The 144,179-nt window shown below is 39.5% G+C and overlaps 2 protein-coding genes across 5 annotated transcripts; one reads left to right on the top strand and one right to left on the bottom strand.

The window, feature by feature from the left end:
• Positions 1-4,808: 4,808 nt before the first annotated feature.
• ATP6V1G3 (ATPase H+ transporting V1 subunit G3) lies at positions 4,809-15,969 on the bottom strand. Its single transcript, XM_059478475.1, has 3 exons — positions 15,819-15,969; positions 8,454-8,554; positions 4,809-5,241 (listed from the first exon to the last, which is right to left on the bottom strand). The coding sequence occupies exons 1-3, from the start codon at positions 15,898-15,900 to the stop codon at positions 5,068-5,070; spliced, it is 357 nt and encodes a 118-aa protein (XP_059334458.1). The 5' UTR covers positions 15,901-15,969; the 3' UTR covers positions 4,809-5,067.
• Positions 15,970-38,862: 22,893 nt separating this feature from the next.
• PTPRC (protein tyrosine phosphatase receptor type C) lies at positions 38,863-96,071 on the top strand. 4 transcript variants are annotated; one of them, XM_059478517.1, is made up of 31 exons: positions 38,863-38,928; positions 39,014-39,129; positions 71,569-71,601; positions 72,047-72,172; positions 72,948-73,046; positions 74,388-74,420; positions 74,656-74,883; positions 75,418-75,546; positions 76,367-76,510; positions 77,145-77,279; positions 77,817-77,975; positions 80,012-80,208; positions 81,898-81,958; positions 82,622-82,730; positions 83,547-83,578; positions 84,735-84,850; positions 85,385-85,475; positions 85,573-85,649; positions 85,879-85,915; positions 86,314-86,411; positions 87,348-87,473; positions 88,905-89,062; positions 89,443-89,578; positions 90,124-90,273; positions 90,715-90,805; positions 91,150-91,283; positions 92,123-92,257; positions 92,571-92,693; positions 93,115-93,293; positions 93,955-94,090; positions 94,847-96,071. In XM_059478517.1, exons 2-31 carry the CDS (start codon positions 39,063-39,065, stop codon positions 95,117-95,119), a joined length of 3,612 nt encoding a protein of 1,203 aa, XP_059334500.1. In that variant the 5' UTR covers positions 38,863-38,928; positions 39,014-39,062; the 3' UTR covers positions 95,120-96,071. The 4 variants fall into 4 exon arrangements, with proteins under 4 accessions (XP_059334500.1, XP_059334501.1, XP_059334502.1 ...); XM_059478518.1 differs by lacking the exon at positions 72,948-73,046; XM_059478519.1 differs by lacking the exon at positions 72,047-72,172.
• Positions 96,072-144,179: the final 48,108 nt, after the last annotated feature.

Below are 144,179 nucleotides of genomic sequence, written 5' to 3' on the forward strand. Positions count from 1 at the left end.
GATGATCTGTTTTATATTAATATTTATGCTCTTTGGTTTGTTACAGGTGAATTATAAATACTGTGTTTCTTAAAGCAAGGTTTATTTAATAGCAAGTTTTGAGGTAATTTTCCTGGCATATTTTGTGGAAAGCTTGTTTTTGGAGCACAACTCTACTCAAAAATCCTGTATTTCCAAAAGTGATAGGGAAATTTGGTAGCATATTGGAGTCTGATGTCCCTGGAAATCAATCAGATCTGGGGCCAGAGGAACTTCCAGGAATCACCCAGGGTCAGGTAGTTCAGTTGTAGCATATCTTTCATAAAAGTAATGAGAAATCTCAGTAAGTTAATAAGCTTGCAAGTCATCAGATTTTCCACATGCAGTCATGTAGTGCAAATGCAATAGAGTGTATTAATAGTACTCCAATGTAACATTTTCCAAGCGTTTTGTAGTAATACTGGTTGGGTCATGTACTTCTAACAAGCATGAATGTTCCTTGGGGAAGACTCAGAGTATAAGTGCCTTATAGTACCATAAAATGTGGAATAATCAAATCTGTGAAGGACAGGCCACAGTGAAGCTGACAGGAATACACGATGCTTGTGTATTGTGGAACAGACATCCCCTCTATTTCAGTGAGGATCTGGAGGAAATTATTTTGAAGAATATGCATTGTATACATTAAGCAGAATGTAATTTCACATAATGCTCAAATTTCCTACTTAATCAACATGTGGCCGTGGAGGCCTTCCAGAATAGAAAAGACCTGGAATTGCTGCTGTTACCCCAAAATCTTTGCCCGGTGTCCTTTGCTCCCCTTGTGTTTATTTTCAATAGCACCAGGCTCTGCACTGAGTTGTTGGACAGTCAGGGCCAGAGTTTGGAGAAGGTGATGCTGAGGTGCCACATGGGTACCATTCCCATGAGTTAGTCTTTTGGTGAGGACATGCTAGAGTGCGAGCCTGACTTGTGGCTGAGGCTGAACAAGAATTGTGTCTCGACAACATTTGGTTAGTCTGCATGCTGTTATTTTGAGAAAAAAACAAACCTATAGTTGAAAGATGCACCCAGTTAAGAGAAGTTCCAGGTGAACATAATGTATTTGCATTGATGGACCACTGGGGTAAGGTTGATTCTTCCTTTTGTAAGAACTGTTCAACTGTTCCTGTTCACATGTCTTTAATTGATGGCAGAATTACCTAATAGCCAGTGCTGCTGCAAATGACTTTATAGCCTAACAATGTCTTTAAATTTCAGCCCCAGACTCAGTCTGATGTCTGACCAAATTTGTGCCCAAAGTTTGACCCTGTCCCCTGCTGCAGGGATGCCCAATATATCCTTACACATAGACATCTTCCCTGTTTTGTCTGCACTTAAGGATGCTTCTGGGCAAGGCTGTGTGTGAAAGTATGGATCTGCAGGTTCACATCTCCTGTGATTGTATGTCATGGCAGTCAGTTGTCACCTGCCCTGTGGTGGTTCCTGAGCTCTGCAACAGCAGAGCATCCTGTCCCAACTTAAAGGGAAACATTCCTCACAGCCCTGGAGCTACAAAATCTTTTAAGTCAGGGACTGAAATATTTTGTTCTGTTAAAACTTCATACACACACACTTATACCCTACATATGATGATTTACAAGAGCAACTTATGTTTTACAGATTGCATGAACTTCCAAGTATATTTTAATATGGAAACATTTCAGTTAATATCATAATCCATGTAATGGATTAACATCTGTTTCTGATTTCCCAAACCTCGGCTTCCAAACTCTTCAGAAATTAATGGGAAAGTCAGTAGACAACTTCAGCACAGAGTGTAGTATTAATTCTTCATGTCTGTTTCATTTTACTTTATTTAGACTTGAAAGATATTCTGTCTTACTGGCATGAGTTCAGAGATCTGCCCTCATCACCCATGAATGGGAACCACATCACTACATCCTCATATATTATAACTCAAAGGAGAATTTTGAGGGAGAATAGCCAGAGAAATTCAGCCCAATCCATGTCATGAGCTGTATGAAACAGTTCTTGTACTTTCCACTGGTATGAGCCTTTGTTGTTATTTATGACCTAGTTGTTAATTGAGATACTTGAATCAGCAGATTTAGAATTTATTTATTAATGAAGTCTTCATTTCCCAACAGAAAGAGCCTTATTAACCCCTGTCCTGTAAGCCAGTGAAGAACTGGGCCAATCTAGGAAACTCAGGTTTGTTGTTTCAGTCCTAATATGTCACACTATGGAAGATTTGAAGTTGATTTCAATGGTAATTATGAAACAAAAGAGGAAGGTTTATATAAGTGCTATCTGTGTGTGGCTTTCTGTGTCTTAAAATCTGTTTGTGTTGTGACATGTGAGATATTGCCATTTTATTTGGCAACTGCATTGGTGCATACTAGGTAATACAGTGTCAGGACACTGTGAGTACTGGGGGCTCCCATGGGTCTGGGAATATCCCCAGGAGATGAAAGGGCATTTGTAACCATCCCTGGTAGGTGACTGCTAATTCAGAGTAACCATTTTAACCTTTCTTTTATGCATTAAAAAAAATTTGAAATTAACCATCCTTGTTTTCTTTTGCATGGAACAATTTTTTTGCCATTAGCATGAGTATGTAACTGTCACATACAAGGTATTTTGTGCCCTTATAAACTCAGCATGTGCTTTTTTGGCACTCCAATATTCCCTTGCTGCAGCTGGTAATTTACGCTCTTCATTCAATATAATCTTGCCAAATTATATGAAGTCTAGTTTGACCCTTACCTCTGTACATCTAAAAGTGATGGTATGAGCAATTTTTTTATGTCCAGAAGTAGGACTGAATGTAGAGGAGAGTAAATGCTCAGAGTGCTAAGTGCTCTCAGATTTGTATCTTGAGATCAAAGACCTAATCTTATCAAATTAATTCCTTTTTCATGAGTGGTAGCCACGGAGTAGCCAGAGTTCAAGAACATAATCATGTTCAAAAAAGTTTCATAACCTAAGACTTGGTGAGTACCTCAGTTATACAGGTGATAACAAGGATACAGGCAGGTCATGGCTGTGACTGCAGGGCAGAGGATATTTAAATAAGAGACGTGTCCCTGGCCATTAGGACCAGAAGGGTAGACAGACTTGAAGGCTTTGCAAGAGAAGCAGTTGGTGAGAGAAGAGAGATTTTGGCAAGAATGAGGGAGAGAGGGATTGTAATAAAAAGAAGCAGGGTAACAAGGAAGACAAACCTTTATTTCATGTAACTTGGGTTGCTGCCCACCAGGCTGTGGCAATTTTGCTCTCACCATAGGGAGGTGGGGGTGTTTTATCCCATGCAGTTGCCAATGGGAGCTCCATTGCTTCAGTTCTGCAGCTGAACCTGCAACATTTCTGTATGTTTAGAAGTGAGAGCTGGAGGCAAGGGTGCTGAGGTAGCCCAGAGGGAACAGAGCAGTCTGAGCACTGCAGTGAGACCCTGTGAGGTGTTAGTGTTCACCTGGGTGACTCTTTAGGCTCACAGATCTGTGTTTCATAGCTGAGCATTGCACTGGGGCTGCAGCCATGACCCAAGCTGGAGGCATGTGCCCCTGGGCTGTGAGACAGTCCTGACTGTCCCCAGCTGTGCAGGAAGGTGCCTGCTTTGGGTCCTGCACATGGGCTGGCACTGGAGTGCCTTCATCCTCTCAGTAAATCAAAGCCTATCACACATTGATTCAAAGCCCTCCTAAATAAATGAGCCTTTCAGCTGATGTCAATAGGATTTCTAGTTTCTTTCCCATTCCTCAGCATCCTTGGGTCCCCAGGGAATATAATCAAGCACAGGAGACTGTAACAATCAGGGCTTGGAGATTATGTGGTATCCAGGCACAGCCTTGAGGAGTTGTGTTTGCTGACATTAGGTTGACTACAGCTTTACGGTCATTTTACACATGACAGCACATCAACTCTGTAAACCTTGCTGGAACAGGAGATTGCCTATGACTAGCTGCTGTGAAATGGAAATGATTTCTCTGTCTCTACATGGACTGAAAATCATGGCTGCTGTTTGCTAGTCATTGCCATTTCTCAAGCTTCTAATTTAGTGTAATTTTGTAGTGGAGACAAGGCATTAAAGGAGCTCACAGTGCAGGTGTGTATCAGATCCCCACTTGATCAGTGCCTCCCATCAGACTGAATGGGCTTCACCTTGAGAGCACAGATCATATTGTATTTTCACAACTTCAGTAGAATTTATTCCAAGGGAAATCTGTGCTCCTGCACAGAGAAGTATTACCCAAGGTCGCTTAGGGTAACAGAAATGAGCTGTAGCTGATGTGATTTCTGGTGGACAACCTGTGGATTCAGGATTTAGCATAACTGGTGTAGAGTTTGAGCCCTTGGGTTCCTGTGCTTTCAGGGAAACTGTATGGAAATAATACATGTGCTAGCCTGCCCTTTGCACCATAACAATTTTGTAAATAATGATTATGCCTGTTCTCATTTTTCAGATTTAACAAAGCTATATAAAGTTTGTGGTGCAGTTAAATTTTAGTATAATAATTAAAGTATGGATTTAAGCATAGTTTTGTACAAGTTAACTACATTTTGCTTTAAGCTAGCATAGAAAAATTGAAAATGCTTTGACCTATTGTTTTTGACCAAAATCAAATGTTCCTGTATGGTCCATAACCTGACCACTCCATATGTCACAAGAAAAACAGAAATGTTCCATTTTTGTTTTTTGTGATATTTTACTTCACATGACTTGAAGCGCAGAAAAGATTAGGATAAACAGACTTTATGCAACATAATATCCAAGTACAGAACATTTTATAAGACAAAAGGAACAAAGACTCACACTGAAAACCTGCTGGTGCCAAATAATCATTTATTTTGCTGTTGTAGACTTGTCCCTGCCTAAATGACAGGGGCTTAGCCACAGGAAACAATATTCCAACAAATGCTTGTGAAACCCTGTATAATTCCTGTCACATCAAAAGCCTGTGTGAAATTGTGTGCTTTTGGCTTCAGTGCTCTTTTTTTCTCACACATACAGAAACAATAGATGAGAAAGTATTTATGCTTATCAAGAAAGAAGGCTACTTTGCTTTCCAAACACATCAATGAATCTTAAACTGCAGGTCTGAAGTTTGGGTGAATTTCAGGGCTGATGTCAAATATTGTGCTCAAGAGCTTTTTCATCATGCTCTCCATGTTCTTGTGGTAGCTGCTTGTGAGGTTTCGGATGGCTTCTGTTGTTTGCTCTTCTATTTTGGCAGAGAGGTTACCTTGGGAGCCCATTACCTGAAAAGCAGAAGACCTCTGAGCAAAATGAGAGGTTACATATAACCATGTTTATTGTACTTTTCTTCATCATGTAGCACAAGCATAACACAAACACATCATAGTGCTTCTGAACCGTGAGGGTTTGATCTGGGTTCAACTGGAGGCATAAAAACAGGATTAAAGGCAATTCTCATATGCTCATTAGCAATGGGAATCTGGGAATCTCCCTATGTAATGAAAGTTTCCCAGCTCACTGTGGAAAAAACATTGTATATGTTTTGTCTTTTATATGGCTCATTTTAATTTGGTTTCTATTTTAATGACTAGGCAGCTAAGTTCTATCACTGTGTGCCTTCGTTTGGCCTCACTGAGAGTGCCTGTGAGTGCAGCTAAGGACCAAACATGGAAAAGCCTTCCTGAAAATGCATAATTACAGTTTCAGAGTACTTGAAATGTCTTCAGCAGTTAGTGATGTATAACCCTCAACAGGCCTCAGACAAGGTCTTTTAATGTTACATTTTCTTATCTGGCGAAATACCAGACAGCTTCTGGCACAGTTAATATCAGGACATTCGCTTAGAATTTAATTGACTCTGGACTCACTGAACATTTTAGCAAGGTTATGTTATAAACAGATGCACACGTTCCAAATCTGTGACTTTGCTCCCTCCTCCCCTACTGCCCCAACATCCCTTGAATTCTTCCCTTATGGAAAAGTCCTTCAGATACCAGCAGAGAAACTGATTTCCAGCTAAAGAATTCCATGTGGAGAGAAGAAGACATTTCTGCATGCTGGCAGAGTAAGAAAGGAATAACTAACACATTGTTCTTGTTTCTGCCACGGTTCTCTGGGGTGGACTAGCAGGTGGAGCTAACCTGTGGTATATTAGTGGGGTACCTAGAGCATGACCAGAAAAAAAGGAGGGGTCATTGACTCTATTTCCCATGTGGTTTCAGCCCAACTTAGCCCTTAAAAGAAAGAAAAGCATCTTTTGCATAGGCCACCTTCCCTTTTCCATTTATCAGTACCTGGCAACATAGTAAGACATTTGTCCATAATCCACACGTAAACCATTTTTCAGTTTGGAAGAAATGTAGGCTGTAGACATAATAATAAGTATTGGGAAAGGATTATAGTTTTCTATAATATCTATTTTTAGCTGAAATTTTATTATATCTTTTAGACAAATTGCAAGGGTTGCATGCGGGAAAGGTTGTACAGCTTAGACCAGATTTATGGAACTGAATTTTTCCACTGGGGAAAGTAACTTTCTAGAGATCCCAGATGTTTGCATGTTATCCAGCGACTAAATACTTTTGAAAAGTCTCAAGAAAAGTATTATAATTTTAAGAGGAGCCTCTGCAGACCCGCTTTCTTGGCTCATGCTAATGTTGTCATTTGAGATAGTAAACTCTTACACTTCCATGTGTTTTCCCTCTCTTCTTCAGCTTCTGAGTTTGAGGACATTTTTCTTGCAGAATGCAGGCAATGCTCTGCTTGGTTTATGATTTTTGCTGACCTTGAAGGTTTTTCCCTTATTTTTCCCATACATGCTTTATGCTAGTGTAATTTCAAAGCTGCTAAAATATTACATTGGCTCTGAAGCCACAAGAAAATTCAGAACTAGGCTGCACATCTCTAGAGTTAGGTGACCTCAATGAGTGAAAAAACAAAACTGGTTTGAGATTCAGGCAAAAAATTTTGCATGTTTTGAAAAGAGATTTTGCGTATTGTCATTCTAACCTCAATATTTATTTTTCTGTTGTTGTTCTTAATTATGGATGGATATGAAGCCTCTCATAGTATAAGAAAATTTCCTCCTCTTTGGATGCAAGTGACGCAAAGTATGAGGAAGGATGGCATTAGAGGAGACTGTGACAGAGAATTAAAAATCCTTGTGTCCAAATACCCAAGAAAGTAAACTGAACCAGGCATCAGAGCTCCCCCTACACTGCCTTGCTGGAGCTCCTGGCTGCCTCCAGACACAGGTTAATAATGATGGCATTTGTCTGGGAAGGTAAATGTTCGACATAATGGGGTCAGGGAACGTGGAGGAGGACTGCAAGTATCTTGTACAACATGCTGTCATTTGAGGAGCAATATGTGCTCTGTCCTGCTCATGTGAAACCTTCCGTCGACAAATAGTGGCCTTTCCCTGCAGCTTTAATTTGGTTGTGGTGAAAAAAATGGAGTTCACAAAAAAGCAGCATCTTTACTCTTCTGCTATCAGGACCTAGAACAAGAACTCTGGCTTGACTGAAAAGGTGAACAAATGTTAGAGGTATTTATACTTTATTTTGGTGTCAGTAAACAACAGAAACTGTACCCTTAAGACATTTTTATCTGGCCTGCCTGTGTGACAGTGTGTCTGGGGGTTGGCAGGTTATGATACCAATACTTTGTGTGTATAGATGTTCCTAAGGGTTGTGATCCCTGCCAGAAAATGTTTTATGTAAAGTGTGACTGAAATGACAGGTTGGTAAAACAGATTTTGTTTGACCTCTTTGGCTTTTTTTTTGCTTTTTTTGCCTGCTTTTGCACAAAACTTTCCTTGTCATTGCATGATACAACCTGGGAAGAAAAAAAAAAGACCAAGAATGTAGGAGGAAGGTCACCTGGTGAAAAGAGAATGGTTTGTGAATTTCATGGAAATACTAGAGAAAAATTCAAGATGCCATAAAAGTATAAAATGGGTTTATTCAGATAGGAAAATATTGAGTCAGACCACTTTGACTATAGAAACAGTGAAAACCTCTGAAGTTTTGGTGACTTCAGTTGACAAGGGATGTAGTCTTATATGTAATGAAAAGAGACAGCTGAAGTGGAACAGAAATGGAAAGAAACATTTTAAACTTTTGTTTTTACTGACACATCCATGTTACCGAATCCTCCAGTTTCAGAACAGGAACTACGTCTGTCTGTGGTTATAGAAAAAGGACCCAAAAGTATTTTTCCTTAAGGGACATACATCTTCAAAGCATAAACATGAACCAAATATGCAATCTGGACCATTTTAGTGGTGAATGTCCACAATTTCTTCTACAAATGCATTCAAAGCCTGTGAAAAAGTCCAAATGAAGCATACAGACACTGCAGATGACGCATCTGCGTTTAATCAGTATGACCACACTGGTTTGCATGAGTCTCCAGGTAATACTCTTGGAAGAAATTTGGTTTACCATTGAGAAGTTTGGTAAGACAAAAGAACACACACAGGTTTCTTACTTACATTTGTTTCCTTGTTTCTAAATTCCTTCTCCCTCTGTAGTCTGTAGTGGTCTATCTCAGCTGTGGCTTCTTCCTTGGCCTGCTTCAGCCTTTTACCCTTTCCTAGAGGGGCAAGAAAGAGGCCTTTATTTCATACCTTCCCTGTATCCCCAAAGATGAATCTCTCTAAATCAGAGATACTTTAGCTGCCATAGTAGAACACTGACTTTGCTGAAAGTCTTGTCCATTGGATTTATTTGCACAAGAATGGTCAAAAGAGACAAAGTGATTTATTCAGAATATCTTTTGACTGCAAGCAAGGGGTCATGCAAGTACCCCTCTTCTGAAACTAACTTCCTGTGCAGAAGCACACCTCAAGTGAAGAGCTTCTTGATTTAGTGACAACAGAAGTCTTTCTGCGAGTAGACATCTTCCTGCAACACAAATGCTTTTTTTCTAATCACAGCTTGGTGTTTAAATAAATATCTATCTTTTCTTCATCAGCAATAGTAGCAGCCAGATAACAGATTTTAGTTGTCACGGATGGGAAAAGACGTTATTCTGTAAGATTTCCTGTATTGATTGGTTGCCAGAATCCCTTCATCCCACACCAACTGGATTCTGCTTAGAGCTGGCAGATATCCAAAACAATGCAAGATGTCTTAACCACTACCAAACTGAGTTGCAACTTTCAAGCTTTGTCCTTTCTTCCCCCACTCTTTTCTACTAACCTTTGTTAAAAGCAGAGGTGGATGACTAAGAGAAGGAGGTCAATTCTTTGCCAATGCACAGAAACCATGAAAGGGATTCAACGTTTTTTTGCTTTTCATTTTAAACAAGAAGGAGATCTGTAAAGTGACATTTCAGGGTGTGGTGGAAACTAGAGCCTTCCTCCTCTCCAGGCTTGCTTGCATACCTAATTCTGTTTGCTGTGAATAGTTTGTTTTAGGTAAAACACTATGGGCTTGTCAAATCAAGAGCGTGTAAGTCACTGCAGGACTGGACATAAGATCCTTCCTGGATCTAGCAGGGTTGTCATGTAAAGAACAAGAGTAAATGGTTTGATGGAAATGTGATGTTTAAGGTTCTACATTGAGGAGCTGGCAAGCTTGTCATAAAACCCCTGTGGGCTTCTCTGTCATTTATCAAGTCAGTAAAGTTGCATGGAACTCCTCAGGTCCTCAGGATTCTGCTGCACTACCTTGTGAGGAAACAGTAATTTTCTAAGTGTACACCTCTTGCATGGAATGTTGGTATGCTATACTTGATTCCTGGGCTGGTGCTGATTTTTGGGGTCTCTTTCTGCTGTACAGCTAGAATTTTAGGAGTGGGAGGAATATGGTTGGTCCCTTTTCTTAACAAGAGAAATATCTTCAGTGGCTGAAAAATTGCTTAGTTGCTTAAATTAGGATATCACAAGAATGTGAGAGTGGCAGCCTAGGCAGCTGTAAGAGCCATCTTGATCTCTTGTGGCACACTGATTTATTTACTTAAGATAACAACCTATTTAACACCACTGAGCAATACAAACTTTTTTTTTAGGCTCTTAATTCAAGCACACAAGACAGAAGATACCTTTTCTCCTTTCCTGAAATCCTACAAAACATTCTCTGTCTAGACTAGGAAGACGAACATAAATATTTCTCATTTTCTTTCTGCAAGCTGTTACACTGGTTTGGTTACATCTGAGCTGGGCTTCTCAAGCCTTATCAGGAGTGTCATATAGCAACTTGCTCCCACTGAGCATGGCATAATGAGGAAGCTGAAGCTTGGGAGGAAGACTGTTTTAATACATCTGACAATCAGCAAAAGCCTGGGTAAAATACCTGATTCAGCAGGAAATTACTTCTCCAGCTGAGTGCTCCTTCCAAAATAATTATCTGCAGATGGGTGAGTAGAAGCAGAGAGATGCACAACATGGGAATTACTTTTTAAATCTTGATTCCTGGACTGTTGGCTTACTGTGGAACCTTGGGGGTGGCATGTACACAGGCTTTCTACAGGAAGGAGCAGCCTACTGAGGAACCACATAGCTTTATTGACTCCCAGTCCATCAGTGCAGGGCTCTCACGTGAGGGACATTATATTTCTCAGAGTCCTTCTCCCTTGAGCCACTGTGCTTATGTATGAAGGGGAGACAGGCTGTTTTAAACCTAGTGGGTACTTTTCCAGAGTTTGTATTTGTTTGAAAAAGGCTGATTTCCCCCAGCTTCTGCCACTCACTGTATGAAGTGTTGGGACCAGGATGAGCAAACTGACAGATCTGTGTAAGAGCCTGACATAAGTCTGGACAACAAAATTTGGAACCAGGTTCAAGTCTGTATTTTGAAATTTCCCTTATTCTCCTCTCCAAATCTGGAGCTGATCAGCCTTTTGTAGAGTTTCCACTTTGTAGGAGTGGAGCTGAGGGGTGATTCTCTGGAGCTGGCAGTCAGGGGGAGTGACTACGATGAAGCTTTGCCAATTTCACCAGCTGAGGAACTGGATCTCTATAACAAATTAAATTATTTCAAAATCAGTGGGATTTTAATTTCAAATTCCATCTGGGGGGCCATCTGTAGTAAATATGTTGCATATTTGGCCACCAGATAGATAAATATATCCATTTAAAATGCAGAAAATGGAAAGAGATTAACTATAAAACAACAGTTCAGTTGCCTCTGACAATGTAGACAGTGAACCAAAGAGTGTATATATACACACATACGTGTCAGCTCTTGACAGTGCTCTGGTGTAAGCACAATACATAGGGTGTCACTGGAGGGTGGCAGCCATTTCATTTTTCCATGATGCCTTTAGGATTGGCACAGCAGGAACCTGCTGCTTCCTATTTAATTAAGTGGAAAAGCTGTGAGTAAATTACTGCTAGTCCAACAACGTTGTGGACAGAATCGGCAACTGCCAACATATGTGATGGTGCATATGCTGCACCTGATTAAGTTAAGCAGAAACTAGAGCTTAACCTGCTGTTCCACTAGGGACAAACCAAAATTAATTAATCAGTCTGTTGTTAACCACTTGTCTGCTACCGTAGCTGTGCAATACAGGACCGCCTTTTCAAAGCCTTACTGATCTGCTGGGCTGGTTCTCTGCAGAGCACAGCCGAGCTGAAATCAACCCTTACACACTGAAGGGGATGGTGGAGCACTGAAATTTGGCCAAAATCATGCAAAAAGAGGGAAAGAAGTGCTGGAGGATGGGCAAACTAGCCTGGCCCTATGACATTTCCTCAGGATCACAGAGGTGAGGTACAGAAAACCCCAAATTTGAAGAGATTTTTTGCCACAAAGGTCATGCTGTGGGAGCCAGGATTGCTGGCCCTCTGTCCCTCCTTCCATCCTTGAAGATGGGGAGCAGCAAAGCAGCTGTGCTATGCCTGGTTTCCTTGTCCACAGCCTATAAATTTTTAGGCATTGTGTTAAATTGGCCAAATTTAAAAAAACTTACTGTGACCAGTCAGCACTGTACAGGATTTTCTTGCCTAACATGGCAAGGTGTTATTAGCATAGAGAAAGGCTGTATTCTTCTTTCTAGGTATTTCTATGATGTTCCTTAAACACTTTGCTCTGGTTAGATCCACAAGAACTGGTGTCTTTTAGGTTGCTGGAGTTTTTTAGATCTTGTAAGAAAGACAGTAGGAGGCAAAAATGTTGCATTCTAATTTGTTCAAACACTAAGTTATCTTACTTTCCAAAAACTGCAATGCTAAAATTGGAGTTTTGTTTTCAAACATACCATCTAGGCTCCTAGCTGAATTTCTGCATAGAAATCAAGTCGTTTGAAGAAGCTGCCAAAAATTACTCATATTTTCTTAAAATAGAACCATTTCAGTTGTCTTTGGTAAATTGTCTGGAAAATGGGATTTGGGGATGTGCATTGTGACAAAACGGTTTTGTACTTTTAATAAAATAGAGGCAGCTGAACATTATGTATAGCTTTCTCAGTAGATAAAATATGTCTTGGATATTGTCCAAGAGAGCGCCATGGATATAATTCTGTTTACAATATCTTATTTTGATTAACATTTGGTTTTAATCTGTTTTTTTATAATCTTTCATCTGAGTTTTCTTTTTATTAGGCATGAGAAATTCAAGGGAATATATAAAAATCTATAGGAGAACAAGTTTTGCTAAGCCCAGTGTTCATGACACATTGTTTCCCTTGTTTTACCCAAAAGGATTTTCAGGAATTGATGTCTTGGCGCTGACAATGCTCAGTTATTTCTGGGATCTAAATTGTGCTTAAAGTAAAAATTATAGATAAAGCAGCACCATGTTCAAATTGTCAAAGGATTGCAGACTGGTTTGGCTTGTGTTTAATCAATCTAATAATTTCAGCCTTGCACATGTTCATTTAATTGATTATTTAAATATTAACAATTTTTCAGGTATAAATGACATCAGCTAATGATATCATGCCAGAAAAAGGGTATTGAGCAAGAAGTAAGAAAAAGCATGTACAGAGGATCTTTAACATAATATTTTTGTTTTGTTTTGTGTGTATCAATATAATTTTATTCACTGATTTTTTTCAGTTACTTCAAGTGGCTTTTACATTACTAACAACTGCACATATGTCAGCAAAAGCTAGGCCCATTAACTGTTTATATACAATATTATGTGTGTTCACACTACATTTTGATTGGTTATGTGAGTATCAACTGTAAACATCAGGGTAGTTTTGCCAGTCCCATTTCCTTGCAAATGCCTTTTCCTGGTGTGTCCCAGGAAGAAGCTGCCAGCTGCTGTCCCAGTGCCAGCACAGCAGCCAGACCCATGGTGCAGTGGTGTTGTGCAATGCCTGCTTGGGGTGACAGACGAGGTCACAGGGCTGGGAGGGCTCAGTGCTTTCCCTGGCAGCCCAGAGCTGCAGAGCAGGCCCTGAGCAGCAGCTGCTGATCCCAGCTGGAGCCAGGTGGATCTGAGCTGCCCATGCTGGGGTGAAGCAGCACCTCCCTCCTTGCTCCACCCAGCTGAGTGTGCACAGGTCAGCCAACTGCACTGCACAGATCTGTTGCATTTCATGTATTGCTTTTCAGCTTCGCTTTTATGCTCAGAGACAAACTCTGCAATCCTTTGTTTTGATCTAACTGCAGAATCAATGTGGGGAAGACACTGCTGAAGTAACTCCAACTTAGAATAGCCAGACTTATCTCTAAAATAATCCCTTTTGCCCTTGTCCCACAGTATTTAACTTATGCTGGCTTAGTTATCTAAGGTGGTGTAGTGACAGTGGTATGAAAATAGTTTAATCAGGGACAACACGGGCAGTTTGTTTTGTAGCTTCACTGCAAGCTTCTTTCAATGTTGAATATAATGGTTGTCCAGGTATATTTATGCTGATTACCTACAGATTACCTTTAACGCTTGGTTTAGAACAAAATCCAGGGTGGATTTATTTAAACTGTTTGCCCTTGATCAACAAATTTTGTAAATTCTTGAGGTTTTTCATGGAATCACACTGAAGTGCTGAGGCTGGAAGGAGTCCATAGGACACACTTCCTGATGGAAGCAAGGGCAGCTTGATTGGGGCCATATCCAGTGGGTTTTGAATGTCTCTGAGATTGGAGATTCCCCAGCCTCTGGGCAGTCTGTTGCTCCTTCACAGTCACTGGGTTGTTTTGTTATGTTTAAATTTGTGTATTGAAACTTTAATTTTCCTTAATAATTTTTATAAATGCAAAAAATTATGATCTTAAAAGTAATAGAAAAGAAAGCCATAGTGATGATATATTTTACTCTGAATAATTTTACTGATAGCAAAATTCTTAATAGCTGTTTTTCTGTAGCTGGTTAATAACTCCTACTGGTGTGTTAGTGTTGAGGTAAACACTGGTAGTGGTTTAATTCAAGTTTCTGACTCAGAAGGGTGTGAAGATATTTTATCTGTAAGAAATCCTGTTTTTATCACAAGCACTCCAAGTGAGGCTGAGGTGGTGACAAGGGAATGTGTCTTTTGCAGAGTAGAGTAAATGCATCCATAACTGTGTCTGGATTCTGCAAGACATTCATCTTTGGTCATCAATTTTATGTTATAATTTCTCTTTTCATTTTTGGAGTTTCTTAATTTATGGATTTGCTTTTTAAATGACTGTTGTAGAAAAAGCTAAAGTGACTCTTCTGGTTTAAAAACAAACACAAATCAAATTAAAGCCACAAAAAACCCCCTCCAAACCCAAAAGTAATCCACTTCAAGCTAAGACCTGATTCTGTAGTCTGTGTTCAGGCCAAACTCCTTCCACTGAGGCTGTGGCTTTCCAGGTAGTGTTCCCTCTTGATTTGAGGGGCAGTGTTTCCTTTGCCCTACATGAGAAGGGAAAAACCATCCCTCCCAGAGCTCCTAGTTTGGCTGTGGAAGAGGTCAAAACACTACTTAACTATCCCTTGCCTTCAGGTTTCTGCCTGAGAGTTCTGTTTTATGAAGGTGGGAGGATTTGCTTTAATCTCTACTGTCTGCAAGGCACAGGCAGTGCCTGGGTGCTTAGTGAGGGGACTTGCCTTTCTATTTATTTTTGTGTGCTGCTGTTCAAATTGATACATCACACTAAAGATTAATGAGCATACAACAATGCTGATTCACATGCAGAAGGGATAGGGAAACTACACAAATTATTCTGTTTAGCTTCCATTTCTCCACGGAAAACAATATTCCTTTAATTGTGCTCTTGCTCCACATGACATCAGTGACATCCATTTTCTTTGTATTCTGCTGCTGGTTTCTGAAGCAAGATCACTCCAGAAAACAGCATTAATATTCCAGTGCTAGTGCAGGTCAATGACTCATGTGGTTGTACCTGCACTCAGGAGAATAATTGCTTGTACCATGTAATAAAACTTCTGTGAATGATCTATTACAGTACTGAGAGTGCTCACGGTTTTACTGTGACTTTGATTACTATCAGGGTGTTGAAGTCTCCCCTTAGTTTTCATATAATTTTTTGAAGCCCAGCTTCAATTAGGAGACAAGTTACTGGATTTTGCAAGTAAGGAGGAAGACGAAAAACTCCTAGCAAAACCTATTAAGAAAAGTAAAGAGTTTGGAGTCTAGTCCTCCAGAGCTGGCAGCCAAAGGCATGTAAGATTTTAATTTAAATAGCAAGGCAGTAATGGCATTAACAACACTGAGATAAAGGAAAAACAAATGCAGCTGACAGGATGAATATAACAAAGAAAACATTTTTTAATGTTTTAAGGCACATGTACACGTAGACACAAGCACAGGGGATTTTAAGCAAACTCTGAATATTCAGGCTTGAGTAAGTGCCTGGCTGTAGTCAAGGCACAGCACTAGTGCATGTATACAGATGAAATAATCTTTTTCTGTGAGCTACTGTTATTCTGAAGGGCTTGCACTTGAGAAGTACAGTAAAACCAGGCCAACTACTTACTTTTTTTGGCTTCCTCCAGTTTGTCCTTGGCACGTTTTTCTGCCTGCAAAAGCTGCTGGATTCCCTGAGACTGGCTGGTCATGCTGCTTGCTGGGGCTGGTGAACTTCCGTGGAGACTGGAGCTCAGAGGGAGTTTTATACAGCTGCCAGGCTCTTCCTTGTGTTTTTTGTTCTGTGTGTTATTGCAACAAGCTTCCAGATTGTACCAACCCAGCTGGCTGTGCCTGGATTGCTGCTGGGCACACAGGCCTGGGAGTGCAGTCAGAAAAACACAGCAGTGAGGCTGAAGGGAATGTCCTCCTCTCCTCAGGGTCACAGAGAACTTGAAGTCTCTGATTAACACATTGGGGCAAAAAAGAGCATTTCAGATGGCTTGTATTTTAACGGGGATTTTTTTTTTTTTAGGCTCTTATTTCTGAAGCAGAATACAGTTAATCTTGTCTAGGAACTGAGGGGAAAAATATTTTCTTGGCATTTCCTTTAAATAAAACTTCCCCTCAAAGTGAAAAATCAAGTTCAGTTAACAATTAATTTTGGTTGAACACCAATAACTGCTTGCAGGCTTCTGTTTAATGTTACTTCTCAACAGTACTTATTGGGCTTTTCACTCTAAAAAAATATACAATAGGAATGAATTCATTGGGGACTAAAGTTTAAAAAAGCATTTAGTGATTGAGGTATGCTCTGCCTTGTAATCTGCCACGATGGAGGTGAGTGGAGATGAGATGGACTGAGAAACTCTGGGATTAGCTCTAAGACCCAGACTTTTGCAAGGTATGAATGGTGGGCTAGGTTTTACTTTCAAGTCATAATGCACACAACAGTCAAATGAATGCCTGTGCATGACTGTAAATGCACATCCCATTCCCTACAGAAGGGAAGAGTGGTTTGTGAGCTACTGCATGAGGAAGCAGCATGTTCATCTTCTGAATCCTCATTAAAAAAACCAAAAAATCTCAGCTGTTACAGGTACTTCAGCCATTGCATAGGAGAGGGACATGTCATGTTGCATAATTAAGATAGATTTATTTTTTGTAAAAAAATACCTCACAGCATGAGTAAAGTTTATTTATTTCAGGTTCTTGATAAAGCTCTGCCAGGACTGGAGATGACCTCCTGATATAAAAGTTTTTTTCATGCTGCAATTCTATACATATAGTTATATATTTATACATGTGATACAATTTCTGCATATATTATAAAATACATTTATATAAAAATTATTTGGGGCTCTCTGTTAATGGCTCTTATTCTAGGGCCCTTTGTTTTCTGGGGCTTCCCAGGGCAGCTGTGTCATGCTGCTACTTTGCTGTGCTAGGCTGTTACCTCTTCCTGATGAGGAAATATGTACTACACGAAGTAGACTATTAAGCTGTTTTTATCCCCTGCCAAATAGCTGTAGGTTTGAGAGAAAATGGAAGGAGAACCCTCTGGCCCTATTATTGTCTTTGGCAGTGCTCTGAATGACAGCAGCACTGAGACCTGGAAAAGGAATTTGTTTTGGTTTTTGTTCTATTGTTTCTGTGCTATTGCAAAGTCAAATTTCACTCAAGCTCCGCCTTTCTTACAGTGTACCAAACACTGCGTTTATTTCTCAAACACTGAGTTTATTTCTTCATCCAGGAGCTGTGTGACATGTTTGCTTATCTCCAGCACTGAAACCAGAGGTTCACTCTAACTGCAGGACAGCAGACATGGCACTGTTTTTAGAAGATTTTAATGCGTAGCCTTGAAGTTTATTTTATTCAGACACAGAAGAAATGATGATCAATTCTACAGAAAATGTAGAAACTGTAGGGTTAGGAAGCCATTTGCCACTGTGATTCAGCTACCAGTGATATTACTGTCAGAGAAAAGCAGAAGTGGAAAATGAAAATAAAAAATGACGAGATCTGGTTTACTTGGGGCAGGAAACTTGAGCTTCGAACTTTAAAGCAGAAGTTACTTAAAAATTAAATAGGAAGTGGAAATGTCAGGCTTGTCTCAGACATCAAAAGTAAATCCCTTTCCAGGCAAAGGGTCTCGTCAAGCAAATCCCATTGCTGGGAGAAATGTTACAGAACTACTGGCAAATTAAACTGCTTCAGTTTCTGGACTTGGCTGAAAGCATTATGGGTGAGACCCTTTGAATCTTCAGAGCACTTCTCAATAATTATAGTATTTGGGCATCACTAATGATCTGAATTTTGACATTTACAATCTATTAATTAATTTTTCATAGAAAATTATTCTATATGATGAATTTTTAAGGAAAAAAGATACAATCTTCAAGAGACTATAAAGTTCTTCCATTGTGAAAAAATTAATATATTCCTTAGGCAGATCATTTGAGCTGCATATGTCACAGTTCACACTTTTAATATTTTTCTGAATTTAAAAAAAGTCTCAGTTTATAATTTTCCTTGTGGCTGGTTTCCATACAATGGGGTGGCATGCCATGCTGGCCCTCATGGCATCAGGCAGGTAGTGGCACACATCTGCCGGGGAGAAGATGATAATTTATTTTGGCTGGTGCTCATACACATTTTGTTAGACTCCACATGAAGTACTGCCACTCAGAGCTAATTTCAAAGCTTGTCTGATGATGCTGGCGATGACCTCAGACAAGCTGACATGGCACCTCTATGTATCCCACCTCATGGATAATTCATTAAAATAAAGTAGGTTAAGCCATGGACTGGCCAAACAGGCTCCTACTTCATCACACAAACCAGTAAGAAACTTCTCTGTGTTGTAGTTGCTGGCTTTCTTTCCAAGTCAGCTCCAGACTCATTTAATTAGAAAAAAGAAGCTGATGTGGTGACTGGCGATGGGGCAGGAGAGGTGTTACCAAAGTGAAAGAGGACAGAAAAGGAGTTTTTTTTTTAAAGTCTCTTTTTTCTTCTCAGCATTTTGTCTATCTATCTTGGCCTCCAGAATTTCCTGAGCCTTTTCTGGTTATCCCAACGGACAGAAAGGGAAAAATGGGCTCAGTTCTGGCATTCTTACTCCTTCAAAGCAAAGCTGTAGAACAAGAGCTCTTGAAGACTGTTACAAGGGAAAAGAGACCCTGCTGAGCTCTCCCTGCTGACCCACAGCTTGAACAGCAGAAACACTCTAAATCAGGCATTTAGAGTTTAGATGCAGGCTGTGCAGCTGCTATTTTATCTCTGCAGTGGGAAGGCCAGGGCCAGTGGCTGAATTCACCCCAGGTAATTCAGATTATTTGGAAAAAATCTGTTTGCTGTAACTCAGATTGAGCCTTATCTAGCATGAGTTTACCACCTTCTCAATCCACTTACTACTGAGCAGCCAAGGTAATGCTGTGGCATCCTTTTATTGTGGTTTAAGTGTGCACAGACTCTCCTGTATGTAGGAGGGCAGCAGGCAGAGTTTCCACTGAAATGTGTTGAACTTGAAGGTCTCCCATGCACTGTCTCTGTGGCTGTACTGCCCAAGGCAAACACTTCAAATCTCTTTTTTTATAATTAGGAACCAAATTCTTTCCAAGTGAGCTGCTATGACTGCTAAGTAGCACACTGCTCAGGATGCAGATGTTGATTCACTGATAAAGCCTAAAGATCAGCAGTGTGTCAGGCAGGGCAGCTGCCTCGGGTGCTTTTTTGGGTTTGTGTGCCTTTTGTTTCGTTTCTCTAGAAAGGCCTAAGTGAGGAAAAGCAGGGTGCACACCTGCATGGCTTCTGCAGCATGGTGGGGGCTGTTCCTCCTGAAAATGGAGCACCTTCTGATGCAGTAGGATCTGTCAGGCTGAGAAAGAGAGATGGGCTCCTGTTAGCATCAATAGCAAAAGCTCTTTGTACACAAGCATGGTAAGTATGCAGTGAAAACCATCACACATATCTGAAAATTCTGGCCTTTTCTCTCTGAATTCAAGACCCCTGCTTGCTTACATTAGAAGAAAAAGTTATGAAGTTTGTACTGAAGTTGTAATCATGTGTGCAAGCTAAGATTCTTGCTGCAGCCGTTTTCTGACACTGAGAGTTTCACTCTGATGACCTCACCACAGCTGACTTCAGCAGCCTGAATTTCACGCATCAGCCTGAAAAATATGGGAACAAAAAGGTTTGCAAAGATGAATAAATATTAAAATATTGCTAGAGGCAGCTTGCTGCCATACTGTCTGGGTGAGCTTATTGACTGCTGGCCAAGTCTGCAACACAGCTTCAGCTCTGATGACACGATACTGAACACATACTTTAAACCAGCTCATATTTTTTCCTAAATTTGGCCTGTGTCTTAATGGAAATAATTTTTTTTTTTGCAACTATAGGAGGTTTCACATTCAGAGACAGCCAGTGTGAGCTGTATATTTAATGAATTTTCCTAAAAATGTCTTCAACATCCAGGAGAAAAGAATAAAGAAAGTGTCCTTTTAATAACTCTCACTACCCACGTGAAAATTTAGGTAGAGCAAATATTAATTTTAAAAAAGTGCAAAAGAAACTGCAGCAGAAAAAAGGCCATAGTTTCTGTGTCTGTAACTTCCAGGTTAATTTATAATTTCACTGTCATTATGGTTGTGGTTATTTCCTATTCTCAGTTTATGGTGTGATCACCTCAGCCAGCAGATCACATACTCCCCCACAGTGGCATGGAGGAGAGAATCACAAGTGCAACAGTGTGAAAATGTGTGCGTCACGGTATAAAAGCAGTTTTAAAATGAGGGGAAAGGGTAGGAGGACACAAACTGACCAACAAGAAGTCGTTTCTGACCTCCCACAAGCACAGCAGTGCCTAGTCAGCCTCCAAAGAGGGAATTCTGAGGAAGGGCCAAACCCCAGCTCTGTGGCTGAGCTGGCACTACGTGACACCCCTTTGGTCAGCCCGTGCTGCTGTCCTGGCTGTGCCCACTCCCAGTTTCCTGCCAGCCCCATGGGGCACAGAGCTGAGGAGCAGAGAAAGCCTTGCTTGACACACTGCAAGCCCTGTTCAGCAACACCTCCAACACTGGTGTGCTATCAGCGCAATTTGAGTTGCAGGCTGGCAAGGTGCAGGTTGCAATGAAGCAATTAACTCCATTGCAGCCAGCCCCAGCACACAGCTTCATTGCAAGTTTTCTTTTTTTTTTTTTTTTCTTTCCTTAGTGCAGCTATTTGCTGTCTTCTTTCCCATTCTTCTGCATCATGACAGTGCCTCTTCCCTTATTACATCCTCTCTATGATTCTTCACATTGCTGCCTTTCCCAAAAGAAGTTTGTAACGTCATCAGTGTATTTGTGCACCCAGGCAGGCAGGGAGGGGAAGTGGGGAGCCGTGTAAGTATATTTTAAACTGTGTAGGCTAACCAACAACTCATAACCGTGTCACAGCTCAACATTCACTTGAAGAAAACTGAGTGTACCATATCAGAAAAGTTTAGCTCTGTCTCAATTTAGACTTGACAAGATCAACAAAGATACCACAAAGAAAATAGTTCAACTTTGCAGCGTAGAGGAGCTGAACCTATGATCTGCTGCATTGTACTTAAGTGCTGTTGCTTTGTGTATAGCTTAAGATTGTTTAATCAATTTTCTAACTTGTAACACTACTTTAATTTTCTACTCAGTCTTTTCATTGTATTTCATTCCAGCTCTGAGCAACACCAGCTTAAACTAAAAGTGAGAAAAAGGAGTAAGAATTTCCTTTCTTGTAGTGAAAGTATTAATACCTCAATAGGAAGAAGGAAAGCTTTATTTGGAAAGGTAAGAGAAAAAAGATGGGATGGAAAAAATGAGAAATACTGGCAACCTTTCCCTTAAGACTTAGAGTGGAAGTTGCTTTAGCTAAGGTAGTCTGTAAATTTTCCTGATGTTATTCTGATACAATTCTGAAGGTGAATGGGGTGTTTTTCTCCATACTTTGTAAAATCAATTTTTAATTAGTGCTCCCAAACACTAACATGTACATGTATTTGTGTTAGTACATGTGAGTACTGAGATTTAAAAATCTCTACTCCACCACTTTCCAGTGACCTCTAGGATTTTTGGTGCAATTAAAAAAATAAAAATAGAACTTATCCTCCCTTTTTAAAAGAAATCAGAACATTAACTAATTTTAGCCTATCCACCACTTTACATCACGTCTCTGGTATTTCTGTTCTTGTTTCTCTTGCTTGTCATGTGGCTGTGAGAGTAGTGAGTCTTGTCTCAGGCAGTTCCTCATTTTAGAGGGGGAAGGATTTGTGTAGTGCACTGCAAACACTTTTTTTTTCCTTTTTTTGTCATTCTCTTGGTAGCTCGTAGGGACTTGGGTTTTCCTCTGCAGAAGGTAATTCTGCCGGTGAGGATCTCTGTATGATTTGACGTAGAGTCTCTCACAGGCTTGAAAAAAGGTCAGAATTCACGATCAGTTCTGCTTTTCTTTCAAACACTTCACTTGCCAGTACCGTCAGAGTTTATGAAGCACCACTATAGCGTGTTAAACATGTCCGAAACCTGGCTGCGCACACGGCTGCGTGCGGGCTATGGCTGCGCCTCACGCCTGGCCTTCCCCGGCCCCGGGCGCCCTTCCCGCTCGGCCCCCGCCTGGGGCCGGCCCGCTGGGGCGGGAAGGCAGGGAAGGCAGCCTGGGGCCGGCCTGCTGGGGACGGAACGCAGCCTGGGGCGGGCCTGCTGGGGAGGAGCGGGCAGGGAGGGCAGCAGCCTGGGGAAGAGCGGGCAGAGCCGCGGCCGGGCCGGGCTGCCGGCGCTGGGACCGGGGTGGCGCCGGAGCCGCCGGGGAAGCGGGGCTCTCACAGCACCTCCCTGCAGGAAGGGCCCGCCTCGGCTCCGGACTGTGCTTCAGCCCGGGCTTGTTTGAAATTGTCCTTAGCTGGGATGGGAAGTAACAGGAGTGGTGATCCAAAGATAGGTCAGAGGTGGTTGGTGTCATTGTCGTGGAATAGACTGAAAAGGTGCATTTCTGACAATAATTATGCTTACAACGGTGAACCGTGGAGCCTGGGCCACCATGGAAGAGCTCCCTGTGGGCCTCCCTCAGCTCCTGTGCGGGGAGTTTGGCTCTGTATTTCTGTGGCTATGGCACGAAAGTTCTAGGGGTCAAACTTTGTCTGGGAGAACAAAGAGGAACAAAAGATTTTATAGAAGAACATTATGGAAGATCCCAGGGAATATTTTCTGGCTCTGCAGAGAGCCACAGGATTTTTGCTATCACACAGCATTTAAAGGGGAGCCTCACTGCTGTCTGTGCTATTTTGAAGTCATAACAACAACAAGCTGAATGACTTAAAAAATATTTTTAATATGAAAGGGAACTTCATTTACATACAGTTAATGTTACTATGAAAAGTTTGCTCTAGTAAATATGGGGTCTGGTAGGAGCTGCTGGAATCAAAAATAAAGGCAAACTATTATCAATTTGGCAATTCTGAGCAGCTGCCTATTTTATCTTTTAAATAAATGCCTGGATTTTGTTTTTGTTTGAGAAAAAATTTGAATTAGGCTACTATGAAAGCACGAAAGTATTCTCCCTATTTCTGTCTGAGGATATTGTGAATATTTGCACTGCTTTTTTTTGACGCTATGGGTAATGGCAGAAGCAGCATGGATTAACCCTTTCTCACAGAGCATGGCATAGACTGTAACAGAAGTCTCTCAAAAAAAATCATTGCTTTGAAAAACCTCAAAAGATACATTAAAAAAGAGGCTTCATGCTTATGGTTATGGTAACCCTTGATAAAAGCTACACAGTGTTGGCTCTCAAAACACTCTTGAAATTAAATTAAATCCATTGAAATTCTTTAGTAAAGGCCTAAGAAGTGATAGCTTTTATTCTGTCAGTGTGCCCTACTGGATCTTTCCCTTCCAAGCCACCTGAGATCCTCCTCTTAATAGCAGAGATGATTGTAGATATGTGTCCCAGAATCCACAGCATTACAGCAGTTCATCTGTCCATTTCACTTCTCCCCCTTTTCGAGGTAGGGGTGAGCACTGTATGCAAAGTACTGAGAGTCTTAGAAATTACTCTTTTTCTGTCTCTTTCTGGCCACTTGACTACTCTTCGCCTTCAGAACAAAACCAGCTCTGCTTTCATGAAATAAGCCGTGACAGTACACATCCATTCCTGCATTTTGCCCATGCCAGCAGCTCCCTCTCCGTGCTGCTGCCCAGGGCCTCATGCTGAGTCTGTCCCCAGCTGCAGGTGTAGCACTGCAGCCTTTTTGCTGGCTCCTACAGCCATGTTTTTAATGAATCCCACATGGGAAGAGGAGGGACAGACATGGTGATGAAAAGACAAGGCTTTCATCTTGTGAGCTTCAGTGAGGTGCAGGGGCTCACCTGCATATGTCAAATAAATTTTGTGCTACAGTGTCAAGTGGGGATGTTGTGCAAACTGACTGTAATAGCAACAGGTTGATATATTTTTCATAATGTGCATATTATGTCCCATATACTCCAGGAAAAGACCCCAACAGGAATGTGTGCTGTTACCCTGGGGACTGCTCTGGAGCGTTTCTGGTAAAGCACTATCATTTCCTTGAAATTTCCAAGCATAAATTACCCCCTCTTATTGTAATATCTTTGATATCAGTGTTTGCTTCTGAGTCTCTCACATTTCTGTTTTTGCAGCTCTGCAGTATGTGAAACACCTGTTGTTAGAAGTATTGATGATACTGAAGAAATAACAAGGCTCTGCAGCATAGAATCCTGTGTCAATAGGTATGTGAATTAAAGGGTAGGAGGGGAGCTGACGGTAAGAAGTTCAGAAACCTGACTCTTTACTGTAACCTTGACTTCCTCTATATAAAATATTGCTGTTTTGAAGTTTTCAGGTTAAATATATAAAGGGATGACTTGGCTGTGGGAACTTTCCCCTTCCTCAGACAGTATCTGATAAGGTTGCTACTGACAAATCAAAGGTTTGTATGAAAATATGCTTATGCCTGTGGTTAGGTGTGTGTTATCCTGTTATTTGGCTTACAAATCTTCATAGCAGCTTTGCAGCCTACCTTGTCAAAGAACATGTTTGTTTTAGAAAACTGACCTAAATAATAATTTTGCAAGGAAAACCCCTAGAGTTCTCTGCAGGAGCATGTTTTGAACACATTGACTCCTACTTGAGAATGAAATTGGTTTAGTTCCACACCTACCAGCAGTTTGCTTGACCCCTGAGGCAGCAGCACAGAGGCATCCTCAGCCCCCAGGGTCCAGAGCAGTGAGTGCCATGGTGTGACAGGGCCTTTACTGCAGTCTGTGCACAGCCTTGTCTGTTCCCCTGCCTAGAGAGGATACAAAGTTGACCCAGTCCTTTCCTGCACCCCATGATGTCTCTCAGGTTGTGTAACAGCTGCAGGTAGCAGTGGGGAAAAAGTGGTGAAGTTTAATTTCTAAGGTTTGTTCAAGGAATATAAAGAGGAAAACTCCTGCATACATCTAGGCTGTAACTGCTAGAGTTAGTGTACTCTAACTTGCATTAATATCCATGTTGGGAAATGGAGAGGCCTTAGAGGCTCTATTTCTTCCTCTGTAATCACCCAGAGCTCAGTTAAATGTTTTCAGGCTCGTGGTTTTCAGTCATGTTACTGAATCACAGGGTCTGCACAGCAACCATACAGCAGCAGGCTTTAAAAGTCCAGCAGAGGAAAGTCCAAGTACTGGGGAATGGCTTGAAGATTTCATTGCATTTACTGCAGTGATTACACAGACTCTCAAAGTTCAGTTTTAGTAGTAGGTGAGGTGGCAGTAGGCTCTGTGTTCGGAGGAAACCCTCATATTAAAGAGAATGTTTCACAGCAGAAGTGTTTCAGACTCCCATATAAATAGGAAATAGGATCCAGAGTGGCATAAATGAAAATAGATTCCCTGTTACTAAAGGAGGTGAATGGAAATGAATTTAGATATTGTGTAGTCTTATCTAACGTCTTGGGTGTTCTTACCCAGGATGTTAGATAAGACTAAACAATATCTAAAATGTTCTTACATGGGCAAGCATTGCCAGATTAAAATATATTATTGTGTGTAGGTTGAATGATACTGCAGTGTTTAGTGGGAAGAGATTTCTTTGATGAAGTCTAGAGAGCTCCCATACAAAAACATGGGACCCTCATTCTGCCATGTTTTGCAGTGTGGAATCTTTTTTCAGTGTGTACTGGGCAGTTATGGATCAGGGAATAATCCTCATTGGATGTGTGGTGGTGGGGTGTGCATGTGCTCATGCATCATGTCCACAGCAATGTTGATGAAAAGCTACCAGTGCTACTCTGTTGCAAAAATAATTTTCAATCTCTAGCCCTCTCTCTGAAACATCTTCAGGATGATTCCACAGATAAGGAGAAACACAAAGGTAGGATTCAGAAGGCAAAAGTTGTTCATAAACTAGAAGGGGAAAAATCTTTTTAAAATAAATAAAAATCCCCCAACAAAATAAATGCATTGATCACTTTGAACTACCCAGCTAGACCTGCTGCTTCTGTCTTCTGGCTGTTCTACTCCTCTCTTCCTGAAATATCATTTTAGTAAGTTCACAAACTGATTTAAAACATAAGACACCACGGAGTCCTATCACAGGGAAGCATTAGCTGATGATAGCAAAGAGTGTGTTTGTTTCAAATGTATTCTAACTAAAACTAAGAAGGATGGGACAGGCTTTTCATCTGGATAGCTCTGTGTGGAATGGTGCATGAATATACAAGCATATATATGTGTCTAAATAGACATAGGAATAGTCATATAAATGTCAGAAAAAGCTGCTCAAATACATGGCAATTGGTCTTTAGTGTTTATTTGGTGCATTATAAATACAATTTTTCTTTCATATAGACTGTATTTTCAAGTTCCTTTTCTTTCTGTCCTTCACCTCACTGGAGTATTTCCACCTAAGACCAGCAGGAAGTCTGTAAAATTGCTTTTTTTTTAGTAAGAACTATAGGATTTGTTCTATAGTTTTGGTGTAGATGAAAGAAATAATGGATTTCTTTGAAAAAAAACCAAGGAAAATCATTTTGTTCAATACTACACCACTGTTTTCAGTAATTGCCTTGTACAGTTTGCAAGTCTTTCCACTTTATGTAAATACATTTACTTCTGAAAATCCCTTCTAGCTGTGAGGTGGGGCCTTTTGAAGGAGGTGTTCTTTTGAAGGTTTGAGGGTCTCTTAAACACACATTTTCTTTCTTCAAAGGAAATCTTGTAGACTCCCTGTCACAAATCCTTCTTGTTAGGAATTCTGCTTGAAGAACTGTTTGAATTTCAATATCAAGTATTTCAAACAAATACATCTAATGCCTCAATACATTTTTCTTAGGGTCAGTAAGTGGCCCTAAATAAGAAAGGGAACCTCTGATAATTTGAATTCTATTCCCAGAAACTCTTTGAAGAAAAGAATAAAATAAAATCTGAGCTTTTTTTTATAGTTAATCCTGGAAACCAGGAAAGGGGAAGTGACTGTAAACTTCCAATTTTTGAAGCTGCTTTCTCTGCTTCTTTATTTTGTGCTCCCATTCCCTTTATTTTTGTAAGATGAGTGAGTGGTGAAAAACTGTAACAGAAAAGAATGCAATAACTTAAAGGTAGGTTTTGGTCTTGACTCCTAAACAGAAGGAATAATTAAGTATAAGATTAAGTGTTATTATCCGTGTAAGCTGTCAAGTGAATAACAGTTATATTTGAGTTTTCTGTAGTGAAATCCTGTTCTAGAAAATTTTAATGATAGCAGGACAAATAGTTTGTTTACACATCATGGAAAAAGTGAGTCCATAACACTGTAAGCATTTACCTCTGAATTTTTATTGAAACTAAGAATGGATATTTTTCTTGATATAAATTTGAAAATTTACAAATGTTATGATGCAAAGATTGTGTAGGCTACAAATCAAGAAAGAGAAAAGGTACTTTTAAAATTTGGATATGGAGAAAAAGAATATAATACTCTCAAGAAATGTGCTTAATAAAAGCTAGAATTGTGCTCAGTGTCCCTGCATCTGTGGATGTGAGGAACTACATAGCTCATCTTGGTTTTAAAGCCTTTAGCTATGAGACAATTAAGGAAGAACATAGATTTCTTAAAAGATTGTCTGGTTTTTGTTACAAGATATACAGCTCAAGGACACCTTGTTAAGAAAACCAGAAGCATACTTTCTTCTTTAAGTCCAGCCTCATTTTTATAGTCAGGGTCTCCAGGAAATAAAATCATAAATCTGGAATGTTATAAAACGCTTTCCCATAATTCAAGGTCAGGTTATAAATCTAAGTTGCCATGTCTCCTGCTAGATATGTATTTGCTCTGGTTCTTAGAGCTAAAAGGTTGCAAGAAGAGACCCTTTAAATGCTATTGACATTAATTTTAGCAGCAAATTTGAACATGACCCTTGCTGAGCTGGGCAGTATGAGCTGCTTAAAACAAGTATATGCTCAGAGGTTCTTGTGCAGCATGGAACACAAAACATTTAAAGGATCATCTTTACCTGATAACGCTTCCATTGAGAAATGGCAACTAGTCTGCAACTTCATGCATCTTTACATAGTCATATACATGTTCCTGTATGTACCTACAGATACACTGAGAATCCTGTGGATCATTGCTCTTTTGAACACTTCTTGGGACTTCACAAATGCCTGTAGAGCTGAGGGTAGGGCCCAGCAGCGTGACGTCTGGGTGGAGCTGGGTGTAGTAAAAGCACATTGCATTGTACTGGTGCCCTGTGCTTTCTCTGCTGAGATTTTTACAGCATCCTGCCTGCATATGTACAGCTCTCAGTGACCACTACTTCTTGGTCCATGATCTGCTTTTCTCCTCTGCTCTCCTCTTCCCTCTCCTCTCCTTCCCTCCCACTCACAATTGCATTGCTTGACCAGAACACGAGTGTGCTGCACAGAGCTGGCGGCCGAAGGGTGCCTTTCCCTGAGCACTGCTCTGTCCAGGCACAGCTGGGGAGAAAAGAAAGCCTCTGTCAGTGCTTGTCCCCAGCTTAGGAGAGGGACAGCACAAATCTCTGCACTAGCAGTGTATGTCATCCAATGATGAAAGCGTTCAAATTATTCCACATAATCCTGCAGAAACAGCCATAAAGTGACAGCGATATCTTTTTAAACATAGAAAACTTGACCTCACACTTCAGCAGGAAAGGGGAGGAAGAGATACTGGTAACTGTGTATACCACAGGTAGATTAAAATATGTGATTGAAGTACAAGCCAAGACACGCTGAGAGATAAAATGCACCCCCATCAAAGGTGCTGCCCCAAAGTGGTTTTGGGAGAGCTGTGTAATGGATCATTTTGCTCCATACAAAAGTCCTGTCCTGTCAAAAGGGAGGTATTGACAAGCTGAAAGAGCAGCCAGGGGCCAGGAAGAGCGAGAGATGTGCTCTCAGCACTTGGACTGGACAGAACTTCAAATGTCTGCACACTTCTGTAGGTCCTGCAGCACCTGGGATTCAGTGTCAGGTGTGCTTTAGTTCAGTGCAAGCTTCAAATCACCCAATGTATTGTGGCAAGGGCTAAGAAAGCAGCTTATCATTTGAGGAAAACCTGAGGCATCTGTCTTTAAAAGTTTTGCCAAATCTGTAATATAGTCTTTAGATGAGAATATGCATGGTATTTATCTGTCTCTGTACTTTTCTGCTTTCAGTAAGAAAGTGCTGGCACCTGTGGCAGGGAGATTGGTGAAAAGGAACTTGGTACCTCTGATGTACAGAATGAAAGCTGAGATATCAGATAGGTTGTTCCCAAAGGATCAATCTTTAAATCCAAACAATCCAAAGGTAAGAAGGCATGGACTCACCTCAAGTGTTTCAGTGTGTTAAATTGAGGTTGGGGATTGAGGGCCAGGATATCAACACTGCTGTTTTCAGCTCCCAGAGTATTCCTTACTTCAGGGACCCACAGAGGGCTGCATCAAAATGCCTTAGCTGATCTCCAGAAAGTCCATCTGCAAAGAGAGCTACCAGAGACAACATAAATGAAATTGTGGCTTCACTGATGTAGCTGGAATTTCACTTAGCTGGAAAAGAAGGTTATATTCAGTTCCTCAGTTATGACTTTTGCAGCTCCGCACCATTTCTGGGCCTTGGTAATTATCATACAGGAACCACAGAGTGAAACCAGCTTGGAAAGCTGAGAGCAGCAGCGATTTATGGGCCAAGCTGAGGCAAGAGCAAGAAGCAGCAGTCAGAAATTTTTATTGTTTTTCAGTTATAGCTTTATTTGGTCTAATAATCTTAATCTGGCAATCTTGAAAAACGCTGCTGGTGACCTTTCACAACAGTAAAGGTATTAAATATATCTGATGTTGCAGTTAAACAAAACTTGCTTCAGCTACATACATTTTTTACAAGTACAGCATAAGAAGTACTGTCAGTAGTTTAAGTGCGTATCTGCTGGGATTCAAGATAAATCATCTATTTGACAGGATTTTGGGGTTTTGTTTTTCCTTTTGAGCCCTTACTTGTTCAATAAATGGTTGTAGGTGGTTTGGATTATTGGTAGATAATTTATAAAACTGGTTTCACATAATTTAACTATTGTAGATCATGAAAACCAAACTATTTTGCTCCTTAATTAGTCTGAATGTTAATGAAAGGATAGAACTATTTAAAATAGGTAAATAAGAATAGATGCATGATCTTCAGAGAGATCCCGTGGTTGTATGGTTATACAAAGAATATGTACATTTTCAGCTGCTCAACTTTCTGACATGAGCTAGGCCATGTATACAACCCAGGCTTTCTCAAAACTACTTTTTCTACTTCCTGTTACCTCTTGGAGTAGAGCAGAGGCCATTGTGGAAGCAGCAGAGAAAAGCTCTTCCCACCTTGTTTTTGAACTTCTCTTTTCTCACCCTGCTTGTGTTCCTCATGCAGAAATATGCACGGAGCTTATTTTCCTCAGGACTGGTGTTTTGGTGCCCAAAAATTGTAGCAGTATGTGAAAGGTATTTCCAGCTACAATACAGTGTCTGTAAGTCTGACCTTACAGATTCATGATTCAAGAAGGTGAACTGTCCGTGAAGAGTAGTGAGATAGTTTAGGATTTTTTTCAGACTGATGTGGGAAGTTTGGAAAAGGGAAGGTTCTGAGAGCAAGGAGTAGCACCAAGGATTCTTTGATCAGGGGCAGTGGGTGGCAGGCAGGTCATGTTTTGTTTGCTATCATCTGTCTTTAATTTGTTCCTGTTTACAGTAGAAGAAGGAAAGGAAAATGAACAGGTTATTTGCTTTTCCTAGACAAATTTATTTGTGAATCTGTATTTTTCCATGGTCTCCTCCACCTAAAATGACAATGTGCTGATGGAGTGGGTAAAGTCTCTCAGAAAATTCACCCCTCCAGAAAGTGTCTCTATTGATCAGTGTGGAGCAACTTTCTGAGCCTCAGCAAACTGAAAATTAGGCTGGGCTATGAAACTAAAATGAGGTTCACATTGCTCAGCATAGCTTTGTCTGAAGGAGAAGCCTTACATTTTGTTTACCAGGTTGTAGGTTTGACAGACTGACTTTGTTCTAGGAACTGGCTCTTTATTTTTGGTTTGCATCAAAATAATTTTTAAATAATGCCTCTGTATTTTTAACAGAGAATCTCATAAACTCTAAAGAGGATCTTCTTATGAGAAGAAGACAAAAACAGACAGAGACTCTTGCTAAATAATTGTTGCATGAAGTTTCATCTTCTGTGATATTTCCTAACCTACTAAGTGTAGGAAGTAACACTTGCTGTAAGGCAGAAAGAGGATGTGCAAATATTTTATGCTGATCTGGGGAGTGAAGCACATTACCAAATTAGTATATCAGCCTGAGCTTGGTATGGGAAAAATGAGCTATTCTTGATAATAATTTATATTGCCAGCATTTTATCACTTTTTAGAATAAAACTTAAGAAACAATAGTGATACTATGTTTTTTGCCTTTTTTTTTTGATAGAGACTAGAATTTTGGCAGTGTACACATGAGCACATGTTATAAAACAGTTGTGAAATTGTGGTGTTTCTTAGGGTCCTGTTTTATGAGAAACTTGGAAAGGGTTTTTTTTCTTAAAACAAATGACTCTGATACTGTTTTGCTTCTCTTGTGATTCAGTGGTTTACACTGAGAATTCCAGGTGTTTGGGGAATATCACAGCATGGGATTACCAACCTCCCCTCCTCCCCTTCCACCATCCTTTTCTGGTTATTTTTGGCTCTTCCATTGCACTGTATGCACAGATTGCATGTATTTATAAGGCCTCAGGAATATGTTTCTTGAGCTTTGTGACCCAGTTAAAATAGCCAATTTGTGCAAAATGTCTTTGAGTGCTTATTTCACAATAATTAGCGAAATTAGTGAAATTAGCTATAAAATCCAAATATCAAAAAAAATCTATTTATTTCAGTGCTTGTCTTCCCAATGCACTCTTTTCTCTTACCTGTTGTAAGTCACTCAAATATTTGCTTGACTCTGCCAAAATTTGTCGTGCACATGTCTACTGTTTACATGATTGTTATTTTAAAAGTAAATATCCAATATTTTTGCACCTCTGCTGGCTGACTCTAATTATGCCTATTAACAGGAAGTGATTAAGAAATATTTTCAATTACATGAATGACTTTTGCATTACTCTTTTACTTTAAAGTTTAGAATTTATCGTCTTTGCTAAATATTCTGGGGTTTTTTTAGTGTGAGAATAAACCAAGACATCCAGTGCATCTTTAGACAGACTTTTGTTTTTTCCAGAGTATCAGCACTATGAAGTTGTGACATTTTAAGGTGGCTTGTAGTGTGTGTGAAACAAATAAACTGAATTGCTTGAAGGCATGGAAACTGAGGGAGGGAGACACCGACCCTGATGTACCCTGATGCAGGTAAATAAATCAGTGGGATCATTTTGGGTTCCTAACTGTTTCAAATTCAAAGATGACTATTGTGAGTTTAGATTATAGAAATCTCCCAGACTCGTGTAGATTTATAGCAGTAGTTCCTTGACAAGCCACTGAGGGAGAAGTAATGCCTGCCACACGCTTGTTCTTGGAGACATCTCTCTAACCCTTTTGGACAGCCCCAGAGAGAAAATCATGTCCCAATGTGAAGAAGGGCAGGAGATGGGCTATCAGAAGATGACCGACAGCATCACTGTGAGCAGACCAGCCTGCTAGGTAAAGATTTGTGGTTTATGCTTATAAATACCTTGCTCAAAGGCATTTTGTGCTTCTATACAGTAATGACTACAATCAGCTGAGGGACTGCATGTCCATCCAAAACATAATCATAGCTGGGATGTTAGAAAAACATTTGCTATAGGGTAATCCTGTGTTTTATTGGAAAAATGCACACAAATACTCTTGGCTATAAGCACTGTCATCTGACAGATAGTGAAACACCAGGACAGCTTGTAGAGCGCAGCTAATAGGGTGTGACAATCAATCTGGCACCCCAGGTGAGGAGCAGTCTGGGTGGAAGCAGGACACAGTGGTAGAAGCAAAGAAAACAGAAGTTAAAATCACAGAAGATTCCTGCTTGGGAAAAACAGAAAAGGGGGCTGAGAACTCATAGAAAGCAAGGTGGTCTGCTCATTTACAACAAAGACTAGAGAGCAGTTAGCTCAGAAGTAGCATATTGTAGGAAGATAGTCTGAAACATGGGTTCAGTAGCCTACCCTGACCTTGGTCCTGGCTTGCTTCAGCTAAAGTTGTGCATTAAAAAAAGATGAAAAAAAAAGAGCCCACCCTGTGTATTACCTTCAGAATAAACAGACTGGTCATTGTATTTGGTGCAGAGCACACAGGAAGCAATATTCAAGAGATAAGGGAATACCCAATGATCTGCAATGAAACCAGAATGTAAAGACTTTGGAAAAGACTAAGCATTTTCTTCTTTTTCTGTGTGGGTTCTTTTGTGTTGTCAGGTGCTACTATTGCTTTACTCATGTTCTGTCAGGCCTTCTGCAAACATGGCCCAACTGTGACTTTATGGTGCAGGTAAGATAGCATTTACTGCAGAGTGTTATGTAATTAAGTATACTTCTGCATATAGTTTGGGAAAATGAACCAGCAGGTATAGATTAGCTAGTACCAAGCCATCAGCTGAAGGCAGGGTGGGTTTTGTGCACGTGACAGGGGAGACCCTGCACAGAGGGAGCTTGTTTAGTACCTCCAGCTAGGGGTTGGTATTCCTGAATTTCAGCCTGATTGTTCAGAGGACAATGCTCTGCCTAGATTTCAGCTCACTGCCCTTTAAAATTGTGGTTCTTCATTTGTTGAGACAGTCATATGAGTGCCTATAGAACCCAGAAGTTGGTACTAGGAAATGAAACTGGGGGGGGAAAAGCAGAATCGGACTAAGAGGAGGAAAAAATCTGCCACTGTTGAAGAGCTCTTCAGAATGAGAGTTCAAGAAGTGGTCCAGGGGAAGCAAATATTCAATTAATTGTCATCCCTTCTTTTCATTTTCCCTTTCAAAGTGAATCATGGAAGGATACAAAGAAAAGATGCTACAGATAAAAATGTTTATTTGATGTTTTATAATATAAAACTATCTCATTCACTGGGCAATAGTTGAACATATTATACAAAGCTAAATCCTGAGCTGTTCTCAGCATCCAGCACCCATTCATAACCAGGAGGCAGAGCAGATGGTCAACACAAATCTAACAAATCCCAGGATTTATGGATATGCTGACACTGTTTAAGGGTAGCAATTCTAAGTGAGCATGTTAAAAGAAGCTATTCAAGAACGTTCATTTCACAATAACTGAGCCCACTGTTATCTTGCATTGATTTTATGTGTAAGCAAGAAGTAGGTGCCTGGCACTTGCAAGAGCTTCTTGTAGGCTTATTGCTCATTTTGGGCCAGATTGTGCAGAGTGCCTCAGGGATACCAGAATACATTCTCTGTCCTGAGCAGGTACAGCACAGATCATGCAGGCAACATATGAAGTGAAGATGTCAAATCATCCTTGCCTGAGGGTTGATAGCAGCAGAGCAGTATGCTTGCTCAAAGAGCTCTATTGTTTACTCTTGACCTTAAAATAATTTGATCCAATATGACACATTAAGTAGAAATGTTTTCTTTCTTCAGGAAATAGTTCTTGGCAATTGAAAACAAGCCTGGAAAAGTATGTAAAAAATAGATTTCTTAGCAAATGTTCAGTGAAACATTAAGACTGTTATAAGATATGTTCTCTAGCATGAACAATGTTTTCACAGTAAGACTGTCAAATTAATTTTACTGGATAAAATGCGTAAGGCAGGTAGCCCCCTTGATTTAAACAGAGTTGCCCTTGGGGTAAATTTATCCTCTTTCCCTTAGTGTTTGCAAAAGCATGTGACTTCAGTTTCTGTGAACTGCTAAATTCTGATATGCAGTGTGCTGAACATCACTGTAAGTGAGCTGAGTCATATGAGATAACTTCAGTGCAAGGGAAATTATGCAAAAAGAAATCTGCATTACTTTAAATGCAAATGATGTATGGAGTATGTAGAGAATTTACTTTTTATTTAGTTACATGCTTTGTAATTTATTCTTTCAAGGCCTCTGAACAAAAGGAAAACACGAAAACTAATTCATATTACATTTTGTAAACACATTAACAGAAAACAGCATTAGGTTTAGGTACCAGTGAAGAACACCATTGCCTGAATTAATCTTCCCCCTCCATGCCATTATACCCTCCAAAAACCAAATAAATCCCAGTTAAAATTCTTGGTGATGGATGCCAAAGTGAAACCATAATGACTTCAATAATCTGGACTCAGAAGCTGTGTTGTGTGAGGAATGTGAATGCTGCAGTGTTATCTGGCTAAACTCTTAGGGAAATGAACACAGGGTGAAATTGAGCAGCATGAAACATATGAAGAGAGAACAAAAAGAGTGAGGTTTCACTGGCATCTTTCAGTCCTGCTTCCTGTGTTTATTGTGTGGCATTAAACACACTGAGCACTAATGGTCATTTGTGGGTGGCAGAGGCCCCGTAGGTGTCAGAGTGCAGGGGAAGTGTGGCTGTTGGTATCTGGTGGCAGATGCAGGGTGGGCCAATCTTTGGGGGCAACCTGTGACACAGATTTATTTGACTTGTGGCTGTATTAAGATGCTGTTTATACCCTGGTTACTGCTACTGTTGCCTTGCTTTAATATTTCCAGTCTATTTCCTCCTGGCTCAGTAGTACCAGGCAGAGATAGGGAATGGTTTGGAGAACACTCTTGGAGTAGAAAAAGGGACTCTCTGAATAATATCTCATGGTTGAAGAGTTCATGCTTTTCCTTCTTTTAGGGTAAATAGTGGTGAGCTTTATGGATGTTCTCTACTTTGCTCTACCATTCACTGGAATAGGAGGCAGCTCCTTGGCTTCTCCCCAAAGAATAATAAAGTATGTTTTAGCTGCATTAGCATATGGTGGAGTTGTTCTGGGGCAGAAGTGTCACGCATTCGTGCTTGTCCCCTTTCTCTCTGTCACACCCTGCAGTCTGATGCCTCTGGGCCACACCACTTACAAAACAGAGCTACAGAAACACTTCCTGGTAGAAGGCAAGTTAGCAGGGACTGTGGAGGCTATGAGAGACTTTAGTGTCTCTCAGCTAGCTCAAGACTGTTTGGAATCTGGGCAGAGCTTTTGCACAGTCTAGCATCAGTCACTGAGCACCTACAGCAGTTTTGTCTGCTGTCTGATGAGAGGCTGTGCACGTAGATGGGTGTGTGGAGTGTTTTGAGGATCACAGCTCCTGGCTCCAGTGCTGTGGTCTTATTAGCAGTGAGAGAACCAGACCCTCCCTCCCAGGTTACCCAGGGGGATGAGTACAAAAGAGAAAGACTTCCAAAGAAGTGGGTAACTTTAGCAGCTGCACATTTTTAATGTCATTTTAGAAATCCTTATTAATACAAGTGGGTGGTTCTGGCTTTGATTCTTTCCAGGACAGGGGAAGTATACTGCTGTAGTTACATACTGACATAATCATGTTGGCCAATTAAAAATTCAGGCTCTGTCCTGATAAAGGATTTATTTTAACAGTCCATTGTTTAATGTGCAAGTGGAGTAAATTAATTCTCTCCTTCCCTCAAAAGGAAAGTTCTGGATTTAACCTTGGGAAAGGAGACTGCAGTTTGTGTCTGGAAAAAGACTTCACGAGTTCTAACAGAATCATAGAATGTTAAAATTGGAAGGGCCCTTGAAGATCATCCAGTTTCAACCCTCCTTTAGTGGGCAGAGAGATCTCCACTAGACCAGGCTGCCCAAGGCCTTAGCCAACCTGGCCTTGAACACTACCAGTGTTTGGACATCCACAGCCTCCCTGGACAAACTGCTCCAGTAACGATCCTCACACTAAAGATTTTCTTCCTAATATCTAACCTAAATTTCCCTTCTTTCAACTTGTACCTGTTATTCCTTGTCCTGTCACTACACTTCTTGGTGAAGTGTCCTTTGGCTTCCCTCTAGGCCCCTTCAGACAAGGTCTTCACATGACTTTCTTCAGGCTAACAGCCACAACCTTCCCAGTCTGTTTTCATAGGGAAGGTGCTCCAATCCTCTTATCAGCTTTGTGACCCTCCTCTGGACTTGCTCCAACAGTTCTGTATCCTCCTTTTGTAAATTTGTAACTTTGGTCATTAATTTTAACAGCTGATAGTTTATGGTTAGCAGTATACCTAGAACAGTGGGATCACTGGAGAGTGTGATGTTTTCACTAAATAATATATAGGGCATAGTGCAATATTTCAGTGCTGTGGAAGCTCTGTAAATATCTCACAGCCAGAAAAGATCCATTCTGCAGGAATTTGTCTTGGGGTTGCAACTAGAGTTGAGTGGAGATTGTATAAAACTACTGGGGAAGGTCAGGTGGGAACAGAGCCTGGTTCTCTTTGAGAACCTTTATGAGAGATTCTTCACAGGCTGGCATGCACTCTGCCCATCAGATGGCACATGTCAGCTGTGCTGGTGTCCTGCTTTTGTCTAGGATAAAAGGGACTGAGATGTCAGGGCTGCAGGCAGTGTATGGCTGTAGTCCAAATTTAATTTGTGACAACTCCAGAATGATGAGGTTATTTTATATCAAAATTAGAGTATTTGGAGTGTCAATATCATTGGATCAGTTTTGTTCTGAACACATTTAAAATATAATTATTATTACAGCCACTTTGTATGAAGACATACTGCTTAATGAAAGCTAAGATTTTGGTCTGTGTTGTAAGACTTGACTCAAAATTGTAGAAGATGTATTTAATCTTCTGAGGAGTTTGATTCAGTCATGTCATTTGTGAATTAAGTGAATTTTTGCAACCTTTTCCTGTGTGTTGTTAGGAAGTCTCTGAAGGACTTAGGAATAGGCAGCACAAAGGTATTCTCTTCTTTATCTGTCTTATGACAGAGTTCTGCTGGTTCTTTTAGAACCTTGGAGATCTTCAATAAGAGAAGCAATCAAACATTTCTTCCCTTTGTAATCTACCAGGGACATTTGTTACCAAAAGGGACATTTCTTACCAATTTGTTGAGAACTGCCTCAGTGCATGCAGTGAGGGAAAATGCCTGTGCTGTACCTTGTATTAAGTCCATGAAAGCAACAACAATTCTCCTGCACTACCATGGTAAAGAATTGTATTGAGTTCTCCAATTCTAAACATTGCAGAAAACAGAACTGGACTGCCTCTATCCATTTGTTGTGTATGACTGTTATACCCAGAAGAACATCCTTGTAGAAAGATTCAGAAATACATCCCACCAAATCACAAAATAGTTAGGGGTTGGACTGGGCCTCTAGAGATCATCTAGTTCAACCCCATGTTTCAATGGTTTTCATTTAATCATCATTACTTCACCTGAGGATGCATTTTTATGAAGGCCTTGTTGTCAGAATAAGTGTTTTGGTGACTCATAGTTAGGGTTTCTCTTTCTCTCAAGAAACATACATAACATATATGGGAATCCGTGAATGTGAGAAGGAAAGTGCACATGATGGGAAAAAAGTGACTTTGCTAAATCCAGTCCTATGAAAAGTGAAGTCTTGTGTAGCTCCTAAGTACAAGGGGAGAAATAGCTGAAAATAATCTACTTTAGTTGAATTAAGGAAGCTAAGTATTACTGCAGGAACCTAAGAAAAACCCCTTTGACTTCCTGGAAACTGAAAGAAGTTTTTTTGAAGAAGTAATTTTCTCTGACATCACTACAGTGCATTGCGAGTTTGCGAGTGGTTAGTTAGGGTAACAGAGGAAGCAGCTCCTTCACAGATAAGCAGGCAGTGCAATGTATGTGCCTAGTTAGTCTCCTTCTGGGTTCAAGTTTTGTGAAGAAATTCTTTTGCAGACAGATAACATTTATTTTGCTTTCCAGAGAGACACATGCTGTTTCATAAGGATACGCCTGATTTCCAGAAATAACCATGTTTTTGTGGCTTAAACTCTTAGCATTTGGTGTTGCATTCCTGGGACAGGATGCTTTTCTCAAAGGTAGGTCGCAATCTGATCTTTCTTTCTCTCATTTTGATCCCTCAGTATCCTCTGTAGATGTAAAACCAGTGAAAAGCTTTGCAAAGTGCAGAAATACCATCTTGGTTCAGAAATTAGAATGCAATTGTATGCAGTGGTGTAAGAACCTAGGTCAGGAGGACTGGTGCATCATGTATGAGGCTAAAATGTCTCCCGCGTGGTCCCATGTGAGAGTTAGACAGACCATTTAAAACAACAACCACATTTGTAGCTGAATTTGAAAAAGAATACCTTTAGGTCTCTTCTATAAACCTGTTCCGTGTAGTTTTCATGTTCAGCTTCATCTCATGATGTAGTACTGGTTTTCTGTGTTTAAATCCTTCAAGAAAAAAGTCTTCCCATCAATGTTAGCTACTCCCTGATCACAGAATCTGCTTACAGTTCCTCAAGTTTTGATTCTTTTTACTGCAGGAGGGTTAGTAACATGTTCTAAAAGTTGTAAATTAATCTCTACTATTGGTAAATTACTTATTTTTTAAAACATTATTTATTTTCTTTGTAAAAACTGCTCCTTAAATAGTCTTTGGAATATTTAATTACCTTAGTGCTGGTGAATTTGTTGCTTGACTTTTTAAGAGAAAGATCGAGCTCAAGAGGATGATCTTGCAAAACATGTTCGATGTTACAGATAAAGAGTAGCAAGAAAAGCAATTAGTCTTGAGGTAATACTTAATGTAAAGAAAATAATTTTTTTTCCTGTTCAAGAAAATATTTTCTTCAGAAGAAAATGCAACATTTTATGTATATGTATCTTCCATCAGTTTAGCTAGTAATGTAATTTGAGATAGTTGATGGCAGACACAAAGTGGCTTGAAATATTTTTTCTGAAATGGCAGCCAGTTATATGTAGGGCTGAAATATCTTTTTGTTTACATTGAATTTATTCATGCTTCTACCCTCATGTTCACTATAGTAACTCCAGGTTTATACTGATGTAAGCAACAAAATGATCTGCCTTTAGTTGATAACCAGCTAAGAAGAGCATTTGAAGCCTGAGCATTAGCTCTCTTGTCCCTCAAAGTCTCTGAACAGACAGCACTGCATAAATCTGGTTGATAGCTGCTGGAGATTATAAGAAAACAAGTGAATGCTGCACTGTAGAGGAAGAGAACAAAAGCTCTTGCTTTTCCTATAGTTTTTTTTTTTTTTTATCTGCTGTCCTACTTTCCATTTTATAAGTCCTTCTGAGACTTCCCACTGCTACCTTTTCTCCAGAAAAGGCAGGTTACTGTCTGCTCTCAGCCACCTCCACAGTCAGTCAACATGTTAGCTGACAGAGAGGGCTGGAAGACAGATAAATGGGTAGTAACTTTTTATTTCTAGTAATATTTATTTTTCTCTGTTCACAACAGTAGTCTGATGTGAGCCAGTTCATCCCTACATTTTCTAAACTGAAGAGCCTCAAGGAAATATTTTAACTCCTCTTTACTACACTTAATTAAATCTCATGCTGTAGTATCAAGTACAGGGTGACAGAGCCATTATACTTCATATTTGCTGTGCAGATTGCTGTGCCTTGTGGCCAAGGGACACTGGGCAGTCTCTTAGGGAGGGGTTTGTTAATGGAGGAGCTGCAATTAGAAAGGATGGCGTAGGCTTTGGTTTTATGGCAATCACTTATCAGGCACTTGACTATAAGTGTTTGATGGGCATTTGGACTTTTGTTATTGCTAAAATTATTTTCCAGCAACCTATTGTACCTAGTGATTTTGAAAACTTAGCAGGAGAAATTTCAATGTTGTCTTACTTCCTCCACAAGCTCAGACATCCTATAGAATATCACTTAATTTCTGTAATCACCAATCCACATTTTAGAGCATCAAACTACATTAAACCAAACAAAATAGAAGTTAGAGCCTGCACAAAGGCCTTTTCATGGTGTAAATCCCTCAAATAAAGAGCATGTGTCCAATTAATTTTTCTGATAAGAAAGAGACATATAGTAGTAATCAAAAACCCTAAAAAAACGACTAATACCCCAAAGCCCTCCCCCAAAAACCCCTAACCCAAGCCAGAAAAATCAGAAAAACACTTTTGCTTCCCTTTAGAAAAAAAGAAATACTAGCAGAACAAGCACTGTTTCCATTAAATCATTATTTTAAATTTCCCCCCTTCTCCACAAATGTTTTAGCAATTTGACAGCTTTCAAAAGCTTTCGCCCAGTTTTGAGCCACTTCCTTTATTTCAGGAAACTAAATAATTGCTTGATAGTTTTGGGTGTGACTTTTTTTTCCCCCCAAGTTAAAAGTATCAAACTTCCGCAGGCACTCTGTGCTGGTTTTGTCTGGGAAAGTGTACTGGACACAGTAGCTAGTATGGGTTTGTGCTGAAAACCATGTTGATAATAGAGGTAGATAACCATCACCTGCCTTCCCATCCTTTGGTGTAATACACAGACACCACTGCCAAGTGTTCATGAGATGTCCACCACACCTCCATTGAGTCCCTTTGGTCCATGACTTGGGCTCTGTGTTGTGGTGATACTCAGGACAGGAGAGGTGATTTGTTTTGTGGTTATTGGGCATCAAAGCCAGCTCAATTTGGGTTCCTGGTGCACTTGCTCTGTTCCTTGTAAGGTTTTTCCTCCATAGGTTTGGGTGGTTCTTGTTACAATAATTCCTATAACATGCAATTCAAATTACAACAATTTAAAGGTATTTCTACTACAATCTCTTACCCACTCCCTATTGGGTTTAACAATGCAATGAACTCTTCCCCTTGCCCTTATTCCAGCTTGGGTTTACCCACAGACTGCAGTCCCTTAGGGTTGTACGTACTCCAGGTGGAGCCTTGTCTATGAGGCAGTCTCTTCAGACACACGTGCTGGTGTATGGGGTTATCCACAGCCAAGGAGCTCTGAGGGGCAGCTGTTCCAGCACAGTCCTGTCCACAGCCCTGACCTTTGGAGATAGACCTCCCCCAGCACGGCCTCACCCACAGCCACTGTCCTCTCAGAAAGCAAACCTGTCCAGCCTGGCCTTGCTCCTGGCTGCAGTCCCTGCAGGCTGCTCCTGCCCTGCTGTGGGTTTGTCCATGGCCCCACCCTTCAAGGTGCTCCAGCAGGGCCCCATGAACAGCCGCTGGTGCTTCAAGGTGTCCCTGCTGCAGCACAGAGCTGGCCTTGGCCCCTGAGGCCTTCAGAGGTGCCCCTGCTGTCCATTGACACAGCCATGGCCCCAGCCACAGGCACTTCCAGAGGTACCTGCTCTGCTGTGGACTTATTAATGGCCAGAGAAGCTTCAGGACATCCTGCTCCCGCTTGGGCTCACCCACAGGTCACAGTCCCTTTGACTCAAGCTCACACTGGAGTTCCAGTATATCCAGCACTGCAGCACAGAAACAGCAGCGATGCCCTGGCCATGTGCCAGTCCCTGTGCAGCACCATGGCTGTCCTCAAAATGTCCTCAAGCACAGCAGAGTGAGGGGATCAGCAACACCACAGAGGGAAAGCAAAAAGCAGCCACAGATGAGCACTGCACTGATGTACTGTAAGGCATCAAGCCCAGGGCAAGCACAGGCGCAGCCAAAGAGCAACAACAGCTATAAATTCCATCTAACACATTCCAATCAAAGCTCTTATCTTGAACCTTCTGAGCTCTTTTGGGCATCAAAAGGAGCTGTTGTGGTTTAACCTGAGGTGGTAACTCAGCCCTACACAGCTGCAGGCTCACTGCCTCCCAGTGGGATTGGATGAAAAGGTGAGAAAAATCGTGGGTTGAGATAAAGACAGTTTAATAGGTAAAGAAGAACAAAAAGTAAGGAATCAATTCACTGTTTCTTCTGGGCAGGCAGGTGTTCAGCCATCCTCAGGAAAGCAGGGCACCATTGCATGTTACTTGGGAACAAAAATGCTATCACTCTGAATGTCCCCACTTCCTCCTTCCTTCAGCTCCCAGTACTGAGCATGATGCCATATGTAATATCTCTTTGGGCAGTTGGGTCACTTGTCCCAGCTGTGTCCTCTCCCAGCTTGTTGTGCACCCACAATCTCCTTCCGTAGTGGGGTGGTAAGAGAAGCAGGAAAAGCATTGACTGTGTAAGCGCTGCTCAGCAGTAATGAAAACATCTCTGGATTATTAACCCCATTTCTCACCATAAATCCAAACATTGCCCCAAGATAGATAATGTGAAGAAAATTAACTCTACCCCAGTCAAAACCTGAAATTCTGGTCATGTTGTCTCCATGCTCGAGCTGTGCAAGTTTCCAGCTGGAAGTGTTACATTTTCTTTTCAGATAGCTTATCCTATGGCTCTGGTTTTCCATTAAAATCTTTTTCACAGGCAAGTCTATACCCTTGGCAAGAGTCTGGCCAACTGAATTTTTTAAGCAGTGGGACTTGGTAATATTGGTTCATTTTATGTGTGGGATAAAATATAAGGGGAATTGCTCTGGCAGGAGAATGTATATTAAGGTAGGAGAAAGTGAAGAGCATCACCACTGATGCTGTCCTCTTACAGATGCCCCACTGCAGGTTCTGTTTGGGACTGTTCTTTTTTGTTGTACTGGTACACTCGAGGGTTTCAGAAATGCATACCCCAGAGTCCTGTGCTTAGGGACCTCTTAACCCTTTACAACAAACTGCTTTACACACTGTGCACCACCCCAGTGCTTTATTCCCAGTGAATGGAGGCAGGGAGAGGTGTGCACACAGGTGCCTGGCAGCTCTGCTCGCTCCCTGGGCTGGCCAGACACAACTGCTGAGCTGGAAGGAGTTCAGTTTCCTCCTGGTGTCATACCTAAGCTACAGGCAGGACACAGGTTGGTTGGAGCTCAGCAGAACTCTGGCTGAACAACGTACTTTCTGGAATTAGATACAGATTTTGACTAAATATTTGATTTATTTTTACTCATTAACCTAGACCTGTTCAAACATAACAAGCAGATGGCTGGGTTGTGGATGTGCTATAGGTTTATCTGTTGATGCAGACAGCACAAGGGACATTGGTTTTGGACTAGCGAGTCTTTCTTACATAGTAGGGAAAAGACATATTTGGTTCATTTTTGTTCACTCACATCAGTATATTGATATACTAAGAATATTTTACCAGTGTATTCCTAAAGCCAAAAGAACTGTCATGCAGAGACCAGTTCTAAAGAGGGTCCAGCTCTTGGTGGTTTGGTATTTGGAACCATTTCCTTTAGTGTTAATTTGGTGAACTTTTATTTATATGTTAAGGTTCTGAAAAACAAATCAACAGCAAGCATGTTAGAAATACTGCATGTATAATGAAATAAGGCAGAAGAAATGGGTGGAGGAAACAGGATGAAGTGATTTTCCAAATGTGCTGAGTGTCAGGAATCAAGCTCTGTTTTTCTGACTCCCATGACCTCTCTTCAGAACTGCCTGCTAGTCCAGTAGCATGTGTATGCATTAAAGCAGCGGCAGTCTCCACGCTGAAGATAGGAATACATTGTATATATGTTGTTTTCCTTTGCTGTGCAGCTGCATTGTGGTATTTATTGAATCCTGCTGGGAGCTAGGAGAGAACAGCAAACCATGGAAATGTTTCTTCTCTGTTTACATTCTCTATCTACTTTAGGAGTTAATATTCAGAAGCATAAATCTGGTCTGCCAGGAAGGCAGAAGAAATTCACCCACGTTGAAGTCTGCTGACATGGCTTGACTCTCTGTACTCAGTCAACTACCTGGTGTAGTTAGCTCATGTATCTCTGAAGTGTCGGCATGTTAGAGAAGGGCAGACTTAGTCATTCTGCCTTCTTTGGGAGGCTGTTCCTCCTCTGCTGCCAGTCCTAGGGTGAGAACCAAAGTGGGGAGAGCACAGCACGGGGGTGGCTGCAGAGATGGAACCCAAAACAGCAGAGGAGTGAGAAGTGCTGCAGGAAGGTGTGAAGTGCTGGACAAGGCTTGCTAGCATTTCAGCTCAGTGGCTGTGAGCTCCTCTGAGCCCCAGCAGAGGCCGTGTGTTACAGGAGTGCATGGCTTAGGCAGGGCTGGGCGGGTGTTCGTGCCTGCTCAGAGCAGATGGGCTCCCCGAGCTGGCTGCTGGCGCTGTGACTGCCACTCTGCCCGTGAGACAGCGATTGTCCCCGAGCTCTGCTGCTTCCTGCATCCTCCTGAGACACCCATCGCTCACACTGATTTATCTTAAGTCCTATACAACAGAAATCAAGCAGGCTTTTTCTTTCAGACAAACTTATTAAGTGCATCCAGTATATTTTGGAGGAAGTAATTGCCTCACAAAGCTCAGTTTAGGCCCTGAAACACTTCTGTGCAAAAAAAAAAAAAAAAAGATGAGAAGTTTTAAGGAGTGGCAAAACTCTGACTTCCTCCTGTAAATATCAAGATTAAAATAACAGATACAGTTACAAAAGTTGTTTATTTCCCTGCAACTTGACTGTTCTTTTAGCCTGCATGTCCTGATGTATTTCCAGGCTATCCATGCACTTGCAAACAGGTCTTTTTCACTGGTGTTTCAGTAACTGTTACAGCATTTTATCTATTTCTAGGCTTTTTTCCCTTTCAAGTAAAGCAGTTTGGGGCCTTCAATGCCAGGATTTTAGAAACTAGCTGTGAGCACTTCAGTGCTAGCTTATATTATCCATAGTGTTGTATAGCTAACAGGATCCACTTCTTTTCTTTTATACCACTACTTTGCAGTACTGTTCTTGCAGTTATTCCCTCTGTGTCAGTGCCTTCTCGGCTGGCCTGCCTGCTTAGGTTTCTATTCTTTAGTTTCAAAGACTTCTCTCACAATCTGTCTGTTCTTCATTCATAATCCCACTGCCTTGCAAAGAGCTCTAGAGGTACCTTTTTTAGGGCATGAATGACTTTTTTGTTGTTTCAAAAATGTGGACTCCATGGAGGAATATTTTTAATTGCCTTTTGAAATAGAATCTTTTCCTGACAGTAAGAGAAATAATCAAAATAGCTGTCTAATAGAAAAATGAAGCCATACAATGAAGCTCTTTGTAAAATATATAAGGAAATAGTAGTTAGTTAACTGGAGCATATGTCCTGTATGAGTTCAAAGATTTTTACACTCAGAGAAGTATATAATACAGAACCTCAGCTGAGATGTAACAAAAATATCGGGCTAGCATTGCCTTTCCAGGTAATCATGCACACTGCAAAACTGAATTGAATATTTAAGATAGTATTAAACTCTGAACTGTATCTGGAGGCTTGTAAGTTAAGATTTATGTAGAGAAAAATAGTGTAAGATAAACAAAAAAGCAGAGTCAGGCTTCTAGAATAAGATCTAAGAGACAGAAGTAAATTAGGTGTTTTAGGAGTCTCAGTGGTAGCAGTTATAACCCTGAACAACTGTTCTAGAGAAGTGCAGGCCAAGTTGACTTTGTCAGCATATAATGTAAAATCGTACACTCACGTGACCAAAGGAAAGATGACCAGTGCTGCTACTGCAGCAGTTTGACTAACCTTTTAAGATAGACCTTTGATGTCTAAAATGAATGCAAAACCACATGTGTATGCATCTTAGAGAAATCTTCTGGTTTTAATGAGTTTTGGATAGAGTATCTGGAGCATTTCTTTATTCATATCATACTTTCTTGGAAGACTTTAAATGATGAAACGTGTATTTTTTAAATTACGTGGATTTTTTTTTATTCGATCCCTGATGGCAGTAAGAGATGATTGCCCTAGATCTCTTGTATGCAGTACACAAGGTCCCTCCTCCCAAAATGCAGTGTGTGAATATGCATGCCTATGCAATGTGTGTGAGTGAAAGAGTGATATTTGGGATATCTCAGACTGCTTAACAAGTACAGAAAACAGCTTGACTTGGTTTGCAGCTTCATTAATGCTGCTGTGCTCAACTGTGCTGCCTCAACAGAAGTGAAAGATCTTTCTACATCCTGTACACACCTGCAGTCTGGTGTCTTAGTCTGAGGTAAGAAATGTGGTTAAAGTTTGAGGGAAAGATGTGAAAGAGTAGAAAGAATATGCTTTAGTAGACATTAGTAGCATTTTTGATTTTGCTGTTTGTCTGCTAATGAAATGACAGAAAGAAATGTTTCTGAGAGATATCCAGTATTCCTGCTCTTAGAAAAAAAAATATGAATAATAACAGTTTAACCCAGTGTCAGCTTCCTCTCTACAGTTTAGAAGGTTTACAGTGGAATGGTGCTGAATACAAGGGAGGTGGCTCAAGGAAGTGAATGTGTATTTTGTAAAGAGTTATATAACCTTGACAGTAACGGATCAAGGCTTTGTAATACTCAGACATGAAACTTTCATAAAACCCTGTGTTGTTTGGATGCCAAATTTAGCATTTTTTACTTTTCTGCAGACTGGTTGGTTCGGCCATGAGGATTTTGAAGTGATAAAATATTTAAGTTCTTTTCTATGTAGTAAGATATTATTTATGGAAGCATACAGTTCTGGAAGTCATCTACAGATGCCTTTTGAATCAACACATGATGCATTAAATTAATTAGAAATCATAGAACAGTTCAGGAGAAAAATGCCAAGATATGTGCATCAATTATTGCAAAAGATAATAAAAAAGAAACAGCTGCATTTGTCTTCCTCCTGTAATTAATGCTCAGTTCAGTGGCCTGCTAAGATGCAGTTTTGCACTGCCCTAAATAAATAGGCAAGTGTTTGGTGCAGTAGCTGGTCGAAGTTTTTGTGTTAATATTGGAAAGAAAACCATTTACAATGTGGATGTCATCAAGTGTGTTGTCATTGTGGGAGGGTGCCTTAAATGGCGAGGGAAGGACTGCTTGCAAACCATGGCTTCTAAAAACCACACTTTTCACCAAGTAAGGGAGACATTTTCATAACAAAATGCATGTCAGTAATGCCATTTTCAGTTGCTCTCACTGCAGGTGATGCTCTCTGTTTCTCTTCACAATTGAATTGCTGCTCACCTGAGTCTCACCTCAGTGGTGACGTCAGTGGAAACTCTGAAAAGGCTTTTCAGTGTCCTACAGAATTTATTTTAACTTTCTGGTTTTGCTGGTTTGGGTTTTGGGTTTTTTTTTGTTTGCCTTTTTTTTTTTTTCCCCTTTAAACCTACTGGGGGTCTTTGAACTTCAAGTGCCTGAGAAAGTTGTTTGGAAAAGATACCCCTGGCTTTGACTGTAAGCTCCAAAACACTTGGGAGCTGTTTTTATATAGAATAAAATGATCAGATTTTCAGAGGACCTCCATGTGTTGGTCACTGACACAATATGAAAAATTGTGGTGTTCAGCTGCAAGTTAATGTTTTCTGAGAGTTTTTCTGAATACTTGGAAAGGAAAGAAAGAGCTACTTGGGAAGTCAGGAAGGAGCTGCTCCTCTGTGTGGTTGTGACTGTCTCACTTCTGTGTTTCTAGGAGGGCTCTTTTCCATAGCTGTGGTCTTGCTGGGCCAGGTGCTGGACAAATGTAGGATGAAGTCTGGCCTTGTCCTCGAAGAATTTCTGATCTGATTCTGGATAGCATGGATATTTCTTAAAAGGGAATGCTATAGAGGTGAAAGGAAAGACTGAGAATGGAAAAAGTGATAGCAGCATATGTGGCCAGCCAGAGAACTTGCACAATCCCCTGTGCTGTTTATTTCCTTTTCTGAGAAAGGGACATACAGCACCTCATTCAAAGCAGCATGCAATCAATTATTCCCAGAATTCAAGATAAACTGTCTTATACAGGCCCATGTATTGCACATATCATCACATTGTGCTCTTAAAACCTTTATACATGGCAATAACTGGTGTAAGTATTCCTGGGATAAAACTTAATGATGAAACTACTGTGGGTAAAAAGGTAGCTTTTCTCTTGCTGTGTGGAAACAATAAAAAATCAGGTCACATACAAAAGCACTATATTTATTTGCAATGATTATTTTCTCCAGCTGTTGAATCCTTTCATTAACATATTGCATTCCCCCACCAGTGAGTGAAATACAGTAAACAAACAACAGAGTGTGTGGATGATGTGTTACAAACACACACACACATTCACTGTCTGGTATGGGAGAGCATGTAATCCCACCCTCCTGATTCTCAGTTCTTGTAGCTGTTGCTCTGCCTGCAGGAGATGGGCTAACATGAATAGCATCTGGATGGGCAAGAGAGGTTCCACATTCCACATTCAGTTCAAAAAAATTTCAGGTTGCATTCAGCACTTTCATATCTAAGTGCTCATAAATAGTAATAGCAATAATAAATTATTTTGACTTGTAATTGATCTAACTGATTTATTTAGACTGTAAAGAAAAAAAAATAAAAAAAATCATACTGCCTCATTATCACAGGGTGTATTCTGTAGATGCAAGATCTGTTGATGCAAGATCTGCAATTAATTCAAGTGTGACCTGGATCTGTAATACAGTACAGAATATCTTTTTACAGATATCTACTGGACACTACAGAGAGTTGGGGGGTTTTGGTTTGGTTTTTGTTTGTTTGGTTTTTGTGGAATTGGTTGTTTCTAATTGCAGTGTAAGATTTCAGGGTCATAAGGACTTTTGGGTCCTGGATGGCTGCAAGTTTGAGTGAAAAGGTTTTGTATAAAATGTTAAGCATTTGGAATGGCTCTGTTTGCAAATGCAGTAGCTGATGATAAGATACAGCTGTAAGCAGAGCCTTGAATGGAGTTGTGTTGTGTAAGATGTGTGTAATAACTGTTTATTAATATAATCTTTCTGTAAAATCTGATCTCTTCTGTTATGACAGCCTTTCCTCGAGATAATGAGTAACCATAAGGGGAAGGAAACAGGTACAGTAACCCTACACACTTTTTAAAAATTGCTTTAGATCTCTAAGGTAGTGTTTGAAGAGCACTGCAGTGACAGAGTGATAAAGCTGACATATGGCTGATACCAGATCTTTGCAGTGGTGGTGGATGCAATCAGTATTTTCACTGAAGGAAGTTCTTCAGTACTTCAGAAAGAAGTTTTTCCTTTACTGGATTCTCTTTTCTGTGAAGAGAATGAAAACCTGTTCAGTGTTTTATATCTCTGTTGCTCAATGTACAGTTCAGGCCATATTTACAGAATTGCTACTGAAAACTTTCTACAACTAGAAATACTTGTTTCTTTTTATGTTTTTTGAAGCTGCTGCTGCTGATCTTCTCTAGCTAAGTGCAACACACATACAGATTTTGATACCTGTGATGATAAAATGGCCCAAAGAGAAGATCAGTCTAATAATCAGAAAAATTAACTGAAGTTAGGGGTGCTTTAAGGAGAGGGGTGCTTGTCTCAGATTGATTTTCAGTTTTGAAAGGTCACCACTTCTGTCAGTCAGACTGGTATAATTAGGAACCTGTGAAATACAGACCAATTATTAATGTTTGCTGCATGTGAAATTTAGTCTGAGTACATTATGTAACATCATGCAAGAATTCTTTGATGAGAGCTGGAATATTCATCCTGTTAGCTAAGCCACCATTTCCCTACTTAGCTGTGAGATCTCTGTGTTCTCAGGGCTCTTTGCCTCCCTCACTCCATGGCTCAAGCACAGGATCAGCTCTGCAGGTGAAAGGTATCTTCACCACCTGCTCTGGAGCTGTGTTCTAAGCTGGACAAAAGAGCAGTCTGTGATCATGGAATGAAACCTTTCTGTGAATGTTCAGCAGTGTTAGGAAAGGAAAAGGACTGGCAATACAAATGGATATTTGCCAGCTCTTGAGTATTCATCTTTGCTCCCTGGACAATGACTTTGGAACAGCTTATGTGTGTGTGATTTTGTTATAAAAAACAGCCCTGATGCTGGTAAACATTATTTGTTAAAGGAAACGCAAAAGAAAAGAGCCTTGGGACACCTGTTCATCATAGCAAATTTTCACCTCATAGAGCTGATATAAAATATTTCTACTTCATAAATGGACTTCAGTGCACCTTTCTAAATATCTTACTGTTCCACAGAGCTCAGAACACTTTATCAAGTAAAGGTTATTTTACTTTATAAAAAGACATTTTTTTTCTTTCCCAGGAAAGAAAAAAATCAGTAAATCAGGAAGTTTCTCATGAAAGACTAAATTAGTACTGCAGGCACAATCATCTTTTGGCATTAGTCTAAAGAGGATGAAACCCTACTGGCTTGTCTCCAGCATTTCTTCAGTGATAGCATTTTTTTCGCCCTTTTCTCTTTTTTGGCTTTTTTCTTTTTTAAAACTAGTGCTCGGCCCATAGTCATAGCTGTCAGAAGTAGTGCAGAAGTCTAGTTAGCCCTCTAGTTAGCCCAGGAATCCTGACTGATTCCTGCTCAGCCCTTTGTCCCCTGCCCCCAGCTCCAAAGCCAGGGAAGAGCTGATTGGAGGGCCACAGTGACAGAAGCTGTGGAATCTGCTACCATTGTAATTCTGAGCATGCTTGGAAACAGTCGTGGAAATAGTGCACTTCATTTTCTTAGTGATTATATCTGATCTGTTTTTGAGGGAAAAATCACTAACACTCTCTGATTCATTAGGATAGGTAGCATCTTTGTCTCCAGATGAGTATGAAAGTTACCTGACCTTTGATGGATATTTTGATAAAAGTAGACACGCAGGCCTAGGCACAGTTTCCAGGAAGTGTAGGCAGAACATTCTCATTCTTCCAGTCTAAGAAAGAGTATAGGCAATTCTTATAGGTGTCGGGGGAGGAATTCTGCTTAGAGAAAGGATTATAGTGCTCATGGAGCTGATATAAAATATTTCTACTTCATAAACAGACTTCAGTGCACCTTTCTAAATGTCTTACTGTTCCACAGAGCTCAGAACAATTTAGTAAGTAATAGTGATTATTTCTGTGTTAAATGGAGACATTCAGATAGCTGACTTCCAAAATGTCACTTGAAAAGCTGCTGAAAAAAAAAGAAAAGCTCTTACTTTTGCTGAGTAAGGAGCCAAAAAAAAAAAAAAGAGGGTCCAAAATGAAGAAAAAAGGAGTATTTTTAAATCCAAACATTGAAGTTGATTGTTTGTGACTGTAATTTCGTAAAGGAAGTCACATAGTTTGCAGAAAACTGAAGCAAAAAGCCATATTGAACAGCCCAAATTGAGAGTATAACACTGATTAATGCATGAAATGAACCATTAATTTAATGAACCCTCTTGGTCAATCAGCAGCATGGTAGGAGGCCTGTTCCTGGGTCAACCTTCTGCATAAAGTACTTGTCATCCAAGTAAGGGTGGACACAAGAACTTAATGTGAAATTCAGCAAAGACTACTGCAGGAGGACTTGAGGGCATTAATCCTTTTTCCTGGGAGAGAATTTCTTCATCTTCAGAAGAAAATTTCTGCCTAATTCCACTCAGAGTTATTAAATTGAGCACAAATAAAAGGGTGTTGTTTGGACAGTTGGGTCACATCAGAGGGTGGCATTTTTTAATGAACATGAGCAAGAGTAAATCAAGACCAGAGTGATGTCAGTGATGTCTCAGTAATTTTATAGCAGGGCTCACTATGTTTAGCAGCTCCATTTATTTTCTGATCTGGAATTATTGTGGCATTGCAGGAGGCAAATGCAAATGAGAATTAACATGACAAGGATGATGGTAGGTCTTAGTGAGACAGTTTGTTATAGATGTTACCATCTACCTTTCTTGTGAAATAAGTCCAACCCCCAAATCAAACAGCTGTGCTGGTGATGCAGGGTCTGATCCAGGGCTTAAGTCAGAGTGACACATTTCTTTGAGTCCTCTTTCAATCTAAGGGACTGTAAGAGCCTTTTCACTGGAGGTGGAAGGTGTTGCAGAGTGTGTGTTGTTGCAGTGTTGGTGCAGTCATAGAGGAAGATGAAAAGCCTCACTACAGGAAATGTGATCATTAGGGAAATGATCTGTCACAAAATTCATTGTGATGCCATGTTTCAGAACAAAAAGTGCTTCAAAGCTTTTGGCTCAAAAACAAGCTCAAATCCAAATCCCTATGACTTCTTGTCATATAGAGACAGGAGATTTCACTCATAATAATCCTGGGAATGGCTGACAGTGTGTGATGCTGAGTTTTTGAAATGTTAGATGTTTCTTGACCACAGATTCCGTCTAGATGCTTCACAATGCAGTTGCTGGAGGAGAAACCAGTTTGATTGCAAATACATCCTAGCTTGGTCTCTCTACTCATTATCTTTATAATTCCTGCTGTTGTTTTAATATTGAAAATTCTTTCTGAATTTCAGCTCTTTGATGATTCTTTATTAAAAAGAAGTAGATTTAATATTGTTTTATTGTCCAGTGCTTGCAGTCTTACTGGGAGTCTTTCTAATGTTGTTTTGATGGATTTATTAATATAATGATCAAGTTGGCAAGCATCAGCCCAGTTTGTGCCTTCTTCACAGGTGAAGCCTTGTTATGGGGAAAACAGAGGAAATAAAAGAGATTGCTTAGTTTCTCAATTTGGATAGGAATTGTCTGCATGCTACAGAAACAAAAAAGAAATTTAAACACCACAGTGGGCAGATTTTCCACATCTGGGAGGTTCAAAGGGTTTTGTGGAGATGCAGGGGTTGTTCATCTTCTGCAAAACAAATTCTGACCACTTTCCTGCTTACAATTTCAAGGACGCACCCAGGTCCATTGCATTACCTTTGTGCTGTCAGCAGATTAATAATTAAACAGAATGAATTTTCTGTATTTCTTTCCACTGGCATTTATGATCTGTTTGTCAGGGCAACTTTATTGAAATAACTGGTTTTTGCTGTTTTCTAATATTTGTAATTTTGTTATGCAGATATTTTTTTTCTTTAATAATAAGGGGTTTTAAAGTGTAAATTAGAGAAACTGATTAATAGGGATCTTTTCAAAAAGCTTAATTATGCAAACTATGAAATAAAAAGAAATCTATAAAAATGATAAGGTAGGAGAGGAGTATGGTGTGACATCCTTGCCTGGCTGTCAGCCCTCTGGCTGTCCAGGAAGTCACCCTGACACACGTGGCTGCTTCCATCTCTTCTGCAGGTTTAGGCTTCCTTCATGTAGTGGGGCAGATGGAGGTGCTTCCCCTTTGGTGTCAGGTGCTTGATCTGGACCTGCAATCTTGGAAGCATTGTCAGGATTGTTGGTATAGTGATATTCATCCATTTCTACTGCTGCATGAAGGATGGAACTTGCGGCCATTTGGATGCCTTTCATCATACTCTTGGGCAGTGTGCAATTTTTCCAGTGACTGATTTGCTCTTGCTGTAGTAAGTCACCACTTTTTACCTAAAAAAACCTCATGGCTTGGTTTAATGTCGTGTTTTAACTGATACCTTTTCACAGAGGATATATTCTACTTTAAAAAAGCACAGGTAACAATGTGCAGATGCAGTGATTTGTCTTAATGGTCTGAATAATCCTCCATTCCCAGTGCTTGGGAGTGCACACTAATTGAGTTTGCATACTTCTTTATGAGGACAAGGCACACATTTGTAGAATCTCACTGCAAACACCATGAAGTTAGACTGGAAATTTGGCATACAAAGAAGAGTTAATTCACTGAGTTGTATCAAGCTCCCAGCATACCTAACCAAAGGACTGCTTGCACAGTTTAAGGCAGTGGCAGAGATACACCATGAAGAGCTTCTGTATTATGAGTAGTATTTGGAGTTAGTATTGTAAAAATATATGCACACTTAGAAAGTGAGAGATTTGAGCATGTTACATAAATGCAATGTATTGAAAGTATATATGCTATCTTCTGGGTGTAATTTAAACAGTAAAAGTTACATCTCCTTTGAAATCCCCAGTGCTATTTGTGCAGAACATGAGCTCTGGTCTTCTCTAGGACAAGAGTTTAAAAGTTAGCTCTAGGAGAAAGCATTTCAGAATGTATGGAAAGAAAGTATACAATTATAAACTGAAATCCTAGAACCTTTCAGGAAATTATGACAACACACTGTGCAAGTGTGTGCCTCAGGCTAAATGGAGAGGGAGCAGTAAAGCCAGAGAAAAAAATAAAGGCTGGGTTATGAGTGTTTGTGTAGGTAGTAGTGGTTTTCTGAAGATCAAAATCCATCTAAAGAGATACTAAATAAAGATATCTACTACTGTGGATAAAATTCAAAGTAATTATTACCAAAATGAAGAAATTAATTCAGGAAATCATATAAACCATAATTAATTAACATATTATTCCAATGTATGAGAAAAGCTGTGAATAGCTCAATGGATCTGCAAAAAGTACTAGGAGCAATAAAACTGAAGACTAAAGTGCCTTTTTACCAAGTTTTCATGCAGTCAACTCCAGAGAGATTCCTGTTCAGTGCTGGAAAGTCTAAGGCAACAGTAGAAGGCAGGGTTGGCTACAATCTGTTAGTGGTGTGAGGAGGGGGCCCAGCAGTTTAACAGCACAAGGTGTTTGCTTCTGGGAGCACTGGGGAAGAGCAGAAATGGGACCTATTGCCTTCTTTTTTAAATTTGTTTTTTAAACTAATGCTAGATTTTCTTTTAGGAAAGAAAAGCTTATGAATAAGCTTAAAAAAACCCAACTTGTGGGTGCTGTCTTTAGGAAGAGTTTCAGAGCTGAATGTTGTGGAATTCACCCAGCATTTCTTGCAGGACTTATGAATATGAAATTCCAATTAAAAAAAAAACATACAGGTGCCTGAGCATCAGCTGCTGTGGTAGAGGTAGCCAGGCAATCATCATTTTAATAATGGTGGCTCTTTGGACTTTAGATAGATCAATGAAGTTTCAGTAGTTAAAAAATACTTGAAATAGTAATAGCTGAAGGATAAAAGAAAAAAGTACTTAGGATGTTTGTACTGGGCAGCTCTGCTCATCCTGGCCCAAGATAGTCTCTGGATATTCTGTGCAGTGCACACAGAAGGGAAATGACAGTCTGTTCTTAGATATTTGCCATCCCATAGTGTACCACAAAGTTTGTGTCATTGTGATGGTTGTCTGTGTCGTTGTAGCTAAAAAACACTCTAAAAATGAAGAAAAAATGAATCATTAGGGCAACTACACTTTCTGGTTCTTTTGTTTTGCAAAATTCTGTGTCTTCAAACAATGTAGGCTGAAGTGTTCATGCTTCTGTCCATTGCCACCATTCCCCTTAGCTTAGTGAGGAAGTTTACTCATTTGTGGGTTGACAGGCAGCCTTGCCTGGGAATAGGAAGGTGCTTGCTGGCAATGCAAGCTGAGAGCTGCTTTGCTAAGTGCAGACCAGTGCTTTGCTAAATGGAGATAAAATTCAGGCACCCACATCCTGTCACACCATTTAGTTCTTGCTGACTGCCATATACCAGGAAATTGAAATTGAAATAAGTCCATTAGTTCCAAACGCTGTTAAAAAAACAGCAAAGACTAAAAAGTTATACTTGATATGCCTTATACTGTGCACGGTTGAAAGTGTGCCTTGGTAGCTTAACCCTCTGCTCATGCAACTCTTCCTGGTGACGGCAGAGGAAGAGCAAAACCAGCTCTGGCTGCTTCTCTGCCATATTAGGTTTGCAGGTGAACAGGAATAAATTCACAAAACTGACAGCTAATGCAACTCTTCTTGTACATCTGTAATCATTATTTGCTGCCAGTTCCTGTATCTGTTACCCTTGTACCAAAGATGTTGAATATGCAGCTTAAAATTATTGAAAAATTCAACTGTGTTTGATTTTTTAAATACATATATGTTTCAGATTAAGTTATTAACCAGGGAAGTAGGTATTCTCCTTTTATTACTCTATAATGTTAGCAACTTTAATTGAACTTTAGCAATAAGTTATTAAATAGGGCTGAGTGGTCTATTTTGGAAATTCTTCTGAAATCAGTAGGTCATTTGAAAAGAAGTACAAATTTTAATTGAGCTTCTTAGTTTACTGAAGTCAAACCTTATTATCCCCGTGAAAACTGGTCAAGACCAGGAAGATAAACATAGTAATATGGTTATGCATCACAGGCTTGCTGGGCAAGCAAATCTGAACTACTGTCTCTGTATGAGATTGAATTAATCCTTGTGATCTTATCACCTCTGAATTTCAGAATTTCTGATCCAGTTGGAAGAGAGATAGCAAACTCTCAAGGTTCCTAAATGGCAGTTTAGGTGGCAGGTCTGAAGCAGCTGTAAGTTCCTAGTGAAACTGGTGCAAGAGCATGTCAGTTTTTGACTAGTGTTAGACTGAACACATCTTTCAGATTGTGCTGTGGAGGCATCATCAGAGTTGTGTTTCCTGAGTGTGTTGTAATCAGATGCACAAAGATAAGATAATGAGGAGCCAGGCAGGTAGGGACCAGCCCCCTGAACGTGGGGCCATTGCAGTTTAGAGGTCACCTGCTGAAGGAGCATCGAGTCAGGAGCTCCTACATTGGCTGGCAGGGGGGGCAGGAGGCAAAAAAGAGGGCAAAAAGCAGCCAATCCCATACGGCTTTTGCAATTTTAAGCTGCACAATGGAGAGTAGCATTGTTGGGTGGCTGTGCAGAAGGCACTGGCGCCCTGCAGCTCCTGCCCAAGCCCCCTCTCTGAGCCCATTCACATGTTAGCTGTGCTCCATAAGCTGTTGTCAGTGTCAGCATTAACACAGAGCCTGGGAAGGAACAGAACCAGACATTTTGTCAAACTTATGCTACAGACCAAACACATGTAGCAAGAGTTTTATCTGCTTTTAAGTGTTAAAATAGTTCCCCTGCCCCTTCCTGCTGATGTGGTGGATTGCAGTGGGTTTTATCTGCTTTATGTGGTGTCTCTATATCTCTGCCAAAGCAAAACTTGGAACTGACTAATGGATAAATACCAGCATTGACTCTCAGCTTTGTCCCCTAAGGTCTGAAGGCAGAAACAAGACAATGGGAGCCCTCCCATAGTTAAGCCACTCAAATCTAACCTGAAGCTGATTAAAACTGAAAAGGGAGTTAGATTGTGTGGCTGACTGACTGTGATGAGTCATAGCCAAAAAGGACAGGATTCCACAGTACAGCAATGCCAGGAGAGAGGCCCCTGAACAAGCAGTAACAGCTCCTGGCGGAAGCAGGACTTTTACAGCCGCATTCAGGAGTGCAGTGCCAAAGCTCATTAACTTTGATGAGGTAAAAGATGACTTTCATTAGCAGCTGCCAGTAACTTAAAACCGAAAGACAAAACAAGCTTGGCAGTTAAGCTATTTTAGCACTGTGCACCTTTGCACAAGTAAAAGCACTTGCACTCCTGGCTGGAGGGCCGATGCTCTGGCAAGAGGCTGCTATTCCTCATGTAATGTAGACCAAAGCCATGGTCAAGTAGATTGCAGTGGTTCTAATGTGAGAAGTTCCTCATGATACCAAGTGCTGTGGCATCCCACTGAGCCATCAGCCACTCATCTCTGCAGAGCCAGCTCCTCTATCTGCCAGTTTCCAGTCACTCATGATGTGGGATTGAGCAAGGGGATCTCAGCTCAGCGTAGGAGATGTTGGGGACCATTAGTGGCACTTCTTGCATTCATTGGACAATTCTGTTAATAAGTTCCATTTCCATTCATCAGAGAATCCTGTTCCTTTGGGGTGGCTGTTGGCCTCATACATGTGCCAAAAATGAATTAATAGCCTTTAATTCAATTTTCTGTTACACCATCTGCTGTGGCCCTGGAGGGTTGGCTATTTGTACCCTAACAAAAACACATTATATCCTTGGTACAGGGTTCCATTCCCTGATCATTGTGTTCCTTATTTTCTTCAAAGTTCAAAAGTCTTTGTAAAGCTTTCTTTTGACCCTGTCAACCTTAAAAACAGTTGGACATATCTTTCATTGCATTATTTCAGACTGCTTTGTGCTCTTGTCACTGCAGATAAGGTTCATTTGTCCTTAATTTCTTTGGGTCTTGCTTATGTAAATGTATATAAAGAACATATTTTATATCCAAAAGGAAAGAAGGATTACATTGTGTTAACAAGGCAGAATTTATTATTTGTCAGCAGATGAGCAGAGCATCTTGACCATGGAATTTCTTGACCATCATCCTTCACCATGGAATATCCTACAGAAGGATCTTATGTGGTAAAATGGAAATCCAGAAGCTAGAGTTTTACTTTTTTGTAGATTTTTCAAAGCTTATGCTCATTAGGGTATTCTTGATAATCCTGACTAAAATGCTACAATCTCCTTTTTTTCTTGGTTGCCTTGCTAATGTTGGGCACCATTAAAAATGGTCTTTCATATTTTTAATATTAATTAAACTACCTTGAAAGTTTCTGTTTCAGCATCAAGTATAATGAAAACTGAAAAATTTGATAAAGAATTTGAGTGAGGGTGCTGTAGGTTGTGCAGGGCTTTGCTCATAGTTGTTTATCCAAGTACTCCTAACAGTTTACACGCTGGTGCAGAGCAGCCCATGGAATTCCAGGTGAGACCACACTTGAGTTGGTCTCTGTGCACCAAATGGAGGTACAGAGAAGGCTCATGTGCTTTCCTGAGCCAACAGAGCTGAGTGCTGAATTAAGCACTGCCAGTGCCTACTTCCTGCTTCTGTGTGCTGCTGGGGGGTTATGAAGAGATCTGTTACATGCCAGACTCTATAGAAGTCTTGATTCACATTATCTTTCTTCAGACTATGATCTTTTTTCAAGTTGTACTTAATTCCTACTGAAGTAAATGACAAGTAACAAATTTCTGTGCTTCCTTGAACACCTACCAGAAGGTTTTGTCTTTTTTAGTTTGTATTATCAGTTTGTGGGGCATACATATGAAATGTAAAATAATAGGTGCTGAATAATATCTTCAAGTGCCTTAGTCTACACAACTGAAAAAAACTTATATATTTCCATATTAAAAATTAAAGAGCAGTAAATGTTACCAGTTCATGTGGCCATACATTCACCACTATTTCAACCAAATACGGTAAAAGTATAGACTTAGAAAAGCCTTACCCACATTTGCACATACTTGTGTCTTTCTGCTTCAGCTTTTTCATCTGTCATCACAGCAGACTGTACACACACTAATTCCAAATTGCTCCATCTGGGGATGTGTGTGTACAAACTGATGCTTGTGTCACAAATCCAATTGGGTTTCTGACCTCCCACCTCCAAGTGGGATTTGTTATTGTCAGATATGTAATGCTGCCATATACACATTTCTTATTATTAGACATAAGAAATGTTTACAGGTCTGTGGTATTTCCCAGCTTGTGAATAGCTGTGCCTGTATAAAGAGTGTAAAATTATTTGGAGCATGAAATTGGACATTCTCTTAACTTTGGCCTGAGGGCTTTCTGTGGGCCCCTATACATTGAAAGGTCCATACAATTCTTTTCCTAAATAAATTCCTGTCTAGCATCCTTATTCTTTGATTTTTCTTTTATTTCCCAGACCATTCATTTAAGACTTTTAAAATAAAAAATTATAATAAAAAAGGAAACTTGAAATCCTAATGAAAATTGCCTTCCACAGGCAAAAGATGGAAGCATAGACTATTTTTGTTCTTTTTGCCTTGAATTATTTAAAGAGATACTGAAATCAGTCTTGTTCAAATCTTGAGGAACACGAGCTTTAGATTTTTGCTGGAATATGGGACGCCACAATCCCTGTGAGCAGAGTGGAGTCCTTCCGTTCTGTGCCTTTATTTCTATTTCCTGAAACACTCAGCATACAGTCTTTTAGAAAAGGATGATCAGCACAGGATTTAAAGAAAAATTAGATGAACTGTTTTCACCTCTCTTTGCTTGTGATTATCAGGTGGTTTGTTAAACTTGGATCTCACGTCTCCTGTTTGTTACAATGAAAATAGCAAATGGAGAAAGAGGAAAAAAAAAGACACATTTAAAATGGAGTGAAACGCCCAGTGCTGGGTACCAAAATTACTTATCTGGTTCCAAAAGAAAAATAAAGAAGGAGAGGAGACCAAGAAATCACTTTCACTTAACGTTTTTATTGAATTCCAGAGGAGTTGTGTGGACTGTGCTCTCTTCTGAAATCTGTTCATCATTGCTTTTGATGTGACATGAAGTAAGGGCCCCTTCTTGACCTGCTCAGCTGCTCAGCTTCCCTGAAGGGACAGAGCCCAGGTTTTGCAATCCAGATTTTGAGATAGTGAGAAGCTTTTGTAAGTGTGTGCAGGGCATTCTGGGGAGGTCAAGTTCAAGGAGTTTCTCTCTTTGCAGCCTGTTCCTGTTTATGCAATCAGACGGATGTGGGCATATTTTTTTTGTCACTTTCAGATCCCTTGTCTGCAAACTTCATAATTTTAAATTATTTTCTAATTGCAATATGCCATTATCTCCACTTTGCATGAGATGTTAGAGAGACATAGACATGGAGGGTACATAGAGCCACTCATTCAGTTAAGTGAGTAGAAAGTGGAATTCCTGGGTAGGACTTGGTCACAGTTCCAATTTGTTTCACCAGCTGAAGACAAGATGGATTTCAGGCCACACATCAAATATAGGACATTTTGATTAATTTAAATAGTGTAATTTCTGCTTTTCACAGAATCCCAGAATTAACTAGGTTGGATAAGATTTTGAGATCATTGAGTCTAACCTATGACATAACACCATCTTGTCAGCTGGACCATGGAATTAAGTACCATATCCAGCCTTTTCTTAAACACTTCCAGGGAAATAATAAAAAAATGAATGATAAATTTTAACAGGTAGTGTTCTGGAAGATAATGATATGCATCACTGAATGTATTACTTTTAAAATGATTTTTGCATGAATAATGCTGGTAGAATCTGACCCTTACATGATGATTCCTATCAACATTTTCTGTGTATAGATTACTGTGTTTTAAATTGCACCCTAACAAAAATGCAGTTGATTTAGCTGTTGGTCAGTGAATCCTGGCTGTCAGAGTATTTTATGAGAAATAAAAATGTTTTTCAGTAGCATATTTGATGAAGGATATTCAATTCTGATAAATTTTGGCCTGAATGTCTGGAGGAAAAAGAAAAAGTGAAGATAGTAGCCAAGTAAAATCAGTGTCCCTTGAAACAAAGAGAGTTTGCTGGCTGCAGCTGGCAGCCCCGGGAGGGCGAGGAAGCTGCCCAGCAGGCAGAGTTGGTATGGGAACGGTTCTCCACTGAGCTGCATGATTTTTTTCCCTCTGTACTCTCTATCCTTTCAAGAAACAGAAGCTAGTTGTCTATCAGCCAGTGCTGGTTAGGATCTTCTCTTCATGCTGGAAGAAATCTGGGTCATAGGCGATGACTGAGACTAGCAGGATAGTTTAGAGCATTGCTGCTTGGAGATGTGAGGCTGGGACTTCACCTCATGGGGCACAGGGACTGCTGAGGGTCCTGTTAAGCTTGGAGCAAGAAGTCACAGAAATACAAATGACAGATCATTGGAAAAGGAAATTTTTGTGCCACGTCTTTATTCTGATTTGTGAATCTTTCAAAGGCTGAGGCTTTGCAGGCAGAGTAACTAAGCACAATAAAACCCTCCAGTGACTGGAGGTACTGAGCAATGGCTCATGCATTCTCTACTGTGGAATGCAGCAACTAGTTTTCTTTAGGCCTGAACTGTACAATCATCAGATAATTCAATTAAAATGTAGTGTTTAATTCTGTGAGTAGATAAAGGCAGATTCTCACTCAGATCTTCACTCTGACTCCAATGTGCCTATTTGAACCACGAGACCTGTTCTCATCCAAGACAACAGCTGAATCCCCCAGCCCCAGCATTTGACTCTGTGATAGGGTTGTTTCAGAAGCACCAAACATCACTGTATCACTCAGAGCAGCACTCCTTTGAGCCAGTTGCCATCTCCTAGAAGTATCAGAAATGTTTTCACAGGACTGTCTGAAAAGTGTGATTTTTGCAGCAGTACTGAATTACCTTGGTGAAGGGAAAAGCTCTGGGAACGGTGTAACTGCAGCTGTACATTCACCTGTGTCACTAGGCCAGAGGAGCTCTGTGACTGCAGCCTTGGGAGCTCTGGATTCTTTCTGTCCCCAGCTGCCTCTGCTGAGGGGCATGACACTGTGCTGTCAGTGCTGCTACACCTTTGCAGCAGTTATTCAGTGTTGCTCTCTGGTGAGCTGTTGCTCTGTCATTTGTCACACTCTGGTCCTGCTGGCTTGAGTCTGTGTGCCACCACTGCTTACCTTGCCCTCAGCCCTTGGCCAAGGTGAAACCATGGAGCTCCTGTGGTACATTTATATATCTTTTATCAGTAAAAAATCTGCAGTGCAACAAAGATTTTTTGCAAAGGTTTGGTAGGGTGTTTAACATAGCAGTGGATCAGAGACAAATATTATTATGAAAGGGAATAACTCACAGGCAGATGTCAGTTCTTGAAAAAAATGTTCTTTTTAAAAAGCTGAATCTTTTTGAAAATCACTGATTAGAGTCCTCACTGGCATAATGCTCCCAGTAAGTACAGAGCTGTTGATCCAAGGATTTCATGCTAATAGAACTCTGAGAAACAGAAGGTATTTCTGATTTCAACAGGCTTTATGTTATCAGTGGCTAAAATGCTGATTTTAGAATCCCAGACTCACAGAAAGACTTAGGTAAAACTAGACCTTCAACATCATTTACTTGCATCCTCCCCTACTCTACAAATGGTACTAAACTGTTTATGGTTTGAATTTGAGCTAATGAAAGACAGTTCAGAGAAGTATTTCCAAGTTGATTTTGTTTTTTAGAGCAAAAGACCCATTTTCTATTGCTGGCAAAATTACATAAAAGTTATAATCAATCAGGAAGATGTACAAAACCAGATAATGCTTTAATCTTGAAGAAACTCGAAGATATCTGTCTCTGAGAAGCAGAGAAGTGAGTCAGATATTCAAATAAGCCATGGTCCAATGAAGGGATTGAAATTAAGTTTGCCCCTGCCTCACACTCTTCACCAAGTCAGTCAGTCAGGCTGCTCAGCTGTAGCCTTTTTTTTCTGATCAAAACTCTTGAGAACTGAGCTGTCTTCTGCTGTTCTCCACAGCTTCCTGTGACCAATAGAGTCAGCAATTGCAAAAATCGTGGGACTACAACTTGAGAGGATGATAAAATAGGTGTAAGTTCTTTCCTCCTCCTGCTTGCCATAAACAATATACATCCAGCAAATCCAGAACCATTCTGTCAGTGCCATTAAGCAGAGCAATATGGAGCAAGTGTTTAAGTTCAAGGTAGATGGGGGAAAGGAAGATCAAGGAAGGATCCAGCAGGGCTGGAAAAGTCATGACTGAAGTTAGAGGCACTGGCCCTGGGGAGCAGAGAAGTTTAGCATGAGAACAACATGAATCTGGCTCAAGACTTTCTGTGCACAAATACTGAAAATATATAAAGGGTAAAGTAATATGAACACAGATTTTTTTGCATGTTGCACAAAATTGACAAACAAATATCACAGCCAGTCTTTCATTCCTCATGCAAAGGTGTTTCTTAATGACTGTGGAGAGTACCCAGCATTTCACAGCTGAAGGAACTGTTACATCAGGGTTTGATATTCTCCTTTCTTGCAGACAATTCACATGGTGACAAGGACTCCCTGCAAAGCAGTTTGGACTTCATCCCAAAGATTGCCACCCCTCACTGTATCATATTAATGAACCTGTGCAACTGAAAGTAATTACAAATGCAAATGTGATGAAAAGGAGTTTAATAGGGACGTTTCATGACTGCACTAGAGAAGTGGTTTAGCACTAAGATAAGTCTGATTGCTTGGGCATGTGGGTGCTATGGTAACTCCGTTTGCATTTGGAAGCACTTAAGCTCAAAACCACAGTATGCTGCACCCTCTTCCTTTTGAGCAGGGTTCTGTGGAAGAAAGGCAGAAGTAAACAGCATGAGAGAAACCACAGGGCAGCAAAGGCATCGTTAGCTGTAGCTGTGTGAGTGGGTTACTGCAAAGCCGTCCTGTGAAGGCTGAAAATGTCATTTAAAGTCTGGTGCAAGTGATAGAAAACCCCTCCTTCTGACTGCTAAACACACAATAGTCCTGGGTATTTATTTTAGGTTTGCAGGAACTGTGTTGGCAAAAAGAATTTGATTTGCTGCTTTTGGTTTTTGATCTACTTCAGGTTTATGGTTTTGAGAAATTCTACATATCACTGGTAACAAGTATTACTTCCATTAAATTAATGTTTCTTCCGGGAAATTTCTCTTTTGCTCTGTGTTTTTATTTTCCTTTGGAAAAAATATACTTCTGTGTTTCTTTTGCATAATCAGAACCAGAAAAATACTTTTTTTTTTAAATGGTCAGAAATATTCAACATGTATTGTAACATTGTGTTCCTCCTTGTATCAGTCAGTTGTGAATTTTTAATTCCCTCCCTTTCTTCTGGTTGTTCCCTTTGTAATTGATTGTTGGCTAATTTGAATTTTTCGCCTTCTCCATAGCTGTAAATGCTGATTAATGCTCACAGTTGACTCTGAACTTGAGAAGGATAGGGGTAACTACAGTCCTGGAAGGTGGACAGCAAGGAGAGGGATCTAGAACAAGCATTAATTTCAGAGGTCAATTTTCACAGATTGCCTAACACCACATCCTATCACTGGCTGTAGTCAGAGCAGCTCTCACTCCTGAGCTGGGCTCTGCAGGCAGACCACGCCTTCCCACTGCAAGTCAGCCCTCAGCACTGGCAGGTGCTTGGGAACAAAAAGGCCTTTGACTCTCAGATAATGCCTTAACCAAAGGTTACAGGGGCAGGAAAGAGTGCCAGGATCAGGCTCTTGGGAGTGATGCACTGTGTGAAGGAGTTGCTCTGGGAGGCAATTAGTAATGAACTTGTGCAAAAAGAAATATTTTGAGAAATCAGATGGAAACTATTTTAATTTTCATTTTGACAAGTCAGAATGGACATTAAACCCAGATATCAAAAGCAAAAAATTGGCATTTCTTAATTAGAACACTTTATAATTTCTGTTAAATGAAAATTTACAGTTTCAACATTTTATCCCTAATTTCTGGTGAAAATAAATGTTGTCAATATTGCCTGTGGAAAAGAAATTGTAATGTTTATTTAGTTCTAACTTCTATGATTGCTATAGGGCTATGAAGACTTTTACCAATTAGACAATGAATAAGTTAGAAGTGAAGTGATCACTTCATCTTCAATTTACCACAAGAATATATTTTTATTTTGCGACCCTCAGAAATGTCTCTGTCACCTGAGAAAATTCTATACTGTAAATCAAATGATTAGTTATTTTTTGACTCAGAGCATGAAAAATTTCACATATTTTTAATATGAAGTCTATATGGCATTCTTTTACTCGATTTTCAAAAAGCAGCAGTTCATCCAGAAACTGGGAATATTATCAGTTTTTTCTTCCCCAGAATTAGAGATAAAGAATAAAGTGTAATTCTGTAGTCTCTGGTTATGAAAGCATTTCAGCACATGTGATCCCACCTATAAAATTTGAGGGCTCCTCTGTGGTCTAGAATTACTCAGATGTTTAAGTGTTTGTTAGTTTATTCTTAGGTCTGCCCAGATTTGGTTATAAAGTAGCAATGGATCCCAGTTTTGTGTTTTCAGCAAAAATAACAGTAGCATCTCTGGCCTGATGCTCACTTACTTTAAGGTCTCGTTAGCTGGTTCTGGCAGCACAAGGGAGCTTTAAAGCAGGTGTGAATTACATCCTATCCCACTTGAAGTTTAAAAATAAATCAAAGGGCGGCTGGCAGCATTTTGTAAGGCTCCTTGCCTTACTCACCCTTCACCTCCCACCAGGAACTGTTCTTTTTTTTGCAATTTAGAGTTGGCTGGCAGGGGAGCTGCAATGTCTGTGCTGTTTGCTAGGAGACCCCCTCAAAGAGCTTTACTCCATCTGAACAAGTAGACCACATCCTGTTGCTTTCTGTGCAGATGTGAAGAGCCCTGACCCTGCTGAAGCAGTGCCGTTCAGCTGTGAAAAGAGGGAAGGCAGAATCTGGACTTACATTGGTTGCTTGGTGTAAAATGCTGCCTGCTGGGGGTTGCTGGGGTCTGTCCAATGTACTAAAGGCTGGAGAGATCCTGGGAAAAGGGCAGCAGCTCTGCAGAATCAGTAAGCATTTTTCCTGGCTGCAAAACGCGGCTGCCAACTGTTTTACAGACACGAGGCTGAGAGGAAGGATTACTTCCTCTGCCCCCTCCCAGCTCTGGCAAAGACATGAGGAGTGCAGCTGGATGTGAAGAGCCAGCTGGTGTGGCACCAGGCTAGATAAAACACCAAACGCACTATTAGCAGAAGAGCATCCTCCTTCCCACATTGCTCTGTGCTGTGTGTGTGGAGGAATGCAGTCCTGCAGCAATCCTGTGCTCAGAGCAGACAGCCTGAGCTGCTGCCATGCAGGTGTAGCCTCCTGGCCAGTCCAGCAGGAAATACAAAGCCAGGTCCATTTTACTCACTGTGCAAATTAAGCAGCGGAATAGAATTAAAAGACGTGTTCCATGTCATCGGCTAATGGATTTCTGCCCCTATAAACATAATAGCATTTTTAGGCTCTTACTGCTGATTCAACAGGATCTCCATCTTATCAGCTGGAGTTTGTGTTATTAATAGCACATACACACTGGAAATGTGTGCTGGTTCTTCCTACTGCTCAAGAAGATCACACCCTGGACTTCCTTGAAACATATTTTTATTTTTTAGCATATTGTAGGTCCTAGTTGTCTTCTGTTGAGTTGCTTGGTCCTGCCAAGTGAAAACATTTTTTTAAGACAGCAAAAAGCTGTCTCCTAATACAAGTGGACTTCTTATACAGGTGCAACCACAGCACTGCAGTGAGTGCAGTCAGTACTGCAGAGGTGATGCAGCAGCTCCTGTACCTCCACATGTAACCCAGAGAGCCTCCTGTCCTAGGGGTTTGAGAGATTGGCTTTTTTTTTTTTTGGTGGCCTGGATTCTTTCATGATTTTTCCATTTGCTCTTCTTTTTGAACATCAAAAGTACTTAATAACACAGTATTCCCATGTTTCACTCACAGGGCCAGTACCTGTTTGGGCTTTCAGGAGAAAGGGTGATGAACTCATTTGTTATAGGTGTATTTTGTTGTCATCTCAAGCCTTTCTTTGAAGCAGCAGCTGCATTCTGTCCATTGACTGGTAGGAAGGAGAATGAAAGTGATTAGCCAGGCTCCCAGCTGCCCGAGGGATGAGCTGCTGGTTATACCTTTTTCCAGGGCATGTGATTAAGGCCAGATCTGCTCAAACATTACTGATGAATCATTTGAAATCTTTTAGGTATGTCTGCAGGAACCAACTGGTGGCCAAATCAAGAGAAGGGAGAGGGAAGCTTAAAAACTTACTACAGTAGTAGGAACTTTTTCTATGCTCTAATTCTTCCATATGGGTTATCTGATATTATCCTTGTTATCCTACACATATCATCTTAAGAATGTCTTATGGTTGGATGCAGTTTAAGCTCAAGCTCTGAGAAAAGTTTTGGGGTAGTTCCCATTTAAACTCAGACCAACTTGCTTAGTTTGGCAATCATCAAGCTTTTGTACTGCACAGCATGTGTTTGGGGGATTGGACATCCTCATTACACTTTAAAGATATTTTTGGATTTCAGCTTTCAAGTTTCTAGAGTTATGTTTTAGAATATAAACATGAGCAGACAGTTTTGTCTTGGTTACTCTGAGGTTAGCTCAGACATTGTTAGTGCTGGGACATGTTTTTGAAAATTAAGAGTAGCAATATACCTATTAATCTCAGAGTAACAGTCTGGAGTGTTGAGATTCTGTTGTTGTTATCTTATTGTATTTCATATTTCTGGAGTCCCATCTTAAAGTCCATACCTTCTTGATGGTCCTATTATGCAGCTCCTCTCTGCAGCACAGTTCCTCATGGCTTCCATAGGGGCTCCTCCTGGGCTCTCGACCCAACCCCCTTTTCTTTTAACAATTTCTCAATTACACAGTTACAATATCCATATCTGTCCCAGCTCTCAGGCTGCCACAGCTCTCAGCTGTCCTATCTTCCACTGTCCCAGCTCTCCGGCTGCCACAGCTCTCGGCTGTCCGGGGGATTCCATACCTTCTCCTTGGCTGCATGTTCTTTATCACGTCGCGGTCACCAATTGTTGTTGTTATCTTATTGTATTTCATATTTCTGGAGTCCCATCTTAAAGTCCATACCTTCTTGCTGGTCCTATTATGCAGCTCCTCTCTGCAGCACAGTTCCTCATGGCTTCCATAGGGGCTCCTCCTGGGCTCTCGACCCAACCCCCTTTTATCCCAGAGGCCTTCATGAGCTACAGCTGCTACCCAACCAAGGATCCCACAGCTGTAGCTCATCCAGAGCAACAGGACCCACCTATCTAATACATAGGACTCTCACTACATATATATATTCACAAGGACTCCTTTATAACAATACATATATTCAGGCCCCTACAAGATTCTTCTTGATTTTCCTGCATTTTACCCAGTACCTCTCAAAAAGGTTTCATGGGGAAATGCATTTGCTTTTCTTTCTGAGAGGATTTTTTAGTGTTCTGGTGCCACCTATTGAATTCTTTTCAACTGCATCTTCTTCCATTGCTATAATAAAGCATATCAGGGAAGGGAATCACAGGAGAGCAGGAGACCCTTGAAATGCTTACAAGGGCATAAAACTGCCATGAAGTTCTGTTAAAGTGATAGTTCTTAGTTATAGGCAGGATAAAAGGGCAATCTCAGACTATTATTTCCCATGTTGTTTTAAGCCACTGCTCTGAGCAAGGCAGTGGGACCAGGTGATCTTGTGATGTCTCTCATAACCTGGAGTTCTATGACTATGTGTAATGTTTAGCTTCTCTCAATGGAAGTGAGCAATAAACCTGACACTCCATTTAAGCTGTTAGCATTATTCTAACTTTACAAGGGGAAGGATGGGGAAAATGATTTTCACAGGAATCTTGAGGAAGTGAATGAGGCAACACAACACTGACAAGCTTATGATCCCTCTTATATTATCTCACTTTACTTGGAAGAGGCAATCTTGCTGTGTATCATTTTGTTTCTATTATGTTTGCATCAGAGATCAGTAAATAGCTTGAAAAGTATTTCTGAATGTTTCACTAATCTGGGCAGAGTTTAATTTAGAGTTTAATTTTTCTGCAGCTTCTTTTATTCTGTTCAAGGAAAAGTTTTTAAGTGAAAGTTAATCTGTGACAATGCTCATGGAAAGTTAATATTTGGCTTTAGGTATATTTGATGTGCTAAACCAAAGTAAGATCTGGAAAAGGAGGGGGAATAATTGATGATTAACTGCCAGCTTTCAAACACAGAATTGAAAACCGTGAAAATACATTGAAAATTTATTGTTTGTGGAAAATACAGATGGATATGAATGTTAGCTTTTACAGGGTTCCTTGGCATTTTAATGCATATAGTTAGAGATCATGCAGTTGTTGTAAAGAAATGTTGCAGGCAGGAGGTTTCAGATGCTGAAGGTACATTGAAAGTTCAAAAGATCACTTTTCAGTCTGCTATATTTTAGAGCTTACATTCTTACAATTAAGACCAATGTTATTTTAAAAGTTTCATAAATGTTATTTTAAAAGTTTCATAGGATTTTATGCAAACCTCGTAGACCCATATCCTCATCTCATGGACCAGATTTTAGGCAACACTCTTCCCTACTTCTGTAAAGACATAAATGCTGCATTACTGTTTTTAGCCAAATTTCATTTGACTTCTATTGATGCTTTTTCTGTAAGGTATCAGGCTACTGGCTTTTTCCAAATTGTCAGCTGTAGTAAAAGATCTTGCACAACAACAAATTCAGTTGCTGACTAAAAAAGCATTTGCAAGACTAGCTTTTGTGTACATTCATATTCATATCATGGCTTAGACACACTTCATGACAGTTCTGAGCACCAAGAAATTCTCACTCCCTGCAGGTGACATTGCCATCACTGGTTGAGTGTTTTTAATGTCTGTTGCCAGCCTTCTGAACTGTCCATGAGAGGTGGAGAATCCATGGTGGCCACTGAGCAGCCAACACTGCTGCTGTTTGTCGGGTCAATAGGGAGAAAATCTCTGGAGTCCCAGGGTATCTGCTTATGTTGATCTTCTGTGTCAGAGATGAGGGACATGATTTTGATGCTGATACATGAACAGGATACTTATGTATCCCTCACAAGTATGACAGTTTCTCACATAAACCTGGCTTTTTGCTTTAAATGTTGAAGGAATTTATTTTCAAAAGAGTAAAGGTACAGCAGTTGTGAAGTGTCATGAAGTGAAGCTGAAGTAACAGAGAAATGATTAACAGGGAAGTTCTATCTGAAAAAATATGTGACACAAGAAAGAGATCAATAAATTCCAAGAAACAAACATAGTAGGAAAGATCTGGTAGAAAAAGAGGAAAAGAGGAGGAAGGAAGAGCCAAACAGGTGGCTGGAAGTTTTTTGGATGGGGCCCTGAGCAGCCTGATCTGCTGGGTGGCATCCCAGCTCATGGCAGGGGTGTTTCAACTAGGTGATCTTTAAGATTCTCTCTAACCCAGACCATTCTGTGATTCTGTGACTGTATACTTGGTATTTTGGTCATCTGGTTGTTTCTATATCCACTAAATGTATCTTAAGAATGCGTAATTTCTTGGGGAAAGCTTAGCTGATATTTGGGAGGAAGGAATGTGTCTTTGTATTTTTTGGCAAATTCCTTGAAAGTTTAAGTTACACTTTCTCTCTTTTTCTCTTTTTCAGGGGAGGAGACAGCAACGACCACACCTAGTACTGGTAAGAAACGATTTACATGGCAGAATTGCATTGATTTTTTTTCTTCCTTGGCATTTTCTTCTTTCATTTTCTCACACAAAATTACCTCACAGAGTGTTTAATGCCTTTTCATTCACCCAACAAAATGAAATATGCTGTCTTAATAGGCAGGAATATCAGACAAGTCTGGTTTTGAGTAACGTATTTAGGTATATTTTAAAACATAGCATGAAAGGCACAATCATAACAAAAACAGAATACACTCACTGGTTGTTCTTCTGACCTGTTGAATCCCCTGCACTTTGAATGTTTGATGTTTCTTTGTTTCGTTAAATTTTCCCAGTGTGTCAGTATGGGAGTGCTGCAGCCCTGCACCCTGGTGGTGTGGGCAGCTCTGTCCCTCTGTCCTGCGCGGCCGGGCGCACCGGCTGGAGCATGTCCGACCCCGCTGTCCCTCTCACCGCAGGTGCCAGCCTCGCACACAGCACGCACCTCTCCCCGCACGGCACGGCCCCGAGCAGCCCGGCTCGCAGCAGCGCCCCCGCTGCCCCCACCGCACGCACTCCCTCTGCCTTCGGGGATGCTCCTGCAGGTTTGCTCTCTCCCCGTGCAGCCACGCGCTGCTCTCAGAACTCTAGGGGAAACGAGGTCGTTCAGCACCGGGGTAGCCTTTTCCAGCTCATTTTCATCAAATGGAAAAGGTGTCTGTGCTTTGGCATGGCGGCAGTGCCAGGGTAATGTGCAGGACCTGGTATCGGAGGGCCGAGTCTTGCAATCACCATATTAGCATCAAAATGCCAGCTGCTGCCAACAAGGCTGTAGGCAGAACAGTAGGAATGAGCCTAAAAGAGAATATACAGACTGGTCAGAGATTTATAAACAGGGAGATAAATAATGAAGTATAGTAAAAAATACAGTGAGTGAGAAAGGTACATGACCCAGCAAAGGAGCACGACCTAGAGTTGCTGTTTGTGAAACAGCACAAGCACTGTTTGTAATTGTGTTTTATTGTAAGGCTATAGAAAAATGTTCTAGTTTTCCCCAGTTCACAGATTGTAGTACTGTTTTTATTTTGACTTCATCTGGAATTATGGCTAAGTGTTGACCAAAAAAGTTATTGTACATAGCAGAATTCATTTGTAAGTGGTATAGTCCTAAAAATTTGCTTTCTATTTAAATACTCTTTTAAAATAATTAATATATTAACATCACTTTTCTTTCAGCAGTTTTCTCTAAAATACAGAAATCCCCCAAGAAACAAAACAAAAACAGAGAAGTGCTGTAGTGTAAGACATTTCTGATGACAAAGCCATATGGAAGAATGAATTTCACTTTTTAATGCTGATATGTTGTTTATTTTCTTACAGATGATTACAATTCAACATCCTTGCACAGCACCACCTCATCAGTCAACATGTCAGCAGGCACTGGGATGAGCCCCACTCCCAGCTCCACTTACACAATAGGTGACAAACTTGCACACAGTTACCACAGTTCTGATACATCAGGCACAGAAAATGGATTTGAATGAGGCTATTCATTTGGAGTGTTTTTAACCTAAGCATACAAATTAGACATACAACTGCATTAAACTTAAGGATGTTTTTAGGAACCCTACTAACTGTTTATGAAAATATTAAAGATACCAGATTTGTTACTTGTCAAGCAAGTGCAAAATAGAAATTATTTCCACACAGTGGCATATAATAGGAGGGTAAATTTGTCAGTTACTGTGTCAGTACTTCTCTTGTTATTCACAGAAATTTGCCCAAGCAGCAAGGAAGTGTGAATACATCTGAGATCTGTGTGCCTTTCTGTCTTCCAATGTCTTCCCTATGGTTTCACACAGCAGTAATACTTTCTTGGGATCTAGTAGTTCAAGCACTTACAGTGATTTTAGTTGCCATTGGGCAGTAAGGAATTAGTCAGGTCAGCAAAATATATGTATGTGATTGTGCAAAGTACCTCCAGGAGCTGGACACCTTCCATTTTGAACTGTCCTTCGAGTAGCTGTAGGCTGCTGTCTGCTCTTTGACAAATTGAACTTAGCTTTTACTTGTGGCTGTTCACCCTTACAGTCTTGGTGACTCCCCAGCGGTCCCTCTGTTTGCCCTCTCCTTAAGGCCACCATCCACCTGGTGACTCCCAGCCTGGAGGCAGGAAATCTAGGGCCTGACTTCTATGAAAAAATTAGATTTTGGTGTGTTTTAGTGACACCTTTACCTTGGGATATATTAAGTAACTGTTTTCAGGATGGAGTCTTTTGCTAAAGCTTCTCTACAGAAAATACAGTAAAAATTTCTTTTGGGTATCCTGGTGTAAAAGTAGTCACTAAACAACCTGTACTGTTGTATGAATCTCTTTCCAAAGGTAAGATGGCAGTGCAAAAAGCAGGTAAATTTTGTTTCTTTGGTGACATTTTATACAGTTACCCATTCTACAGCATAGATATCCTGGAAAACTGCTGTAGTTTATCATACTGCTATGAGAGTATGTGATTTTGAAATATTCTTGTGTAATTTTGTACTCAGAAATGTTGCTAATAACCAGTTTGATTTCTAGTTCATTGATGTCATTGGAAAATTGTGAAAGGCACATGATCCCTAAAATAACTAGTTAAAGAATGATGTTATGTATAGCTGATGTTTTCTTCCCTATTTCAAATGTGAGAAGAGTGCTAAACACATTTACTTGAATTGAATATATTGAAAAAAGAGTTTGGGACAGTACTGGTCACCCTTCTCCAATGCTGGAAAAAGTACCCAATCTGTTAAGACAGACCTTCATATTGTTTTCTTTTTTTATAGAACCTACCACAGCAATACGTGAAGCAACTTGTGGTAAGAACCATACCCCTTATTCTCCTTCAGTGTTGAAATGTGACCAAATAGTAAACTCAGATACAGAAAATTGGCAAAGCTGATAAAGCAGCAAAAAAATAAAACTGATCAATTAGCATGTATAACTGGTAATTAGTTATTTTATAAAATGTCTTCCAGTTCTGGAAGAAGTAAGATTAAAGTTATTTAACAATTCTGGTATTTCCAACTCCATTTACAGTAGCTTTTGTTTTAGCTATTATTGAAGACATAAAAGACTCTAAGAACGACTCTAACATGGCTGAAGTTTTCCTGAAAATTGACAAAGAAGACACAGAATACATTATTCGGTGGGGTGATGGAGACGAAAATATGAGTTTGAGCAACCATTCAGTAGAGCTTCCGAAATGCCGGAATTACACTGTCGAAGTTAAAAATGGCAAGTGTTCAGATGGTACTTCTACTTCTTTTCTTGTTCCAGAAGGTACGTGTACAAGGCTTTTAGTAGTTTCTTTTCTTCTTTTTTTAAAAATTCATTTTTACATGCAGTAATTCAGCTTCCCTAGATTTCTTTGTCTATTCTTGTTGCTTTTCAGAGAATCAGACAGGAAGTTTTCATATTTTGTCCATGGTTTGCAAGCTATTCTGAAGTTGTATATTAAAACTTCACAGTATTTTCTCAAAGAACAATGAAAGCAGACAATAGTTTTTTCATTCTAAAGAAAAAAGGGAACTTAACTTCATTGGTAAACAATAGCAAGACCAGCCAACACTTCAAAGCTGGTGTTTATGCTGAATGTCTGCACTAAAACATTAGTTTATTATTTGAATACCTGTGTGTCTTTATCTCATGAAGGCTTTTTAAAATTTTGCTTTCCATTTCTTATTAAATTTTTGTATATCATTCTATGCTGATTGTATCTTCATATTGCAGAACAAGTCAAAAAACATAAATGAGCTGTTATTTAGACTCGATATAGCCAATGTCACAATGATGTATAATATTCTTCCATTGCAGTCACCAAGGAATTTCTTAAAGTCGAGGACTCAACCGCCACATCTGCCACGTTATGCTGGAGTAGCTCACTTGCCTGTGCTAGGGTGACTGTCACCTGCAACGGGACATTGCTTCCAATGCATTCTGAATGTGGGTTATTTATTTATTTCTCTTTAAAAGCATTGTTGATGTTGTCTTTTGGTGAAAGACTGGCAGATTTAAATTAATTGTGCCAGTCTGAGGAAAGGGTAGCTCAGAATTCCTGGGATTGCCAGTTGAAGGACTATCATCCCCACAAGTGCAGATCTGGGAGAGTTCAAACCCAGAGACCTCTTTTGCTGAGTTCAGCAGTTTCAAAAGTTGCATGAATTCTGGAGATTTTGAGGTCCTGTTTGATTTTCTGAAAGGGTGCTGAGCAGTTTGGAAGTGCCGCAGTCTGTGCTCGTGCTGTGAGCTGATCCCCTGCAGGCTGCCTTGGCCAGTGGCTGTGCAGGCTCCTGGATGGTCTGAGGCCAGGCTCTCTGCTCTTGGAGTCAGCCAGCCTGAGGACATGCTGGCTCAGAGGCACCTTGTGTGACAGAGCAGATATGGATGCTGAATGGCCTCATGTGTCCCAGAAAAATGGGTGATGAATGTCTGGGGCTGGAGATTTCCTGCTTCAGGGAGCTGAAGATCTAGGAAGCCATTCCAGGGTTCTGCCAGACTCCCCATGACATTTCTGATTTCTGTAGGAAAGCTGTTTCCTTGGAAAGTCAAATTTTGACCTTTACTGATGAGAAGTAAAGGTCTATGCAAACAAAGTTAGTATGTAAGAACCTAAAATCTAGTCATTGGATCAGGTTGTCCATTTTTCTGTTTGGAATATCATGATAGTTTATGACAAATTATATCAAATAAATACGATAGGGAATGGTGCCGCATACTTTAGGAGCTGTGAAAAATATTGATAAAGCTCTTCTTTTGTCTACAGATTCAAATTCTAGAGATAAAAATCAAACTTGTGAAGTGCTGAAAAATTTATTGCCAAACCATCCGTATGCCTGCGTTGGATCCATAGATTTTGAGAAAAACAATGTTGCCAACCAAAGCTTCAACATAAGTACAGACTATGGTGGTAAGTGTAATGCTTACTTCTGGTTTACATTCCACATATTTCTGGGAACTCCTACTATGAAACCCATTCTCTGGGTTTCCTGGGGTTAAAGATACGCTTTGAGCAGCATTCTCTGCCACACTCGGCTTCTCCTTCAGCTCCTCCTTCCTGGTCTCTTGCCCTAGTTGTTGTTCTTTCATTGCAGTCACCCTCTCAGTCTTCCAGCCTGAGCCTTTCTTTCCTTCTATCAGAGACTGTGATTATTTTTTGTTGTTGTTTTGGAGACTGAAAACATGGTCAAGTATATGAAATTTTGAATGAAGATGCACATACAAAAAAAGTGCAGACCTAATCTGAGACAAGTCTTAAATTCTTGATTTGAAGACAGGACAATTTTAGTAAAGTGTGATGTTGCTGTATTCACCTTGTCCTGAATTAATTAAATGTATGAAATTACTGTAATATGATGCTTTTACATATACTCAGTTTATACTTATGTATACCTTCTTGAAATAGAGTACAAAAAAAATTACATATTGTTGGTATCTTGCTTTAGTGTCAGATGAAATTTCATCTAATTAATCAAAATAGGTTAAAAGAGGAATACTTTTATTTTCATTCATTGCAAATTATTGTTATCTTTCTTTTACAACAGTCCCAGAAGCACCACAAAACCTTCAAGTAGTATATAAAAATATGACAGGTGTAGCAGTTAATTGGACAGCACCTGCGAACACTTCCAACGGTCCCATACATGGCTACTTCGTGCGTATCTGCAGGGAAGGCAACAGTAAGTAATTAAACAATTTATTGCATGTACATAATTACAGAGCACCAGGCAAAATGCACTGGTCAAGTCCTATTGGACTCTCTTTACACTGCAATTTATTCTAGACAAATGTTAGAATTTCCTTCATTTAAGGTTGTTCCAGTTGAATTTTCAGTTGAGATTATTCAGTTTACCATGTCAGGACATGACCCTGTTACCCTTCAGTTGGCACAAATGCATGGCAGTTAGGCATAAACAAGTTTAGATGGTTATAGCCAGGGGATTGTCTTCTGCTAAATGGCCACTCCTTCCAGATATGCTGGTCTAGGCCATCTTACATTTCAAGGAATCTTTATATGTAAATACTCTCTATGTATTTATGTATTTCCTCTTCTTCCTGAGCCTTCACTTAGCATTGGTAAGCAAAGCAAAGCAACCAGAATAAGGTAGTTAAATTAGAAGTACACATGACAGTGGTTTCAGGTAGCTCTGATAAAGTGTAAGAGTTCCTGTGCTCCTAACACAGATTTAATTAATTTAATTAATTTCATTTTTCAGATTCTGATCCCAGAGAAATCACCACAACTCACTATTCTTCCAATGAATTTGACGCTTATACTAGAGTTTCTTTATCTGTGTCTGCATATACAATCAACAAACGCAATCACAAACTTGAAGGTAGAAGAGAAACCCTTGAATTTACAACAGATGCAGGAGGTAAATCTGCTTGCTAACTCTTATGACCTAGGCTGATACTAACACAAAGAATTTGTACTTTCCTAGTGTAGTTCATTGTATTTCATACATAGTATTACTATTAGCCAAGAAACTGATTAAAATTAAAATAATGGTACTGACATTCATATAATTAGTGTCCCTTTAAAAATTACTTAGTTGATCTATTTTTTAATTATGCACTTCATAGGATTATTTTTCTTTTATATATATAATTTTTAAAAGAATATTTCATTATTTGAAAGTCTTGTGAAGTCTTTAGGAAGCATTATATCCCAATATAAATAAAAAAATTGAATTAAACAAAAAGATAATAAAAAAGTTTAATTTTTTCTTTGTGACATGAAGACTTCTGTTGTGTAGTTACTTTTGTAGTTTGCTTGAAGTAGACCCAGGCTACACCAACATTGTCCATCTGTAATGGATATCAGTTAGTTTAGATGTACCTGTACACAGCTTCCAGCATTAGGTTAGGGATGAAAAAATGTGTGTCATCCCTTCTGCTGACAGAAAGGTCTGTGCATCTTTTTTGGGGCTATCCTTTCAAATGTATAGTTTGAAGTATACAGGGATCAGAATTGTCACCTGAAGCCCCACAAAAAAAAAAAAAAAAGGTGATAAATTAATTTACTGATAAATATAAACAGGTTGATCTGAGACTTCACTGTAATACAAATTTAAATATGGCTTTCATTTTTAGGCAGCCCTAATATGTGAGCATGACTGTGGTTCTTTTCTCTGCAAAAATCTAGTTTGAGCACATTATCTTTTGAACCCCCCACTTTCTGCATTCCACTCATTTTAATAACTCATGTGAAGTCTTCAAACAAGTTTATGGATGTGCCAACAACCTCATTTCCCTTATTTTTTGCAAAAATAATGAGTTGCATCATGAATTAATGGTATTGATTAGACCTTCTCAACTGTCACAACAGCTAATAACAAGTCAGGCAGGATGTGGAAGAGTTTTATGGCTTCTTGAACTGAAGAATATAACAGTGGAACACAACTCCTTGAAAGCAGGAAAACCCCTACATTTTATAAAGGATGTTTTCATTTTCAACAAACATGGCCTCCAGAAATGTTAACTTTCTCCTTGTCACATCTCTCTCAGCAGCATGTGGAATAGGAATCTAACAGATCTGCTCTGTGGATAAAAATTATCAGCTATGATGTAACCTCACATTCAGACAAGTCAAATATCCTGACACTCCTCTGGATATTTGATCTGCTTTTAGAGCCTTATAGGTCTTAGCTCTTCACATGAAGCTGCAGTTTTTTTGTTTTATTTTTTCTCAACATGCTGTTTTGCAAGTTGACATGATTTTGTAGAAAATTTCCATGGTGGTGTTCTCCTGAAATGTGACTACTGAGATATGGCTTCTGAAATGTGGCTGCCTTACAAAGGCTGCCTCATTTACTTTCTGAAAGGTTTTACCAGCTTATAGTGAAAGGTCCCTTGGCTGTGCCCCTCAGTCTGAAGCCTGCAACATTTGCAGCAACAGAAGAAACTAGAGTTTGAAACCACAGATTAGACTTAACAGATTCTGTATCATTAACAAGTTCTTGTGGCTTTAAGCCAGACTTAAGTGTAAGGACACTGTTCTAAATATTAGAATATACTAGTGACTTCTGGGAGAAATTTCATTTAAAATAGTTTTGAAACAAATATTCACATGGAGAACTCTTTTTTTCTCCTGTCTTGTCTGTTGCCCCATGTTCCTCAAATGCGAAAGTGATGTCAGATGTAAGAGAGAGTTGCCATCTCACTATTTTTGCAGTCTGTCAGTAGAGCATTTCATTTCCATGTCACATCTGTTTCAGCTTAGATAAGCTCACGATTAAGTCAAAGTTGATTATTTATCTTGTTACTTATTAAATTGGGACTGAAATTTTTAAGGAAGAAAATATATGAAGTTATTGAGAGAAGACAGGAAACAGACATGAGCACATACAGCTTGAAATGTTGAGCTTGAAATTATGAGAATAGAGCAAGTAAGCCTTTTTTTTGTCTACAGTACCAGGAGAAGTGAAGCACATTAAAACAATATTGACAGCTGATAATGCTGTCCAGATTACATGCAAAAAAACAAATGTGTCTGGACCATATGCAAAATTTATATTGATTTGGGAGAACGAAGAAAAACCTGATAATGAAAGCAAATGTGAATTTAAAAAAGAAAATCTCCTTTACCTCAAAAAATATACATTTAAGGTAAGTTAGCTTATTGCATTAAAATATATAAAATATTGCTGCATTTTCAGTGTTTAAGTATATTATGCTTGATTTTAGGGGAAAAAGGCAAATTTGGTGGCAGAGAAGAAAATTTTTAATCTATAGGCCTCAGGTATAAAAAAAGTAATAATTATTTTGGAACTAAAATGCATATGTGCCTAACCTATCAAGCAATCTCTGGTGTGCTATTCCACATAGGTTCTAACAGCAAGAAAAATTCAAGCAGAATAGACTGTACTTGGCTCATAAGATTTAAACAGTTTCTTGAGTATGACAGATATTTTAGTTTTTAAAACATATTCCATTTAAAGAATGAAGATTTTTGGTTCTTCAGGGCCTAATTAGTGTAAAGCAGTTCAGATCCTTTTGCATGCCGTTACATCAGCTTCTTACAAGCCAGTCCTTGTGTCCATACAAAATATAGCATCCTCTGTTTATGCCTTCACTTTCCTGCAATTTTCTCTTCTGTCAGGCATTTCACCCTTTTGAGGTTGCCTGCAAAACCAATGGTCTTGTGTGATTCCCTTAATACGGCCAGTAGGAATATTTCTTATGTCCTGATAGCTCCTCTCAGTTAAGTTTAGACAAGAAAGAAACCAGTTTATTACTTTTAGGAAGCAGTTTCACTTATTCCCCACAGTCTTTTCCTCCTTCTCTGACTTTACCTGCACAAATGCAGTATCAGGGAACTTGAGTAATCTCAGTTTCATGTCAATATTTTGTCAGGCTTTTCCCAACAGATGCTGCTCAGAGAGCTTTATATTTGAAAAATTAAGATGTGGTCCTGTAGGAGCAAAAGATCCTTGCATTGTCCCAGTAGCACAGAACCACTGTGCCATTTAAAGGTTTTTGTTCACCACTTTCTGTGAGTGGTTTTTCTTACAGGAGGAATTTGTTTCTGCACCTCTAAATCCTGGCTTCTGCTTTGCAGATATTTTGCTTAATTTTTTCCCAAAAACTGGAGAAAGCCTTATGGGCTTAGCTGGTAATGAAAAGACTCTGGTCAAGTTATAGAAAATTCACAAGGGAAAAAAACCCCAGTGTGAAATATTTGACTGCAAGCTGTCTTTTAGACCTGATAGGAATTTCCATTAAGGAAATATAAAAGATCAAATAAATATTAAATATATGACAAAACAAACACAGTTGAACAATGTGTTTTAACACCATTTAAAGTACCCAAAAGTTAAAGATGCAAGAAAACACCATATTTAATTAAACTTCTATGAATTACCTACCCATACATAAATTTGTACTAAAACCATCAAATTCAGTGGACTATTTGTATATTTACTACTGCAGCAAATGAGGTTTTTATATATTGCACAGTTATTTTTCAGATTTAAGAGGCTTAATAAAAGATAAAATTGATTTTACTTTGAGATGCATCTGTTTTTTATTTTTTAAAGTGTGTTTCCTATTTTTCTAAATTCTTTTTCCTGTCAGCTCCATATTTTTGAATCCAGGTCTTGCTGTAACTTGGGTAGAAACCTGATCTGCACCATAAATGTCCATACAGAGATTGACAGCAGACACTGCTGTCAATGATGTTGTCAATAGAGGGATGAATTTGAAAAATCCATTGTAATTTGTTTTTTAATAATTGTATGCAGAAATTTTTACTTGTTATGTCTGAACATCTCTGTTATTGTCACCCATTACATGCAGATCTTTGTCTTTAATGGAAAACACAATGGGCCAGCATTAGAGGGGAGTATAAAAACCAGATGTAAGTAAATATGTACAGTATTTTTCCCTTTTGATTTTAGCATAATATAAATAATATAAATTGTCAATTCAGTTAAATTACTCCTAATTAAAAATCCAAACTTCCTGTTTTATAGTTAATATTTGATCTGCATTTGAAAAATATCCCCATTCAGCATTAATATAGCAGATCATGTTGACAAGTCATTAATCATAACGCAGAATTATTCCACAGCTGTGGTTTCTTCAGGAAGCATTCAAATGCAACTAGAAAGTAATTTCTCTGACTGACATGATTCACTTTTGGATGATTTTCCTGTGTTCGGATCCTGCATTTCAGGAGCTGAACATCTGTGACTTGGCAGAGGTTCCCAATTCCCAGATCAGGAACAGCTGAGAGCTGAACTGTACAGGTCACACAGAGCAGGAGACAAGCACAGTAATGCTGAACCACTGAGTTGTAGCATTTTGGCAGGTGGACATGGAGAATTTAAGGGAAAGTTTTCTTAATGAAAACATAAAATTCCTTCCTCTACTTTGGCATAGCAAACTCAAACCTGTTTAGTTTTTTTCTCAAAAAGGACCCCAAACCAAAAATTGATGAGCACTGGTTCTAGGGAGTATAAAGGTTTCTTTGTTTAAAAGTTATTTTAAAATAATAAATGTATTCTTTTTCTGTTGGTAGATAATTCTAAAGCCTTGATTATATTCTTGGTATTCTTGATCATTGTGACTGTAATTGCTTTACTGGTGGTTCTGTACAAAATCTATGATCTTCACCAAAAAAAGCTTAGGTAAGCTTCATGTTTGTCTCCCTCTCTTACATAAATGGAAGGGGCATGGGTGTGGCTTTGGTTTTTCCACAAGATTACACAGTGGGTAATGACAAAATGGTACAAATTTGATGTTTCATTAATCCTGGGAAAAGGTATCCTTTTACCTTTAAATCATTTTAAAAGAAACTAATTTTTTGGTGTTTGTCAGCAGAACAAATATAGCGAAATAGATTTAAAATCTCACTGCTCTACCCTTGTTTGGGGTGCAGAACAAAATGACTTGTCCCTAGTTTTGTGAAAAAAAATTCAGAAATATCTGGAAAACATTTCCTTCATGATTTAAATCAAAAGTAATGAAAATAATCCACACTTTATTGGAACTCTTTTAAATGCTTGTTCACCCTGAACAATAGCTCAGGGAGGTTGTTATTACAGTGCCCTCTCGATGGCTCAGCAGCTCTGTAGCACAGAGGATGGCAATAGAAGGAGGGCCATTGCATTCCCTGATGCCTGTGGCTACTTAGCATTTCAACTTACTGTACTTTGTGTATGTGTTAGTTTTCTGTCACTAGCAAGAGAAGAGAAGATGGTGTGAGTAGTCACTTCAGCGAAGAAATTAAACACAGGTTTGTTGTAGGTGAGATAGGCAAAGTCATGCAGGCACTACAGGTTTTTGATGTGGCCACCTTGTTTCTCGGCCTTGGGGCAGGAGGAGGATCCCAAGCACCTCTGCATAATCCCAGGTGTAGAACTCTTGTTTCACTGATTTTATTAACTTATTATTATATATATCTTACTAGTCAAAGCATTTACAGGTGCTTTTGCTTCTTACAGCAATTCTTCAGAAGGCGTGAACCTTGTTGCAGGTGAGTATCTTCATATATTTAGCAATTCATATTTATTTCCATTTAGCAAATGGAAATAAAATTAGGCTCATGTCTTGCTACCGACTTTGGGTTTTTTGCATTCTAGGTTGCCTACACAGATTACAGGTATCAAAATGATAACACCTTATGTGGTGGACAAAAATACTTCAGTAAATACATAAAAGAAGTATTTATACTTGAGTGAATTGAAAGTTCATCAGTGTTTGAAAAATTCTTATTTATTAGTCAATTAAAAACCCAGTTAGTTATCCCAGACAATGTCTGATATGTTTAACAGTGAGAATAAGTCCAGAATAAAATCCAGTTAAAAACATGATTTCCCTTTTCTGTGCACCTTTTTCCAAAACAAGAGACTCAACATTAGCCATTAGTTATTTTTTACTGAAAAATTTTGAAGACTGTCAAATCCCAAAGAATGGAATTTTTTTGCACCTTTTTGCACAAGATTTCAAAACCTGTGAAGAAGGACACGATCAGTCAATACCAGAAAGTTTCAAGAAAAAAATAATTTAGAACACTAAAATTTGCAGAAAATAAAGAAAGCATTAAATGGAAAGTAGGACTTAGTTGAAATTCAAATCCATATGCTTAGACACAACTTTTCAATGTAAATTAAAAATTAATGTATGTCTAATAAGAGGTGTTAAAAGTTGTTCAATTGGTTTTTTTTCATTCAAGATGATATTGCAAATTATTACAACTCAGAACACAAACTGGAGAAAATGTGGAAAGTTAGGTGATGCATGTTGTTCTATTTTAATCACTGACAAAGACTGAGCAGAACTGAGGCAGAAGGCAAGGCTGTGGAACTGTTGTGGCTGTTGAGGCAGTTGCTGTGCCCTGAATATGGCAGTCACCATTTTGTGCAAAAGTATTGATGTGCTGTCCCTGCATGTGACCTCCTCCAGAGGTGTCTCCAGTCAGGCAGCAGAGCTGGAAAAGTTCTCTTATTCCCACAGCCTGTTTGCTCACAGCTGCCTCAGGCAACACCAGTTTTATAAAAATAAATACACCAAGTTAAAGAAAGAGTTTAATTCTTTTCTTAATTTGTCTAGCAGTTTTAGAATCATGTTTACTGAAGTGTAATGAACATTTTCAACATCAGCAAAAATAAACATTTGACTTATTTACACAGTTAAAGATGATGACAAGCAACTTCTCAACATAGAGCCAATACCCTCAGAGCTATTGCTGGACACATACAAGAGGAAGATTGCAGATGAAGGAAGGCTCTTCTTGGAAGAATTTCAGGTTCGTCCTTCACTCAAAATATACCACAGGTTTTTATCCAAGTGGTTGGAAGAATTCCGTCCAGGAGCATGTTTGAAGTACATGTACTGTTGTATTTATACTAGTTAGAAAGAAATGATGTAGAAAGGTCAAATAGTCTAAGCTAAGGTCAAATAGTCCTCAATTAATTTTGCTACCAGTCTCTCCCCATTGTAAGATGAAAATACTCTTTTTTTTCCTGAAGGTGTTCTTCAGCAAAAGTATAAAGTATGCAGTCTAAGTACCTCTCATCCTAAAGTGCCTTTTAATACATATTTTTAAAGTTTTGTCTTAGTGCATAGCCATGGGGATATAAATAATATTTAATTGTGGAGATATATACCAACTATATTAAGGAGAAGATTTTTTTAAACTTTAGATAGAAGAAATGTATGAATTAATATCTTATGAAGTATAATGTTACCTTCCAGATTCAGTAATTCCAAATTATTTCCATATTCATTTGACTATTTTAAATCTAGGCTTAACTAATAAAATAAATTTTGTATTTTACAGAGTATTCCTAGAGTCTTCAGTAAATTTTCTATAAAGGAGGCCAAAAAGAGCCATAATCAGAACAAAAACCGTTACATTGATATTCTTCCATGTGAGTATTTGTAATAATTTTAACATGGGTTTATATATGTTTGATTTGTCACTGCCTTGAGATAATGTAATTGTTTTGGTTTAAATGATTTAAACAGATGACCATAACCGTGTTGAGCTCTCAGAGATGCCAGGAGATCCAGGATCAGACTATATCAATGCAAGTTATATTGATGTGAGTGACTTTTACTTTAAAAAAGTCTTAGACACTATGAAAGAAATCCTGTTGTCTGTGCATTTGAAGCATCAGTACCTTGGAGGATTTCCATTGGGGTTGCTTTCACCTTTGTAATGTATTTGGTATTATTGAATTGTTGCATATTGAATTTTTTTTTTAAAGTTGCAAACCTTTGAGATTGTTCATGCTTTCTTTCTAAAAGTTGAAAACAATGTACTTTTCACAGGGCTTCAAAGAACCAAGAAAATATATTGCTGCACAAGGTAATTTAAAATCTTAAAAGAATATGCTTTCTTTATTCACCCATTTTTTTGAGTAGTAAAATCCTATTAGTAATGAAATGAAAAAATGAAAATCTGACATTTTGAAATTTAATATGACAAAGTTGTCAATGAGTTTTTGCTTAGGAAATTTTGTGACAATTACTTCAAAGGCAGTATGATTTTACACCAGAAGTTTTCAAATTTCATAGCTATGCACTAAAGATTCAGATGAGAGTTTTTAAATGCTGTAGCCTAATGGTTGCAGCCATAATGAAATTAAGTCTGTGACTGTTTTTTGTATGATCTCTGGTTAGCTCTTCAGATTGCCTGGCTAAGCATGCAGGTGTTTTTCCATTTGGTTGCACTCTGAAAAAGGCCCCTAAATTATCTCCTTCTAGGCCCCAAGGATGAAACCACAGATGATTTCTGGAGAATGATCTGGGAACAGAAGGCAACCATTATTGTCATGGTGACTCGCTGTGAGGAAGGAAAGAGGGTGAGAAACATCTGTCCTTCCCTCCTTCTATCTTTCCCTCCTTCTTTTTCCTGAAAACTAAGTGGATTGCTGTGCTGTGCTGAATTTCATACTCTTCTTAAGTGCTTTTTTTTTTTCTCTCATTGTGGCAGAACCTGTGTTGGAAAGCATGCCAAAACAGTGTTGCCTTATGAATTATGAGTCTTACCAGAAAATATTACTTTAGTCACAGCAGTATGTAGCAGAGGGTGAGCTTCCAAATTATAGCTAATTAATCCAGAAAAGGGCTCAAGGTAGAACTGTAGCTCCTCATAGATCTGTCAGAAAAGGTATGGTTTCTATTTTTCTCCTGTCTATTCTGATAACCTGGCAGTGCTCTCAGGAGATCCTAGAAAGAATATTTTAGCTCTGTTGCCTTTTTTAAAGTGGAAGGCTGGGTGCTTCTGGCCTGCTTTTTTCCTTATTCCAGGTACAGCAGGAAGAAGGGGAACTGCTGTTTTAACTGCAGTTAAAGATGTTGACAGCCTGCAGATCTGCAGCACACCCAAGCTGATGTTATAGGCAGGCAGGAGCAGCAGCCCTCATTGAAGACTGAAAAACAAGGCATGGAAGTAGCTGCAAACATTTCTTCAGCCATCAGGCAACAGTAGCAGTCACTCTTCATTGTTTCACTGGTGTACAGGATTTTTTTTTCTCCACTATACATCTGAAGTTAAATACCATGGCCATAAACTCTTAATTGTTTCACTAGTGTACAGGATTTTTTTTTCTTCACTATACATCTGAAGTTAAATACCATGGCCATAAATTTCAGGTCAGAGACCTGAGTTGTTGGATATTTGGAACTGAAAAGTTGGAAAACTGAGTTGCCATTTATTTTAAATTAGGTTTTTTTTCTAGCTTTCAGTTCTCTGCCACATCACCACATCACTTACTTTACTTTATCTCTCTTCACAGAACAAATGTGCCCAGTACTGGCCATCAATGGAGAACGGGACTGCAACGTATGGGGACATCATTGTGAAGATCTATGAAAGTAAAACATGTCCAGACTATGTCATTCAGAAACTGCACATCACAAATGTAAGTTGAGTCAAAAGTGTGAGACTGACTGGAACTGGAGTGTTGATTTGGAGTCTGTATTTTAAGAGAGAAGAGTCAGCGCTCAGTGGAAGATGCTCTGCTGACTTTCCTAAGCATCATGTAGCTTAAGGGAAAACTTAGACATAGATGTAATTTTTTGCAAGAAATATGAGTTAGATATATATTTCCCAACTTCAAAAGATATTTTTCCTTAATCCTCTGGAACCTATATTTAGGATTATACTATTATATATATTATACTATTATGCTGCCAAGTGGTAAAAAATAAATATATACACTGTGGAGTATTTATATATTTAGTTTGTTCTCTAACACAAAAAAATTGCTGCTTTGTGTGTATTTCAGCATAACCCTCTGCAACTAAAATCAGTGCAACTCATTGGTAACCATCATTTCCCCTTCTGATAATTGTACAGTGGGACAATCACAAATTCTGGTGATCTCAAGTGTGTTTATAAATATAAGTGTTTTAAAATCGCCATTTAGAAATGTGTAAAGTCATTAAGGGTGGTTAATTGCTCTCTTTCACACATCTGAAGTCACATTAGTTGCCCTATGTGTAATTGAGAACAAAATTTGCCATCAAAGGCTAAATGCTCAGTTCAGGCCCTTTGCAAAAAAATTTCAATGATAATAAATGGAGCCTAAATTATAGCTAAAAGCATTCAGTCTCAAAGAGTAAATCTGCTGGCAGATCTTCAGCAAAGCAACAGAATCCACCCATCTTGATTCATGATTACAGCTGGAAATACCTATTCTGCTGTCTCATATTGCATTAAAATTCACTAAGGAAGTGGTCTGATTAAAAGAAAGCTGTAACTTTGTGTGGTCAGTGAGCAGATCAGGATGTTAAAAATTACCTATTTACAAAGACATTACTCTGTCCCTTAAGAAATGAAGGATAGCAGCAGGTTGAGGGCTGATATTTTTAGAACTGTCCGCTCTTTGTTCAGCTGACATCATATCAATAAAGATAAAATGGATATTGGTTGGGGAATTCAAGAGTGGTTCATGGCAAGAAAGTGGAGACTTCTGTAGTTCTGGTAGAATAGTGATGTGTAATTACTGAAACCATGGCAAACAACTGCATGAATAGCCACAACTGGATAACTCAACTATGAGTAAGAATTTTGAGGTTAATTAATGGAAAAATGCCTGTACAGGCGTATGAAATCTTGGCCAGTAAACAAATGTCATTGAGGGTTTTTTCTAATTTAGTTTTATAATCATGGTTATCAAAATTTATGTCCTTTCTTTTAGTCTAGCAGTAACATACCAAAGTCCACTCAATAGTCTCATGCTTTGGGCTTTAGTCTAGTCATTTAGATTTATGTATACATCTGTATACACATACTAATGTATATATAGGTTGATATATATAAAAAAAAAAACACATTTGACTTTTTCTAGGGAAGAGAAAGGACAGCTGGAAGAGATGTCACTCATATCCAGTTCACAAGCTGGCCAGACCATGGAGTCCCTGAGGATCCACATCTCCTTCTCAAACTCCGACGCAGAGTTAACGCCCTCAGCAATTTTTTTAGTGGTCCAATCGTGGTTCATTGCAGGTAAATATACATTATTCTTTTAAAAATTTGGTAATGTTAAATTACTGTAATGAAGCTATTCAGAGCAGGGATCTGGCAAAAGTCTTTGTCTGATCCCAGATTTTGTGGGATTGCTTTAAATACTTGAAAATGAGGCAGTAAAAGATACACCAGGCCTGTTTTTGAAGGATATGAAAGAAATTCAGGTTGATAAAACCTGAGTATACACAGACTTTTGAAAACAGCCAGATCAATGTTGAGCTGCTCTGGCTATAAGCACCATATTTGGCCATGTTGGCCTTGCTTTCACTAAAAGATACTAAAAATGCAAGCTGATGAGTGTTCGTGTTGCCAATCAATGGCGTTGCCTGTGGATAACCAAGTCCCTCTGTGCACGGCAGTGCCGGCGTTGGGCGCACGGGGACGTACATCGGGATCGATGCCATGCTGGAGGGGCTGGACGCAGAGGGCAGAGTGGATGTTTATGGATACATCGTGAAACTGCGCCGGCAGAGATGCCTCATGGTCCAAGTAGAGGTATCTCCCTGCAACTCCTGTCACCACTCTCCTGGTCTAGGGCTTCAGCAGTATTTCTCACAAGTGCATTGCTCAGTTCAGTTGAAGCTGTTCATAGAAAATACAGCTCTGAAAAGTATGAAGAGGGAAAAAAACTTCCAACATAATTTTTGGATTTTAGGAACTGCAACTTTTTAAGTTCATACTTTAGAAGAGGAAGCCAAGGAGAACAGCTTTTTGGCATACAATTCATAAATGCAAAACTGAGCTTACAGAGTCAAACTGGATTTTAAAAATTCTAAATTACCTCTGCCCAAGTGCAATTTTCATATGAGTTGAGTACAACAAAAGTTATGGACTGATGCATTGCATGTTTTTAACTTATTTCAGCATTTTAAAGTTTTAACACTTGAATTTGATATCTGTTTAATATTAATGCTTAATATTAATAACACTTACCACAGGAGTAATAGCTTTTAATAATGATTTTAAAAAAGTGTTATGATTTTTTTTTTTTTTACTCTTTAATAACTTCATGTGTAAACTCTTCAAATGGGAAACACCAGTCACAGTACATCCTTATTCATCAAGCACTGGTGGAATACAATCAGTATGGAGAAACAGAGATCAGTCTCTCAGAACTGCATTCCTCCCTTAACAATCTGAAAAGAAAAGACCACCCGAGTGAGCCTTCTCTGCTGGAGGCAGAGTTCCAGGTAAATAAGCTTTGCATTCCAGTAGCCCTTCCTTCCCACTTATGTTAAAAATGGCCTTGCACAATAGTCATGACCTAGAGAGATAACACAGGTTAATAGATCATTTAGGTGCTATTTTATTTCTCTGGCACAGAAAGTTTCTTTACCTTCATGAAAAAAAGCTGTATGTTAATGAAGCTTTATTTCTGCTTTGGTGTTAATATATTTAAGACGGATGGAGCTCACAGAATGATTACTTGTGTGTGTGTTCATGATTTCCTGTGCCATTGTACATCATGTAGCAGGCATTTTTAAATGGTAGTTCAGATGTTACCAGAGTTTAAAGAACTAAAGTAAGGAGAGAGGCACTGCGAGATGAAGGCTGCGTGTGAGAGTCCTGAGGGGAGACGATGTCAAGAACCATTTCAATTGAATATAATATCAAATATCCTCTTTCTTCAGCGATTGCCTTCCTATAAGGGGTGGCGGACACAGAACATTGGGAATCGGGATGAAAATAAAAGCAAAAATAGGAATGCCAACTCAATTCCTTGTAAGTATTTTCCATTGCCTTATTTTATCTATTTTCTTCTATTAGAAAAATTTTGAAAAAATGAGCAAATCACCTTATAGAGTAGTATTTGATTAGTTTTCTGAACACTGTGAAATTCCAAACTTCTTATAGTGATTAAAAAAGAAGAGATGATTTTTTACTAATGTGAATTATTGGGAATGTTTATTTCAACCCAGGTGGCCTTGGTTCTGCAGTTTATTGTGAAAGGACTGGCCTTTTCTATTCCCTTGCCCCCACAAATGCCATCCCCAGGGCGTGTGCTGTGACAGTGACCCTTTGTTTCACACAGATGACTTTAACCAGTGACACCTTGTCTCACACAGATGACTTTAACCGAGTGCCCATCAGGCACGAAGAAGATTGCAGTAAGGAGGCTGAGCATGATTCAGATGAGTCCTCGGATGAGGACAGTGACTGTGAGGAATCCAGCAAATACATCAATGCTTCCTTCATAACTGTATGTATTGAGAGGATTCACTATAGGCATTTCACAAGCTTTCCGCTCAAACTCTTATTCTCTTGTTGGCATCACAATAGAAAAGAATTTAGTCGAATAAGGGAGATGGAACTGATGGCTGATTGGCAAATCCATCTATGTTTAAAACCATTAGCCTTCACCTGGCCTCATGATAACATATATTTCCATCAGTGGGCAACTGTCTACAGGTGGAACCAGATTAATATTGTCCCTTTTAGTGAAATATGACTATAGTTATTCACATAGACCAAACCCTACCAGTGAAAATTGGAGCCAACAATTTTTTGGTATCATGATATATCCAAAGAAGAACAATTATTGGTCATAAATGAAGTCACTGATTTTAATGGAATCACTCACTAAGTTCCATTTATCTGAATCCTTTGAAATGCTGCACAGTTAAGATACCTATTCAGGGTAAATGTATCTTTATTTTTAGGAAGCTCAGTGTGAATTGACTGGTGTACCAACTTTGTGTGGTGTAAACACAATTTCTTAGTGGTAAAATCAAATGGCTGTGTAAAACAGAATGTTTTACCCCTTGAAATTATGCTTTTCAAAAAATGACAGGGTGAGATCTCAGCCACTGCAGCATCAATATATCTTGTTGTCAGTCTGAAGTGATATTCTTAGGAGGACTGAGGTTAGTGTCATTTGGGTAGTAGAATTCCTGTAAGACCGATTCCTACTGTGAAAGGCATGTTTTCCCTATAAACAGACAGCATTAATTTATTACAGGGTATTCCTTAAATGATGAGTTGTATTGTTTGACAATCATATTTCAAATGAATTGAAGAAAAAAATTATTTCTTTTATAGGGTTACTGGGGTCCAAAAGCCATGATTGCAACACAGGGACCACTGCAGGAAACTATCTCTGACTTCTGGCAAATGGTGTTCCAAAGAAAAGTCAAAGTCATTGTTATGCTGACAGAGCTGAAGGAGGGAGATCAGGTGGGGGCTTTGTCTGCACACTGACACACTGAATATATTCTACATGCAAACAAAACACTGCACTGCACTCTCTCGTTCCCTTGCTCAAATGTTTTCCATAGGGTGAGGAATTTGCATTTCCAATATATTTTGCCCTATCATTTACCTACTTAATTTACTTTCTAATGAATTTTTCAGGGAAAAGTGTATGATGCCATATTTTAAAATACCATGGAACTCCTTTAAAGTCAGTACAGTCTCTAAGTGCATGTGGAAGGCAAAGTAAAAAAGGATTTAAGTGCTAATCACTGACTTGTACTTTTATCCATTTTAGGAACTCTGTGCACAGTACTGGGGAGAAGGAAAGAAAACGTATGGTGGCATAGAAGTTCAAATGGCAGATGTCAACTCTGGTCCTAGCTATACCATACGTGCATTTGATGTTGCACATCTGAAGGTGAAAGTTTCTTTGCAAATTCTGAAACGCTGTTTTCATGGAGTTTTTAAATTTAAAACTAAATTTATAAACTTAGTCTCAAGAAAGAGAAGAAATAGTTCCCTCTGCAGTTCTAGGAGCTCCTGCTCTAAGAAATGGAAATATTTTTCTCTTCCAGACCAACAGTCAATCATGAGAAATGCTATAAATTATCTCAAGTTTTCTATTTAGTGAGTTGCTGAGATGGTGGTAGGGGAGTCTCAGGAGATCAGCTGTCTTTTGTACTTGGATGTCTACCTACCTCATATTCATGAGGCAGAACCATCACCCTGCAGTTCCTCAGGAATGCAGTTCTTCCCTTGTTAATCCACAGCAATAGAGTTACTGTGTGAATCTGTATTTTATCCTGAACATTAACCACATCTCCACTGCTGTTTTGCAGACAAAAGAAACTCAGAAAGTGTATCAGTATCAGTACCATCAATGGAGTGGCTGTGATGTTCCAGAAACCCCCAAAGATTTAGTCAGCATGATTCTCAATATTAAACAAAAACTTCCAGCCAGACCAGTCACTGAGGACAGCAGGAGAACCCGCAGTGTCCCACTGCTTGTCCACTGCTGGTGGGTTTGAATTCAGCACACACATTCACCTAGCTCTAAGTTCTGGGTATACATAGCAACCATCATTTTGGGATGCCTACCTTTTCTCACAAGCCTTTCTGTGTGTCTGGAGACTCAGCTTTCCCAAGAAGATTCCTTGAATTGCTCAAGCTTGGCCTTTTGGATTGTAGTGATGAAAAGAAAGCACACTTTTCTTGGGCAAGTGTGGGCACACAGCAGGTGCTATGAGCAGCTCCTCTTGGCTGGTGCACCTATTTTGTGGGGAAATGCTAGGTCATAGTGCACTTGCAGGGCGTACTAATGAATATCCAGTAGAGTTTTTAGGATCATCTCTCGCTCCAGGATAGAAGTGCACTTTTCTAGGACCATTTCCAGGAATAGCCTTGCATCCCATCTAAACCAGAAGATAATCCTGCTAACAATAGTTGAGACTGTAAGTCTCAAATTTTGAATTTCCCTCTTCCCTTAAGTGGTACTTCAGGGATAAACTATGTTCTGTGTGAATCCTACACGTATACTTAATTGTGACAATTTCAGTCCAGTAAAAAATACTTTGGAAATATAATTCAGTAGAAAGTTTTAAAAATATATCTAACATTTAGTCAGAAGACTTCTGATTTTACTTTGTAAATTTACATGTGTATTTTGCATCATCTTCTAGTGATGGATCACAGCAGACTGGTGTATTTTGTGCTTTAATGACGCTTTTGGAAAGTGCAGAAACAGAAGAAGTAATAGATGTTTTCCAAGTAGTAAAATCACTTCGTCGCGCCAGGCTGGGAATGGTCTCCACCTTTGTAAGTAAATCTTATGAATTAATAGAAAAAAAAAGACATTACTTACCATGATCACTAATATCCCCATAGCCTTGGGCATAGTTTCTGTATAGGGAGTACTGATTCTAATCAGAACATTCACACTCCACCATTTGGGCAGTGGCGCTGGCTGATAGGAATGGAGTCTGAGATATGCAGAGCTGCAGTTCTGTACTGCCTTTGGCAAAGGGTGTACAGTATCAAATTACAAATGGCATAAATTGCTGCTCCTGCAGGTGGTTCATGATGTACAAGCAGTGTCCTTTCTGCAGCTGGGAGATGAACTCCATGTGCAGGCTGGCAGCCACTGACTGTTTTGTTTAGTCACTCCAGAGGAACTGTGGCACACACTGTGCAATTACCACAAACCAGACCTGGGTGTCATCAATATGGACAGGTTATTACATGGCCTTCCTGACTCAGTATCATACATGTTATTTGCAACTGAGGTACTCTAAAAAACGTATTTTTGGTACTTTATGAACGAAAAGAGCACTGAGTGACAACCTGGAATATCTGATGCAGACAGTGTCAGAGATGTTATGTACACATGAAGTCAGAATAAACCATAGGAACGACACTCTCTATGTCAAAAACTGTGGAAGTGCTTCATATGCAGTCTTGCTTGTCCAACTACATGCTACATTTCTAAAATGTAAGAGAAAAAAGAAAGAAAGGATTAATTCTTGGACTCAGAGCATTCCATTAACTAACTAACTTCTTCTCTTTATTTTCAAGGAACAATACCAATTTCTGTATGACACCATTGCCAGTACCTACCCTGCACAGAATGGACAAATAAAGAAGAATAGCCAGCAGGAAGATAAAGTTGAATTTTGCAGTGAAGTAGGAAAATCAGATCAGGAAAGTGATTTGATCACAACTGATCTTGCCCCACCACGGCCAGAGGAAATTGAGGCACCTGAAATATGTGATGGTTCTAAGGCTGCAGATAGCACTAAGGGAACAGAAAGCTCTACAAATGGCCCCACAAATGCAGTTCTAACTTAGAGCTAGATTTAAAAAAAGTGCTTTTTTGTCTGCAAAAAACTTAAGCAAAATGGGAGGTATAAGATTTCTTCTTCTTCCCACTTTTTTTTTTTTAATTTTAGTTATTTTTGGTTTTTGAAAGGTACAAATTTAAAGGAATACTTGAAACTTGTAGAGAGTGACAAAGAACTGTGGAATTTTAATTTTTGTGTAGATTTGCATTTAATACTTCTTCAGAAATCTTCACTGTTTTTTACTTTTCCTTTAAAAAACATGTACAGTTTAATACTATGCTGAGGAGCGCAAAGCAAAATTTTTTATTTCTGTAACAAGGAGAAAAGCAACTCAGACCAAGATTATTAAGTTGCAAGAACAGGTCTATCCTCCAAACTACTAGCAAGTAAGTGAACCTATAGGTAAGCATATATTCTAGTATTTCAGGACTAATGAGAGCATTAATAATACTCATGGGACTTGTGGGAGTTTGCCAGTTTTAAGAGTTTATAATTTACATCATGTGGTAATTCAAAGGAATTTTGACTTACAAAGGATGTGTAAGTCCTCCCATATCAATGCAGAATAGAAATTTTTGCATTTTTCTAAGTGTCCTCAAGGTGTCCTTATTGCTCCACATATATTAATCTGATACTCCTATAGGAGTTTGGAGATTGGCATTTGATCATTGAAATGGTTCTGGTGGAAAACACATCCTGTTTACTCGTAGAGCTTAAAATACTGAGTGCTTTCATATCTATTTCTTATGCTTAGATTTATTTAAAGGACTATTCTATGAATGCCTCCAACCTCTTTTCAGAATTGGAAAATACTTTGATAATTTTACTTGTAGATTTTAATTGGTACAGGATATTTTTTTTCATAACGATGTTTTGTATGTTACAATTTTGATATTTTTACTATTTCTTGCTGGATTTTAGCCAACTGTTTTTAGAACAAATAAAAAAGTTAATTAATAGTTGACAAAATTAAAATTATTTTGCTTTTTAGTACTATGCAAACTGATAATTTACTTCTAAATGTATAAAATTTCATGCTGTCCTATACATGGATAAAATTCACAAATGTCAGTAGGAAAACACATCATTTAATTCTTCTAAAACTGTGTGTGTACCCAGGTAAGTGTCATGACTTTCTCAGAGCAGAGGAAAGAGGCTTCATTTTATTTTGCTTGAAGCCATCAACAAAACAGTCACGCAACAGATTCATTGCCCCAAGTTTCTCACTGTTCATTCCTAATTTCTCATTACAAAACATAATTGAAATCACTTAGAGAGCTGTCTAAACAACATGTACAGTCACACTTGGTTAAAGCCCTGATTTAATTGTGCTGTTAGCCTAGATCAAATATATCATTCACAATTATCAGCTCAGCCAAGTGCTTGCTGGCAGCCTTGCTTCAGAAAGTGGCAGCAAGCAGACACAGAGCAGGGGGATTCCCCTTGGCTGTCAGCTGAACTCCCTTTTCAGCAAGGGGTTGTGTTAGGTGATAAACTAACAAAGCTGAAGGGGTCATGTGTGGAGGGACTACATGGGATGATAATCTAAAATATACTGTAGGCCCAAAATCTGTTAGCTGGTTTTAGAGGACCTAAAAATAAAATTGTAAATTTAGCATACCTTGAAGATCAAAAGTATAAAGACCCTTTGGTGCAGATTGGTTCACTAGTGTTCATTGCATGTCAGAGAACAATAAATTTCTTTCCCTTTGTTTAAGATTTGGCAACTGTAAAACCTCTCACTTAGAAAAGCTAAAAAGCGAGTGCTGCTGTCTAATGTAAGGCTGTGGAGACAGAGACTAGTCACACTTTTAAAAATAACTGAAAGTGTTTCCCAAATCAAAAATTACACCACACATTTCTTTTTTAAATCTGAGGGCAATCATATACTTCAATTCCTTGAGAAATGATTCGTATGTTTTTTAGGCTCCTGCAGCACTTAGGCTGTAAAAACCTTGTGTAATTATAATTTATTTAATTTTTTTCTAGAATTATTTCAATGTTCTTTTGCTGGTATCTTTTAAAAGAGAAGACTGCCAAGTTAACTCTTGACTTCTGCATGTACTTTGAAAGAAAAATCCTTAACTCTGTTAAATTTTCCTTCATGTATGTCTTCATTATTAGAAGAATGGAGCTTTACACTGAAACTGCCCTCATGTCCTTATGTGAACCACTTTTGCAGTAAAGTTCCTTACAGTCACTAGGAGGTAAACTGAGCTCTTGGCTTTTAATTATTTTCAAATTAAAGAACCTATTGTAGAATTAAACCTCATTAAATCCCAGTTCAATGACTGAAGGAGCCTGTCTTAACACAGTTTAGAAGTTCTGATTGCTTGCAGGAACTCTCCATGTGTGTGCCAGGGATGCTTTTTTGCCTTCTGTATTGTCCTTTGTTTCCTGAACATCCATGAGGGGGTGACACAGAGCTTGCAGAAGGTGGTCCTTATGCTGGATGCTGCACAGTCACTTGGCTGATTTACTTGTAGGATTAATCTCACATTCCCCAGGAACATGGTACAACATTTTACAGGTGAGACATAAACCCTGAGCTAGAAAGCTTTGCTAGGAACTGCTTTGGCTCTATCAGGGCAAGAACAATAGTGTAGCTCACTGGCTTTGCATAGCCTGAAAGTTGAGAAACAGTCTCAAAGTAAGATGAAAAAAGTTTATCTCATGAAGTGCAGCTAAACCACAGAAAATATGCTAACCACTGCCGCAAGCTGAGCAAACCCCTCTTGGAGAATGGTTTAGAATCTGAAGTCCAGGATAAAAACAACTAAGCAACTGATGAGCTGAGAGGACTTTGAGCAACAAATAAAGGTAATCAAGTGCTAATGTGACCAGAGGGACTAAATTTCTCCCACGATTTTCTGGGTCGATGCTGACATAAAGGTGGGCATGTAAAAATTACAGTGCTGTGATAGTGGAATCCAGTGTGGGAAGATGGGGAAGAAGGACCTTAGAGTCTACACAAGATTCTGCTCTCAGGTAACTGCAGTGAGGAGTGAAGTGTGAGTGTGTGCTTTTGTTTATCTTTTTCCTGTTTCTCATGCTCTGGAATGAACAAGGCAGTTACATTAAGACCTTTCAGAGGCTGTACATTATGATGCAGCACAAAACAGGGCCAGCACACAGAGCCCTGGCAGTCAGGGTTCTGGGAGATGGCAGAAACCATGCTGCTCTCCCACAGCCCAGCAGCCAGTGCTGGATTTGTGCTCCTGAGGGAATGTCTGTGCCTGCTCCTTTCCCCCACACTGATGCAGACATTGTCCACAAACCCGCTCTCTCCACTTCGAGCCGGCTGGTGCTGCTGCAGCACACGCTCCGGTGGCACTGAGCTCACTGCCACTGGGAAAGGGAGGGCGTTGTGCCCCTTGCCCCCAGCGGATGGGCTGGGCACAGCTGGTGGCCACAGCAGGAGCCGAGGGTCGGGCCAGGCCTGGAGGGTCGCCACCCGTCCCAGCCCTGTGCTTCGGGTTACCCCGAGGACACCCCCTGTGCAGGAGGGCTGCTGGGGGAGTGAGGCAGGGAGTGTGTTCTGGGCTTTGCTGCAGGCCAGGAGAGCTGGGTGGAATAATCTGGTGTGAGAGGCACAAACTGTGCTGGGTAGTGGGTAGAAAAGGGAAGAAAAATCCTGCCATCCCATTGTGAGGTGTTTGTTTGTGTGAGATAGCAAAGAAAGTAAAGTGAGTGCTGCCTTCAGACAGGTGTTTCATTAAGCAAGAAGTTGTATATTTAACAGAAATTCCACAGAAAAACTATCCAGCACCAATGCTTATCACTTTGACAAGGAATCTTACTTCTGTAAAGGCCCAGGGTTTTTTCTGACATGGTACATTCTACAGATTGCCTCTAAAAGAAAATCAGAAATTCCCTGAGGGCTCTACACAGCTGTACCACAGCTATTTTTCCATATGTAAAGCAACTGTTTGCCAAGGACCAATGTGCTGGTTTTGGACTAGGGAGAACTACAAGAGAAGAAAAGGGAGTTTCAGTTACAGAATACAGAACATTTCTGGGTACATCAGATCTGCTTCAGAAAAACCTCAAGTCTTTGGATAAATATAGTCCAATTTTTTGGAAGGTACGGCAGCAGAGAATATTTTATACAAAAGCCTAAGTCAATCTGTTTTTTCAGTGTAAAAGGAAGGAACATGATTCCAAAAGTAATGTGCAAGTAGATGCTCAAAGATCTTCTTTATAGTGATAAAAAATTTATTTAGGAAGGATACTTACTACAAATTATAGTAAAATATAGCTTTAAATATTTTTAGCTTTGAATAGTTATGTCCTGAGACTCAGAATTGCCAGCATCAGCAATGCGTACTGTTACTAAACTTTCTAAAATTAAGATAATAAATCATTTTCAGAGGAATAGGCATAGATCTACTTACAGCTGGGTGTCTCTTCAATCCCACATCTGTGTAGTGCCCTGGCAGGCAGTACTAACATAGCCATAAGTGTGACTGTCTGACACACAGAGGGAAAAATAAAAGGAAGTTTATTTTGGATCAGTTTCAGCACTCAGACTCAAATTTTTGCTTTTGGAGATGAACCCCCCGATAGCCTGACCTTGCCTGGCAGTCAGCTGGGAGTCAGAGCTTGCAATGTCAGTGCTGCACAGAGTCCTTGGGGCGACCCTTGTGTATTTTCAGAGCTTCCCGGCAGGCTGTGCTGAAACTCTTCAAACGCCTTCTGCTCACTTCCAAGCCTCCTGCAGTGCATCCAGCTTGCTCCATTTCAGTAGCATGGAGCCATTTGAGGTAATGAAGATGGCATTTGTTTATGCAGCACTGCAGAGCTTGTCTCCCCAGGACCAAGCTCCAGTTCAGACACAGAGGGTGTGCATGTGGTGTGTGTGTGTGTGCATCGCTCATTGCCTCAAGGGTGAGATTCCCACCCCAGCCAGAAATCCATGAGCTGCTGATTTGGCAGCTGTTTGGCTTAAAGGAAGGAAAATTGGAGAAACAGGAATGATATGGTCATCCTGTACTAACTTTTTTTGTGGGGCCGTGCAGCTGGTGGTCTTTATAAGCTGCTTTTCACAGATGAATTTGCAAAGTAAATTAAAGGTAAGGTGCAGGAGACTGCATGGTTACCGAGCACTCCTGTTGTCACAGACTAAATCAGCACTGGCATCAGGGGCTAACAAATACATATTTGTTAGTTCTCCTGATATTGCAATAGAAGTCAGTGTGCATGTTCTTCAACTGCAGTGAAAAATGGTAAAAAAATGACAACAAAAAATTACCACTGGAAGATGGTGTTCTTGCCAAATGCGGACATTTGGTAAGAAATGTCAATTTTGAATATTTTTTCTTGAAGAATTATAAATAATTTTAATCCTATTTTTGTAATGTTAATATGTTATTTTGAGAAAACCAATATCTTGTTCTGTGTTTAGCACTATAGTTCCTTTTACTCCTGCTATTTTCTGAAATACTTAAATATATTATTTTTAATACATCATTATGTCACTGATACCCCTTCAAGACTAAAACAGTTCAGTATCATTAAGTGTTTCCTTTTTCTAGGCTGCTTTCTTAATATAATTTCTATTCAGCAATAAAATGAAACTCTGACTTCATATATTGATTTAGCATAAATAAAATTCTCACAGAACAGGAATTCAATTTCTTAAATGGCATTAGTAAATTATTCCATAAAGAGTTATGTCTTGTTTCAAAGAGAGCAAGGTATTTCCACTCTCAAATAACACCTTGCTGATCTCCACTTGCAATGGAAAGACTTTTTGTGGCAGTGCAGGGCAGACAAGGCTCACAGCTCCCTCACAGAAAGCTCTGCTCTCATCTTCACAGTCCAATTTGTTGAAGACTCTGACTCTTCCTTCTGTAGCTTTTTCTCAGTTACTGAATTGTGGTCTCTTCCCATCTGAATAATTTTGTCAGCTTTTTAGGTTTTCTTCTATTTGGAAGCTCCAGCATTTCACTGACCTGAAGAGCTATCTGTTTACCACAGCAGCTTTCTGTTTCCACCTCCCAGCCCAGCCCTGTGCCCGTGCTCCATGGCCCTTTCCCCCCATCCTGGGTGCCAGGGAGCAGCAAGAGCTGCCTGCCCTGCCAGGGAAGCAGACCCCAGCTCGAGGCCAAGCAGGAGAGGGCCAGCCCCACATGGACACAGTCTCACTGTGCTGAGCAGGGTGAGCAGAGCAGGGCTGGGACAGTGACCAGCCTCACTTGTGGCACGGTGCACAACTCCATGGGCCCTGCTTTACTACTTCTGAAGAGTGCAGATATTTTAGGTCTTGATATTTTAGGTGTAGATGACAGAAAAAACTACTGATTCCTGTAAAATCAATGCCACAGATACCAGCTTAATATTTGGACTTAAACTCCAAATTTTATTGAGAAAAAATATTAGTTTGGGATTACCTGTGCAGGTAGAGGTGAGAAAGAAGCAAGTCAGCTAAATTTATTGCCTTACAGATATGATGCTCGTCATATTTTCATTCAAGGCCCATTTCCACACAGAGCTACATCTGCATCTTCTGCCTCTCTATCATATGGTCAGCTGAGGTTTTATTCTGAAAGTTTGTTTCATACAAGATAGGAAAGAAATAGCCACAAAGTAGATATCATGCAGGAACAGCTTTCTGATGGGGTTTTGGCTTCAGACTTGCTAATTTTGAATTCCTAATTCAAAATTCTAAAGTCATGAATGGTGAACTGCTGCACAGAAATGCATTAGAAAGGATCTTATCTCATTTTCTGGTCTTTTGTTGAAGCACAAAGATATATAATGTGCATTATAAATGCTGCTGTTTTCCAAGACAGCTGTTTCCCCCTTTTTGGTTTTAACAAATGGGAGAGTGGGGATATGAGTTACTTGTCCTTTTTTCCTCATTAGACCCAGACAGGGAGGAGAAGGTTCCTTGTCCCAACAGATGTATGTACCCAGACAACATCACAACTCATGACAGGCTACACTACAAGTAGGTGGTTAAGTCTGGGCTACAGTAAATTTTGGTCTTAATCTGATTTGAGTTTTAAAGGCCTTGAAGCCTAGGCTGCTGTTCTAATCTAATACAGAGTTGAGAGGCACAGCTATGAACTGACAACATGTGTGAAATCGTGGTCTCTGCCCTGTTCATACAGGAAAAGTCTGTTCTGCTGTCATGGCAATAGCTCTGAAAATCAAACTGCTTGTCAGCAGCTGAGCACCATGAATGTAGATTGGTTTTGAGGACATCAGGACTCATTTACAAGGTTGTTTGTACTTGTAAATGTCATTTTTGGTGCATACATTCCACAGCCTTCCTGTAGGCACCTCCTCCTAGTGAGCAGCTTCCTCAAAGTGAAGCAGAGCCTTCCTGAGGCCAGCAGTGGTGCCAGCTGCATGGCAGGATGCTCCTGGCAGGAGGCACTGTGGGAGAAGGAGAAAGGCAGCTTGAACTGAGGTGGCCCCACGCTCACAAAGAACTGCTCTGGAGGCATCAGATGAATGCCATTAGCAGCCAGTTCAATCTCTTCTCCCTTTTCTCCTCCAGAGTGTTTGATGGAACAGGTCGGTATGGTCTTCTGTCTGTTTGTGGATTTTTTGTTTTGCTTTAGTTCTTTTCTGCATTGCATTTTTAAAAAATTGCATCTAGCACTCTATTTAAGCTTTTGCTAGTAGCTAAAAATATAAATAAATCAGGAGTTTGTTTAGTTTAATTCCTGCTGCAAGTTTTTGCATCCAAGTGTCATTATGAATCAGTTATTTCTTTGCTCAAAACCATCAAGTATAACAGCATCCAAGGTAAATAAATAAATCAAGTTTGATAAATTAAGTAGTTAAAACTTCAGAAATCTAAGATAAATAGGAAGGAGAGAATATTTTTATAAGGTTTATTCAGGTTTCCTTGGCAAGACCTTGATCTACAGTAGACATCCCAGCCAGTACTTTCCCCTGCAACCTGACACTTTTGGCTGGGAGACATCACAAACACAACCGAGTGACCATGTGATGGTAACTGCTCTGAACAGCTACAACTGTGTGCTGATGGCTCCTCTGAAGTGGTTCACAAGCTGAGATCACATGTAAAGGCCAGTTAGAAGGTAGCCTGGATAACCCAGCTCTGGAATGAGAACAGGATATGTCTCTGTGGCAGGGTAGCAGGCTGTATGCAACAAATAAATGCAGGTGTCCAGCTATTCTGTTGGACTTCTAGACTGGAAAAAAGACACACCATATTTAGATAGGAAGAGTTCTCTCCTTTTAGCCAATTGCATAATTTTATAGCAGCATTTAAGGGAAAAATGCAGTGTGCACTAATTATTTTTATGGCAAATTAATAAAATAATCTGATAGGAAGGAACACATTCTCTCCCTTTGCTCCCTCAAACTGGCTCCCTACTTGCTGTCCTGTAAAACTCCAGCATAAATACTCTGTAAGGCTGCCCCTGATCCTCAAAAGATCAAAGCATCCTCTTCATAGAGGGCTGAACTGTGCAGGGCCAGCAGTACATGCTACAATAAATATCTGAGCATCCATTGTTTATCAAGGACTAAGGAGAGCAGAAGGTTATATTAAAGAAGAAAAGAGCAAATTTTCCTGCTGTGAATACTTTGAGGTAAAGGACAAACCCAGTATGTCAGAGTTCAGCGCTGGAAAGGAGAGCTCTGGAAAGAGAAGATGTTTCTTTCTGTCCAAAGAGGGGATGCTGTGACAGTAAGTGTGTCATCCTAGTCCTCTGTTAAAGAGCATTTTCGATGACGTTAACCAGACTTCGAAGGGCAGCTGTTATGAAGCACAGCTCAAGAAACTGTGCTGCCTCAAGGCCTTGGAGCAGCCTTTTTACTTTTATATCTTGGCTAATGAATAGGCTGCCCTTTGGCAACTGTTATATAAGTGAGAGCTTTTTAAACCCAATGCATTTCACATTCTCTTGAAAAACAAAATTTTTGACCCAACGGATAATGCGTAAGCAATTCCCTGAGTTATAGCCTTCTCTGCGTTTTCCCAGTGTGGGTTTTTGCTCCATAAAGCACATTGTGAGCATGGGGAAAGCAGTTCCATGGGCAAACTGCTTTTGCAATATTGCTTAGAAGTGTCCGGTGATGTCAATATGATCACAGCATTCTTCTGAGCCAGGACTCTGTCCTGCATCAACTGAAATTAGTGGGATCATTTCCAATGATTTTGCTGTGCAGTAAGTTGGGATTTGAATAAGAGAAGCAAGTATGAATAGATTATATTCAACATATTTTTCTTCTCAGTACCAGAGAAACTGATACTCACAAATACTTCCTCTATGCTGAAAGTTTTCCTTCTTTAATAAGCTCTTTCTTCTCCCCAAAACTAAGGGGAAAACAGGTCATCCACATAAAAATGTGCATTTGGCACACTACTTGTCTTGAAACAATTCAGTTCTTGGATTCTGCTGCCCTGCAAGTGGAGAGCAGATTTGGCTACACTTGTAGTGGACTCTTAACATTCATGTTGTGCTTAAAAAAAAGGTAAAAATAATAATCTGTTTCAAGTTTTACCTGGAGCCCACTGTTAAATTGGTCCTTGGCCAATGGCAATCTCAGAATATGCTTTCCTGCTAATTTGGTTCAGTGATAAGATTGCTTGCCAGCAGTACACAGGGGGAAACTCAATGTGGTTAGCCCTGGTTACCTGGCAAACAGGCATGCCATTTGAACAGCCAGTGGGAAATTCCTATTGACCTGCTTATGCTGCTTTTTGGAGTCATACACTTGTCTCTTTTTCAGTGCTCTCTTCCTCTGCATTAGTTGTTCCTAGGGATTATTTTTTTTGACTGTAAAAGATCAAAGCAAGAAGCAAGCTGAATTTGCTCTTAGAAGTGGCTTCTGTTACATCAGGATTGAGACCAGTAGACTAAAAATTCACACACAATTTAAAAAATTCCAAACCCCATCATCACAGCTACAAACAGCTACAACTTCTGGTGCCTCATGGTTTATTTTTGGAGAGAGACAATTACATGAGTGTAGTTGGAGGACACACAAGTACCTGTTACAGTGTCAAAACCAGGCGAGCGTAATTAAATGTGCTGTTCTGGTGGGCTTGAAACCCATTTGAAATCAAGCGAACCAGCGAGCTTTTCAGCAGATTTGGCTTTCTCCCCTCGGGAGAGGTTGAGCACTGGGACAGTAGCCACGTTTCACTGCTGCTCCTGGCTAAGGCACGTTGACAGAGACGTGTGGGAGTTTACACAGGGTCCACTTGCACCAAGCCTTGTTCTGGCCAGGATTAATCTCCCATTTTTATGAGCACAAAACCTCACTAACATTTACCCCTAAATTTAAAAAATATCAAGAATGTACTACTAAAGCAAATATTTTACATAAATAAATATTTATTTAATCTTTGTTGGCATGGATGAAGAGAACACAGTGTTGGAGCCAAACCCTTCATGGCCTCCTGGATGTACCTGGTATTAACTCTTTCAGAGGAAAGGGGAAGCGATGAGTCACCCACTGATTTGCAGTTTCTTTTTATTTCCCATCTAGCTCGAGCAAAAATGCCAAAATCTTGAATGCTGTTAAGAGTCTGAGTACATTGTATGTGAAATGTGAGATGCAGGCTCTGACAGTCCTGCAGCAGAGCACAGCACAGGGGCTCCCCAGCCAATGCAGAGCCAGTGCACTTGGAGCTCAGCAATCAGATGCAGCGTGGCAATGCTATTCCAGCAGTCTCATCAGAATTAATTAGCCTGGCTGAGAGGCAGGACAGATTTTGCCTGAGCAGACTGCACAGACAGAGCAGCTATAGAGCCTGGTACCTGAGCCAGTTTATTTGGAGCAATACGGAAGTGCTGTCAGTGCTGAGAAAATTGTACTGACTTAAATGGTGCCAGATCACACTGTTTATTAGATCAGTTGTCTCAATGACATATGCAGAAGGCTGTATCTAAAACAGGTTTGCTCCTATGCTTTTCCTTTTTGGTGAAGATTCAAGCGAGGGAAGAGTCTGAGTATCCTGCTTGAAAAATCATTCCCTGTGAATTCAACAAAAAAGGTTAAGTTGTAGTAAAGCAGTTCCTCATATGCAAGCACATTTATTAAGAATGGAAGAGAAGTAGGAACATATAGATATGCATTAAAGTATCAGAGATCTCCAAGATTAATCCATACACTCACTAATCTATAATAATTCTATTTTACTTAGTAGAACCCTTTAAATGAATGTTTGGCAAACAGGATGCCTATATTTTATTCCTGAAATCTACACAGCTAAGTAATAGTTAAGGATATAGAGTCACATTAATTAGCTTCCAGGAGAAAGGAATTTGGGAACCTAATCTGATGTTAAGACCTTTCCAGGTAACGTGAGCCTTTCATCTAATGGGGTTCTTGTGTATATGAGCTGTTATTGCCAGGCACAGTAACCCCAGCTATGAGCAAGGGCTGACCTGGAGAGTTATCTGCTCCTCAGGGAACATTGGCGGAGGACTCAGCTCCTTCCTCTGCCCTTGTCTTTGCTGTGATTCTGGACAAGTCACTGGGAAAAAAGACACAAAGGCTATTTGGAAAGTGAGGAATATAATACTTTGAACTAGGGGTAAGTGTTAAGATAAAAAACATTGAAAGACTGTGAAGTTATCTTCAGTAACTGGGGAACAAGCAAGCATTTTAGAAAAAAACTCCACACTGTTATGTGGCTTGTTTTTGTGACAAGCAAAGAGGAAGCAGGACAAAAATGTGAGTACAAAAAAGTATTTTATATACACATGAATACCTATAACTGATGGGATCGGGAGAGAGGCACTGCTCTGGCAGGCTAATCCCTGATTGCATCCTTCACTCTGTACAGTTACTGCTTGATCCTACAACAAAGTCTGTGTTCACAGGTGAGATTTCTGTATAGCTATATACCACACACAGCTGCTGCTGCTGCATTACAAAGTGCTCAGGGCCAGATGCTGCTGTAGTTTGGCAGAGTGGGTACAGAATAGGAATTAGGGCTTTCAGAGCTATCCATTAAATTTACATGTCTGTTTCAATTCAGTTAATGGAATAAAAATCCAAGACTGAAGATCTCAACTATGAATCCCTGGAGAAATACAAGGTAAGATTTAGGTAGCTCAGAAAGGAGCAGATACTGTCTGCAGTTTTCTGTGCAAAAATGTGCTGTAAAAATTCAGTGTTACCTAAAGGGGAAAAAAAAAAAAAAAAAAAAAAAAAAGAACAACCCAGAAAAAGAACAACCCAAACATTTTTTGAGAAGCAGCACTAATGGGGGGACATGTTAACAGGAGTGCTGATTCATATCATTAATGTGGGCAGGCAGTAACTGTGGAGAGGGAAAGATCTGTTGGAACATGCTTCTCTTGAGAACACGCCTAAATTAAGAGGCTGTCAGAGACATGTGTTTCACAGTGTTGGCAACCCAGGTGTAACAAATTTCCAAGATGACTATTAGTGAGTACTAACAGCTATAAAAGCACTTCTAATTTCTTGCTGAATATGGAGGCTTAGCTGGAAGTGGTAACTGCAGGTAGAAGTGAAGAACATTTAGGACACCTGCAGAGTAAGGGCCATTGGCAGGGAACACATAAATGGCATGATGGGGTCCAAATCAAGTGATTTGATTTAAGGAAAAGAACCAGGAATTATGAGAGTGGAAAGACCACCTCACACTATCCTACTGCAAAACTTTTAGCTTTCTGTGTCAAGCATTTGTTTTTGACACCAGATCTTGGTTTGTTATGGCAATTCCTATTGTCCTTTCTTTGCTTTTCTTTTGATATGTTTTAGAATAATTATAATTTCCCTGAGGAAAAAAATAAATACACATGCTCTCTTACCATTTTTATTTTCTGAGTGCTACATTTCTTTTAATTTATGGACCCGTTTTTGTACTGCAAAGGAACCAAAGACTTGACAGGATTTTATTTCCTGAATATGACTGATGCCTGAGAAAACTATGTTTCTATTTCAGTAGGGCTGCTTTGAGGAGCAGAAATGGGAATTAAGCATGACTTTAAAGGTCTTCAACTTCACTAATCTCTTCTTATAGTTAGTAGCCAATGATCTGCAGTGGTAGAATATTTAAGAACATGACATGAAGGAAAACAGCTATTTGTGTATTTTTAATAACTTGTAGGTATCTTGCTAGTAAAGGACATTCAGTCCTTTCACCTTGCTGAACTTTTAGTAAAGGTGGAAGAGAAAAGGTAAAAAGTTTGATGCTAAACATGGAGACAGGGTTCAAGGATGTTTATTTTACCAATTGGCTTATAATTGGCAATATTTATCATGAAAAGCTTGAACTGACACTTTGGCTACTTTCTTTTCAACAAACAACCCCACTCCTAGCTGTATTTATGGCATCCAAAGATCTGAGACTGCTTCATAATACTGAATAGTGAAAAACATTTTCTGGTACCTGAAAGAAGTGTTTTCATGGTAATTATAAAGAGCTGACCTATTCACAAAGTGGGGCATCAGGGCAGGTGAAAATGGTGCAACACAGACTTTGAACATGGAAGTCTCCAGACCACGTCTGAAACGCATGAAGTGTGTTTTCCAGAAAGCACTCTGTCAGTCACTGGTGCTGGTAGCAGAACTCTGCCAGCCAAGGAGATCAGGTAATGTCAGCTCCATGGTAATCAGGCTTGAACAAATGCTGGTGGGCTTTTTTGTTATTGCTTTTTTTAAACAATCATTCTGAACTCCACACTTATGTAATTATACAGGTTTTATTAATTTACGATTTCATTGACTTTATATGATTTATAGTGTTAATTAACATTGTGTCTGGGAACTGTTTGGAAATGCACCTTATTTAGGAAAAATCTCTGAAGGACACAGGAACATTAATTCCCATGAGTTTTCCATCTCTCTTTCACATGATTGTTTGCAATATGAAGGAATCTATAGCACCTATATCTGTGGTTTTTTCTGGGGAAAAGACAGTATCAGAAATTAAATTACAATCCACTGTGTTGCATTGGTCGGTAGGGGAGCATTGGGCAGTGTTTTGGGGGTATATTACCTGAGAAGGTGCTGGAAGCTTCTTTGGAGTCAATGCCAGCCACCTCCAAGATGGATCGGCTGCTGGCTGAGGCCAAGCCCATCAGCAACAGCGGCAGTGCCTCTGGGATAATATATTTGGAAATGGGAGGGAAACACTGCCTATGGAGAGAGGAAAAAGGAGTGAGAATATGGGAGAGAAGCAGCTCTGCAGACACTGAGGTCAGTGAGGAAGGAGGGGCAGGACGTGCCCCAGGCACAGGAGCAGAGATTCCCCTGCAGCCCCTGGTGAGGCAGCTGTGCCCTGCAGCCCAGGGAGATCCATGGGGAGCAGAGATCCACCTGCAGCCCAGGGAGGAGCCCACACAGAGCAGGTGGATGCCCAAAAGAGGCTGTGCTCTCATAGAAAGCCCACACTGGAGCAGGCTCCTGGCAGGACCTGTGGCCCCATGGGGAGAGGAGGCTGCACTGAAGCAGGTTTGCTGACAGGAATTTTGCCCACTCTGGATCAGCCTGTTCCCAAGGGACTGCACCCCATGGAAGGGACCCACACTGGCACAGGGGAAGAGTGTGAGGAGTCCTCCCCTGAGGAGCATGTACTAGCCAAGACAATGTGTGATGAACTGAAAGCAGCCTCGGTTCCCCATCACCCTGCACTGCTGGCAGGGAGGAGGTAGAGAAATCAGGAGTGAAGGGAATAAGGAAGGGCTGGGGGAAAGCCATTTAAGATTTCTCCTTCTCCTACTCCAGTTTGATTACTAAGAATTTAATTTCTCCAGGTCAAGTCTGTTCTGCCTGTCACAGTGCTCACTGCTGTGTGGTTCTCTGTCCTATCTCAGCCCAGGAGACTTTCATTACACTTTCTCTGCCCTGCCCAGCTGAGAAGAGTGATTGAGTGACACTGGTGGACACTTGGTGCTCAGACAGAGTCAACCCACTGCACATATGTCTCTGACCACTTAAAAAGAATTCGCTAATGTTGACTCAGGAAGATAGACAGTAGAGGACTTCTGGGTCCCACTCTTTCCTCTCATATACTTTCTAGATAACTTTTGTCATGGGTGACTGTTTCTGGTTTCAATGTCAGGCTTGCAGAACCTCATGATCCCATGGCTATTCTTTTAGATGGATCCACAAATCATGGTGTGACAGAATAAGCTTTTTTTTTGCTGCAGGATACAATTTTGTGCTGGGTCTGCACTGCCCATCTCACAGAAGCTTTTGTCAAAAAAAAAAAATGCTGTTCAGGGTGTTTTGACCCTGAACTGTTTTGGGCACAGCAAGAATGAGCAGCTGGAGTAGGAGGCAAAAGGCAGGCAAAGAAATGTCTGCTGTGAGCTCCCTCAAGCAGCCTGGGCTGCCCAAAATGAAGGAAAGCCCTCACCTGCCTTTGAGGAAGGAAGGCGAAAATACAGGTCTTTGACAGAAGTTGAAGGTCTTGACTATTGCCAGGAATTTTGCATCATTTGCTGATTGACATGATGTCCGCTGAGTGTTTGCCCATAGACCTTAGCTCCAGGATTTCTCCCTCACTCAGAGACAACAGCTCCCAAGCAGCTGCACCAGCCTTTGCAACATTCACCTCTGTGCAGGCACAGGCAGTCCAGGAGAGGGATGCCAGGACACCCAGCGCCTGTTTTGGACAAAAAAGGGACCAGCAGGCAACATCTAAGTCAGGCAGGGGTCAGGACGTGAGGCAGGATCAGGTCAGACTAGGAAAGCCTATGCAGGATGCCTGTGGAGCAAATACCATGCCTGATGTTCCCAGTGTGGATGTGTTTAGAATGCCTTACGGCTCTGAACTTAAAAGTATTTTAAAGGGATTGCATTATATATCCTTTCTAGTACTTTATGAAACTATTTATAGTAGTTGAATGCCAGGAGTTTGGGATTAAAAAACCAAAACACCCAAACAAAAACCCCTAAGCAATTCTAGATGTAGCCTTTATTTTCTTCAGTCTTGTGGTTCTGTGTCAGATGGACAACACAGAGTTTACAATTTCACTCTTTCAAACTGGCATATTCTATTGAAAATGAGTCAGGAGCTACCCTATAATACTTATTGAATCCAGCAGAGCTAATGCAGACTTACACTAACATTACTGAGAGGAGAATTTAGCCATTTTTGGACATCAGTGATTTCTAAGCAATGAGATACAACATATCTCCAACATGGCTTCAGAACCCCTCATTAATGAGATTTATGAAACTTGAAAACAGACTGCTGAGCAACAACTTTATTCTTTGCAATTTTTGCAAGCTGGTGATACATACCTTTTACATTTAATAACAAAACTCCTGCCTGGAGTACCTTTTACACTTTAGCTTGTACGGGCGTTGTGTCATAGTATTTTATTCCAATTTCTATCAGATAACTCTACTGTCTGTATACAGGAAGAGCTTTTACAATGCTTAGTAAAGCTCTGAGTCCCCGAGACTGGATTTTTAGTTCCCAAGTAGGGCATTCTCAGCAATAACTTTCCACCACTGCATCCAACATTCTTTGTCTCCTTTGAAAATCATGGCGGATTAAAAGTCTAATGCAACAGCTGTTTGTGATCATATGATTGATTGATATGTTTCCTAGACAGATGCTGAGTATTAGATACAGAAACATTTTTACAGTGCTCAAGAAATTTGGAATTGATAATTTTTTTAAAGTCACAGTAGAACAGAGCTGCTAGACAATGCAGATTCTTTACAGACATAACTAAGAATTGCTGTAACTCAAAAGATTGATCACACCACTCAAAAAACCCACCCCCATAGGTGGTTTTTCAGGAGGCAAAATTATAAAATTATTTTCACTAATCAGAAAGTACTTTGAAAACTTCAAAGATTGCACTATGCCCATAGATTACTACACAATGTAATTTCTTTTTGCTCTTTAATATCAGAAGTGAACTCCCATTGTGAAAAAGCTTACTGGTTAGCTCCCATTAGCTGGTCACTATGAGAAGAGCTGCTCCTGGCAAGACTAGGTGGAGCACAAGTAGGGATGTGGCAGCTAAACAGTTTGCACTATAGGAGACTTTAGGTTTTGTAATTGTCTTTAAGATATATATATATATAAAAAAAATCTTTGTGGTCAATCAAAGGCTGCATGATAGCTCCAGCCTGGGGAGGCATCTCAGGGCACAGATCCTCATCCACAGCCCTGCCATGAGCCTGGCACTGAGGGTGATGCCTGAGAGAGCCTCACCAGCACCCACTGGGAACACCTCTGTAACTCAGGGCCCTGAGGCCCTGTGCCTGTGCAGAGAGCCTGGAGGAACAGCAGCAGGGGTGTGCAAAGAGCCTGGAGGAACAGCAGCAGGGGTGTGCAAAGAGCCTGGAGGAACAGCAGCAGGAGTGTGCGATGTGTCACGGCCTGCGGTGAGGCTGCCTGGGCTGAGGGGGGGCACGGGGACCTGAACGGTGGCACCTGGGCCTCAGGGGATGCACATGGGAATTGAGGGGCGGTACAGGAATCTGAGGGAATGCACCTGGGAACTGAGGGGTGGCACTGGGAATTGAGGGAATATCTGGGACCTGAGGGGTGGCACCTGGGACCTGAGGGGTGGCACTGGGAATTGAGGGAATGTCTGGGACCTGAGGGGTGGCACAGGGATCTGAGGGACTGCACCTGGGAATTGAGGGAATGTCTGGGACCTGATGGGCGGCACCGGGACGTGAGGGGATGTGCCTGGGTCCTGCTGAGATGCACCGGGACCTGATGGGATGCACCTGGGGACTGAGGAGCGGCACCGGGACCTGATGGGATGCACCTGGGGACTGATGGGATGCACCTGGGGACTGAGGGGCGGCACCGGGACCTGAGGGAATGCACCGGCGCTCAGCCCACCCTTAGGCTCCAGCAGGAGCTGTTCCAGACCAGTTTCCAGCCAGCAGCAAACTCTTTGTGAAGGGTATCCAGGACTGTCCCGTGAAGAGCTGGAGCACTCAAGTAGGCTGTTGCTGTTAGTTTCCCTCAAAGCTCTGCCTTGCTGCCGGATTATCTGCGTGGGTGGTGGGAGAAGGGGAGGGGAAGGTTCCTTTTCTTCTTGGAGAGAGTTGGAGTTTGAGGTTTTAAAGGTTCTGGCTTCACACTTGGATAAGGCTGCTGCTGTGTGTGTTTGGGAGAACCTCCCTGGGTAAGCCCAGGCTCTGCTGTCTTGCCCTAGGCTCTTCACATTTTGGGGAATCAACACGGAGAGGAGGCTTGGGCTTTTAAAGGATGTGGACAGGGAAACTAGGGAAAGGTTTTTCGAAGGAAATTGTATGCTGAAGTGATTCCTAACAAGTGTTCGTGAGGGAAGTTTGAATGTGCCCTCACCTCCTGTATGTGCTCTTGGTATCCCTGGTTGTCTCACAAGGATTTCTTTTTCTGGTGCTGTCACAGATCCTGAGCTCACGTAAGATATTTTTATGCCAAACTGGGCTCATAAAAGTAGGTGAAAGTGTTTAAAGCTTTTTAAGGAGGAGAAATCTTTAGTGGAATGCCTTTCTTTCTGGAAGGTGTGTACTTTTGACAATCCAATTATACATGCAGTTTTTCTTGGTACTAGTAAGACTTTCTGGTTTTGTTTTTGGGTTTTTTTCCTTACCAGTTCTACCTGAAATCAAAATTTTTTATCACTTCCCTCTGTGTCATGGACAAAGAAAGAGAATGTAAATGTGCAATTACTTTACATCAGTGCTGCACCTGAAACTAGTTAGTGGCAGTTCCTTGGATTGAGGGTGGGGTGGGGGGGCAGGGGGAAGCAAGTTTATTCCAATTTGTGATGTTAAAGTCTGTCTATGGAATTTTTATACACTGAGACTAAGGTCAAAATAAAGTTAAGTTTAAGAACATAGTCTTGAAATAATCAAAAGCTTGAATAGGTGGTGTCTATCCACATATTACTCTTTTCCCAGGAAGATCATTTTCTCTTGATAGAGGAATTTGGTTCCAGAGTGAATTAGTGAAGCAAAAGTAATATGGCAGTTACTGGCCTAGGGAGGGAATTCTGAGTCTCAGAAAACTACAATAATTTCTGCTCTTGGCCATCAGTGTGTGTATACCATGGGAACAAATAAAAACCAGCATATGAAATTAACATTCAAAGAAGGCCTTGCTCTGTGTAACATGCAAGACAAACAACCTTTGTGTGTTAAATCTGTGGGTCTTTAATGTAAAACTGAAAGAAAATATATGTTCTTGGTAATCAACTCTTCTTCAGTGTTCAGCTCATTTTAAAAGTCTTTTTAAAGCCATCACTGCCAAAGACCCAAATGCAGAACCAAATAAATTCTTTTCCCACTTAGCAGAATCCAGCTTCTAAAAAAATGATAGAAAAGGGTTCTGAAAATATAGGGGACATGAATAAAAACATCCAAATAGGCAAATGGAATATTTCTGTATTTGTGAAACCATGTTTTTGGGAAAGAAAAGGCTCTGTTTCCTCCAAAATTTTTGTTAGTTTCCCTCTAAGAAGAAACTGATTACAAACATACAAAATAAGTGCAGAGGACATGATATGCATTCAGTTTGTGTCAGCATGCAAGCCCCTTCTAGTAAATGAAGGTCAAAAAGCTTTAGCCAGGAAGTTCAACCAATCTATCAACACATACAAAAATAACCCAAGCCAAATACCAATTAAACATCACATATTGTTGTTTGCTATAAAGGAAAGCAATATATTTAGTTCATTTTAGATTCTCTTTTGAACTAGAAAATGTCTATGATCTACAAGTATCCATACATTAATTAGCTCTTGTTATAACTGTTTTTAAGTTGCCTATTTCATTATATGAGTTGGAAATATTTGTACAGATTCCTAAACTGCAAAATATTCTCAAGCTTTTGCCTAAGTGGTACTTTAATTGAACTATGTATAGTAAGCCTAATATTTGTTTAGCTGATCTATGGTGTATTTTCTTTAGGTATTTCTGCTTACATTAGTAATGTAAGGCAAGGTTATTACTCCATTAGATCACACTTATGTTGCTTTTAATACCAGGAACTAAGAAAATGGGCAGCTATGTAACCTGAACAATGTCACAGAGTTTGGGCTGTGTGACTGCAATAGTGTCATTGTAGTCCCTGTAAAGCCAACAGAGCAGTGCTTGTCTTGGGGTTGAGAAACCCCTTTGGAAAAAAGGGGGCCAAGCTGTACAATAACTTACAGGGAACATAACTTCCCTGAAAAATTTCAACAACTTCATTTTAGATTCTTCCGTGCTTCATCAGGATTATTTCCTTTAAGCATGGATGCAACTGTAATTTTTATAACTTGATGGGATTACTGTGGCTAGATGAAATACAATAAGTTTGGGTGTTGTTTTCTATGTGGAGTATCCACTAATTGTAAAATTCTCATAACACAATCAGGGCTGATTGGCTGGTTGCTGATTTTTCTGTGAAAGAAGCGTGTAAGCATCTGGGCGAACAGGTGGTGCCTGTCCTACATGCATCTGCAAGGAGTGGCAAGCTGCAATGCATGTCTGCACTGCTGAGTCCAGGTATTTTGGCTGCCCATTAGCATCTTCCTGTAGCTGGTCCCAGCTTCTGACTCAGGACTGTGTCCATATTGTAACTCTTTAAATGCCACCTATGAGAGCTGCAGCAGGTAAAGCTTGAAAGGCTCTTCCTAAGAGCTTTCCTAACCTCTAGTAGATTCAATACAGCATGATTTAAAGCAGGTGTTGGATTTAGAACGTGGATGGAAAAACTCCAGAGAAACAAGAGATCCACAGCCATGTCCCTGTGGGGTAGATGGCTAAACTGAAATGAAGCACTGTCTCACAGGGCTTGTGAACATGCATTTACAGTCTCCAATTTATAGATGTATATTCTGGTATGGGTGCAGATGTACTCTGCACACAGCTTTCTTTATTAAGCAGATGTGGGTTTTGAGGGAGACCTAACATTGTGTTCATAAGGACAGCTTTGCTGTAAAGCTGACTCTGGGAATTTAGGGCATATGTTTGTTTATTAATAGTGTACTTTGTTCTATGTATATAAAGAGAGGTCATCAAAAAGTGCATTTCTGATTTGTAGCTTGAAATGCAGATCTCTGCTAAAGCTTGTTTCTGTTCCAAATATCTGCTCATAAAGAAATATGGGTATGTGTGCAGTTTAGATATTGTGAGATTAAACTCTCAGAGGCAAACTTTGCTGCTCTGTTTATTAAGGGACAAAAGCACTGTCTGAAAATTTTACAATAGAGGAGTAGTTGTAGACAGACAGCAAGGCACCACTGTGGGGGCTGATTGCTCATTATATTTATAGATAAGTAAGGAAGCAATGTGTGAAAGATTGCTTTAAGGGCTAAAGTTTTCTAGTATAGGATACAAAGTACCAGTGGCTGTTTCTGAGAGCTGAGAACACAGATTTAGAAATGGGACCCCGTTTTTAACAGCTGCCTAAAGATACCAAGTGAGAATTCTCTCTTCTTAAAGACCTTTTTTTAAAGTTGTAACACTTCTTGTTTTGTTAGTGAGTACTTACTTCATTAGCACCTAACTTAGAATGCCTGATGAGGAACTAGTGAGCCCTTAAATAAAGATTTCTCAGTATGTTGCATAACCTAATATCTGGGGTTGCTAATAATCAGCAGCCCTTTGACTTAACCTAATTATTTTTTGATTTACTTTAAGTAATGCTCATTTGAATCCTGGTGGGCAATTTGATAAAGAGCTGCCTTCCCACTTGACCAGTGCAACCTACCGTGTATTTAGATAATACTTGAAAGCTGGGTGATCAGTATTATAACTCTGTTTTAACAGGGTCATTTTCTTGCTTGGAAAGTTCTTAGACTTATCAAAGAGTAGTAATTTCTTTTTTAAGAGGAAGCCTTATGTATCATTAAGTATGGTTTGAGACTTCAGACTTTAATTTCCATACCCTATTGAACCTGACTAATTCAACTCGGAAATTGAACTTTTTTTCCTTAAACCTTGCATAGCATTAAAATTGCTGTAGCTGATACTTTTAAAAAGCCCAAATTTAATTTTTTCTTTTCAACTTTGCTTTCCATGTGTATTTTTCAGCCCCTTCTGTAGAGAAAGACTATTTGGGACTATATTTCTCTTCCAATAACATGTCAAAATATAGGCTTAAGAATAGTGTATGCCACAGGCACTCTGTTTCCAGAATTAGCATTCAGAATTTGCTATTTGCTCTGATTTCAATAGGTCTATGACTTATTTGAGGTTCACAATAACATCATCTGTGTTACACAATTGTGTGACTTCTGCTTAAAGATCTTTGGAGAGTCTCCAGTCTGGAGTGCAAGCTGGCAGCTTTCTCACCCTCACCTCTTGTGGTTTGGGAGCTGGCTGGAAGCTCAGCAACCCCAAGGTGCTGAGGCACTCCTGATGGACTGAGTGAGGCTCTGCACAAGCCTTTCCTGTTTCATGTGGGAACAGTGATAGAGCTAAATCTGCCTGTTTGTGACATCCTGCATCAGGGTCTTTCAGGCCCTCTTTCATAATAAGGTCACTGCTTGCTGTGATCCCAGAGTGATGCATTTTTATTTTCCTTTGCCAATTCATTAAAGTGGCCTAAACTGCAAACTTACACCCTTAATTTCCCTGGATGCCCAGAGTATTTGGGTGCTGACTTGCTCAGTCGGGGTGAGCTTAGGCAGGGTGTGAAATGATGCAGCTGCCTCAGGTAAAGCCAGTGCAGGCACTCTCACTCATTCCTGGGGCTGCTCTTAGTCTCAGCCATCCATAAAATCAATGTTTTAAAGATGTTGTCCTGTGTCAGTTTGGAGAACCTCACAGCTAATTTAATGGCATATCGTGCATGATAAAATCTTCATTGCCACCCAGGTTCATGTCTGACTTCTGCCAGGTTATGCACATCTTATATGTAAGGATGTGTTAAGAAACTAAGAGTTCTTATTCTCTTCTGAACCATTGTGTGTTTACATTTGCCAAAGAATCTCTACCTACAGTCTCATGTTCATTCATTCCTTAATCTTAAAACCCTCAAACCCCTAAAACCACACCAACTTCTTACCCTCTTTCCCTGACAACTTCACACCCCTGAAAAGTGAACTGCAAGCTACATTAACCAAGATGTTCATTCCAGTCTGGTCTTCTGATGCCAGTCCATGCTCTCTTCTGTCTTCTGCTGTGCAGGTTTTGTTGTTCTGTGCTTGTATGTGCTATCATTTGGCAATTTTGTATCAAATGTATTCAGATAGAATATTGAATTTGATATTACACATAAGGAAAAACCCTTTTCCAGAAACAATGATGAAAAGTATTACTGATCTCATTTCAGTTTCCAAATTTGGGGTAAAAGGTAACAGCTTTGGAATGTGACTGAATAAGATGGGTTTTTTTCCTTTGTAGTGGAGAGCAAGCATCTCATGTCACCAGGTTTCTAGTGCCTGAGCAGGTACCTGGAAGAAAACAAATACTGGATCCTTGGAGCTAAAACAATGGATTTAATTTATCTAGTTTTCCTTGATTGTTTTATTGCTACTTGGAATGTTCAAAGGTGACTAAGTCATGTATTCAGTTTTCCCTCCTAAAATACTGGAAATCAAAGCTCAGACAGTAACTGAACAAACCGATAGCAAGTTTCCTGTGTTTCACACAGACAGTTGAAATTGCACTCCAAAATATTTTTTAATTTGCCACAACATTTTGTTTCATTCTGTATCTAACACAGCAACCCAGGTTGCCTGCAGATATCATTGTGAGGCATGTTTCTATATTGCTTCTTGTGCAAGATAAAAGCTTAGCTCACTCTCATAAGGACCAACTTTTTAAAATTAGAAAACATAGGAAAAAAATTAATTTTGAGCAAGGCGCAAGTGAATAAAAATGCTTCTCTATATCACTTAGTGCCATGCAGCCTCCCCTTAACCTTGAAATATACAGTATAGTTACAAGATGCTATGTTTTTTGATCAAGCTACTCAGATTTTATGTAGATTCCCTCAGGAAGGAAGAGACTTGCTCCTCAAAATGCCTGGAAATTTTCAGGAATGAGAGTTGTAATTAGTGAGGAGTGTGATTGAGTGCCATCATTTATAGTGATATCTTCACCTTTCCTGCACATTTTACTTGGACTCTATTATGATTAAATACTATTTTTGTGTGTAGAACAAAACCCCATAGATTCTGGCAATGCCTCAGTCTGAAGGAAAGTTGAAGCAGTGCAGGAAATGCTTTCTGTGTGGACACTGTCTCTTTTTGCTTGTGTTCCTGTGCTTGTATGTAATGTTTACAAATCAGACAGACACCTATTTCCCTTTCCTCAGTTGTAGTCCTTGGGTCCAGTGAAACAGCTTGTAGAATATAATATTTGGTTTTTCTAAATGGGGAAAGCAGCAGTTGAGCTTACAGGAGTGCAAGGTGTGTAGAGGAAGCAAGAAAGCACCTCGGGTCTGTCTGAATTCTGCAGCAGGTCCCTGATGTGTTGCTTTCCCCATCAAACTTTCTCTGCAGTGGTGTGCACAGAAAAGATGAGCATGGATTCCGTCCCCAGCCTATCAGTTTGGTGTGTGACCTCTGACAACAGCTAATAAAGTCCTAACAAATTTAAAGATGGTCTTTGCAATATAAACACTGCTTAGCAAAAACTTTACAATCCTCCAGTTATATACATGCATCAGAGCACAGATGTTAAAGAAAGCCAGACCTTTACAGTTCAGTGATTGAATTAATGCATTTGAAAGTAGGAGAGGGGAAATGGTTTTGGGACAAACCAAACCAGATGGAAGAAGGTGAGGCTTAGCTTTCCTATCAGTTTTTTTTGGGTGAACTCAAATACATAGTCTGAAGTTAATGTATTAATTTAAGAATCATTTTATGTTTTTTAATCTATATTAAACGAGAGATTTTTAGATTAACATGTTAATGTATTTCTTGAAAATACTGAATGAAATTAATCTGAAATCTCAATTTCCCCCCCATTTTGATTCATTGATGATGCAGTTAAGAAATCACAAAAGACTTGTTCTACTATTTTATGGTTAACCCATTATTTTATTGAGGGGGAACAGGACATGGAAGTCCAGTTACACAAAATGTTTGGACTTTATTGCATGTTTAAGTGCTGTTAAAGTTTCTTCAAGATAGAGGATCTGAGGGAAGAATGATTTCCAAACCAGAGTTGCACTGAATGTCAGGTCTGTCCATATAAAACAATACAAAAAATGAACCTGTCACACGGCCTTTTAAAATTTTTCTCCAATGTCTCATTTGTGGGTATTGAGTTTTTTGGCTCAATGTTCTTTTAAAAAATTCATTGAGATACCAAATTACTGTCTCTTTCCTACTTTGTGTACAGTAGTACTAGATTTGGAAGCATTAATTTTTTATTTCAAATAGAATTTTTTATGAGAAAAGAGCTGCTAAATCTTTCAGATCAGCAGAAATACCCACTGTAATTCTAATTTTGGAGTCTTGGTTATATGATAAAGGCAATATTCACACATACAAGTTGAGGGAGCTATTTTGATCCCAGTCATAAAAAACCCCTGCACAGACTGCTGCTATATATGAGTGTTTACCCAGAGCATGACGTGTGTGGACAGTTGGAAAGGTTAGTGCTGTGGTTATGTACTGAGTTTTGTACATGGCACTGCAAACAGAGATGTAAAAAACCTACACAGATTGTTTCTAATAGTGGTGAATACTGTGGTTTTGGCTCAACACATTTATGCCTTTCTAGATGAAAGTAGAACATAAGTTTGCTAGAAGCCAGAAGATTTTTTTATGAACTCTAACAGTCTGGGAAAAAAAGAAGTTGGCTCAAAGAAAAGAGAACTGAGATGAAAAAAATTAACTCCCAGAAAACAGTTTTTGCTGCTTTTAAGAAAATCAAAAATGCCTTTATTGTTCTTTTGTTTCTATGTTTTTGCTAAGTTTTGAGGCAGAAAGCAAAAGCAGTCTGACTATGGCTTGTCTTAGGACAAAGCAACTTCAAAGCAGTATTTCAAGAGGATGAAAGAATTTAGCCAGGTACTCCTGTGAGTAGTTGTCTAAGGCCTCCTGGATGAGGCCCATTCTGTTGTGCATATAAAAGCATCACACAGTGAAGAGTTCCTGCAGCATAAGTATAGCTTGAGAACGTTTCTTAAAACAGAAGAAATGAGAAATCTTGATTAACCAATGTGGAGAACAAAAATTGACTATTTGTTTTGATATGGCTGTGCAGACAACTGCCTGGTGTGACATGGGATCAGCAGCTCTGCGTGGACATGGCTGTCTGAGCATGTTGGCAGCAATGGGATATTCATCCTCAAAAACTCCACCCAGAGACAAAACATTTCAATAAATAAATAGAGCAATGAAAACTTTAAGGCTTTTTATCCTGGTCTGGCTACAAAAGAACTAATACTGATTTGCCAGAATTCACAATGCATTTCTCAGACATTATTTTCCTCCAAAACAGCCAACTCCTTCAAATTTGAAAAGCTCTCACAAGGAGGGGAAGAAAACCTGGTAGCTGTAAAAGCAAAATGTATTGCCATTTTTGATCCTTCTAACTCTCAGTTCCTATTGCAATGCTAGAAGTAGGAAAGCTTATTTTGAGAGTAAGCTATCAAAGATTCTTTGTGCTACATCACTAATATCTTATCCAGGGGGCAGGACAGGTGCCTTTGGCTGTGTGGAAGGGAATAAGGCCAGTGACATGCCAGCTGCTGCCAGTCTCTGGTCCATATAAGCCCACCTTTGAGTGGACTCCAGCCAGAGTCACAGCAAGGCAATGGGCCCAGATTGCTACCTTAAAACATGAGGGTCTGGAAAAGATGGGTGCCTGTGTTGGTAGGGCTGTTGCTGCACAGGTAAGCCCAGCTGGCTCTCATTCTGCCATCTTTGTCTAAACCAAGGGCACTAATGATTGCAAAGGTTTGTTAGCAAACATGGATGTGAGCAGGAAGAGTTCCAACAGCTGCATGCCAGTCATTGGTGTCCCTCCATGATCCTTTTTCTGAGACATGTATTGGCCTGTTTTCCCCATTCCTGCAAAATATCTCACCTCCTTTTGTTGAATTATATTTTAATCTATGCTGAGACACCATCTGATGCTTCTGTAGTCTTTTTTTTTTTTAAGTTTTGGTTTCACACAACCATTCTAAACCTTTTCTCACTGGAATCTGTCTATGAAGTGCTCTTTTCTCATCTATCTGTGCTACAATTCCTTAATCCTCCTCCCATTTCTGCCTGACCTAATCCATGCACACCATCCACCTGTGCCATCGGTGTCCCAGTGCCTGAGCCACTTGAGCACTTCCCTGCTGTCCCAAAGCACAGCTGCCTAGGGACCAGCAACGATGCCTGCAGGCTTCACCGTGGGACTTGTCACTTGTTCCATTCCACTGTTGGTCTGCACTGAGAACACGGGACATGTGCTGTTGTCTACAAGTCTTTCTTCAGTTCTGATATACTTCTCCTCAAGGAGGTTTTCTTTTCTACTGCCAAGTGTCCTGGTGCTGACAGTGTCAAATATGTGAAACTTTCTAATCTCTCTGCAAACTTTTTCCTGAAAAAATGCCTGAAAGATGTGGTTCCAAGGAAAGATTGAAAAGCTTAGTAGGAGGACTGATGATGCCTGGAAAGAGGAACGATCCTTTACATCTTTAAGAAGTGGGACCAGGATAAGGGGAGTCACATCATTGTTTGTCTCTTGGCTGAAGTTAAATTCCTTGGATTAATATTGGAATAAATGGTCCAACTTTTAAAAAATCTCAGGGGATGTGAGGAGAATGACTTGTGTTGAGGATTTCTAAGGAGCAGACTGTAAATTTTCCAGTACAATGGGATAATAGGCCTTGAGAAAAGAGAGAACCAATAATGTAGCCTTGCACTAGTAAGGTTCAAGGCAGTTGTCAGTTATTTGCCCTCCAAATAAAAAGCCGTTGAGTGGGGTGGGAAAGCTTCTGTTCCAAGTCAGGACTATTCAACAAGTACTCTGAGAACCTGATGTTGTATTTGAGTATCTTGGCCAGCTTTAGAATTAAGGATAAAATTGGGAAAAGGGAGCTTGCAAGTATGTTGGGGAACCATAGGTCCCTTCCTCCATCTTTCATGGACTAATCTTTGGGACAGTCCTATGCAATTAAACATCAGAAATTTGGTATTGCTCGCTTGTGTCATTTTACATTATCAAAATGCTTATATCTTTATATGGGCTCATGAGGATCTAGTAAATTTAATTGTTCCAAACTAATATTATTTTCATGGTACTTTTTTCTCTCCCTTTAAGAAAAATCCTAAGAAATAGTGAGGTGATGTAATGGTTAAAGAGATAGCATAAGAATTGATACTAGTGCTTGTCCCAATAGGAGAACATTTCACATCTGTTATTTATGATGTGAAGCACCACTGGGGACAGCTTCAGTAACTATGTACATAGTAATACCTTTAATTAGACTAACAGAATAAATATTGCGCACAGGCTTTAGGGATTTCGTAAAAGCTCTACCCCTGGAGAGGAAATTGGTGCAACTGGATAATGATAACTGTAACCTGGGAAGATCACTATCTCCTAACTTCTTGTGCAGCAAGATTCTTGCAGCACTTGTGGGTAAACTTAAGGTTCCTCTATGACCTTTCAGACAAAACCTTCCTGTGAACCTGGAAAGCTTCAGAGTAAAATTTACTTGTCAGTCAAACAACAAATGTCAGATGACCTTCTGCTATTACTATGCTTATATTTAAGATTTAAAAAAAAACTCTCCAAATCTCTTAGAAGTACTACAGAGATTAGATTATTAGAGCAGAAAAATATCTTTACCTGAGACTGTGCTGCCTCTCTTCTGGGCTGCACTGCCTGAGGTATAGAGCTGAAGCTTGGGGCATGAGGCTTTGAAGTTAAAGCATAACAGGCTCTTTGTTTTCTCTGTTTTCCTTGCCACACAGAGCACATAACTGCAGTGACAGAGTTCAGTGAATAGGGGCTTTACATGGCTGCCCAGTGCAACACCTGCTGGCAGCTGAGTGTGACACCCCTGCAAACCTCTACCTGTGGCACAGGAAAGGACACAGAAACCCCTTGTTCAGCCTCATGTTTTGTAATAGTCAGAAATATACATGTGCTGGGTTGCATTTTCCTCCTTGAAGCCAGTTTTTCCATGTGTTTCAGCCAACACAAGGCCTGCAAACAGAAAGAATAGTTTTCCAGTTCAGGACTTTGGAAGTAACTATAGCAATGCTACAATGGAATAGTGACATCTTTAGCTTGTGGGGCTGCTTTCAGTGTTTGTAGTGGTCTGCAGGCATAAGTGAACAGGGTATTTTAATAATCTGTGGCTGTGGATTGTGTCTTGTAGCTTGTGTCTATCTTGAAATAAAAAGCCAATGGTTCAGTCTCCAGATTAAAGAAAAACTGATTGTAAATTTAGAACTTTTTGCATGGTTGTCATAAATGAATACTTTCATATGAATGTCTATTAGGGGCAAGGGAACTGAGGTAACAAAAAGTGAATTGCACCTTGTGGATGCAGAATGTCTGCTCAAATAATGGAATAGCAATAGCTTCTGCTATTGTTGAGAAATAAGTGAAAACACATGAATTATCAGACTGGCTTCAACTTGTGTTCTTATCATTTACATGCCTTGGTCCATTAACATTACTGCTTATCTTCTTACAGTACCTTTCTAAATTACTCTGTTTGCGGGTTTGGTTGTTTTAGTTTGGTGTGTTGTTGGTTTTTTGGGTTTATTTTTTTTTAAAGGTCTATTTGTCCCTTGAAGATTATAGGATCTGCTCTTACAAAGAACATGGCTTATAGCCCCTGCCAGATCTTTTTCTGACTTATTAAATGTTAATTTCCAAATGCAAGGTTTGAAAAAACAGCAAAGCGATGTATTTTTTACAAATAGATGCCTCTGAGCTATGTTTGATATGAAGTAGCTTTTTAACATTCCAATTTTATGTCAAGAGTTAATAATTTATCCAGAAAAATTCCACATAAAGTGAAAATTAGTGCCCATATTTTGCTGTTTAAAGTTTTATCTGAAACAGCACTTGTGGCTATTGCCTGAGAGGCAGGCTAAAACCTTATTAAAAGCTGAGCATCTACTGCAATATTTCATTCTCTATTTAGCTTTATTAGTAGTTGAGAGCTTTCTTGGTGGGAAATGTTTTGTTAACCATAAGAAAAAATTCTATACACGTATAAATAAAACTTGGTGATGAAAAGTAGGTCAGTCCTTCAATATGGCTTTTAGCTACATCTTAAAGATTTTTCTCTGCAGTGATTTGCTGATCCAGTTATTCTTAATATCATAATCCTCAAATTTATAATCCTCAGTGATAGTTAATGATTGCTAACATGCAGAATTTTCCACATCCAGTGTCATCAGTGGCAGTGATACATTTGGTCACGTGTTTATAAGTGGCTGTCTGTTTCAGAATCTGGTTTTTTAAAGTGTATCTAATTTAATTACCAAACAGTGAATACACTGCCTGCAAAAGTCACTGACCTAGAATATTGCCTCTAAGCTTTTGAGCATGGCTGATAGTGGAATGATGTAAAATGACATGAAAGCTGAAGACATAATTGCTCATTGTGAATCTTTTTTTTTCAGTAGCTAACATTATTCCAAAGATGAAAAGTGACAGTTATATATTTTTGGCAATGTTTCCCTGTAGGAAAGGAACAGGCAACCTACTTATTTTTTCTACTGTTAGGGCTGACTCAAAATTATATTCATAAGAAGTTTATTTACTGACATTTTAGACTGAATTTTTGAGCAGTCTGTACCCAAGTACTAATTTAGGGCTCTTATGGTCTAGGTATGTAGTCATGAAAAATGAGCTGTTGGAGGTTTAGCCACAGAATATCACAAGATTACTTCAAGGAGCAAATGCTGTGTTTGGGAGCTTTTAAGAAAATAAAACCTGAAAAACAATGAAGCATTCAAAATTCAGATGTTCTTTCTGAATATCTGGCTCTACAAAACTTAAAAATGCCATCTGGTGACAGCTTTACCTTCTCTCAGATTCCATCAGACTGAGTGTGTGTTGTTCCCATTGCTTGCAAATTTACACTTGTAGCTGATGGGAATTGTACATATGTGAGAGCTTGGAAAGCAGTTACTGAGCAGCCTTATTTCCAAAAGAGCTGATAAAATGTAGCAGCCAACAGTCTTAAAGTGAGCCCAGAGCCTGAGCTCACATTGCAGCGTTGTGGGCAGGCTCTGTGCTCACTTTAGCAGTGGCTCTTACAGCTTCTGATGATGATCAAGGTACATCAGCTGTAGGCAGCTCAGGACCCCACCCATGTCTGGGTGCCGTGTAGAGATACTGAGTTCTTTCTCAGCAAGTGAGAGCTCTTTTCTCTGCCTTTCAGCTGTGAGTCCTCCTCTGAGAGCAGGATAGTGGTGCCAGCACCTGGGACCTCAACTGCAGGAAGCTGCTAATGTGATCTTACTGATTTGGGATCCAAGTCCAAATTTATTTGTAGACCTTACAGATATATATAAACACTTGTTATATATAACACTTTATTTGTGGTAGAAAGAAGGCAAAATAATCTGTTTTGAGAACTACAAATAGTCGTTAAAACATGGTCTATTATTTGTAGGCACTTTGATTAAATCAGTTTTTAGTTTCAGTTCATCAAAGGATAGTATATCCTCCTGGCAAATCTGTCACAAGTATACTGAGCTAATCTGACCTCCTCACAGAAAATGAATGAGGTAGAAAGATTTCTGTTTTGGGAAAATATAACTCTGGTGCTCACCTAAGTAGAGAGGAGCCTCTAGTGCTAGATGCTAAGATGGGAAAGGCGCACTCCTAAGTTCAAGCAACAATCCCTTCTGCACAGGCATGCATGTCTCAGACTTGGATTACTCCTCAGCAATGCTCCTGACTAATTAGCAATAGACACAGCAATGCCTTAGGATCTCAATACAAGGTTTAAAGCTGAAATCCTGTTCCCATATAGATAGGCATCTCTGTAAGGAGGAAGGAAACGTAATGTTTTGTTTGGTTTTGGTTTGGTTTATTTTTCTCCTGCGAGGATGAAGTGTCTTAAGTGCTTGTCTGCTTCCACAAAAGGCAGTGATGGGATGGGTGATGTAGCAATGGAGAGATGAAAGAAGGGGAGGTTTTTTGTTTGGTTGGTTTTGTTTTTAGAATTCACCCTTAACAGTCAGTTTGTAGTATTCAATTTGAGCAGACCTGTGGTTTGATTATCTCACTCTTGATACATGTCAGCTAGTTCCAGAAGGCACTTGCAGTCAGCACTTAGCAGCATTTGTACATGTACCTGCATTGTCTAATTGTGCAGAACATAAATCATGTCTGGTGAAGGCAGATACATATTTGAAGTCCATATGTAGCTCTAGGCCAGAGAGGGATGCCAAAAAGCTCCCAAAATAAAGAAGCCCCTGGGTATTGTGACAGGAGATATTTTAAAAGATGTGATAATGTTTTGCTTTGATTTTTTTTTTCTCAGATGCAACCAATAAGTGGCTTACTTGGCTAGCTCTGTGTCAAAATAATGGGAAATGATGGAAGTGCACAATGTGAAGGGAGGGAGAGGAAACAGGCTGCCATTGCTTCAAATATATACACTTGTGCTGGGGGAGACATCGCCAGCCAAAAATAAGCTGTGAGCTCTTTCCCACCCACATAGCTCGAGCTTTGTGAAGCTGAGGAGACTGTCATGTGGTGGTAAAGGCCAGATTATCATAATGTGGGTGACATGTTTCTGCCCAAAAATACTCTCCTGCCTGTTGTGTTCTGAAGCTCCTTATTTGTACCAGCCAAGCAGTAATCTGCACCTATGCAGAGTCAAGTGCTGTTTGTGTGGGGCACCCACAGTTTGTCTGTGGGCAGAAATGCTCTCTCTGTAGGTGGAAACTGGTGTTTTTTCAAGTACGTGTTATTTTGTTTCTCCTCTTCCTCCTCCCCCAAGAGTGACATCTACCTCTGCATTTTTTCCCTTAGTGTAGGATGTGTGGGACCATACTTCTTTTACAGTTCTCTTGTATGTTGGCTTACCAAATCCTCAGCTTGCACAAACTGGCATAATTTTACTGAAACTGTTGACTCCAAAACCAGCAGGGAATCTGAATTCATTAGGTAGCAGACCATGATCCACATGAACTTCTGGAACAATCTCCTGCTATTGTTTTGGGGATGTACAGAGACATTCCTGGAGAGTCTGCAAAGATTTCTTTTAAGATTTGCTAGGCCACAGCTGGCTGTTGTCTATAAAGTAATGTCTTTTTTTTTTTTTTTTTTTTTTCTCCTGCTGTCTCCTACAGTTATATCCTGAATATCTCTTAAAGTTCTTTAGTTTTGCTGTCCCTCTAGCAGTTTGTGGCCTCCCTGAAGCGTGTTCATGGTCCTTGTCTGTGGGAGAGCCTAATTTCCTCATGTCTCTCAGTCTGGTAACCAGCAGCATATTGATACTGAGTGAACTGGATGGCATTTAAATGTAAATCTATTGTCATGAACTCGAGGCTTACTATGGCTCATTATTTTGAGGCAAGCAGAGTAATTAGCACAGGGTGTGCTCTATGATAATTAGAAATGTTTTACACATCAGATGGTGATGTTGACTTTTGAGGGCAACCACCTGGGCTCAACTCTCACTAGCTAAAACAAATATTTTTGTATTTCTTTTTGTTTCAATGTTTCAAAGTGCCTGTGGTAAAATACTTTAACTGTTTAATCACTAAATAATAGATCCATGCAATCAATTAGCTGAACAGTATGATTAGTTGGACAAATTGCTGGTACCCAAAGGTGACACCATAGCTGAGATATGCAGTTTATGTGTATTGTCATTTCTCTTGAATGCAAGGTGGAACTTCCACTATCTTGAAAGCCATGCACTTGTTGCTTTCCAGCTCTCCCTCCTCTTTACCTGACCTGGTATTTGAACCTTCTGAACACTGGTATCGTAGATTTGTGCTATCTGGTCCATTTTTGACATTTTTTTCATTATGAAGAGTAGTGTGACATTCCTAGTGAAAAAAAAAAAAAAAGATTATTAAAAAAACACTCACAAAAAACCCCACCAAACAAAACACAACCCAGACATTTATATTATCAGGTCTCATTATAATCTCTTTGTGAACTTGTTAGATTAAAGCAGATTTGTTAAAACATCAAAAATTTTAGGGCTGAGTTGGAAGCAGCTCTATTTCATGAAGTAGAATCAGGAAAGATAAAAATATGTACTGTGGCCCTATATTCTGTCTGCAGAACTGGGGGGCTTATTTCTGATTTATGTTGAAATTCAGGCAGTTTCTGTTCTGTCCCTCATGGCTGTATGGATTAGTTTCTGTACCTGAAGCTTTCCCTAAATTTCTGGAGTTAGTTCATATCCAAATTGAGGAGGAGGAGGGTGTTCTCATTTCTAGTGGCAATACAAAGGCAGGCTCATCACAAGAGGTAGAAGCTGGGCATTTCTGTCAGTTTCCATCAGAATTGTATTTGAAAGCTGTGCAATTTGAAGACTTAGCATGTTTCCTCCTCAGGTCAATAATTGCTAAGCTCAAACATAAACTTTCTGTTATGTATATTTGTGATAACTGGTTGTTATAAAGTGAAGGCATACCACAGCCATGGAAATACTGAGCTTGTAAATACCCTTTAGGTACAGACATCAGGAGAAGTTAATCATTATGCTTCTGCTGCCTCTTTTTCGGTTTGTACTCTTAAAATAATGTGGGAGAAATGCAGCGCAATGGAAAGTTTAATTTTTTAAAATTAAATCTTGATAGGCTTCCGCTTGTATTCTAAGTTCATCCCTGCTTCTATGTGTTACCATGTAATTTCTGACTAATTTTCAAAATATTAGTGATTTGGGGAGGGTGAGGGAGGAGGAAGAGGAGCTATATTGTGAAAAAGAACCTCTTAATTTAAAAAAATTTGCAAGTAGTGCATTTCAAGGGGATGAAATAATTATTTTAAACTAGGAAAGAACTTGTGGACTCTGTATCTATGGAATAATGTTAGATAAATTTAAATGTGTTAACTGTGTGGTGCCATTACAAATGCTTTTTTTGGCTGAAAAGGATCAGTGATTTCTTGTAAAATAAAGAGACACCAGATTATTTCAGCTAGCCCTGGCTGGGCTCTTTGGAATGTGGTCTAAGTTTCTGGCACTTGCACTTAAGGAGGATGTATGAGAAGAAAAAAAAACAACTAAAGTTCAAACAAAATTACACAAACCTAAATAAAAGAGAAGGCAAGATGTAAAAATTATTCTGTAATGGGTGTGACCATTCAAATGCTTGGAAAAATAATTGGTTACCATTGTAACTGTGGCAAGGAACAAAGATATACGTTAATAGGGAAAAAAAGGTGGTTGGCAAGAAAAACAGGTATTTACATGAGGTACAAGTCAGGATTGCAGGAGCATTCTTTTTTTTTATTTTCCCAGAAGACATGGTTGGAGTCTAAAATTGTCTCTATACTGCTTCTATTTCAACTATAAATGACTTCTATATTTAACTCTTTAACTGACTGTGTGACTTCACCATCTGTAAAGCAAGAGATGTTAATGCTGTGGTGTCAGCTGTGCCAAAAAGCAAGTCTATCATATTCATGCTGCCATGGTCCTGAATATCACAGACTATTTCTATCATAGAAATTCTTTGACTTGTGGTTTTAGAGGTACAATCAAGCGTGTTTCTGTACTTGCTAAGCAGAAGTTATAGAATTGATACAGAAGCTGTTGGGTTGGATGTTTTAAATCATCTTATGCCAGAAGCCAGGGAGAAAAAAAGAGCTTAGAGGTAATTAAAAATCCCAACAACTCCAAACCTCATAACAAGCCCTTACTTCCACCTCTACTGTACTCAAGCACGGTGATGGGCACACTGGCGAGCAGCAGCTGATCTCTCATGGATGGGAAGTGCATTCCCTCTCCTCTTCCTCCACTGCGGTAAAAGCAGTGCTCCTATTATGTCAAGGTCCATTGCATTTACTGCAACTTTGATATGCTTGACCTAAAAATATTGCTGTGAGTGAATTATTTACAATGACAATGAGGAGCAATTTTCTGGAATGTTTCTGTGGCCTGCAGGCATTGTACTGAGTACATATGTATGTTATTAACAAAACCCATGAAAATTACCATGAAACCTTTCCACAGTATATCACAGTTATCGTCGCCAAATTGGGATTGTTCTGTGGCTTTAGAGCATAAGGAAACATATGTGCAAGCCAGCATTTCTTGTGGGGAGTGGAATAATGGAATTGTTTTCCAGTGAATATTAACTAGTCTGTAGAGGTTGATTTCAAGTTGTATGAAGTACTACATGTCTGTGCACTAAGGAGACATTTTTCCATTTCTATACGAAAACACGGTGTAACTAAAATCACTGATAAATGCCCATGCTAGGCACCATTAAAAAGTCATTCTTCTCTTCAGAAACCAGTAAAAACCTGCAGTCAAGGTGGAAATATTTCATATTTGCAATCTGTGCTATCTGTGCCTAGGTCAATGCTGGCTGAGGTTTCTGCACCCTGACTTAGTGGGGTATGAATAGTTCTTCTTCCATTAGTAAGTATATGGAACAAAATGATGACCGAAATCAGGAGAGATGTGTGTTTTAAGGGAAAGTACTGCCTTAAAAAAGGATGTAACATTATCTTTTTCTTGCAGTGGAGTCTGTCCCTCCTCAATGCTAATCATTCAGGCATTATCAGTTAGCAGAGAAAATATATATACAGAAACCACTCATGTTCCAGGACATTAGCTCTTCCCAGTGTTGAGAAATTCCAGATTCTTCTGTTTCAATAAGTATTTTCTCTGTTAAAGTCACATAACGCATCTACAACAAGCATTAATAAGTGTTTCGCAAAATGAAGAGCTGGTTTTTAAGTTTCAGTAAAGAACTTTGTTTTGTAGCAAAAACATACTAGCTACAACCTAATTTGAAATTTTCTCTTTCTAGACAGAATGTATACCTCTGATTCTTTTAATATGATCTTTATCTCCCTGCAATATATAAGTCTGTAGTAATTCAAATTCCCATTTTTATAGAAACGGGTAAACATAAAGATACAGGCTTATCTGCGAACAGCATTGCTGAGAAATCATTTATCCATAGCAACTCCTCCTTTTAGTACTTTACTCCTCTGTCTCTGACCAGGATAGTATTCAGTGAGCAACAGAGCATGTGGGTTCTTCTCCAGTAAATATTGGAATGAAAAAAGATAATCTTCCCAAACACCACCTTTAAATAATGTCCAAATAATTTCAGGATTTATATTGCTAGTGTGGTTATGTTTTCTGAGTCTATAAATGTTAGTTTCACATGTAACAGAGGACTGATCTCTTTCATGATTGAACTGCTGAAATGCATTCCTACCATTTAATTAGACTGATAACAGTTCTAGAAGTGGCTATAGATGTATTGTCCCATGATAGCTTTGACACTTTTCTGTTCAGTTCCTACACAGAGAAGCATGGATAGACCAAGCAAGCTTAGTACACAAGAGTACTGGTGTGACTAATGTGCTGAGTAAACTTTGTAAATAGTCCCACTAAAGTACTGTTTATAAACATTCCCATAATGAGAAGAATGATATGATGATATGCTGTGAGTTTTCCTGATTTTGTAAGCAATTTCTGCTGCAGAGTATTTGAGTCTAAAGGTAGAACTTACCTTGGATGATTGTGTGAAGTGAGAAATATAGACTGGTTCTTTTGTGTGTCTGACCAGGTTAAAGAAGGTTGCAAAGAAAGAAGGACACAGTTGTGAGCTTATTTACACTTTATTTTCTTATTGCAAAACTCAGAGCATGACATAGGTACTCAGTTTACAGTAACTTTAAAATTTAACCACTTTTCCATTATTATTTCTAGATCTACATTTCTTTGTCATCTTTCAGATCCCTAAAAATAGCAAATGCAATAGTATTTTTTAAAATCAGTTTAATGTAAAATTAATTCATATTTTTTGATGTAAAATTTTTATCCATAACTGTTAAATCCCATTTGTTCCCAGTTGTATTGTCATAAGTATAGACTGAACTTTTGAACTCTTCAACATTGCCTAGTTAAATGGCAATTAAATATTCTTTCCTCTTATGTCAGAATCCTTAGGAGTGGATATACAGAGCTTCCTATCCTGTCATTTTTTCTGCATACATACTAAATAAGAATTTTCACATTTTCAATGGTACTGAACCCTGTGAGAACAATACTCCAGAAAAAGGCAGCAAGTTTTTTTTCCTAGTCAGCTAAGTTAAACACTCAAAACCAAGCAAGCAAAAAGTGGGTACCCCCAACTATTTTTCTGACCAGAGAACTGTAGCTCATAAGTGTTTGCTTCTCACTATTGCCTTCAGAGCTGCTGCTCCTCTTAACAGCAACTGTACAATGTGGGGCCACAGTTGCATTCATTGTTCAGTGAGCTTGTCCACATAGTTAAACCCACCGACAGCAATGAATGTTGATTGTGACCTTTTTGTAAAGCTTGGCAGGGTGAGGGAGAAACATCATAAGATGGTTAGGTTGCTATCTTCGGTGTTAAGGCCTGAAAGCATGAAGTAAGGAGGAGGATGGTTAGCTGGAGGGTACAATCAACGGTCGATGGTTTTCACTTTAATTCCAAACTCACCGACAGCGTTGAATGTTCACTGAAGCAACCACTACAACAGAACTCCATTGACTTGACTGCATCCTCAAATCTCTGAAAGTAGGGGGGGAAAATCAAAATTCACGCAGTGATTTTAATTATACAGATGATGCAACTTGAATCATTTTTCTCTTACCGACACCAACACCCTTCTCTGCTGATCATGTTTCAGCTTTCTGCAAGGAGCTGGCAGTTTCCCAGACTTCTTTCTATGAAAAGAAAATATGTTTCTCTTACTCAGGCTTTAAAAATAAAGGTTAGAGATCCAGGCACGAGTGGATTAATGTTGTCTGTTATTTCACAAGACTGAACTTCACAGAAAAGCAAAACATAAGATCCCATAAATGAACAGAGCTGGATAAGAGTTTTAAAAATTAGTGTTGCCAATTAGAGATTTCTCAATTGAGAAAAATTTCTTCTATTGACATGGTTCAATTGGATAAAAACTTGTTTAGGATTGATAAAAATAAATTTTCTTTAAAGAAGGCTTAATTTTTCAAAAAATATCTCAGAGACAGAGGGCCTTTTTTTCCTTACAAATTTTCACACATGCAGAACCTGTTGTGATAGTTTTTAGGAGGAAAAAAGGCAACTGTCAAGGCTTGACCTGTATTTATTGTAATTTTTTTTGTGTCAGCATGTTGTGCACATCCAGCTGATCATCACACAGTGAAGTCCTTATTCTTAAAAATTTCCACAGTAACACAGCACTTTTTCCTAATCTTCTGAGCTTTCCAACTCAATTGTCCTAATTATTATTAAAAATAAATAATACTTAAAAATTAAGGTTGTAGGTTTTGTGTTGCAGAAGAATTTTAGAAGCCGTATAAGAAGAAAAAACATGGTAATCCAGAAATTTTACCTTATTTTCATTTGTGAGCAGAGTTCTTATGCAGGTGTTCTTGAAGCTCAGCTTGTCAGAATGCTTTTCTGCTAGGGCTAGGTCCACTCTTAACTGTGCTGAAATTCCATGACTGATTCATTGACTTACATGAATTGCTGTTTGTTTGTTTACCTTATCCTTTGGATAAAGATGCTCTCTACTCTCTGTGTCTCCCATCCGTTGTTATTTATAAGGCTTTATAAATGTTTGGGTTTTGTCTGTACTTGTGTTAAGGGAACCCACACGCAAGAACTGGAGTTGATCAGTGTGCTGCCCCAGCCTATTTTGCAAACAAAGACTATGACAAGGACTTGGTCCTAACTGTTTCTTTCAACGAATTGCTCTGCGTGTAGAGGTATTTATTGCATTATTTGACTCAACTGTGTTTTCCATCGAATACAGTTAAAAGAAAAAGTCATTAATATAGCCTACTGGAGAACTAGACCAGAACAGAATCAACTATTATGGTGGCTTAGATGTGTTTTGTTTATGAAGGCCTCTTTGATTATGAATATAGCTAAATCAAATACATTTTAATTAAATGTGGCAGCCCACCTTCCTTTCCCAATACAGCAGCACAGGATATTTTCTGCCAATACTTTAGCTGTGATTATTTTTAGTTCTCCATTTATTTGTACTGAAATTTCCAAGGTTTAATTCCATGGATGTTAGGAGAAGACCTCTGCACACTGGCATGAGTGATGAGAGAATAAGGCTCTCCAACTCAGTCTTACATGCATCTGTTCAACTTTGTTCTAGCCAAATGAATTAACTTTATGATTAAGGGTTGCTCATGTTTAAGATCTACCCTATTATAAGCTTGTTTTCTGTTCTCCATTTCTTTCAGTACTCATTCCTATGCCCTTATTCCCTGCTTCCATCTGTCACTTCACATTTCAGATGGGGGCTTGCCTGGTTGATATCTGGCAATTGGGATGGGGTGCAGGGGAAGGAGAGGAGCTGTGTAGAGCTTGTGGCTGGGTGGATTGCATCTTGGAATGAATTACTTTCGCAGGTTGTTATTAATGCCTCCCCACCCCCCATAATGGAAATCCTCAGTATTTCCTTGGTCACCTAGCCTGTGAAATGGGCTGAAACTTCTAAGTAAAAAAGGTATTTCTGGATTCCAGCCCTGATTCCTGATGTGTGCAGGTTATGCAGGGTAAATATGCTTTCATCTTCTTTCATCTGGCTTTCATTTTTTAAAAATCCCTTATTGGGCTTAGCTAGCTGTTACAAATGCCAGCTTTATTTTAAATTTTATTTCAGATCTGCAGGCTTATGTGAACATTCAGATTGGATGTATTTTTTTTTTTATTTAAGGTTAGTAGGTCATAAATAAACCAAAGCACTTTCCTTGCTTTGAGCAATAGGGTCATGATGTACATGAAATATCGCTTTAAAAAAGCTGCAACCTAACGTGAATTGACAGAGGTACATGAGGAAGTAGTTCATCGTGTCGCTGCAAAGGCCATGGGGATTTGGACTGCTAGAGCTGCCTGTCTTAGGAATAGATTAGATATCTTGTCTGATGACCTGTACTTAATTTAAGTGACTGCCTTTGCAAGTCCTTCCAGAGGGCAACTGTGTGAAGTAGAGCATCTCATCTTCAGTCTTCTGTCCTTTTCCTCCTCTTGATGGCCTGACCTAAATTGAAGATATGGTTGTCGTGCTTGCACAAATAGACAATTATTTCAATACTATGTGAGCTGCATCTTCAGTTCTAATTAATTACCTTTTCCATTTTGACCTTGCTATGTTGAATCAAAAGACCAACATTCCAACTTCATTGTAGTGGTTAATGCTGGGAAGCTGTTATACAATATACTCATGTTAACAACTGCCTTATGCAAAATAGAGGCAAAAGCTCCCTCTCCCTGTTTAGAAAAGCTGTCAAGTACTACTCTGCCCTGCTTATTGCCCCACCTTTTCCTTTCTTCCTCTTCTCTCACCCACACAGATGAGATGAGATATGGAAGATGTCAGCCAGATCACAGTCTGGCTTGCAGGCCACTTCAAACAGCTGCCTTAGAACTGTTACCACCTTTACTGCTGGTACAGCAGGGAGATTGCTTAGGAACAAATGCTTAGGTGAATACACAGAACTCAGCCTTGAGGCTCTTGTAGCTTTAGGTGCTTTTTCTAATTGTGCATTAAAACAATCTATGTGTACTGCTTAAAATACTATGTTAGCAAATTTATGAGGTAGATACTTCACGTGGTTTACAGCATCATTTTTCTTTCGCTGGCATGGAATTGTTTGTTAGTGGAAGGTGGAGTTAAAACTTTCTGAAGCCAAATATTCTTTTGTATAAAAGGAAGACAACGGAACAGTGTTCATACTGATACTGCAAAGTTATCTCATGGATGCAGTTGTTGGCTACTTCCACCTCCCACTTGCCCTCTCCCACAGTCTGTCAACAGACTTCCAGTTAAACACTTGGGGACAGGAAGAAATGCAGTGTGTGGATGTGTTTTTTTAATTGTCTTGCAAAAGTGAATTCCAGGGGCAATGTCTAAAAATGGCAGAGGCACACTTGGGATCAGATTCTCAGCTAGAGTAAACTGACACTGCTCCATTGACGTCAGTGGCATCTGGGTTTACACCAGCTGACACCTGGATGCTCATCTGGAAGAAAGTGAATTAGAATGATCAGTTATTGGTTCTTATATTTTCAATTTTTATGTTGTGTTCATCATTTTTATTAAACCTTTCTAAAATGACAAACTTTCATGTTGTATTGATGTTTTACTTTCAATAAATCAGCAGTAATACTAAATCCCAGTAAGTATTGACACTGCTGTGCTTCCACTGAAAGGAATTAAATCCAGTTGACTGTAGTTATTAGAAATTGTTTGTTCGTAGATGACTTTGAGTTGTATGCTGAAAGTGAAGAATCCGTGCAGCTATCAACAGTACAAAATGAAAAGTATTTGTTTCTTCTGTGATCTAAAAATCTGCAAGAACAGAAGCAAATAACAATCACTGTAACCTAAGACTGACTGTGTTCTACAGACACTAACTGCAGTTGTTTCTGCCGTGTGCTGGAGTGTAGCATCAGCTCCTAATGCAGTATATCTAAGGCGAATGTTTTTCAAGAAATCCAAACGCACACTCACCATGTTTTCATGTTGCCTTAGACCTATGGAAACATCTCTGTTAACCTCTGTTGGAAAAAAAATTTTGAGGGAGTATTTCACCATTTACTGGAGTACAGCCATCTCTGGGGATGAGGAGCAGCTGTGTAACATCTTGAAGCGCTAGTGCATGCCAGCCTGAGACAGGAGCAAAAAGTTGTGATTGCCATGTTTAAATTCTGCATTCTACAAGGCTGCTTTTTTGTACATTCCTGGTTCTTGCTCATAGAATAAGAGGGTGGAAAAACAGAAAACACTTTCAGGTGAAATATTGTCCACAAAACTGGTTTTTAAACAAAATCAAACTTGTTTGGCATGCACAGCCATCACAGAGTGATCTGAAATTCACTGTCTTATCAGTGTTCTGATGGCCTAGAAACTGTGACATCTCCAAACATGCTGCTTTGTGTGTTTGTAGGCTTTGACGAAGTTTTTGAGTAAGTTTGCTGTCCAAAAATTGACTTTGCTCTTGAAATGAAACCCATCAGTTAATATTACATGTTTACAACACATGCTATGAGGTGGGATACTGATTAGCCAAGCTAATTTAGGAACAGAACAAATGTGAAAAGCAGCAGTGATATTAGTTCAATCAGATATTTGATTGCGCTTCCAGAAATAATTTAATTGCAGAGCTCAAAACTATGCTTTGCCCATTAGAGTTCTACCTGATTGGTATTTTGTTAAATCTTGATACTAAAGAAACTTCCAAGCCCATATTTAATGTGAAAGCACACACAGTAATATTGGCTTTTTGCTTACTATTTAGATTTATTACATCTCAATCAATATAAATTGTTACTCTTACTTAACAAATCATAGTTGCACTCATGTTCTAAACAGACTTTTGTGTCTGCCCGTTTGAGTCCAACTGCAATTTATTACTGCATGTTGTTAGTCCTGTTTGACATTGTAAGCACTTTTCCAGCATACAGGATTCAGGCCCTGGCTCTATGAGATTTCCTTTTTATTTAAAGCCAAGAAATTGGTAAATAAATTCTAATACTGCCTGCAACTTCCCAATCTTATGGATCACAATTCTCTACTCTTGGTTACTGGAACACATTACTATTTATGGAAGATATGCACATATTTCAATGTCCATAAATCATATGCAAACATCTGTTCTTTAGATCAGTAGATGGAGTATGGTAACTGGTTCTTACATTAATAGCCATGAAGTAATGCTCACCTATTGATGTTATACTTTAATATTTTAGCAAATATTTCAGTAATTTAACTTTTCAGGCAATATTAATCAAAGCAGTAGAAATTGCAAGCATAGTCTGGCATAGAGTTCTGTGTAGCCTGTACCTGAAAAATGCCAAGTGAAAGTTGTAAGATAGCGGGTAAATATTCACAGCAACATGATCAACCTGGCTAAAGCACAAAAGGTTCTGTTAGTAATTCTCCCTGCACTCATTGCTGCCTTTGAAGAGAATTTCTTTCCCTCCCCCTTCCTGTGATAGCTTTAAGCAGGCACCCTTTTTTCATTTGATGAATCTGGACTGTGTGTAGTGGTCTACACTGTTGCCTTAGTAGTATGATCTATTTCCCACGTGACCCTGCAGGCAAGGTTCTAAGGCCAATAACTGTGAAGCTGTGCTCTGAAAACATATGGTGTGTGTGGAAACCAGGGCTGTGTATGAGGCAAAATGTAAGAGGTGGGAAAGACAATATTGTAGGATAGGATAGGCAGAGGATAAGAGTTTTCTTATTCTGTCTTCAATCTCAGTGTTTGGATTTTTGGATCAAGTGATTTCAGTTGTAAAGAGAAGAATCTTCAGCAACTATAGCATTTATGTCAAGCCTTTATTTGGTTGTCATATATACTGTGGATACATTGGTTGTTTTTCAGCATCTCCTTTGTGTTTGTGTTCTTTTTCAGGAGCAGAGACTTGATACTTTGAGACTAGCGATATAAATGTCAGCATAGTTGAATTTTCATAGGCAGAACATATGTGTAAAAATGGAGAGCAAAAACATTCTATATTTTTAAAAGTTGAGTCCTACTGTAGTCAGCCATAGGACAGGAGACTGTAGTTCTTTTTCTGCAGAAAATGAACTTGCTTTTAAGTTACCTACTAATCTTGGTATAAAACCTCCCAAACTGCTTCAGAATTAATTCAGAACCCCCTTTTAGGATTTCTGGAGTACTTCAGTACCATTTACATGTTGTCTTTTATGTTCTTCACAGTGAATGTGTTAAATAGATACATATAGAAAAACATGCTTGTGGGCTCTCAAAACCTTTTGTTTAACTTTTGCTCCTGATTTTTTAAATAATTTTCTATAAAAGGTGCTGTGAGTGTAGGTTTGCCCAAGAGATCCTCCATGTGTCCATCTCGCTGCCAGCGCAGAGCGCGATAGCAATTGGCTTTAATATCCCATCCCCCTCTTCATTCTGTGTTGCCATAGGAATGGTCTGTGAGAATTACCAAATTCAAATAATTATAGTCCTGCTGCACAAAGTTTCTTTTGATCAAGAGCAAGTCATTTGAACCCTGATGTTTAGTGGGGAATACTTACAGCCTCATAAAAGTGTAGTGATGGCTGATATCTCATAGTGCTTTGAACATGTGAAGTGCTATATAAACAATATAGGGCTATTGCACACAACTCAAGCTATTAGCATTTGAGGCACAGTGCCCCAGGCCCTCGGAGGGGAAGTCAAGTCAGTCAAGTCTTCACTGGAAAAGAGGCACCTTTTTGAGTTTTGTCTGCTTTCAGATTAGGTATCAGGAGCTCTCGAGGTAGTGTAGGGATATGAAAGGCTTATTTTTTCAAATACTGTGTCTACTATTCTGCACTGGATTCTAACAATTAGAACTGTTATTCTAAAAATGTGTGGATGGTAAATCATTGCCTGGTTGCATTATTTCCTTTGCTGTAATTGTATTTTGGCATTTCTGCATTTTTTTTCCTTTGTGAAAATTCTGTATGCTAATCTATTTCTTACTAACAGCCTTGGTATTCTTCATGTGTAATTTGAAACAGATGAGAAATTATGCTTCATCTTTGTTCCTAAAAACATCACCTTACTTGCAGAATTTAGAGCACAAATGCAATTTGAGAATGTGTAGAACACCCCATGAGTGTTGGTGTGTACATACTGGTGAAGCCTTGTTCTTAAGGTAGCAATTCAAGTTAAAATAGGCCAGGGGTATTTGCCACACAGCTGATGTTAGAGCCTGTTAGAGCTGAAGGTACTGCTCAGATGGGAACAGTTTTCCCAGGATTGATGGAATTGCCTGATTTGCTTTGTTTTGACTCTTTTCCACATTTTGCACACTCTGATAAACAAGGGCTCCTGCTTAGGACCCACAAGAGGCACCTCTCCTTGCAATCACTACAACACAGACTCTGGGGCAGTAGAAAGGCTCATGACTATCTTCAGGGAGAAGAGGAAATTCCTTGAAGTCTTTTTATGCCACTCATTGCTCCAGTTTAAAAACAAAGCAATTCTTGGTCCAGAGTTGGCAAAACATTCTTTTTGCTTTTTGATGGCGTAACTTCTTTTCACCAGTAGAGACTATTCTAAAGGATTGCATTTTTCTGCTTGCTTGTTGTGTGGCTTTTTTAATGTCTCAGGCTAAGCTCTTAGGCATGTTAAATGATGTAAACAAGTTTTGGATTTTTGTTACTGTTATCTAGGAGCAGCCATTCAAAACAAATATGCTATTGACTCAACTCTAAAAAGCTCTGAACACAGAATAAGCTCAGACTTTGAAGGACTGGGCACACAGTTTAAATATTTAGCATAGCAAAACCCATTGCAGTACAATTGCTTGTACAGGATCCAATGATTTACAGCACAAATGTGAAGCATAATCCCATGTATTCAGGGAGCAAATGCCTGGTTAGTTTACTGTTTTCTGGTGTTTTTTTTTTTATCAAGACTGACACACACAAACACAAAATACCTTTTACTGCTCTGACAGAGGCTTTTTAAAGTAATACATATTCTTCTAAAGAAATAAATAGATACAAATTACCAGAGCTGTTCTAAGGCCTTATCTTTATTATTGAAAATGGCCTAGCCTTTAATGGTTTGTAATCTGCCTGTGTTTTTGTGGCTTTCTCAACATCCTCCTCCTTGTCCTTGTTGAGCTCAGCTACCCTTTGAAAGGCTTTTTGCTCCAGTGACCACTTTAAACTTTCTATTGACAAAATAAAGCTGGACTCCTAATTTGTTTTTCCAACAGAAGGTGTGAGTTGAAAGTGGTCATTGGCCCAAAAACCTATCGTGAAGACAAAGTTGATTTTAGTGGGAAAGGGGGAGTGATGTCTGGTTTCCTTTTCTCTGTCCTTCAATTCCCACCTCCCAGAGTCCCAACCTCACAGCAGCAAGGTTTCCCTTTTTTGCAGACTTTTGCTACAGCAAGGAAAGGTAGGCCAGGAAATTGTATTTGAGTCCTCAACTCAAATTGGTTTGTGAATCCAAATTCAGTCTTTTAAAACTGTGGGAAGACTGACTGGGAGATTGGCAATGAAGTAAATGAGTAAATGGGTTGAGGAAAAGCATGTACAGCCAAATAAGTTAATAAATTAAACAATTCTCTTTGCTTCATGTGCATTTGTGTAGTTTAAAAATACATGCAAGCATACCTGCAGACATTTTAATGTGACAAAAGAAAGGGAAATATCTCTTTGTTTTGGAGATCTAAACAGATCAGTACAATTGTAGCACCCAGAAACCTCAAACATTATCAAAATGGGTTTTTCAACCGCAGGGTCTTGCTTTTCTGCAGTACCCAACACATTTAAATAAAAATTCTGAAATGAATTAGTAGGTTCAGGAGTAAGTGGATGGCATTTTACACAGTCAGGACTTTCTGTAAAAGTCTCAAGAGATCCCCTATCACCATTGTGGTAACCACTCCTAATCACAAATCATTACCTGCACAATCATAGGTGGTACTGGCTATTCTGAGAAGTTTTGTTTCTGCATTTTGTTTCTGGATTTATAAACCATTCTTGTGTCAGTGCCTGCCTCTTTTCTTGCTGAAGGTAATCAGGGAGCTTGAGGCTCACAGATTACATTTTCTGTGCTGTTCAAAGGTGTTCTATTTGTATTTTTATTTAGAAATATCTGGATGAAATTCCATTTGGAGGGAAGTTCCATCCCTTAAGCCCTATACTCTGAACACCTAAAGCAGAGACATTGTGCTGGCTCTTAGCAGATAGGGTGAATTTCATTCTTACTGAATACGACCCAGGTGCTAAAAAGCTGTAGCTGAGAGTGCTGTGTTAAAAGCACGAGGCAGCTAGGTGCATAAATATTACATGGCTGTATCTTTAATGGGTTCCTGTCATAGACTTGCTATTGTTTAAAGACTTCCATAACCCTGCTGATTTATTGCATCTTTTCTAGAAGTATGCTGTTAGCAGGAAACTCAGTTGAAGCACTTTCAATCATGTTGGAGGATCATTATACTTTCACTTGAATAACTAATTAGTTGCAAGAAATTAACCACTGCTGTTTAGCACAAAAACACTTTCAAGAAGGGCTTTCATTTTTGTTGTGGAAAATGACCTCAGGCACTTCAGGAGGTGGGGCAGAAAGGAGAAATAATGATCCTGCTGTCTTTTAATATAACTTTTGTTTTCAATTCCACCCAATAACTAGCAGGCAGCATAGCTGTCTGAATAAGGAATTGCACTTGGACTTTGGATAAATGTGCTCTGATCTTTCTGATCCCATGGATCTGGCAGCTGACCTGAACCTATTGATTGACACTGGTTTAAGGTTCTAAAAGCTGTCACTGAAGGCTTGGGAGATGGAGTACAAGACTGAGGAAGCAATAAATTAGTGAATAGGATGGAAGGAAGAATAGAATATGGGCAAAGAAAGGTACAAGCAGTCTCATGTTTCTGAAACTTAATTTTCATATTGAGAAATGTAGATTTAAAAATTTTTTTCTTGGCACATAAAGATCCCTGTCAGTATTATTGTCACATGGTGTTCACAGCACTACTAATCTAATGTCAAACACAATGAGGTGATGAAGGAGAACCAACAGCTCAAATACTTAGTGATTCACCCTACTTCTGTGGTAAAAACTGGGAGGAATTTGAAGACATGATTTCTGAGATCTAGTTTCCTCTCTAATGTAAAATTCATTTAAGCCAATATAAGTAGCAGGTCTTAGACACTTTTTTGTCTAGAACTGCAATTTTTCCTGTTATTGGAGAAATATATATATAAAATTGATCTTAGTTTATCAAATAAAAGCATAATAGGATGCACTTTACAAATCAGTTACCTTCTTTTGGTCTTCTCCTCTGTCTAGGAGGAGAATTCTTCAGATATTTGATAAAAACAAGAAATATTGGCCAGTAAGGTGAGGACAAGTGTGAAAGGGGGAGTTTATTGGTATTTTTTGCTCTCCTTCCTTTTCTCTAAACACACTTACAAGATTAGAAAGTTGTCTTTGATATGTGTATCTGAGATGTGATATGAAAATGCTGGGAATTATTCAGTGCCAAAAGGGAGGGGGCTGCTCATGACAAACTCCACCTGAATATAAAATATAAAGGTTCCTATAATGCTT

The sequence above is a fragment of the Ammospiza nelsoni genome, chromosome 9, assembly GCF_027579445.1.
Source record: "Ammospiza nelsoni isolate bAmmNel1 chromosome 9, bAmmNel1.pri, whole genome shotgun sequence".
Classification (NCBI taxonomy): Eukaryota; Metazoa; Chordata; class Aves; order Passeriformes; family Passerellidae; genus Ammospiza; species Ammospiza nelsoni.

Coding starts and splice junctions, on each gene's coding strand:
- ATP6V1G3 (XM_059478475.1), bottom strand. CDS start 15,900: ATGACCAGCCAGTCTCAGGGAATCCAGCAGCTTTTGCAGGCAGAAAAA. Junction 8,555..15,818: donor ACTGGAGGAAGCCAAAAAAA/GTAAGTAGTTGG, acceptor TTGCCCCTCTAG/GAAAGGGTAAAAGGCTGAAG. Junction 5,242..8,453: donor TTAGAAACAAGGAAACAAAT/GTAAGTAAGAAA, acceptor TCTGCTTTTCAG/GTAATGGGCTCCCAAGGTAA.
- PTPRC (XM_059478517.1), top strand. CDS start 39,063: ATGTTTTTGTGGCTTAAACTCTTAGCATTTGGTGTTGCATTCCTGGGA. Junction 71,602..72,046: donor AACGACCACACCTAGTACTG/GTAAGAAACGAT, acceptor CTCTCACCGCAG/GTGCCAGCCTCGCACACAGC. Junction 91,284..92,122: donor TCAATGCTTCCTTCATAACT/GTATGTATTGAG, acceptor TTTCTTTTATAG/GGTTACTGGGGTCCAAAAGC.